The sequence below is a fragment of the Myodes glareolus genome, chromosome 7 (assembly GCF_982192425.1).
Source record: "Myodes glareolus chromosome 7, mMyoGla1.1, whole genome shotgun sequence".
NCBI classification, from domain to species: Eukaryota; Metazoa; Chordata; class Mammalia; order Rodentia; family Cricetidae; genus Myodes; species Myodes glareolus.
Genome location: NC_142032.1, coordinates 52,342,704 through 52,448,127, shown reverse-complemented (window position 1 = coordinate 52,448,127; position 105,424 = coordinate 52,342,704). Strand labels below are relative to the sequence as shown.

The 105,424-nt window shown below is 49.4% G+C and overlaps 4 protein-coding genes and 3 pseudogenes across 9 annotated transcripts; 3 read left to right on the top strand and 4 right to left on the bottom strand.

Moving 5' to 3' along the window:
• Positions 1–13,617: 13,617 nt before the first annotated feature.
• LOC148121414 (cytochrome c, somatic pseudogene) lies at positions 13,618–13,934 on the bottom strand (annotated as a pseudogene).
• Positions 13,935–23,701: 9,767 nt separating this feature from the next.
• Positions 23,702–24,043, bottom strand: LOC125415544 (small ribosomal subunit protein uS10 pseudogene; annotated as a pseudogene).
• A 9,491-nt stretch (positions 24,044–33,534) lies between these two features.
• Positions 33,535–45,037, top strand: LOC125415915 (protein SET-like; annotated as a pseudogene).
• A 54-nt stretch (positions 45,038–45,091) lies between these two features.
• Fads1 (fatty acid desaturase 1) lies at positions 45,092–57,612 on the top strand. The gene is made up of 12 exons (XM_048457826.3): positions 45,092–45,390; positions 47,073–47,183; positions 47,656–47,853; positions 48,445–48,546; positions 48,819–48,947; positions 51,781–51,841; positions 53,531–53,607; positions 54,458–54,555; positions 54,750–54,846; positions 55,070–55,149; positions 55,233–55,358; positions 55,597–57,612. The coding sequence occupies exons 1-12, from the start codon at positions 45,178–45,180 to the stop codon at positions 55,646–55,648; spliced, it is 1,344 nt and encodes a 447-aa protein (XP_048313783.3). The 5' UTR covers positions 45,092–45,177; the 3' UTR covers positions 55,649–57,612.
• A 2,124-nt stretch (positions 57,613–59,736) lies between these two features.
• On the bottom strand, positions 59,737–65,258 carry Fen1 (flap structure-specific endonuclease 1). The gene is made up of 2 exons (XM_048457829.3): positions 65,040–65,258; positions 59,737–61,699 (listed from the first exon to the last, which is right to left on the bottom strand). Exon 2 carries the CDS (start codon positions 61,678–61,680, stop codon positions 60,538–60,540), a length of 1,143 nt encoding a protein of 380 aa, XP_048313786.1. The 5' UTR covers positions 61,681–61,699; positions 65,040–65,258; the 3' UTR covers positions 59,737–60,537.
• A 78-nt stretch (positions 65,259–65,336) lies between these two features.
• Positions 65,337–69,635, top strand: Tmem258 (transmembrane protein 258). 2 transcript variants are annotated; one of them, XM_087908135.1, is made up of 4 exons: positions 65,337–65,493; positions 68,013–68,122; positions 68,943–69,079; positions 69,532–69,635. In XM_087908135.1, the coding sequence occupies exons 1-3, from the start codon at positions 65,491–65,493 to the stop codon at positions 69,067–69,069; spliced, it is 240 nt and encodes a 79-aa protein (XP_087764261.1). In that variant the 5' UTR covers positions 65,337–65,490; the 3' UTR covers positions 69,070–69,079; positions 69,532–69,635. The 2 variants fall into 2 exon arrangements, with proteins under 2 accessions (XP_087764261.1, XP_087764262.1); XM_087908136.1 differs by lacking the exon at positions 65,337–65,493 and adding an exon at positions 65,572–65,596.
• A 566-nt stretch (positions 69,636–70,201) lies between these two features.
• Positions 70,202–102,097, bottom strand: Myrf (myelin regulatory factor). 5 transcript variants are annotated; one of them, XM_087908130.1, is made up of 27 exons: positions 101,943–102,097; positions 89,929–90,016; positions 89,560–89,823; positions 86,424–86,485; positions 85,357–85,636; positions 84,501–84,751; positions 84,296–84,419; positions 82,444–82,639; positions 81,149–81,225; positions 80,861–80,971; positions 80,369–80,459; positions 79,815–80,015; positions 79,581–79,692; positions 79,015–79,124; positions 78,248–78,408; positions 78,095–78,167; positions 77,746–77,834; positions 77,393–77,461; positions 76,960–77,040; positions 76,691–76,776; positions 76,429–76,602; positions 75,958–76,209; positions 74,350–74,437; positions 74,068–74,142; positions 73,636–73,741; positions 72,603–72,677; positions 70,202–72,464 (listed from the first exon to the last, which is right to left on the bottom strand). In XM_087908130.1, exons 1-27 carry the CDS (start codon positions 101,986–101,988, stop codon positions 72,384–72,386), a joined length of 3,423 nt encoding a protein of 1,140 aa, XP_087764256.1. In that variant the 5' UTR covers positions 101,989–102,097; the 3' UTR covers positions 70,202–72,383. The 5 variants fall into 5 exon arrangements, with proteins under 5 accessions (XP_087764256.1, XP_087764259.1, XP_087764257.1 ...); XM_087908133.1 differs by having other exon boundaries at positions 76,691–76,779; positions 101,943–102,096; XM_087908131.1 differs by lacking the exon at positions 76,960–77,040 and having other exon boundaries at positions 76,691–76,779.
• Positions 102,098–105,424: the final 3,327 nt, after the last annotated feature.

Sequence of the window (105,424 nt, the reverse complement as noted above, 5' to 3'; positions counted from 1 at the left end):
TTTAATGGGAGAATCATCCTCTTTATCTCAGGCTCAGTCTTCAATGATTCCCCCTGCAGACAGGCTCTCCCTCTCCTCTAAGACCAATCATTCTTGTGTACCCAGAATCCAGAGCTACATGCCTGCAGGATCATAATTATCATGATCCCTTAGGCTATGACTGAAAGGGATTCCCAGGAAAAAATGACTTCAGCTGGAAGAACAAGGTACTGCCTCTTGATTCATCAAGGAGACCAGCAGAGAGGACCTGAGGGATCAGGGCTTAGTGTTACTCCTCCGCTAAGTGCACTGAGTTTCAGTTCTGTGCTGCTGTGTTCTGAAACCCTGAGAAGCAAAAAGCTTCCAACATCTCTTGGGCTTAAAAGCTCTCTCAGGATCAACAACACTAACCCCTCCTAACCTTCTGTCCACTGGCTCATAAGAAGGCTGGCATGTTGGTAACAACAAGGAAAGGATTACAGGGATCCTCAGGAAATCATAGATTGACCAAGAAGGCAAGCATAGACAAACATAGGCAATCTGAGCATACTGAGGTGGAGCAATTGGGATCCCTGTGCATTGCTGATGGGAATGGGAATGGAGGCTATGAAAAACAAGATGGGGGTTCTCTCAAAGCTTTAAAAGCAGAACTACTGTATGATGCAGCAATTCCACTTCTGGACATGCTCAAAAGAAGCTAAATCAGGATCTCGGGGTGATATATATATATATAGTATAATATATATATATACACATATATATGTATATATGTATATACTTATTCATAATAGTGTACTGGAAATGGCCAGGGATGGAAGCAACCCAATGTTTATCAACCAATGATTGGATGAGTGAAATGAATGAGTTCAAACAATGGAAGCCGTATTACTCAGCCTGAAGAAGAAAGGAATTAGGCTGGTGGTTCATGTCCTCAGCCCTTAGAAGGTCAAAGTAGCGGAATTGTGGCTCTATACTGAAGCCCTGTCACAGACGATTTTTTAAAATGTTTATTATTTTATTTTATGTACATGTATGTGCACGCCCTAGCGTATGTGTATGTACCACATTCCTGAAGAAGCTGCTGGGAGGCAGAACAGGGTATCAGCTCTTCTGGAACTGGAGCCGCAGGTGGTTGTAAGCCACTGTGTGTGTTGACTCAAACTTGGGTCCTCTGGAAGAGCAGTAAGCCTTCTCAACAGATGAGCTATTTCTCCAGCCTCAAGAATTTTTTTTTTTTTTAACTAAAGGGAAGACTGTGCTGGGGAGGTGGTTCAAAGGGTAGGAGTGATTGCTATGCAAATGTGAGAACCTGAGTTCAAATCCTCAGAACCCAGGTAAAAGTTCAAACATGGTTTTACACATGTCTGTAGCCCCAGTGCCGTGGGAGGCAGAGACAGAAGATCTTAGGGCTTCTCTGGCTGCTAGCCTAGTTCCACATCCAGGTAGAGACAATGTCTCAAAGGAATAAGGCAGAGAGTGATAGAGCGGACATCCAATGTCCTTCTCTGGACTCTACGTGTATGCATACACATTCACACACAACACACACACACACACAACACACAATACTGATATGTGGCCATATGCTACATATGGGTGATCTTTGAGGATACCGTGCTAAAATAAGTCAGGCACAAAAAGACAGACGCTACATGTTGCCATTTAATATGTGAGGTGCTTAGTCAAACTCACCTGGACAGAAAGAGAACAGTGGTGGCTAGTGTTTATGTAGGAAACAGGAGCTGTGTGTCTTAGGTATGGATTTTCAGTTTTGCAGGAGTGATGGTCTCACACAGTACCAAAGTATCCCATGCTATTGAACAGTACTCTCTAAAATGGACTAGAGGGTAAAGTGTATCTTCTATGTATTTTACCACAATTTTAAAAAATGTATGGTGCTTGGAAGATGGCTCGCCAGGTAAAGCATTTGTTGGACAAGTGTGAGGACCCAATCTTGGGAGCCCCAGAACCCAAGTGAAAGCCAGGAGGATATGGTGGCCACATGCAATCCCAGTGCCCGAGAAACAGAGATAGGATCCCCAGGGCAAGCTGTCTAGCCAGACAAGTTAGTTGGTGTGTTCTGGGTTCAACTGAGAGACCCTGCCTCAATATGTAAGGTGGAGAGCAATTGAGGAAGACACAGCTGTCAATCTTGGGTCTCCAGATGCATACACACACACATACCTCCACAAATATACACCCCCATACATACTAGCATTCACACTCATATGTGCAAGCACTTACATTCAAATGTGTGCTCTCCACATGCATACACACAAATAGTTTTTTTGAAAAAAAAAAAAAACCTCTGTGTTTTCAGGGTGGGCAAATGCTTTCCGCAAGGTGAACAGCTTTCAGTTCCTTGGGCTGTACAGCCCCTACTGCAACTCCATGACTCAGCTCTGCCAGTGTGGCTCAAAATCAGCCGGAAATGATGACTACACATATTCATCTGGCTAGTTCCAGTAAAACTTTATTAGCAGAAGCAAATGGAGAATGGGCTTGTGATCCAATTTCTGGAGGCTACTGACATGAGTTTCTTGGGTCTGTGAAGTGAGTTCCATGTTAACACATTTTTCTGAGATGTGATAATCTCAGAAGGTCATTTTTCCCAGAGAACAATGACAGTTTTGAAACTTATACTAATATTGTCTTATTTCCTTTTTTTTCTCTTCTTGTCATTGTTTTAAGGCAGAGGCTATGTATTCCAGGAACTCAGTGTGTAGCTAAGGATGGCTTTGAATGACTACCCCTCTTGCACCCAGGTCCAGTACTGGGATTGTAGGTGTTTACCACCACACTCAGGGTCATTAAAACAACAAGTCAGAAAATACTCTGCCTAAGATCTCCTCCTGGAGCTGGGCTTACTATCTGGTCCCTCATTCACAGGTCGAATAAACCCCCAATGCTTGCTTTTCTTTTGCAAAGGGTCTGAAAAGTGAAGAAGACCGGTCTGTGTGGAGGCTGGGTGCAGTTAGGGCATGGCTGGAGAGGTGACTTGGGGCTGCAATGAGAAGCTGACATACCTGGCTAGAATCCCCTACAGTGGTTCTCAGTTCAGAGCCCTTCAACCCCATTCCTAAGGGCTCATGTGGTCTTCTGCAGTTGCCAGTCTCCAGTGGGAATGACAGAGAGGCAATGGAAAGACGTAAAAGTTGGAGAGCTCAGAGCAGGAGGGAAGGCCTCTCTGATATTGCTGCTGTCTGCTGAGAATCCTGGGTACACGCCTCAACTTCTGAATATCTCTCTTTCTCCTCCTCGCACTCAATGGTAAATGCTAGAGCTGGACACTCACCATAAAGAAGGTGTCCTCTGGGCATGGGATCCTCATACTCCCACCACATCTAGGTACATTCCCCAGACCCCACAACCAACATGGGCTTATATCATTAAAACCATCTGCTTCCTGCCTAGGAAGTGGCAAGTGATCCTAAGAGGGGACCCGTACTGACTGGGCAGCCCTATTGTCTAAGGCAACTTCATCAATTATTCCTTGATTCTGGCCATAATCAATCACTGAGGCCCAACACGATATTTTATATTTTCAGAGTCATATTTACTTTTTCCGGTGAATGATTGCAAGGCTTTCTGTGTGGTCTATAAATACAGACAGGGTTGGTCCCGATTCTTTGTACTGATAAGGGCTACAGTGCAAGAGGAAATGGCTTGCACAGCACTCGGGTGTCACTGCGAGCATGGGTCGCTATGACTGTCACTTTCCACTTCCACATGTTTCTTTTGTATGAGGACAAGGAGCTGTTTTGGTGTTACTAGACGGACTGGGTAAGTCAAACAGCCTCTTGAACTGTTGGCAGTCTGGTCCCAGCAACGTGTGTGGTTGTGAAAAGCTCTGCTCCATTTCGAACAGACAGAAGAATGTGTTGTGAATCTCCAGCCTCTTAACCCCTGCCTCAGCACTCCGGTAAACACAAACCTAATCTGATTACTTGGGGATTTCTGTACCCTCTGTACTCGGATTCTGATTTGCTGGCTGTAGTGGTGCCACTAGCGAAGGGCTTGTTTTGCTGTGACAAGGTCTTGTTGATTTGATCCCGGCTTCCTGTTAATCACAGTGCATTCTCAAAAAGACCCAAAGTCCTCCTCTAGGCAGGCACAGCCTCTGGCCTGAATGAGCCTGTCTGCAATCATGAGGGTACAAATTCATTCCTCCAGCTCCTGCACAGAGCTGTGGGGGCAAGGCATAGTCACTAATAATCAAGGAAGTCACTGGCATGCCAGCCTTGAAATGCACTCTGCTGCCTGCTCATGCTTAGAGTTCTCCAGGCCAGTCTCTGGCTACTATCCATTGCAGGAAGAGGCTAGGCCGCCTGACAACTGGTGTGATCTCCCACAAATATTCCCCATTTCCTTGGATAGCCTACATATCCACGGTCAGGCAAATCCCTGCCGGCCCTTCCCAACCCACCCATAGGAACAAACCATCAGACCTGGACATGGTGGCACGTGTCTGTATTCCCTGCACTTGGGAGACTGAGGTAGGAGGGTCAGGCTGGACCATATGACACTCTGTCTCAAAGAACAACAACAAAAACCACCAACAACAGCAAATTAAGAACAAAAAGTAAGTCAGCAATTCCACGCCTACATTTATTCACAAGAGAAATGAGTGCATGTGCCCACCAAAACACACACATGCCCAGAAATGGTCTGGCAGCTTTAGTGGCCCCAGATTGGAAGCGTACCAAAGGTCCGTAAAAGTCGAGAGCACAGGGGCCAGTGAGACGGTTCAAGGGGTAATACCATTGTCACCAAACCTCAGGGATATCCCTAGGACCTACATGGTGGAAGGAGAGAACTGACTTCCACAAGGTGTCTTCTGATTCTTTTTGTTCACTGTGGCATGGGTGTCCCCACCACCACCACATATACACAAACATAAATAAACAAATGCGATCAAATCTTCATTGAAGTGGTGAAGCTGTGGGTAGAGACACGAGGAGCCATTAGCCTGAGATAACCCAAGCATCCTCCAGTCAGCCTCTGCTTACCTCCATACCTGGCTCTTCATCTTTTTACGTGTATGGGCGCTTACTTGCAAGTACGTCTGTGAACCATGTTCATGCCTGGTAGCTACAGAGGCCATAAGGAGTTACATCCCTGGTTGCTGGTGGTTGTGAGCCACATGTGAATGCTGAAAATCAAACCTGGGCCTCTGGAGGAGAAGTCGTTGTTCTTAAGCCCCGAGCCGTTTCTCCAGGGCCCTGGAAGGATTTGAATCAGATCCAGCCTGGAGTTCTGGTGGAATGTACTTGGCAGCTGCTGTTTGTTTTAATCTACTTCCCATGGTCTCACACATCTTCATGACTTTAGATAACAGACTCTCAGCCTTCTATACACTGTCCAGGTATGGTTTTTAGGTTTTTATATGGGTGGACATGCCCCTTCCAAACCTCCGGTGTTAAAACTTAATGATCAATGTGAAAGCATTAAGGGGAGATGAAACTGTGAGTTTCTCCCTTATGAACAGAATTAAAGAGACTTCACACAGGCCCCACAACTGTAAGAGCTACATCTTTGTTCCTTATGCTACCCAGCCTCAAGTATTCTGAGAGAATAGCACAAAATGAACAAAGACACAGATAAATATGTTTTGAAAGTTTGTGATATAATGTGGGGTTTTATTTGTTGTTGTTGTTGTTGTTTTTGAGACAGGGTTTCTCTGTGTAGCCCTGGTTGTCCCAACTCACTTTGTAGACCAGGCTGACCCCAAACTCAGAGACCCACCTGCCTCTGCACACACACCCCCATACTGGGATTAAAGGCGTTTGCTACCACCGCTTGTGCTTTTTTTAAGAAAATAAATCTTTGTTAAGATGACCAATGTCATTAACTTAAGGTAAAATCTTTTTTTCCTTTACAATAGCATTAACATTCTAATTACACAATGCAGTCTGGAAAGATTTTAAAACTTTCAATGTAGACATGGGCTTTGCTTTTAAAAAATCAGAATTAGGGCTGGTATGCAGCTCAGTGGGTAGGGTGCTGACCCAGCAGTCATAAAACCCAGGGTTCAATCCCCAGCACCTCATAAGCCAGGCTTGGTGGCACATGCCTGTAATTCCAACACTCTGGGGGTAGAGGCAAAAGGATCAGAAGTTCAAGGTCACGTTTAACTAGATAGTAGGTTTAAGACTAGCCTGTGACAATAAGGCCTTGTCTCAAAAAAGTTAAACTACAAAAATACCACCAGTAAGAGTTCTGTGCAAAGCTACAGGTGCCACAAGCCTCTTCAGGCACAAAACCCTTGTTTGTGGCATTCTTTAGGACTTCTCTTGGGCCCTTCATACCACATGGATGAGAAAATTGCACCTAAATAAGAGAGTATGTCTATCCCATCAGAGCTGGAGGCAAGCTGGGGCAGACAACCAAGCAGGAGGCTTTCAGGGTAGGCAGGACACAGATCAAACCCCTTGGGCAGCAGAAGGTCTTCAACCCTGCAGAGAAATAGACTTATGCAGTAGATCTCCCCACGGCCCTGATGCACAGGGCCAGCAAGTGTGGGGCACCTTGCTCCCAGCCCTGCCCACAAACCTACAGACCTAGTGGGCCTATTGCTATAGAAAATAATGACAAATGTCTGAGAGGTTAACCACCTCCCTGGGGTTTGGCACAGTTAGAGTTAGGAAACATCTTCCACCTGGAGACATGGCGTTCACATGCAATGATCCCAGCATTCAAGGGGAAGCTAAAAGCAGGAGGATTGCAGTCTCAGAATGAAGTCGGAACTATGAATTGAGACTGTCTTAAACCCTATCAAAACTAAACGACAAAAGTCCCACAGACATCCCTACTCATACACATACATGTGTGTGTGTGTGTGTGTGTGTGTGTGTGTGTGCGTGCGCGCATGTGTGTGTATGGATGTGAATGTGTGCACATGCACAGAGGCCAGAGGAAAATGTCAGGTGCCCTGCTCTATCATCCTCTGCCTTATTGCACTGAGGCAGCATCTCTCCCTGAACCTGAAGGTAGGCTGGTGATCAGCAAGCCCCAGCAATTCATGTAGCACCCGTAGGTCCTGTGTGAACAGTAAAAATTGCCTCTTGCATCCAGTGGCTCGGACTTGGTTCTTGGGCGAGGGTCTCCAAGTGTTTAAGACACCCTCTGGGTGGTCTTTCAAAATTACACAATGAAATACTTACAAATGAAATGCTGATATCTGGGAATGGCGCCAAGATACAACAGAGGAGACAGAGCTGCCATGAGTGAGTGCAGGAGACCTGCAAACTGTTTCCTCTGCTCCATTTGGAGGGTTTTCTAACAGGGAAAATGAAGCCCTTGGCGTTCCACACTTATCTCCTGCAACAACACCCTCCAGCTAAGGCGTCCCACAGTTATCTCTTACACCATCGCCCTCCAGCAAAGGTGCCCCATAGTTATCTCCAAAAGCTGGGTCTGACCACAGCTAACTAATCTCACCTCTAATTCAAGCACTGAGGTCAGGGAAGGTTAAGGGGAAGGAGGAAGGAAGAAAAGCAGCTGAGAAACACCTTCAGAGGTCCCCAGAGAGAAGGCATAGTGGCAAAGCCTTGGCAAGCCCTGGAGCTTCTCTGGGCGGGTGCAGACCTGGCTGTTTCCCTAGGCCCTCTGTAACAGGGCTGAGTCACAGGAAGAGACTATTGAGCTTCTTGAACTCCTGAGAGCAAAGCCACCTGGCCCATGGGTCAGTGAGCCAGAACAGACCTGATGAAACTTGTCCTATCCATGGGTGGTTTCTGGTCTTGGAAGCAGTGGGAATCATTGCTGAAAAGCTGGTAAGTCCAAGAATGTAGTCCTAGGGCCCAGGACAGCTCTAGCTCTGAATAGCATTGAAGTATTCAGATCACCAAGCTTTGCTGGGATTATTAGGGTCTTCAGGGTCAGAGAGGAGGTGCTGTGGCTGTCTTGGCTAGCTCAGGCGTGGAGTGAGTTTTAGACTTCCCCGTCTTCTAGGGGTCCCTGGAATCTTGTTAAAATTCAGGAATGGCCTTCCTGCTATTTCCTGCCAGGTCAACCACAGCCCTCTGATGACTCTTTACATGAAGAACTGAATGAAGATCCCCATTTCACTAGCTGTGTGGTTCAGAAAGGCAAGTGAATCTTTGCATTACAGAGTGAACAGGTCTGAAGAGCAGCAGCATCCCAACTCTGGACCCCTCCCCAAGCTCTAGAACCAATTCTGGAGATCAGAAAGGAGCTAGATACCATGGTGATTAATGGGTACAAGTTGTGAGAAGAAGGAGGAGAAGAAAGAGGAGGAGGAGGAGGAGGAGAAGGAAAAATTTTGTCTGGGATTTCTGATAGTGACTAGGACCTTTCATGCCTGGCTTTGGCTCTGTCTCCTCTAAATGGGTTTCTGGAGAAATGAGCATTGCTTTAGGGATAGATAAAATTTGGGTTCCCCCACCCCTTCTTTCTTCTTAGAGCCATGGGATGAACTTGGTCTATGTTGGAGGTGGTGCGAGACAATTGTCTATATCCTGTCAATTATGTTTTAAATAAACACTGGTTGACCAGTAGCCAGGCAGTAAGTATAGGCGGGACAACCAGACAGGAAGTAGAGGCGGGCCAATGAGAGCAGAACAGTTCTGGGAAGAAGGAAGCCCATTCCTCCCCAGTCCTGTCCAGACTCCGAAGAAGCAAGATGTGACATGCCCCTGCTGAAAAAGGTACTGAGTCATGTGGCTAACATATACTAGAATAATGGGCTATTGTAAGATATAAGAGTTAATAAGAAGCCTGAGCTAATGGACCAATCAGTTTATAACTAATATAAACTTCTATGTGATTCTTTAGGACCTAATGACTGTGGGAACTGGGCAGGACTGGGAAGGAATGGACTTCCTCCTTCCCAGAATTCTCCTTTTCTCATTGGCCCACTTCCTGTCTGGTTGTCCCGCCTATACTTCCTGCCTGGCTACTGGCCAGTCAGAGTTATTTAAAACTCGCTGGCCATCTGGTACTTACACATAAAAGTCTAAGAAGCAGTTACTACAGAGATTCTAACAGGCAATATGCTGGCTAACTCACGAAAGCTATTCTCACTGCTCTTTGGGGAGGCTTTGGTGTCTACTGACTGACACTATGACCTCTGAGTCTCCCCCAGACACATCTCTAGAATGGCCTGAGTGGGTGATTTTCTCTTATTCACTTTCTTTCACATGTCAGTGAGTTATGCATTGTAATTAGTATTAGAGGTAGAGGCTAATGTCCTGAAACAGGCTTAAACATAGATCCCAAAGCTCATCTATTGCTAATAGACTAGTAGAGAGGCAACAGGAACCTGTATATGTTTCTCAGAGATTTCCAGAAGCTCAGGGAAGCCAAACATGGTATCATATCTGACTGTGACCACAGCATTTGGGAGGCAGACGCAGGAGGACCATGAGTTTGAAATCAGGCAATACAACATAGGGAGGACCTGTCGAAGAAGAAGAAGAAGAAGAAGAAGAAGAAGAAGAAGAAGAAGAAGAAGAAGAAGAAGAAGAAGAAGAAGAAGAAGAAGAAGAAGAAGAAGAAGAAGAAGAAGAAGAGAGGGGAGCAAAGGGAAAGAAAGGGAAGGGGAGGTGAGTAGAGGGAAAGGAAGAGGAAGGGGAGTAGAGGGGAAGGAAGGAGAAGGAAAGACTTGAAGGAAAGGGAGGGGGCATGGGAGACCCTAGAGAATAAAGAACTACTCATTTACAGTTCCAAAACCAGAGCCACCACACCTGAGTTTTCATCCTTTTAGACTTTGGGAAATAGGATCTTGCTTTGGTCCCTAGGCTGACATCAAATCCATGATCCTCCTGCCTCATCTTTCTGTGTACTAGGACTACAAGTATGCTGGGCTGAGCTTTGATTAATTTTTTTGTTCACGTATTTACTTTTGAGACAGGGTCTCAGTGTGTGGCTCTGACTGGTCTAGAACTCACTCTGTAGATCAGGCTGGCACAGAACTTAGAGATCTGCCTGAGCCCTGGGATTAAAGGCCTGTGCTACCATATCCACAGAGCTTTAATTCTTAAACAAGATCCCCTCTCCCACCTCTGCTATTTCCAAACTGAATATGAAATGGTTAGAATCCTAATTTGAGATTACAAAAGATCAAGTGATTAGGCTAGTGTCCCCCAGATGAATAACAAGGATATCTTGGTTCCCAACCTATCTGATTAGAGGTTTTTGCCTCAGAGCCCTTGAAACACTCAGGAATTCTGCCACTTGGCTTCTCTAGGGGGCTGGAGAGGATGGAATGTAACTGATCATTGGGTAAGGAGTGTCCTTTTGGAGTGACCCAGAGGCTTAAGAAACACACAGAGGTTACACAACACTGTGGATCCACTCAGAACCTCGGAGTTGGATACTTTTCAACCCTGACCTTTATGTAACATTCATTTTTTTTATCTTGAATTAAAGAAGAGAAAAGCTCAAGGACTTCTCCTTTATCAGGCAGCACCGTGGCTCCTCCCTGCCTTGTTTTGCCAAGTTCCCAAAGCTGAGGCCTTTGCTAAGACAGCTTGGGCTTTGGATATCTAGAACAAGAACCTTCCTGTTAATTTCCCCAATAATCTATCTCTGGAACTCACTTGTTGACAAGTGAGTCATAAACCTCAGGCTCTAATTTGTGGGGTTCCAGAGGTTATAATAGGGCCCAGTTTACACTGCTGTCAGAGGGGCGGGGAATGACTTCAGACAGCTCTCTCTGAAAAGTTTATTTCAAAATAAAATATTCACTTGTGTTCATATGACTAAGTTCCATGGATTTTATTCTGGGAAAATCAGAAAAGCAAAGTCCATTGTTAACACAGACAGAGGACAGGACAGGGGTCTGCTTACTAATCATGGTTCTTGCTCTAAGGAATCATCCCAGGACTTCAAGGAGGGGGGCAGGTGAGGTGCTTTGAGGTAAAGGGATAAGTTTTCTGTGAGGCTCTCACATCTGGGTGCCACCACTCATTCCATCAGGGTATTTTGAGGATACATATGCAAGCTGGAGAGAGGGCTCACTCAGTAAAGTGATTTCCAAACAAGCATGAGGACCTGAGTTTGACCACAGGATCCATCAAAGAGCATGTACATGTATGTAAACTCAGTGCTGGGGCAGTGCAGACAGGAGGAGTTCAAGGCCTTGCTAGCTAGCCAGTCTAGACAAATCTTTGAATCTTCCAGCTCCAGATTCAGTGAGAAACACTGTCTCGAAAAATAAGAGTGTGAGAGATGGCCCAGAAAGGAAATGTGCTGTGCTGCACAAGCCTGACAGCCTCCACAGTGGAAGGAGAGTGCCGACTCCCAAGAGGTGGCTTTTAACCTCACATACATGCTGTGGCAGGTGCATGCCTGTGTACACATGCTAATAATACATAGCATATTTGAATTAAAATGTAAGGTGGGGAGCTGGAGAGATGGCTCAGCAGTTAAGAGCACTGACTGCTTTTCCAGAGGACCTGGTTTTGAAACCCAGGATCCACAAGGCACTTCACCACCAGAAACTCCATATCCGGGAGATTGAATGCCCTCTTCTTGGCCTCTGAAGATACCAGGCATGCATGTGGTACACAGGCACACATTCAGGGAAAACACCCAAACACATAAAATAAATTTTTAAAGCCGAGTGGTGGTGACATACGCCTTTAATCCCAGCACTCATGAGGCAGAGGCAGGAAGCTCTCCATAAGTTCGAGGCCAGCCTGGTTTACAAAGTGAGTTCCAGAACAGCCAGGGCTGTTACACAGAGAAACCCTGTCTTGTAACATGAAGGGGCCTGCTTGTTGGGGTTTATGTCCTGCCCAGTTCCCCACAGCCAGCAAGCCCCAAAGAAAATCACACAGAGATCTCCATATAAAACGGATTGGCCCATTAGCTCAGGCTACTTATTAGCTCTTGTAGCTTATATTAACCCATTATTCTTATGTGTTAGCCACATGGCTCGGTGCCTTTCTCAGCGGGGCAGCTCACATCTTGCTTCTTTGGTGATCTGGGCAGAACTGCGGAGGGAGCTTCCTGCTTCCCAGAATACTCCTGTTCTCATTGCCCTGCCTCTACTTCCTGTCTGGTTGACCCACCTATACTTCCTGCCTGGCCAATCAGCATTTATTTAAAACATGATTGACAGAATACAGACAATTCTCCTGCACCACTGTCTCTAAAACAACAACTGAAAAAAAAAAAGGTAAGGTGGGAGTGATGGAGGGAGACACTTGCTGTTGGCCACTGGCACCTACATGCATAGACACACACCTGCACATGCACAGGAACATAGGCATTCATTGCTTTCACATCGCACACACAAGCAGAAGAAATGTATACAAAGCCGGGAAATGAGGCTGCGTACCCTTCCTTCTCGGAAAGAAACCCTCGCTGCCAAGGTGACACTATAACCCGAAAGAGAGCAATACTAGCATCCTCTTTGATGAAAGGAAACTGAGAAGTGAGTCTCCTTTCAAGAAGGGGGTCAGATGTAATTAAATGCAGGAGACATTGGGCCACTTAGTACTTGTTCAGCAGGCACAAGGTCCTGGGTTTGGTTCCCAGAATTACAGACCGTGATGCAAATTCTCAATCTGATTATGGGGTGCTTCTGCAGGAAGCCACCTTTTTGATGTCAGAGAACTGTGTGAAGAGTTTTTATTTATTTATTTTATATGTGAAAGCATTTTGCTTGCATATGATGTATCTGTGTGCCACATGTGTGCCTGGTGTTCACGGTCAGAGGAGGTCAGTCACCAGAGCCCCTGGAACTAGCATTATGGATGATTGTGAACCACCACATCGGTGCTGGAAGCTGAACCTGAGTCCTGCAAGGACAACCAGTGCTCTTAATCACCAAGCCACCTCTCCAGCTCATAGACGAAGATTCTTTTTTTTTTCTGCTGCAAACATCACCTTTATTTTAATCCTTCCATAATAAATTGGCAAAGAATGCCACCAGCAATCACATATGTATAGAAGTTCCAGTTTTGTTTTGTTTTTGCAAGGGTGTTTAAGGACAATTCTGAATTGCAATTTAGTCTTAGATAATAAAGGATTAAAAAGTAAGGTCTAAGTTACTGGTTTCTAAAAGCATTTTAACTTAATAGATCAACTATAACATGTGCCAAATACTCCTTATTTGATATATTCTACATAGACCACAGTAAGTGCCTTTCAATGGTAAAAGGCAGAATCCTTTGACTTAGGGAATTCTAATTAAAATAACACCATTGAGTCAAGAATAGAGAGTTGCTTCCTGACCTTTAGCCATTGGCTGTAATAGCAGGGAGTACAAACTTTACCACAGACAAGTCTTCTCATTTCTAAGATGGTGACAGAATTTCCCCAGCATTTAAACATATTCATATGTCCAATTATATAAATTTAACTATAAAACTATACAATAGGTTTGAGGTGACACCCCCATCTTTGTGGAAAGCAGAACTTTAATAATTAAGTCCAATCTTATCTTGAGAAAGGGAGAGCAGTGACAGTGTTTATGCAACTGGAATTGTTACTTTTAAAAAAAAGATCATATCCACTTTTCTACAAGTCAGTTTTACTTAAATCAGGACTACCCAACAAAACATTGTTAGCCATTCATGATCTGAATTTGGGGTACGAATTAAATTACAGTACACATTAAAAGATTTGAGTTGGGACATTTGTTTTGTAATAAATAAGAGAGTGGAATTACTCCTTAGTAGCCTTTTTAAGATAAGTATTAGGTCTGCTCTCTCTCCCTGCTTCTTAATTCCAGCGAAGATCATTTTTGTTCCAGGGATGTACTTTTTGGGATTCTCCAAACACTCCATCAGGGCATCCTCTCCCCAGGTGATGCCTTTGTTCTTGTTGGCATCTGTGTACAAGAGTTCAGCCGCCTGACCTGTCTTCCTCCCAAATAGACCGCGGAGATTTGGTCCAGTCTTATGCTTGCCTCCCATTTCCACGGTGTGGCACTGGACACACTTCTGAACAAAACTCTTCTTGCCTTTCTCAATGTCACCCATTTTTAATTCACTCCTGGGTGATCAACACCAGAAACACTGTTACCCAAAGATGGACGTCCCGCTCTCTCCCTAGATGAAGATTCTTGATGAGCTAATGAATCAGTTTGGGCAATAATGCTCCAGGTAAAAGTGAGCTGTCCCTTTTCTGTCCTCCACCTGTTCTCTAACCTTGTTCTGTTAGCTCAAGAATTTTCTTCAATTTCATCTTCCTTGTGTTGACATAAGGAGGTAAGAACTCTCTTGTGAAATTGATAGGCGAAAATAAGTTTTCAACATCTAAAACACACATGTTATGATAGAGATCACAGCTTGCAAAACAAGTTTTAAAAAACCTGTAAAAGCCATAAGGTCATATGATTCCATTTGTGTAAAGGGCATTTTACACACGCACATCTTCACAAGCAAATGTTGTGGTTGATTGAAGAAAACAAAACAACAACAGGAGCTAGCAAGATGGCTCAGCAGGTAAACATGTTTGGTGTGCAAACCTGAGGACCTAGTTCTATCTCTACATCCACGTAAAGGGAGAAGGAAATGATGAATTCCATTAAAGTTGTACTCTGACCTTTACACGTATGGCATCACATATAAATGATAACAAACACACATCATACATCCATACATACAACAATAATAAATAAACTAAAAATTATTTTAACTTTATTTTATGCATGGGTGTTTGGCCTGTGTGTTTATATGTGCATCATATGTATGCAGTGCCCACACAGGCCAGAGAAGGATGTTGACTCTCCCAGAATGGTGGGATACAGATGGTTATAAGCTGAGAATTGAACTCAGATTCTCTGGAAAAGCAGCTAGTGCTCTAAACTGCTGACCCATCTCTCTGGCCCAAATAGAACTGATGTGGGATTCCTCTCTGTATGCTGTGAATACCAGTGGTTAATAAAGACTGTCTTGGCCTGTTAATAGGGCAGAGTAGAACTAGACAGGGAAAACTAAGATGAATGCTAGGAGAAAGGAGGCAGAGTCAGTGAGAAGCTATGCAGCCCTGCCAGAGTTGGACGGAACTTTACCCGGTTAGCCACAGCCTCATGACAGAACTTTACCTGGTAAGCCACAGCCTCGTGGCAATACACAGATTAATGGAGATGGGTTAATTTAAGATATGAGTTAGCCAGAAATACGCTTAAGCTATTGGACAAACAGTATTGCAAATAATATGGTTTCTGTGTGGTTATTTTGGAGCTGAGCAGCCGGGTATTAACTAGCGGTCTCCTACAACATAGAACCATTTTAAATTCTACAAATTCCTTCTCATTCCTGTAAGTTTCCTACCCTCTTTTACTGTATGACTGACTCCACTGAGATGTACAGTCTACTTGTCTGCCACTTAAACCTGAGCTGGCCATATGATTTGCTTTGACCAAAGGTTTATTAGTAACAGTGATTAAAACAGAGACTTGGAGCTGCTTATTCACTAGAGGGCCGCCTTTCTTATTGCTGGCTGTTCTCCTACCTGCACCTGAGACTGGGTGCCTGCTGGGAAGTGTGTGGCAGTCACCCCACCGGAGCCAACCTCCAGACATGTGAGGACCCCTAGCCCAGCTAGTTTACAGACAAGTGGCCAGGCCATTCTAGATCTTCCAGACTTTGCTGAACAAGCCCAGACCAGAACGGCTTAACTGTCCCAACTGATCTTGAGCAAATAAAAAGGCTTGTTGCTATCAGACACTATGTCTTGCAAAAGTCAACAGACAGACACACACACACAGAGAGAATATCTCTGCAAAGATTTTGTTAGTAGTCTATATAGTTTGTCTGAAAGTAGGAATTTTAGGTCAATAGCATGAATTAGAGATTTTCTTTCCCACTGTATTTCTTGGGGGGTGTGTGTTTAAAACAAGAGCTCATGTATCCCAGGCTGGCCTCTAGCTCACTATGAACTCCTGATCTTGCCTTTACCTCCTAAGTGCCAAGACTATAGACAGGAGCTTCCATGCCTAACCTTTCCATACCTCTTAAACCATATGAATGAATCTACTCCAAATAAATAAATAAATAGATAAATAAATAGATAAATAAATATGAAATAATTGAATTAGTGAACATTATCAAAGCTGACTTGTAGAAAAGGGGAGTTTCAGTTCATAAAGCACACTTGTCAGACTTCAGAAAACAACAACTACAGTCTGAGTGTATGGGCTTCTTGTTCAGTTCCCTTTTCTCAGAATGACGAAGACCTTTGTCCCTTAGCACAATGAAAGCTCAGTGTAGTAGTCAGTGTTTGACTCGGCTGTGGTTGATGGAAGTGCTTGAGAGTTCATAAACCTGTAAGATCCGAGGCATTGTTTCATTTACTTCCTGCTGGGGTCTGACTGAAGTTCTTCTTTTACTGTGGTATTCTGCAACGCTTGGGTCTGTGTGGTCATGTCCGTCCATCCATCTGTGCCCTGTGCCCAGTCTTTGTCCTCCCCACCGCAGCGCCTGCCGTATCCTTTGTTAAATCTGAGTGGGCTTAGAAGAAAGGAAAGGCTTCTGAAGGGTTGAGCAATCTAATTGTGGGGGAGGTGGGGGTGGAGGGAACCTCAGCAGCCATCAGTTCCAGGCACCTGGATTTTCTTCTACTTCTTTCTGCTTCTTTTTGAGGTCATTCCTTCTTTCTTTCTGTTGACCAGTTTCTGGGGAATGGATCGTTGAAGAATTGCTGAGCCTTAGAGTTCCCGGATCATTTCTAATCCCTCTGGAATGTGAACTCTGACCCCTAAGAGGGGGCTCTAAGTGGTGTTGTCTTCCTCCAGATGTCCCACCCATGGCCTGGAAGTTGATCGGGTAAACATCCACCCAGGAGTTAGCGTTTTCAGCAGAGGAGGATGCTGCTTCCAGAAGAGTCTATGCTAGACACAACTGGAATTCCAGTGGAGGATGGAAAACGGGCTTTAGAAACAAGGAGGGCCTGGATTGTATCCTGGGGTTGCTGTCACGATTGTGTGATGTCACGTTTCCAAGCCTGATGATTAGTTTTGTCATCCATGCCAACTACCTGGTAGGGTTGTTACAGGGTTTCACCGTGGGCCTAGCCTAGCATCTTCAGCAAGCTCTTGGTGCTGAAGGCTGTTCATCCCAGTTTTTCTGAGTGCCACTGTGGGCTTTTCTGCCACACAAAACTTGTAGATGGAGCAGAGGGCACTTGCCCACCATGCACAAGGCTCTGGGTTCAATCCTCAGCAGTAGAAAGTCACTTGTACAAAAAGTCTCTGCCATTTAAATAAGTGTCCCCAAAACACTGTGTGTTGATAATTTGGATCTCAGTCTATGACACTATTGAGAAATGCTAGAAAAGAGAGAGAGACAGGGAAAAAGAGAGAGAGAGAGAGAGAGAGAGAGAGAGAGAGAGAGAGAAATGCTAGAACCGTTAGAAGGTGGGTCAAGTGGAAGGAAGTTTGGTCACTGGAGGCATGCCTTCAGAAGAGGATTTTGGGGGCTGGCAAGATAGCTCAGAGGGTAAAGACACTTGCTACCAAGCCTGAAGACCTACATTCAATTTCCAGATTCTACATGGTAGAAAACTGACTGTCACAGGTTCTTTGGCCTCCACTCTTGTGTTAGGGCCTGCACTTTACACATGCAAATAGTGTTCTTAAGAAACTTCCCCTCCCTCCTTTTCTTTGCTTACCAGCCTCTCCCATCATGTGCCTCCTCCCACCATGACCTGCCTCACACAGGAGCAAAGACAACAGGGTCAAACAACCAGACCCTGAAATGCCTGAAGCTTTGAGCCTAAGCAAACCTTTCTTTCTCTTTACTTGCTTGCCTCAGGACTTTGTCCCAGGGGTGGAAAGCTGACTGTTGTGGTCTCAGAATAAAGGAATGAAAGAGACTTTAGACATGATTTGCTCATCCCTAAGTCCCATACTATAAATGAGATGTGTTCTGAACAGTTTGAGACCCCCGGTGTGGGGAGACTCTCACTCAAGTCTCGGGATAACATGACCCCCCCAGGAACTCACAAGACACCATCCTTGCTGCAATCACACAAGGTTTATTGACAGGACAAGAACCCGTGCACTGGGGCCAAAACCCATTTCCCACACAGGGGTAGGAGTTCCGAGCCCGAGTAGCTGGGAGAAGGGTAATTAAGGGAAGAAACCATAACCCAATAACCCAAAGGAAGTAGAGAGGGCGTCATTGGAAAATTCTGAAAATACCAGGGATAATCACAAGGGGATAACTCCCTGTTTCTCAAGATTATTCTCAAGATTATAATCTAATTTTGTCTTCAGCTAGTTCCTGAAACAGAGTCACTGAATCAGCTAATCTAGATTTTTGATTCTTCTCTCCCTGTTTAGACTTTTGGCTCTATTTTTTCTGCTAGATTTTTGGCTCTATTTTTTTTCTGCTAGAGAGGTCTGGATTTTTCCTCGTCTTTCACAGCTAACAGACAAATTTGGGAAATAAAAACAAAAGAAAGTGTAAGTCCCAAGTCCCAGTCTCTGGCCTCCATCTTTGGAGTCCTTGTGCCCGCTAAGACTTGACCCCTCCCCGGAGGAGTGTCAAGATGAGCCAAAATCTTGACTACTCCCCCAGTCTACTTAAACTGCTTCCCAGGAAGGTCCTCTCGTGGTCTCTTTCATCTTCCCTCGGTGGTCGCATTCGTGGCTTCCCGGTTTCCCCTGGGGGTCACCCAAAACCTCAGGAATCCCATTAAACCTGGATATTTTTCCTTTGGCTTGATTGGGATTTTTGCATCGGCAGAGAGCTCGTGTTAGGAAAAATTCCTAACAGAAAGCAGACTGGCCAGGTGGTTCATCAGGTGATGGCACTTTCTGTCAAGTCTGATGACCGTGAGTTGGATCCCTAGGTCCCACAACGGTAGAGGAGGAAACAAATTCCCTAAGTCATCTTCCAACCTCAGAATACCTACCCATATGAAAATGTGACTTAAAAAAAGTTTTAAGAAAACATTTTCCATGAAGTTAAGGTATTAAATTTAATTATTTGCCTTTCATTTTAAACTCAAGCCCTCATTCTCTCTCTCTCTCTCTCTCTCTCTCTCTCTCTCTCTCTCTCTCCTCTCTCTCTCTCCCCCCTCTTTCTCTCTCCTCTGTCTCTCTCTTTTTTTCCTGTTTCTGTTATTTTTACTTGGTCCAAGACTTGAGAGGGGCTCCAGGGTGGTTACAGAGCTGCCTAGTTCCTTCTTGAGAGGTTCAGGTGAAGGTCCTGAGGCTGGCTGGTACAGAGCAGAGGTGGGAGCCTCTTGGAAGGAGAGGCCTTCTAGTCATACTTGAGAGTGAGTGGCTCAAATAGATCCTCACCCAGAGACTCCTGGGGCCCAGCCAGCCTGCGGAGGTTGGTCAGGTGGTTGCCCACCTTCTTAATGAGCTTTGCCTCCCCATCCAGGAAGTCAACCCTCAGTTTCACGTGCTAAAACAGTTTTATAATACATTGGTGACAGTAGGTAGCACTGTACTTAGCATGTTTGACAAAATGGAAAGGGGGCCATGCTACATTGATTTCCATTTCTCACTTCTCCATGAGAAGCCTCAGTTCAGCTTAACTCATTTTGTGTGTGGACATGAACATGTGCGTTCATTCATACATGGGAGTACATGCGTGTGGAAGGTCAGAGGGCAGCATTGGTTGTCTTCCTCCATTAATCACTGCCTTGTTTTTTGGGATAGAGTCTCAAGTACCTCTGCCTCCATGCCTGGCTCTTTTTTGTGACGGGGAGAATTTCAAGACGGGGTCTCACTGTGTGGCTCTGGCAGTCCTGGAACTTCCTCTGTAGACGAGGATGGCCTTGAACTCACAGAGATCCACCTACCTCTACCTCCCGAGTGCTGCGAGTAAAGGTGTGTGCCACCATGGCCCCGGCTCCATGCCTGGCTCTTTATGTGGGATATTGGATTTGAACTTAGGTCCTCTTATGTTTTCTGGAAGTGCTCTTACCCACTGAGCCATCTCTCTAGCCCCCCAGCTCACATGTCTACGGCATGTTCTCCCTTTCTCTCGACAGTATCTTTCATAGCACAGGATTGTTCCGGTTTTATTTTCTTGAGACAGTCTCAGTGAACAGCAAAGTTAAACATGGTCCTCCTGCCTCAGGCTCTTGAGTGCTAGAATTATAGACATATACCACCATGGCCATCTTGAAGTTTAAATTTTAATAAGATCCAATTTTATCATTGTTTTGTAACTTAGTATCATCGGTTTTGTATCAGAAAGGTCAGACTGCCTGATAGTGGTGGCACATACCTTTATTTCTAGCACTCAGGAGGCAGAAGCAGGGGAATCTCTGTGAGTTTAAGCCCAACCTGGTCTAGAGAGTAAGTTAAAGGACAGTCAGGACTATACAGAAAAACTTTGTTTCAAAAAACAAAACAAACAAACAAAAGGGTCAACCTGTCCCAATGTTATCTTTCAGGAGTCCTAGAGTTTACTGTTTTATATTTTTGTCTCTAATCCATTTTAATTCAATTTTTATGAAAGACTTAAGACCTTGACTTCATTTTTTTCCCAATATGGAAGTCCAGTTTTTGTATCACTATTTATTGAAAAGATTAGCCTTCCTCTGTCGCTGCATGGGCTCTTCTGTCAATGACCAGATGACTGTGTTCGCGTGTGTCTGTCCCAGGACTCTGGACCTCTTCCACTGACCTATTTGTGTATTTTTTTCCTCCAACACCACAGTCTTGACTCCTGAAGCTTTATTGGAAACTTGAAGTCAAGTTGTTCATTATTTTTTTGTAGAAAAACAGTTGTTTTCAAAAGCAGAAAAATATATGAACCAAATTATAAAAAATATACTTAGCCGACGCACACACACAGAAATAACTGGACTCATGTCTGCTCTTGAGGAACTCTGCGCATCTCCCGGAGACAGCAAAGGAAGCAACTAATGCATAATAGCAGTGTAAGCAAGACAGTGAGTTTGGTGGGGCAGAGGTGGGAGTGTCAAGGAGAAGCAGGGGTTGTGAAGGGGTGAGACAAGCTGGAAGTTTGTATGAAGGCTGAAAAATGAGGATGTTGAAAATGCTTCCACAGCATAAAAGGAGGTAGGAAGATGGAAACAGAGAGGGGAGGGGATAAGAGGAGGGGGGAGGAGAACAGGAGGGATCCAGAAGGTCGAGTTGGGGGAAAGACAGAGAGAGAGAGAGAGCAGAGAAAGAGATACCTTAATAGAGGGAGCCATTATGGGGTTAACGAGAACCCTGGCCCCAGGAAAATCCCCAGAAATCCACAAGGATGACCCCAGCTAAAAATCTAAGCAGTAGTGGAGAGGGTGCCTTAATTGACCTTCTCCTGTAATCAGATTGATGACTACCTTAATTGACATCATAGAACCCACATCCGGAAACTGATGGAAGCAGATGCAGAGATCCACAACTAACTACGGGGCTGGACTCCTGGAGTACAATGGAAGAGAAGGAGGAGCGATAATATGAGCAAAGAGGTCAAGACCATGATTGGAAAACCCACAGGAACAGCTGAACTGAACTAGTGGGAGCTCACTGACTCCAAACTGACAACTGGGAAACCTGCATAGGACCAAACTAGGTCCCCTGAAGGCAGGTAACAATGGTGGGGCTTGGGCAGTCTGTGGGGCCACTGGCAGTAGGACCAGAATCTAACCCTTGTGCATGAACTGACTGTGAAACCCATTCTCTATGGAGAGATACCTCGCTCAGCCTAGTCACAGGAGGGGGAGCCTTTGTCCTGCCTCAACAAGGTGATGGGACAGACTTAGTTGATTTCCTTACCCTCCCTGAGAAGTGGATGGGGACTGGGGTCGGAGGAGGATGGGGGGAGTGGGAAGAGAAGCTGGGATTGGTCTGTAAAATACATACATACATACATACATACATAAATTTTTTTTGAAAGAAAATGCTCCCACAAGAAAGTCTAGGTGTTTGAGAGCACAGAAATCAGAGAGAGACCTTGGCAGCTTTGAGGATCTGACAGATATGCCTGAAGTCTGGAATGCAGAATCAGCCAGGAGGCTGGGGAAGAGGAAAGGAAACTGTCAGTCAGCAAGAGTCAGTGGGGGATGTAGCCCAGTTGGTAGAGCTCTTGCCCAGCTTGCACACAGCCCTCTGTTCAATTCCCAGCATCCCACAAACCAGTTGTATCTCCTAGCACTCATCAGAAGTTCAAGGACATCCTCAGCTACAGATCAGGTTTGAGGCCAGCAGGCGTCATAAAGGGACGAGATATGAGGTCTGGATATATGAGATCCTGTCAAGAGGAAGAAAAGGAAGATGATGGTGAGGAGGAGGAGGGGAGAGTGCTGACACAATAGGAAGCAAGTTCATAGGTTCACAAGGGGTTGAGCTATTCTAAGGAGTCAGGCTTCAGCTTCAGATTGCTGAAAAGCCTAGAGACTGTTAAGCTACAGAACACAGACATTTAGGAGGTATTTATGGAGTATCTGTCGTACATCAAGCACTGTTCTACACACTGAAAGTACAGCTGGTACTAGGAAGAAAAACTTCTGGATCCCATAGTTGTTTTATGTTGTAAATTTTCTTTCCTTTGGCAACACTGGGCATTGAACCCAGGGCTACACAGAGTCAAAGCAAACACTCGACCACTGAGTTACATCCCCAACCCCATGCTTGTATCCTAGTTGGGGAGACAGATTCAAAGACTATGAAGAAAGAAAAATTGGGTGACCGAGAACTGGAAGAGATGAGCTGTGTAGAGAGACAGGTTATGGACAATGTGAGAAAACTGGAAGCCAAGGGCACAGTTCATCTTCCCCAGATGAACATGTAGTTTTGCCCATGGCAAGCACAGCTAAGAAACAGCAGAGCTTGGTATTTATAAAGCTGCCCTTAAATGGAAGCACAGAGCACTGCTGGTCCTCCTTGATGATGTAAGCCTGAGTTTTAAAAAGCAGTGAGTGATGTAGCCAGGATTTGGCTTCCTCCTCAGATCTGGCAGGACCTTTCTTGTACCAGCAGGTCAGAGAGCAGGGTGGATGCCAAGTTAAATGGGCAGCTGGGCTTGGGTCAGGTCACACCCCACAGGTAGGTCCTGTATCACTGGTGGCTGCATCAGTTAGGAACCCAGAGTGAGAGCCCATGCCTCTGATGGGGCAAGTACATTCTTCCCCTGCCAATCTATAACACCAGCAAGAAGGAGCCAACGGCCTCTCTGAAACAAGGGCATTTATTAAGGCTGATAACCAATGATAAGAAGGAGCCAGAAGAAAAGAGTTCTAAGAAGACAGAATGAGCAGAGGGTAGTCCACAGAGCACAGGAAGCACAGAAAGACAGCATGGCTGGGCGTGCAGTGAGCAGGGGGCCTGCTGACATGAGGTGTTGGAGGGAAACAGCGGGCAGGTCACTCAAGAGCTTCAAGGCTCGGTGAGGTGTTTTTAATTATACTCAGAAGTCACTGAGGGGTCAGCAATATGACATGAGTGTGGGTTGTTCACAGATATTGGTCAGGTTCAGGGCTTTCCCTTCTGTTACTGTGCTGTGGGGTTCTCAGAACGAAGTCTGCCAATTATCGCCGAGCTAGTCACACGGTGTTTCTCCTTTGTCATATTAATGTATTGAATAACTACTGACTGATTTTAGATTTTATATTCTTGGGATAAAGTCTACTTCCCCATATCTTTTTATTTTGTGTGTATAAGCGAAGACTGATTTTTCATGTCATGGTCACCCAGACCCAAATAATTGCACAAAAACTATATTAATTACAACATTGTTTGGCCAATGGCACAAGCGTATTCCTAGCTAACTCTCTCTCTCTTTTTTTTTTAAACAACCGATTAAATCAATTTATTAAAATAGTTGACTTAGGCACCTGCAATGGTGACTTCAACCTCCACTCCCAGCTCAATGATGGAAGTAATCTGTTTAACAATCTCAGAATGGATATGCAAGTCAATGAGTCGCTTGTGGATTCTTGGAGCCTTCACCACAAGGTGTTTTTCTTGTAGTGATCCTCAGGGTCTTGGTAGGCATGCGCACCGGCCCCTTCACTTTTAGGTTCTTCTCCTTGGCGCCTCTGATCAGGTCGGCACACACCTTCTCAAGTGACTTCACAACTTCACGTTGCAGCTGGTGAGTGTGATCCGGATCCTGTGGATCTCCACCTTGGGCTCCAAGGGCGTTTTCCCAGTGTCTTTGAAGGCCATGGCTGCAGTACCGGCTTCCTGACTGACTTCTTCCTCGGCGGGGAGCTAATAGCGGTGAGTCAGGACGGGAGCAGGCCAAGCAGAGCTCCGCGGAGTACACCACCAAGCCTCAGAAAGGTCCTAGCTAACTCTTAGGTCTTAAATTAGCCCATTTCTATTAATCTGTGTATCGCCATGAGACTGTGGTTTGCCGGTAAGGTTCTGGCATCTTTCTCTTTCAGCAGCTGCATGGCATTTGCCTAACTCTGCCTTCTTTCTCTCTGTATCTGTTTGGATTTCCCACCTGCTATGTTCTGCCCTGCCATAGGCCAATTTTAACCAATGGCAATAAAACATATTTATAGCTTACAGAAGTGAATCCCACATCATGTGTAGGTGTGTGTTTTATGCCTTTATACACGTGCATGTGAGTGTACATGTGTATGTGCAGGTAGGTGTGTACGTGGAAGCCAAAAGCTGATATTGGGTGTCTTCCTCTATCACTCCACCACTTTATTTAAAAACAACACCAACAGAAGTACATTTATTCATTTGTTTGTTTAGTGTGTGAGTGTGTATGTGGTGGGGGGTATACACATGTATCACGATACGTGTGTGGAAATCCAGGACAATTTGCAGGACTCAGTTTTCTACCCTCATCCTTTGCAGCATGTACTATAATTTGTTTTATTGATGTTGGTTGGATATTCTGAGGAGGGGGCGTGAATTCTCAAAGTGTTAATTTGCATTTTCCTGAAGGCTAAGGATGTTGAACCTTTTTAAAAGTGTTTCTCTTTTTTAAAATATTTGCTTATTTATTTATTATGTATACTATTCTGTCTGCGTGTGTGCCTACAGGCCAGAAGAGGGCACCAGACCTCATCACAGATGGTTGTGAGCCACCATGTGGTTGCGGAAATTGAACTCAGGACCTTTGGAAGACGAGGCCATGCTCTTAACCACTGAGCCATCTCTCCAGCCCCCTTAAAAGTGTTTCTCAACCATCTATGTTTCATCTTTTGAGAAATTTCTGCTTAGTTCGGTACCCCCAGTTTTTTAAAATTGGGTTATTTGTTTTCTTGATGTTCAAGTTTTTTTAGTTCCTTATATATTTTAGATATTAACCATCTATCTAATGTGCAATTGGTAAAGATCTTTCCCCATTTTGTAGCTTGCCACTTTGCCCAAATGATGGTGTCCTTTGCCATACAGAAGCTTTTCATCTTGAGAAGGTCCCATTTATTTATATATTAAAAAAAATTTTCATTTATTTATTTATTTATTTTACATCCTGGCCACAGTTTCCTCTCCCTCCTCTCCTCCTTCTTCCTTTCCCTGCCTCCCCTCTGTCTGCCCTCCAACATCCATTCCTTCTCCATTTCTGTAAATAACAGGTCAGGCTTTCCATGGATGTCAACAAACATGGCACATCAAGTTGAGGCAGGACCAAGCTCCTCCCCCTGCATCAAGACTGGGTGAGGCAATCCCATCTTGGGGAGTAGATTCCCAAAAGCCAGCTCAAGTGCCAGGGACAGGTCCTGATCCCACAGGTAAGAGCCCCAAGCTATACACTGTCACACATACAGAGGCCCTAGGTCAGTTCCATGCAGACTCCCTCACTGTCAGTATCCAAGAGTTCCCCTGAGCCCAGGTCAGCTGTCTCTGTGGGTCCTTCCTCTCCCCACCCCCGCCCCACCCCACCTCCACCCCCACCCCACCCCCGCCGCCATCATGGCTCATACAATTCCTCTTCCCTCTCTTCAACAGGACTCCCAGAGCTCGGCCCAGGGCTTGGCTGTGGAGCTCTGTATCTGCTTCCATCAGTTACTGAATAAAGGCTCTCTGATGACAACTAGGTAGTCACCAATCTAATTACAAGAGATGGCCAGCTCAGGCCCCATCTCCACTACAGCTAAGAGAGATCGCACTTATTAATTGTTGATCTTAGTGCCTGTGCTAATGGTGTTCTGTCCAGGAAGTGGTCTCCTGTGCCAGTGAGTTCCAGGTTACTTCCCACTTTTTCTTCTTTCAGGTTCAGTGTTTCCAGCTGGTTTATTTTTTTAATGAAAATATTAATTATATTTCTCTCTCCTTTCCTCCTTTCTTTTTTCCCTCCCTCCTCTCTTCCTCCTTCTGTCTCCTTGTGTGTCTTTGTCACTTCCTCTTCCCCAGGCCCCATCCATCAAATCCTTTCTTTGAGAATAAGTAAGCTTAGAAGCAGAGGCCTCTCTGTGCATGAGTGTTTTGCCTGCATGTATGTTTGTGTGAGGGTGTTGGAGCCACTGGAACTTGAGTTGCAGACTGGAGCAAGCTGCAATGTGGGTGCTGGGACTTGAACCTGGCTCCTCTGGAAGAGTAGTCAGTCCTTTTAACCCCTGAGCCATGTCTCCATATGCTTTTTTGAAGTCCTTGTCTTGTGCTTCAACTTTATTTCACTTCTCGGGGCCCACTATAACAGGATTACTAGGTTCTGGAGGAGGCATATTGTCTTGGTTGTTCATATATTGTGTTCCTGTGCTGGTATCCAAGCATCTGGAGTTATGGTTGAGGGGTTCTTGGTGTTGATATCCAATCTTGTCTTTATTAGATGGGCGTTCTGTTCTTTGTTGCTGTTGGTCTCTCTGGATCCTAGATAAGTGTGGTGGCTGTGGGGTCCCCTAGGCTCTGTGAATTGATATCTTCTTCCATATTATTTGGAAAACTATGGGCTTGCTTTCTCTCTCTCTTTCTTTCTTTTTTTTTTGACAGAGTCTGATGCATGTGTAGTCGGGAGCAGCCTTGAGGCTGCTCAAACCACACTCGGTTTATGCGGTGCTGGGAACTGAACTCTCGGCTTCTGACTTTCTAGGTAAGCATTCTCTCCCTAGAGCCGCATCTCCAGCCCTGGTCATAACTGCTTTAATTTTTTTCTACCCTAATCTTTCTTTCCTCTCAAATTTGAGATTGCAGGTGCATGAAAGCTAAAACACCTGATGCTGTCCAACGCTTACTCCCTTTTTCCAGCCTCCCCTGCCCCCACTTGCCCGTGAGCGATGCTCTGGAAAATGCCATCTTCCTCTCAGGTTCACTGGCTTTCCTTCTGTAGTTTTCATTCTACTGCTGAATCCCACCCACTGATGTATCCCAGTTGTAGTGTGTCAGTCTACAGTCTACTTAATTTTGGTTTTTGTCTCTTCACTACCCACAGTGAGCTGCTGCAGCTTACCAAGAGGACTCATTTACCGTGTGTGCTAGCTTGTCTGTACTTTCTATGCTCAGCACCGCTGCTTAGAAGTCACTGTCTGCTCTTTCAACACTGGGTTAATTTATGTTGTTTCATGAATTTGGTTATAGGTCATATTTTTCTGATTTTTTTTCTAACACTTAAGTTTACATTTTATGGTAGACATTCTGAATATGAAGGTTTTTGGTTGTCAAGATTTGGTAGTAATTTTTTTTTTTCCAGCAAACAGTTATTTGCTTCTCTGGAGTCTTCTGAGCTTATGTTTAAGCTTCCCTGGGAAGATCTATTTAACCCAACATTCTAGGACTAGGGTAGCCCTACTCCTTTTACAAGGCTTTCCTTTTATGTCTTTTTTTGCTTGTTTGTTTTGTTTTATTTTTGAGACAGGGTTTCTCTGTGTAGCCCTGGCTGCCCTGGAACTCTGTAAAACAGGTGGGTCTCAAACTTACAGATATCTGCTAGCCTTGGCCTCCCAAGTACTGGGATTAAAGACATGAACCACCACTCGGCTCATTTTAGTTTTTATTGTATTTATTCTATGTATTTTATATGTGTTTTTCCTGCATGTATGCACGTGCACTGTGTGCATGCTTAGTGATTAAGAAGGATACAGAATTCCCTGGAACTGGAATTAGAGATGGTTGTGTGTCACCATGTAGATACTGGGTTCTCTGTAAGAGTAACAAGTGCTCTTAACTGCTGAGCCATTTCACAAGCTCCCAATTTACTCAGTTTATTTTATTTTATTATTTTATTTTATGTGTATGAGTATTTTGCCTGCACTTTGTGTGTGCCTAGTGCCCAAGAAGGTGAGAAAAAGCATCAGATCCTGTAGAACTGGAGGACAGACAGCAGTGAGTCATCATGTTCCTTCTGGGAACCAAACACAGGTCCTCTGCAAGAGCAACAGGTGCAACTGGTGGTGGTGGCAGACACTTTTAATCCCAGCACTCGGGAGGCAGAGGCAGGTGGATCTCTGTGAGTTCGAGGCCAACCTGGTCTACAGAGCAAGTGCCAGGACAGGCTCCAAAGCTACAGAGAGACCCTGTCTCGAAAAACCAAAAAAAAAAAAAAAAAGTTTCTAATCTCAATAAAAAAGATTACATTTATTGATTGATTAACTCTGTGTGTGTGTGTGTGTGTGCGTGCGCATACGTGTGTGCACGCACACAAGTGAATATGCATGTGTCACAGTATGCATTCACAGTTCAGAGGACAACTTGCAAGAGTCATTTCTCTCCTTCCGCCATGGGGTCCTTGAGGATGAAACTCAGGTTATCAAGCTTAGTGGCAAGCACCTTTACCCAACTAGACCTCTCACCAGTCCAATGCATGTTTTTTCTAGAGTCTCAGTTGAATGCTAAGTGCACATAGTGAGGTTTCTACATTCCTCCAGCATAGGGAGGCCCAAGCTGCTCTGTCAGACTTACGGAGTTTCACCCCAAACCTGCGTAGTTAGCATTGGTTGAAAACTTAAGAACTCCATGGAGCTGCATCTCTGAACACTCTCCTCTCTCACACATGACCCACAGGTCCCGGATGTCTAAGCCATGTGTCAGTCTTTGCATGCTCTGCTTGGAGTCCCCATCACTGCAGCATCAGCAGGTGCATTCAGGAGGAAACCAGGGAGGCAGTAGGACTCACTTTGCTTGCTTCCTTTCCGAGAGTCACGGGTTCTCACTGTTTACAAACAAATGTAGTTTCATACATTTTGTCTGGTTTGACGGTTGTTTATGGTAGGAGGATGGTCACCATGTAGAACTTCAAGTGCCGTATTTATGAAGCTTGTCCCTGATTTGCAGGACAGTTGGGTTGTTCTGAATGATGGCAAAGCATGTAACTCTGCTCAGTTCTGCTTCTGCCATTTACTGGTTCCGAGCCCCAGGCACGCTGTCAGCTATGATGTATGGTGACATGACAGCAAGTGCCTCTCAGAGTCCCTCTAGCCAGCACATGCTGCATTGTGTATAAAATGCTGAGGATGCCGTCTGAGATATGATAAGCCCTCAAAAATGGGAGATACTATTATTTATATATGCTCTCCTTACTATTACAAATAGCACAATAGTGAACAGTCTAATACAAAATTTGTTTGCAATTTCTGTATGAGTGTGTATTTGAAACCCTGACTTATTGACTATAGGCCTTTTCGTTTGCTTTGTTTTGTGAATTTTACTTATTATTGTGCATGCATGATGTGTGTGAGTGTGCATGCATGATATGTGTGAGTGTGCATGCCATGCAAGCCGTGGATGTCAGAGAACAACTTTGTAAAGTTAATTCTTTCCATTTGTCTTTATATGTTTTTATATTTTCTTGGGTTGAACTCAGTTTATATGCATATGGAACAAGTGCTTTACCCATTGGGAAGTTTTTCCAACCTTTGTTGTTGTTATTCTTTCGTCCATTTATTCCTACCAGACAAGGTCTCCTGTAGCCTAGGCTGGCCTTGAATTCACTATGTAGCCAAGGATGCCCCTGTCTCTACTTAACAAGTGTTGAGTTCACAGGCACACATGACCACATCTGGACTGGTTCCGAGTCTCTTATCCAATCTTTCTTTCAGCCCCAGTACATTTTAAAGGCCCTACCTTATGAAAAATTCATGGTTTTTGTGTTTTATGAGTTATGAATGATATCTGATAAGAAAATGTCTGCATGTTTTATTTACCAAGCTGGCGTCATCACTCAGGAGCTGGGGAGCCCAAAGAAGGGTGATTATGCATGCATGCATGCATTCCAGGAAGAAATGGGGAGCATCCCATCAATGGAGCTATCTCCAGGCCCTAAGTACACAAAACTGGAAGGAGTCAGCTTTGGAAATGCTCCTGGTGCTTTCATCACCAGGTCTGAGAGTGTGGACATGTGCAATGACAAGAACATTTACAGAGTTTTATAAACTGTAGTAATCTGAGTGAGAATGGCCCCGCAGAGGCTCATATATTTGAATGCTAAGTTGCCAGAGAGTAGCACTATTTGAGGAGGATTAGGAGGTGTGGCCTTGCTGGAGCAGGTGAGCCTTGTTGGAGGAAGTGTGTTACTTGGTGTGGGTTTGGAGGTTTTAAAAGACCCAGTTTTCTCCCTCTGCCAGTCTTCGCATCAGGATGTAAAGCTCTCAGCTTATTCCCTAGCGCCATATGTACAACCATGCTCCCTGTTGTGATGATAACAGACTAAGCCTCTGAAACCAAGCAAGCCCCCAATCAAATGCTTTCTTTTGTTAAGAGTTTCCTTGGTCATGGTATCTCTTCACAGCACCAGAACAGTGACTAAGACACAAATTCAAGGAAACGAGCCATGAAGCAGTCTTACACACAGTTTAACTGATGGGAGGGAGGAAGCATTTAGCAGGAAAGGAAGCACTCCATTGCACGAGGAATGCAGCAGTCCGAGCCTCCCCAAGTGTGGATCATCCTCTATTGGCCAGAATCACTTGACCACATACTGAAAAAAAAAAATCTCATTCTCCTCCGTTCTTAAAAACCAAGTTTAGATGTCATAGCACCTGGGAAGAGACTTCTTTTTCCAGGGCTCCGTGTTTAGCCTCTCTAGATGAGGACTTTAGTCTGGGGGCAGTAAATAAGTTCTTGCACAAAAATATTAGCCCACAATCTGCTCTGACTGGTCTGCTATAAAACCAAAAGACTGTAATAGAAGGCCTGTGCCTATAAACCCTGGATGCAGTGACAATTAGCCTTTACTCCCACACTCTGAGGCAGACCTCTTTGAGTTCCAGGAAAACCAGAGCTACACAGTTAGACCCTTTCTTTAAAAATACAAAATGAACAAACAAACAAAAAACTGCAAAAAGCTTTCATGACACCCAAAGCCCTCCAGATTAGTTCCCGGGAGCCACCTGAAGGCCTGAAACCTGTTTGAAAGAGGCAAGGGTACAGGCTAGGAACAAGAGGGTAGTCAAAGAAGCCAAAACAGCAAGACTCTCTGAACTGGGGGGTGGGAGATCTTGTACCAAAAGCATACACTGAACCTGCTTTCTAGGAACTCCTTCAGAGAGGATCTGAAAGTCAGAAGGAGTTGGCGGTGAATCCCAGCCCCAGCTTCCCAGTTTTCCAGGGGTGACTCTAGCTCCTAGACCCTCCATCATCTTATCTCTAAAAGACAGGGTAAGCTAGACCTGGCTCTTGGCATCTATACTCTGCATAGCAATAGCAGGAAGACTGTCAAAATTCTTGTGATCTTTGTCTCCACCAGGCCCCTCTCAATCTCCTGTGCTTCTACAACATAGGACAATGAAAGAATCTGTCCTTGGCTGGGCGGTGGTGTCGCAGGCCTTTAATTCCAGCACTCGGGAGGCAGAGGCAGGCAGATCTCTGTGAGTTCAAGGCCAGCCTGGTCTACAGGGCTAGTTCCAGGACAGGTACCAAAGCTACAGAGAAATCCTGTTTTTTTTTTGTTTTTTTTTTTAAAAAAAAAAAACCTGTCCTTGTCCTTGGTTCTGTCTTTGTGACTTAGGAGAGGTTTTGGGACACTGCTCCTGAGCTGGACACTGTGTGATATGCTATCTGATAACTATCCTATTTGATGTTCATCTGGAGAAACATTTAGCTAACTCCTGCTTCCTGTGCCTGCAAGTTCCCAACCTTGACAGAAAACCAGATTTCCTACAGTGAATCTGAGCTTTCGAGGCTGGAGAGACTTGGCCAAGCACCCAGCTCTCTTCCTCCTGTGCTTGTCGGCTTTGTAGAGCATACAGTGCATTAATGGTCCAGTAGTTACGGTCCAGCAATTACGGTGCAACTCTGTCAAAGCGGCCCAGTGCCTGAGCATCCATGCCAGGTTATCCCAATGGTCTTCAGCAGTTCTATTAGTCAAATCAGACCTGATTCAAATTGGCATTGGGGCTCAATCTTTTACCTGAAGGGCAGACTTACGGAGAGTAGTTAGTAGTCACAAACGTCAACCTGGAATTAAGCATATGCTGGATATCATGAACACTGAGATTTCACTCAGGATCAGCAGAGCCCCGGAGGCAATGGAGTGATCTACCAGGCCCCACTCAGCTTAGAGATGTGTATGCCAAAGGGTGAGGACATAGAGGGCAATGGACTTGATGCTTACAGACCTGTATTTTTCTGGGTAGAAAGCACTGCACAACACATTTGTGTGAGATTCCACACAGAACTCCCAACTAGGATACTTACTCTGAACACATAAATTGTTCTGTGATGGGGGACGTGTTCTGAAACATGTGCCTTTAGGCAATCCCACCATAACCAGCCCAAAGAACCAACATGATACGGTCTACCTCACAACTAGCCTGTGTTGTACGTATGTGTATGTCTGTGGCATAGGCTGCCACTCCCAAGGCCATGATGGACAATACAATAGCAACTAAATCAGTCATAAAATGAAGGACGCACTCAGGGATTCGAATAACCAGCAAAGGGCTGCTTATGACATAACATTGGCCCTTGCTTGACAGTAAAACATTCTTGTAAGGAAAGCAGTAGATTCTAAAACAGTAAAGGCCTAGCAAGATGGTTCAGCGGGTAAGCACACGTGCTACCAAGCCTGACCACATGAATTCAGAGACTCACATGGTGGAAGGAACAAATTGATTCTGATAACATGTCTGCAGGCATATTGTGCACACACAGAGAGAGAGATCAAATTTAATGTAATTATAATAAAAGTGAACACAGTAAAAGCAAAGAAATGCCCAGAAGCATAGATGAAATGAATTACTGAACAATAACCAGTGACTTGTTTATTCATCCCTTCCTCTACCCCTGTGACCTGATTGGTCCTGACACAAACAGTCTTGGTCTAGGTGTTCCTGCACCAACCAACCGACACTCCACAAATGTTGGATAAAACAATAATGCTTGGTAGGTGGAGTTAGGCCAGAAATGATATACTGGTGGTATTTCTGTAAAGCCCAGGTTGGCCTGAAACTTGCAGCAATCCTCCTGCATCAGCTTCTTGAGTGTTGTAATTATAAGCCAGATAGGAATCACTACTCCTAGCTTTGTTAGTTTTATTTTTCATATTTTTTATAAAAATTAATCTAATCTTTCCAAGCATGCACACTTTGGTAAAGTTACCAGTTACAAAAGAAAACAAAAACCAACAACCACACAATCACAGTCTTCTTCAATACAGGCTGTAACTAAAGAAATTCATCAAGGAAACCATTCATCCTGTTAGAAAAATAAAGAAACCCTCATAATTTTCAGTTGCTGAGTTAAAAACAAAATGAGAACTGGTCGCTACACCTCAAGCCTCCAGGAAACCCAGCCAGTGAGCATCCAGTAGCCAGGCTTCCAAGATGGGCATCGGACAGTTCGGTGCTTATGGCAGTGGAAGGGGCGGTGAGCCGAAGGCGCGAGGTCAGCTTCGCCGCAGCCGGTGCCCTGACCTGAGGTCACAGCCAAGTCCAGACCAAGTCAGCTAGGCCCCAGAGGAAACCCGTGAGGATGGGAACACCAGGACTGAGATTGGCCCAGGGTCCCCTTCAGGTCTTCTGTGAAGGGGCCACCCCCTGAACGACGCACCCTGCCGGCTACCAGGGAGATATACCTGGTCTTTTCAAAGATGGTTTCAGAATTGTTCTAGGCAGCTGCTTCCGGGGTGAGAACCTGACGACATGAGACTGAGGTCTGGTGTGGGCTGAACAGTTTCTAAATCCATCTTCAAAAAAGAAAAAGGCAGAGTTCTTTTCTCCCTTCTCTTGGAGACTTACAGACTTTGTATAAAAAAAATAGGGAGAGAGAAAAGAAAAAAAAAGAAATGAAAAACAGATGTCCAACTGGTAGCCTATTTTTCATAGTCTAGAGTAACTTTATAACCATAATTTAAAATATAAATAAGACACTCATTAAAAAAAATTCAAGACGTATTAAAGACTGTATAAATTATCTTCCTTTGCCCCCAAGCAGTCACTCCTATAATTTGCTTCTAGTTTCTTTCAATTGAACAATTCTTGCCAAACATGAAATTTCATCATATTATTTTTAATATCTGTTTAACATTTCTTAAAATAGTAGCTAAGGTATTTCTGGGGTTTTTTTGATGTCATACATACTGAGTCAATGAGGCTTTTTTCCTAATAAACATTTTCCTTAAAAAAGTATCCCTCGGGCTGGAGAGATGGCTCAGAGGTTAAGAGCATTGCCTGCTCTTCCAAAGGTCCTGAGTTCAATTCCCAGCAACCACATGGTGCCTCACAACCATCTGTAATGGGGTCTGGTGCCCTCTTCTGGCCTGCAGGCATACACATAGACAGAATAGTGTATACATAATAAATAAAGAAATATTTTTTTAAAAAAAAGTATCCCTTGAGGAGCTTCAGGGAAGACTCAGTGCAAGTGTGTTCTTGGATCCCCAGCACCTACAGAAAGCCAGCTGTGGTGATAGGTATCTGTAATCCCAGAGCTTCTGTGGTGAGATGGGAGGCAGAGGCAAGAGACGCCTTGGATACCACAGGTCAGTAAACAGTAGGAAATGCTCTTTCACATATGGTGGAAGGTAAAGGCAGACACCCAAGGGTGTCCTCTGATTCACATATACATATTGTGGCGCACATGCACACACACACACACACACACACACACACACACACACAATCTTCATAAGGTTTCTCCAAACACTAAAAATGGATCTGCCATATGAACTGGCTGTGCCACCCTGAGTATTGGCCCCAAGACCTCCAAGTCAACAGAGCATAGAAATACCTGCACATGGGTGCTTACTGCAACACTGTTGGCAGTAGCTAAGGGATGGAGCCAACACCAGTGTCTGTCAAAGGAAGGGATGAAGAAAGCATAACATATGCAATTGAGTTGTTTTCCAGCCAGAAAGGACAATGCAGCTGTGTTCTTTTCAGGAAAAAATGGACTCAATTAGAGATAACTAGAGACAAACATCGTATGTCTTTCCAAGTTTGTGGTTCCTAGATTTTATATATCTCTGTAAAATCATGCATGGCATATATAAAACAGGAAATCAGAAGCAAGGGCTAGAGATAAGATTCTTTCGGTGAAGTGCTTGCCATGTAAGCCTGAGGACTTGAGGCTAATCCTTGGCACCAAGTAAAAAGTCTGGTCATAGTGGCACACCATTCACAATGCCAGTGCTGGGAAGGCGGAGACGGGAGGGTGGTTCTCTGGGGCTTACTGGTCTGCCAGTCTGGCTACATTGGTAAACTCAGTGAGAGGACCCTGTTTCAAAGAAGGCAGAGGAGAGCTCTGCCTGCCCCTCAACAAAAAAAGTCAAAGTGAAACTGTCTAGGGAAACAAAAGGAGCTAATTGGAAGGGGAGGGTATAAAAGGGGAGCATGGGAGGGCTGGGGGGGGATTTTCCCAAGTATAATGTATTCTTTTTTTTCTCAGTATTTTATTTTATTTTATTTTTCAAAGTTTATTAAATTATAAAAGTTTCCATTTCCGCCCCTCCTCCCAACACCCTCCCACTCCCCCCACTCCCTCTCCTCCTCCCTCTCCATCCCTAAGAGCAGTCAGGGTTTCCTGCCCTGTGGGAAGTTCAAGTTCCTCCCCTCTTCCTCCAGGACCAGGAAGGTGAGTATCTAAACAGACTGGATCCCCAAAATCCAGTATATGCAGAGGAAACAAGTCCCAGTGTCATAGTCAATGGCTTTTCAGAAAGGCTCCGGGCCAGCCACATTCAGAGAATCCGGCCACATTCAGAGAATCTGATTGGATCACGTGCTTGTTCAGTCCCAGTCCAACTGGCCTTGGTGAACTCTCATTAGATCAGTCCCCTTGTATCAGTATAATGTATTCTTACATAAAAACTTTGAAATAACTTAAAAGTGTGTGTTCTCTAGGCCATATCCCTAGGCATAGAACGACTGAGGACATTTGTGAGGTTCTAAATAAATCTAACCATTTGTTCAAAAAAGGTTAATCCAGGCTGAGGGTGTAGCTCAGCGGAAGAGCACTTGCCTTGCATGCACAATGCATGAGCGAGGGCCAATCAACCCCTAGCATGGGAAGGCTAATCAAGGACTACGTCTTCTTACAACCAGAAATCTGCACTCCTTTGATTCCCACCCTTTTTCTACCTCTCACGTCCTGACCGTTTAAACTTGCTCCTTGGCTCTCATCGGGCTAACCTGTCCTAGAGAGTGGAAGAATTTTCCTTTGCTATTTTATGTACTAATTTCTGCATCTTTGTAGTCTCCCACCCCCTACTTTCCCAGGAGTGCAATTACTCCATCAAAGGAGCACAGGCCGATTTACAGCACTCTTACACACCGCCAAACTGTTGTACAAGATCTTTTCAAAAAACTGGCTGTTTGGATGGGTAGCTTCAGAGACTGTCATTCTTAAGCAAGGTGCCCATGGTATCTTTAGGAATCTATTCAGGAAGTTGGAATGCATGAACTTCCTCATGGGAGGGTGGGAAGTCCTCTCCTCACTCCTGCTGAGAAAGCCAAGCTTCTCTAGCCTGATCTGTGTATCCCCGTCACAGTGGCAGGGGCTCGGGTTTATACCACTTGTCAAGCTCTTTCCTCCACAGTGGCTTCTGTTCACGGAGTGCCCAAGAGGAACTGAGGATCTGGGAACATTCTGGTGAGCCTGTTCTCCCAGTGCTTTCAGGAGAAAGTATTTCACTGTGGAGAAATCTACTCTGTACCAACACTCCAGAAAGTTCTTGTTAAAGAAATGAATGGGGACCGAGGCTGAGCGTGCTGACCAGTGGGAGAGCTACTTGTCTTCCAGGACCCTAGATCTGAAGAACCCTGCAAAAATATACAAATAAATGATAACAAAGAAAACTGAGTACCTCCATACTGGGTCTCTCAGGACAGCATCAGCTTCTAAACTGACCCACTCCATTACTTTTAGGCTGTGTTCTCACTCCTCTTCCTAAGAGCCAGAGATCAGAGTTTAGCCGCCTTTGCTTTGAAGTCTTCTGGGGGTCCCGCCAGGCTAGAGGACAAAGGCTTGACATTCTGGGCTTTTCGCTTGAGCTGCCTAAATAAAGGTCAGGGATGACGGCATCATTAGTTATATAGGATCTCAATTTATGTAAGAAACAAAACAGATGACCACAAATGAGATTGCGAAAACTATGAGGTATTTTAAACATTATACTAAGTAAATTAGGCCATTACCAACCTGCAAACCATGACCAAATTCAATAAACGATAACCACCAAATTGGCAAAGACTCACAGTATTCTTTTAGGCAGCATGACAGGCCCAACACTTTGGACAATAAGAATTCTGATTCATGGAGGGTCAGTCCTGTGACCATGGCGAATGTTTCATAGCTTAGAACTGAGTGTGCCCTCCCTCCTTCACTAAAAGCCCTGCCCACAAATAACCTGGAGCCTGGGATGACCTCAGCGGCAGGGGTCAGCCTCCCAATCCCAGTCCCTCACCATCAGACCCTACCCCACTGTAAGCTCTTCTGTGTGCCTATTTTTATTATTGTTTCATTACTTGTTGTGTGTGTGTGTGTGTGTGTGTGTGTGCACGTTTTTATTTTGTTTTGTTTTTGAGACAGGGTTTCTCTGTGTAGCCTTGGATGTCCTAGAACTCACTCTGTAGACCAGGCTGGCCTCGAACTCACAGAAATCCACCTGTCTCTGTCTCCCGAGTGATTAAAGGTGTGCTCCACCACCGCCTAGCTTTCTAGTCCCCTCTTAAATAACTGCCTTTGTATACAGTGAGCAGAAAGAGTACTGAATATGTTTGTGAACTGCAATCTGAGAAAGCATATTCTTGTAAAAAAAAAATCACAATCACATCAGCTGAACTTTCAGCCAATCACAGGCTGCAGATTGCTCAGAGCCATGTGCATAGGCAAATGCTGAGATATAACCAATCATATTCTTTCTGTATGCCACGTCCTTTTCTTGTCATAAATACGACATAGCCACGTTGTCACATGAAGTTTGCTGAACCTTCTCTTGGCTTAGGCTACTCTCAGATTTATAAATCTCTTCTTAGCAAAAATAAACTCTTTTAAATTTAATTAGTCTGAAGGTGTTTTCTTTTTATTTTAACACACTGGTATCAAAGTGGGATTTAGTTGTTGGAGAACGCGAATAAAGTAGTCCCACACTAGCTCAGAACTGAGAATAATAAAGGGTTCTTTGTATGGGGGGACTCACAGTCCTCTGCACAAACAGGGAACTGGAACCAAATCCAGCAACTAGGCGAGAGAAGAGAGAGAGAGTGGGGGCATGCAAGCAAGCACCTTTTTGGTACCTAAGGCCACGCCCAACCTGGTGCAGCATCTCAAAGGCCATTGACTCAAGAGGTTCCCCAACATCTCCCCCTTTTGTCTAAATAAGAGAGTTCCAAACCCAAAACAAATTTATATACAATAAGAACAGATATCAAGTATAAAAATTAGAATTACAACCAGCATAAACAATATTAAGCAAGAAACATATGGTAAATGTTTCAATAATTATGGTATCCTAAGGAGTCTAAGTCTTGTATTAAGTCTTGTATTAGAAATGGTTTGGCTACAGATTCAATGCAATGCCCATCAAAATCCCAGCAAAATTCTAGACCTAGAAAGACTGGTACTCAACTTCACATGGAAAAAGCAAAAAAAAAAAAAAAAAAAAAAAAACCAAAACAAAACAAAAAAACACCCAGGACAGCAAAACAATCCTGAACAATAAAAGAACTTTTGGAAGCATAACAATTACTGACTTCAAACTCTACCACAGAGCTACGTACCAAAAACAGCCTGGTATTGGCATAAGAATAGACAGGAGGATCAATGGAACTGAATAGAAGACCCGGATATCAATCCACACATCTTTAAACACTTGATTTTTGACAAAGAAGCAAAAAATATCAAATGGAAAAAAGAAAGCATATTTAACAAGTGGTGCTGGCATAACTGGATATCAACATGTAGAAGAATGAAAATAGACCCATATCTATCACCATGAACAAAATGCAAGTCCAAATGGATCAAAGACCTCAATATAAAGCCAGCCACACTGAACCTTAGAGAAGAGAAAGTGGGAAGTATACTTGAACGCATTGGCACAGGGAATCACTTCCTAAATATTACCCCAGCAGCACAAACACTGAGAGAAACAATTAATAAATGGGACCTCCTGAAACTGAAAAGCTTCTGTAAAGCAAAGGACACAGTCAACAAGACAAAACGACAACCTACAGAATGGGAAAAGATCTTCACTAACCCCACATCAGACAGAGGTCTGATCTCCAAAATATACAAAGAACTCAAGAAATTGGACACCAAAAGATCACATAATCCAATTTAAAAAAATGGAGTACAGACCTAAACAGAGAACTTTCAACAGAGGAATCTAAAATGGCTGAAAAACATTTAAGGAAATGTTCCAACATCCTTAGTCATCAGAGAAATGCAAATCAAAATAACTCTGAGATTCCATCTTATACCTGAAAGAATGGCCAAGATCAAAAACACTGATGACAACTTATGCTGGAGAGGTTGTGGGGAAAAGGAAACACTTCTGCATTGCTGGTGGGAATGCAAGGTGGTAGAATCGCTTTGGATGTCAGTGTGGCAATTTCTCAGAAAATTAGGAAACAACCTTCCTCAAGACCCAGTAATACCACTTTCGAGTATATGTCCAAAGGATGCCCAATCGTGCCACAAGGGCATGTGCTCAACTATGTTCATAGCAGCTTTGTTTGTCATAGCCAGAACCTGGAAACAACCTAAATGCCCCTCGATCAAAGAATGGATAAGAAAAATGTGGTACATTTACACAATGGAGTACTATACAGCTGAAAAAAATAACGACATCTTGAATTTTGCATTCACACGGATGGAGCTAGAAAACCTAAACACAGAAAGACAATTATCACATGTATTCACTCATAAGTGGTTTTTAAACATAAAGCAAAAAAAAAACCCAGCCCACAAATCACAAACCCAGAAAACCTGGACAAAAATGAGGACCCTAGGTTCCTGCGAGTTTCTTCCTGCTGTGTGCATCTGGCCTCTGACCTCTGACCTCTGGCCTCTGGCCTCTGGCCTCTGGCCTCTGACCTCTGGCCTCTGGCCTCTGGCCTCTGGCTTCTGGCTTCTAGCCACTTCTAGCCAGCCCCAAAACGGCAATCTACGCTTCTGCCTCAGTCCAAGAAACCTAAATTGTCTCCTTCCCCGAAACTGGAGGACAAGTCGGCCTCTCCCGGCCTGCCGAAGGGAGAAAAAGAACAGCAAGAAGCAATTGAACATATTGATGAAGTACAAAATGAAATAGACAGACTTAATGAACAAGCCAGTGAGGAAATATTAAAAGTAGAACAAAAATATAACAAACTCCGCCAACCGTTTTTTCAGAAGAGGTCAGAATTGATCGCTAAAATCACAAATTTTTTGGTAACCACATTTGTCAACCATCCACAAGTGTCTGCACTGCTTGGGGAGGAAGACGAAGAGGCTCTGCATTATTTAACCAGAGTTGAAGTAACAGAATTTGAAGAAATTAAATCAGGTTCCAGAATAGATTTTTATTTTGATGAAAACCCCTACTTCGAAATGGTCTTCGAAAATAAAGTTCACTCCAAAGAATTTCATCTGAATGAGAGTGGTGACCCATCCTCAAAGTCCACTGAAATCAAATGGAAATCTAGAAGGGATTTGACAAAACGCTCGAGTCAAACACAGAATAAGGCCAGCAGGAAGAGACAACACGAAGAGCCAGAGAGCTTCCTTACCTGGTTTACTGACCACTCTGATGCAGGTGCAGATGAGGTAGGAGAGGTCATCACAGACGACATCTGGCCAAACCCTTGCAGTACTATTTGGTTCCTGATATGGACGATGAAGGAGCAGAGGCAGAAGATGGTGATGATGAAGAAGAAGGAGGCTTGGAAGATATTGATGAAGAAAGAGATGAAGGTGAAGATGAAGATGATGAAGAGGAGGATGAAGGCGAGGAGGATGAAGGCAAGGAGGACTGGCACAGAAGACTGATGGATTCCGACCCTCTTTTTTCTTTTCTTTTTATTTTTTAAATTTCTCCAGTCCCTGGGAGCAAGTTGCAGTCATTTCCCTCCCCTCTCCCCTCCCCAATCCCTCCTGTGCTTAGTCGCCCTGTTTTTGATGTAAGCGACATCTTCTCAGGCATTTCGTCACAGTAGTGAAAAAGCAACTAATATGGCGATCTAAGTGTTAACTGTTCAAAATATGTGACAAAGGGCCAATGAGATAGCCCAGCAGGCAAAAGCACTTGTTACATGTCTGATGGCCTGAGTTCAGTCCCTGGGACCCACATGGTAGGAGGAGAAAACAGACTCCTACAAGTTGTCTTCTGATGTCTACACATAGTCTGAGGCATGCATATATGTGAGCACAGGCACATACAGGCAAACAAACACCCTAAATAAATAAACACAATTTAAAAATTTTAAGTGTTGCTATAAGACAAAATTCCCACATAAAATTAATAAAATTAATACTTCTGATGCCAGAATGGTTTAATACTATGATCAATAATGGAAAACTGAGGCTGAAGGCTATCTGTATAGACAATTTAACTCTTACTCTTAGGCACAACGAGAGCAAAGACTCCTACAAGGATAGGAATGGTGTTCTGCCCCCTGTAAAGTTCCTCGTTACAGACAGACTAGCAATACACAGAACTGTCAGTGAACAGGTTTGGTGCTGTGTTGACAAGCTGCTGAGAGAAGTATACGCTTCTAGACACAGGGATTGCTAGATTCACCAACCTGCACATTGCTGGTATGAATCACTCCTGCTGCTGTGGTATGACGTTCACAATTAATTGCTTCCTAATATCTCCTGAAAATTAAGGCCACCAAGACTGGATAATTTCAATTAATAAACCAGTGAAGCACTGTGGTTCCTGCCTACAGTTCCAGGGCTTGGGAGGTCGAAGCAGAGTGACTGTTGCAATGTAGAGACGTTTATCATAGTGAGTTCCAGGTCAGCCAAGGCTGCCTACAGAGACCCTCCCCAGAACAAAACAGCAAAATAATATGTAACTAAAATTACTAGAAATAATGAATGTTAAAACTATGTGCAAGTATGCAAACAGGCCAAGGCTGGTCTTTCTCCATTTTTATTTCTCTTATTTAAAAATTTTAAATTACATTTATTTGTGTGTGTGCCTTAGTTAAGGTTTCTATTGTTATGAAGAGACACCATGACCATGGAAACTCTTATAAAGGAAAGCATTTAATTGGGGTGGCTTACAGTTCAGAGGATCAGTCTGTTATCAACACGGTGCAACAAGATGATGTGCAGGCAGACATGGTGCTGGAGAAGTAGCCAAGTGTACTACATCTTGAATTTCAGACAACAGGAAGTAAACTGACTAACTGGGTGTGGCTTGAGCATATATGAGACCTCAAAAGCGGCCTTCACAGTGACACACTTCCTCTAACAAGACCACGGCTACTTCAATAAGGCCACACCTCCTAATAGTGCCACTCCCTTTTGGGTCCATTTTCTTTCAAACCACCATAGTGTGTGTGTGTCTGTCTGTCTGTGCCTGTGTGCGCGTGCACATGCATAAGTGTGTCATGAATTACATGTATGGGTCAGAGGACAAACATGTGAAGGTCAATTCCCTCCTTCCATTATGTAGGTCCCAGAGATCCAATTCAGGTCACCTACTTTTGCAGCAAGCACTTTTACCTCCTGAGCCATGGAGCTAGCCTTATTTTTTATTATTACATTTTAGTTGTGGGGAGGACATGTGGAGGTCAGAAAATAACCGCAAGAGTCAGTCTTCTCCTTCCATCATGTAGCTCCCAGAGTGCTGTTACTGACAGAACCAGCTCACCAACCCTTATTTTTCTTCTTTATTCAAAAGGTGTTGGAGATACTATTTCCCTTATGGAGCAATCCTGGTGACACTGGTGACATCAGCAGCAAATGAGCAAGACTCGCTTTCACCGAGCAAGTTGCAGGATGGCTATGGTATCACAAACACCATGCATCAGGCAAAGCTAACCAAGTCAACTGGATTATCCTACTGATGGCAATCACTTCAGGTCCCACGGGAAAACACAACTCTTTATGGCAGAAAGACATCACCCTGATAAATGAAATTGCTATAAACTACGACATAGGTCATATGACATCAACACCACAGCATATGTTTACCAAGTACAAGCCAGCAACTGATGGCAACCAGACCATGCACAATCCAGAACCAGGGTCTTTTTGAAAACAACATCAGAGAAATGCTGACTTACATCAGAAGGAACTTCCATGCAGCAAAACTTCAGGCCCTGAAATTTGGGGCCCATATCTCTCTATTCCAAAGGATTCCTTGGGGCTGGGAAGATGGCTCACTTGACAAAGCGCATGGATTTTCTTTTAGAAAGGTGAGGGGCTGAGTCTGACCTGAAGAACCCATGTAAACCGGTAGCCATGTTGGCAAAGTGCTTAGAATCTCAGCCCTGGGGAGGCGGAGGTAGGAGGGTCGGGTCGGTTCCTTGGGTATCAATGGCTAAGCATGTCTAGCCAACCCGGTGAGCTTCAAGCCAGTCAGAGATCTTGTCTCAAAGGAGGTAGATGGCATTCCTGAGGTTGTCTTCTGGCCTCCACACATACTTGCATACCTGTGCATGACCATGGGAACATTCTTTCTCTCTCTCTCTCTCTCTCTCTCTCTCTCTCTCTCTCTCTCTCTCTCACTCACACACACACACACACACACACACACACACACACAGAGGAGGTGACACTCTCCAGACTGCACATGGGGTGGGGGTCTCCAGACTCCCAAAGTATCCCCTTTATACCACTGAATTAAGATGATCAAGGACTTGCCTCCTGAAGCAGCAGGCACCCTAGTCACAGACAGCTCTCCCCAAGACAATTTGTCATCAAGAAAGCTTTTTCCTCCCTCCCCCCATTTCTTGCTTTCCTAAGTCCCCTTCCTCCACTTTGTCAGTGTGTGAGTGGAGGTCAGAGGACACCTGTGGGAGCTGTTTTTCTACTTCTACCAGGTGAGTCTCCGGAATGAAACTCAGGTCTTCAGCTTTGGTATCAAGGACCTTTATCATGCTGACCCATCTGGTTCCTAAACAATCCATTCTTTAAGTCAAAAGTGTTGGCCAATAATAGCTGACAAGACTTCTGGTAGCCTTGGCTGCAGAGTGCTCAAACTCATCTAAATCCACATAAGACAAATACTTGGAACTGTAGTCAACCAGACTATTTCTTTATGACAATCCCCTCTTCTGTCCACACATACTACCTATCCATCTTCCTAGAAAGGGGTCTCTGAACGTCTACTGGGTCAGGCTGTTGTTTCGTTGCTCAGAGAGCTGGATTTAACTTGTCAAGTGTTTCCTCGGGGCAGGAGATTGATACAACGTTTGCCTTAGCATGAACAATGTACAGGTTAATCTCCAGCGCTTCATAAAACAGGGTGCCTGTAAACTCCGAACTCAGGAGGATCCGAAGTTCAAGGTCATTCTCAGCTACATAGTGAGTTTGAGGCCAACCTGGGCTGCTTAAGAACCTGTCTCCAAACTATTTTCTTTTTCATACGCTCTCACCACGCTTCTTCTACGCACACTTGGGGCCTCCCCGCCTCAGCTGCAGGAAGCTGTGGCGCACCCACAGAACCGTTATCCTGTCAGTTTCTACAATGCTCAACCAAACCGGAGTCAGAAGTGGAAACGTCTGGTGATCACTTTCAGGCATCCGCGAGAGGGCGCGGATCGGCCGCTAAAAGGCGGAGAAATCCCTCTGGGGGCGTCAGTCCTTGCTGGCCCGAGAGAGGCGGAGCTCGCACCCCCACGCCACTCGGCTCAGCCAATGGGGGCGCGCGCCTCGGCCGGTCGCCGAGGGTACTGAAAAGCCTGCGCGCAGACAGCGGGCTCCGGGCGCGCGCTCTCGGCTGCTCGACGCTCCCCTAACTCGCTAGGCCGGCGTGCGCTGTCCCGCGGCCCCGAGCGCGCGCCTCTCCTGCTTTGGCTGACTTTGCCAGGCCGGCTATGGCTCCTGACCCGGTTCCGACCACGGTCCCGGCCTCGACCGAGCTCCTCCAACCACGCTACTTTACTTGGGAGGAGGTGGCTCAGCACTCCGAGCCGGAGAAGGAGTCGTGGCTCGTGATCGACCGAAAAGTGTACAACATCAGCGAATTCCGCCGCCGCCACCCGGGGGGCCATCGTGTCCTCAACCACTACGCGGGTCAGGATGCCACGGTGAGCGCGGGCATTGGGCGCGTCTGCACCCCAGGGGAGACAATGGCGGGAAGAGAAACCTTCGGACCTGGGATGCAAGCGCCGGAGAGACCCAGGCTGGGAATGGAGGCCCGCGACAGGCACACTCAAACAAAGGACTAGCTGAACGTCCGTGCTTTGGCATCTGGAGTCTCAGGCGTGGGTTGTTTCCTGAGCTGGGCGAGAAGGGAGCGGGCTTGCTGGACACCCGAACCGCGGTGCTGCCTAGGGCGGCCGAAGGAGGGAGTCGGTTCAGGGAGAGGGGGTCACGTCCTGTCTTCAGGGCTGGGAAACGCAGCTTTGTCAGACCTAGGGAGCCGGGGAGGACCCCTCGCAATAGGGGTGACACTGAGAACCCTGTGGTTTGGTACCCCCTATTCGTTGTGAAGTCCGGAGGGTAGAGTCTGGACCTGCGGTCGCCCGAGAAAGCCTGCGGGGATCAGTCACTGTGCGTAACTGGAGAAGTGTTATAGTGTGTGTGTGTGGGGGGGAATCTGCATCTGGTTGGAATCCCAGAACTGTCCTCGGATCCTTAGTGCGAGGACACGTGGCGGTAGGCTAGGTAGGCTTCAACTTTTTCCGGGAAGAGGACACCCCCCCTCCCCCTCGGTGATGAGACACTTAGCAGGACTTAGTGTCCCTTTTCCCTTGGAGCTTACTGCCTAGCGAGTAGGTGTGCACCCCCAGCCTCTGTCTGGTGGCCCTGCTTGTTCTCTCTATAGACCATATTTTTCCTCAGAGCTGAGAGTGGAACTAGGAGTGACTTACTCCTTGGAACTCTAAAGTTAGAGCAGAGTGCTCTGTGGCAGGGATTGCCAACTGTTGGATTCGTACCTTGGGGCCCATCTCTCTTCCAAGTCCTTAACCCAATCTCCCCTACCCATTATTCCTTCTGTGCCAGTCTAACGTGCTTCGGGGTGACCAGGGTTCCTATTAAGTCGCCCTTGAAGTTAGATGCTGAGAGGTGGAGGTCACTCTGATAAAACAAAACCCCACACAGCCTTAGAGACCAGGCTAGATAGAGCCTAGATAGAGTAGTGACCACTAGAGTCCAGGCGGCAGTGCAGTCCTGCCCCGACTCATACGTCTGTTGGAGTCTATGTGCAACTGTCTAGGCTTCCCATTCAGTGTGATTTGGGAGCCGAGGCAAAGACAGGGATTGGTCTCCATGTGTGGTGCCACTGCCCACGGCTCCGCCTCCACTTGCAGCTTCTCTCCCTGAGGCCTAAGGTCCTCCCACCCACCTTGTATAACCCATATTAACTCTGGAGCAGTGAATGTTCAAAGAGAAAGAAATAGAAACAGTTTCCCAGCCCTGGCATAAAGAGTCTTCCTCATTCTTCATCACTGTTTATTATATAATAGAGAAGCTAAGAAAGAAAAGGACTTGTTGAAAGTACTCTAGGACTAAAAGCCTCATAACCCCACCTATTCCTGCAGGCTGCTTCTCTCCTGCACCAAGTGTCTGTGGACATGAAGGCCAGTCTGGGCAGGTCTTTTGTATGGCATCCAGGGGAGGCATCCCATTCTTTGGGAACCCACATGCTGGGTGATCTGGGGCTGGCAGACAGTACGGTAGCCAGAAGGAGGTGGCCTTTGGTGTGAGGCCCTTAGAAGCCTGGAGGGCTGGGAGGTTCCTCATGGACTTCTCCTCATCCTTGCAGGATCCTTTTATGGCGTTCCACATCAACAAGGACCTTGTGAGAAAGCATATGAAGTGTCTTCTGATAGGAGAACTGGCTCCGGAGCAGCCCAGCTTTGAACCAACCAAGAATGTAAGAGGCCCTGTTTGCTGTTTGGAGACTTGGTTGTGGAGGAAGAGGGGGGCAGGTGCCTGCATAGGACCGCAGGTGACAGTTCTTGGGAATCTCAAATAGCCATGGGGTGATAAGCCCCCTGGAGCAGGAACCTATGTTTCTTCCAATGCTGCCATCAGCAACAGCAGACCTATTTACTGAGTACCATGTGCCAGTGTAAACTAATATGATAATCTTCACATATGTATACATGAGAAAATAGAGGCTCAGAGAGTTTAAGCTCCAGAGCCACAGATCACATAATGAGGACCCAAATTTAGTCTGCTTAGCAGCTGGACATGATACCATTCATAGTAGCTGCTTCTGTCAGATCATCCTTCCCCTTCAGGGATTGGCAAAGACTGTGAACGTCCCACAGACACCTCCTAGAGAGGTTCCCTGTGAGGCCTGGGGTGCTGCTAGGAAGAATTACTGCCCCACTCTCCCACAGAAAGCACTAACTGATGAGTTCAGGGAGCTGCGGGCCACCGTGGAGCGAATGGGTCTCCTGAAGGCCAACCACCTCTTCTTCCTGCTCTACCTGCTCCACATCCTGCTCCTGGATGTGGCTGCCTGGCTCATCCTTTGGATCTTCGGGACATCCTTGGTGCCCTTCTCCCTCTGTGCAGTGCTGCTCTGTACAGTTCAGGTGAGTGCCTTTGGCATTCCCGGGGTTCCTAGGGAAAACATCAGGCCAAGAATCCTGCCTGGGATCTGAAGATACACGGGAAAGCTGGCCCAGGGAGAGAACACACATTCTGTTGTGTGTGACATTTATCTGCTCTTTAGTCACGCACATGTTCTGGTTTGCTCACAGTCCCTCCAGTTTCTCTTCCCAGATCCCCTTCTTCCTGTGAAGTTTAGTCTCTGAAATCTCAGGTTCTGGTTCTGCCACACTCTGAGTATGCTAAGAACCAGTGTTTGGCTCCTTTCCCACCACTGGTATCACCCAGCATGCCAATCATGGTCCAGCACCAGGGTTTGGACTAGCAGTCTCTATTCTGAAAGCTAGTCTATCCTAAGTCATGGCACGTCAGAGGGAAGAAGGGACTATGGTCTGCCTCTACTTATATGTGACCCAGTGGACAAGAGGGAATTGGGATCCAGGTTCCATGGCTTATCCCAGTGTGCTCCCTTGAGGTTGTGTGCCAATCCAGTATGGAGAGGCTGAAGGGGCTGCTGAGGTTTGTGAAGGGACCCTAGATGCAGGCTGCTCTGGGCACTAACCTTTCTCTTTCAGGCCCAGGCAGGTTGGCTACAGCATGACTTTGGGCACCTGTCAGTCTTCAGCACTTCTACATGGAACCACCTGCTACATCATTTCGTGATTGGCCACCTGAAGGTCAGTGCGTTAATGGGGCTCCCCCAAACCCCAGTAATTCACGGCTGCCAGAGGGTGGGAGAAGTGCTCATGACCCCAGGTTTTCTTTCTCTTTAAAAATTGTTATATGTGTACGGGTACCCTGCTTGCATGTATGTTTGTAAGTCACACGTGAGGAGAGCATCAGATCCCTGGGACTAGAATCACAGACAGTTGTGAGCTGCCATGTGAGGGCTAAGAATTGAACCAGGGTCCTCTGCTGGGTTCTCACTCACATCTGCGGTTCTCTGAAGGGGGCTCCTGCCAGCTGGTGGAACCACATGCACTTTCAGCACCACGCCAAGCCCAACTGCTTCGGCAAAGACCCAGATATCAAGATGCATCCCCTCTTCTTCGCCTTGGGGAAGGTCCTTTCTGTGGAGGTGAGCTGGGTGTCCGTGCAGAGGGGCACGGAGAGTGGCTTGCTCTGCGGGAGTAGGGAAAGTACTTGCTCAGTGTTGTCAGCGAAGGTAGGACCAGGGGCTGGGCTCTAGGGCTCTTGCTTTCTGTAAGCTGTGGAGGATAAGAGGCTATAAACCGTTTCTGTCCAGGCCAGAATCAGTCAGCAAACAGTTACTACACAAAGGTACCCCATTCTGCAAAGGATTCAGAGGGTGACAGGACATTCTTTGCAAGGCCCTGCTCATCTTTGGACATAACTAGGCACCTCATCAGGGTGCTGCTTGACACCCCTTCTCTAGAAAGCCACCCCCTTGCACTTGGTATTTCTGTCGCTTATATTGGATACCCTGCTGTAGGCAACGTTATGTGAATCCACGAGCCCAAATATAAGGATATCAAAGATTTATTAGGAAACACGAACAATAACAAGGTAGAGAGCCACCACTCCCTCCTACACCTGCGCACACCTCTCTCTCACCACCCCCACCCCCCCCTACACCTGCGCGCATACACACACCTCTCCCCCTGCCCCGCCCAAAGAGAGAGAGAGAGAGAGAGATGAAAATGGAAGAGTGTGGGCTTGGTTTGGTCTCTTGGGACAGCTTAACTAGATAGCAATGTCCTGGTTTAGTGACTTCTGCCTCCCAGCTCTCCTGGAGAACAAGGAGGTACATGGGGACACTTTGCCCTGTAGCCCTCAGACATCTTGAGAGTCTAAGCACAATGGGGCGGATCATAGTGGCACTTGGTCACTGACTGAGGGAGCAGCTGTGGACAAGGTTTCTTTCCACGGTAATTTCCCATTTGCCCCACCAACCAAGAGGGGTGCTTTTCTTCTATGGGATCTCCTTGGTTAATAATACTGCGTGGTTTGCGTACCTGTCTCCAGACTATATCCTAATTCCTGTATCGAATATCTTATATCCTATATCGAGTTCTCCAGCATCTTCTTTATCTTGCAAATCGTCCACTTTCTGTTGCTATAATAAAATACCTGAGGTTGGGGACTTTGTGAAGAAAAGACACCTGTCTAGTTCACTGTTTTGGGAGGCTGAAAGTTCAAGATGGAGCAGCCCCATCAGTTTGACCTTTGGGAAGGGCCTTGTGACAGACGGGAGACTTTGGCTGTGAGAGCAGTTGGGGTGAGATAAGAAGCCAGATTTTCTCGCTGTCTTTAAAACAATTCACTCTCCACTGGACACTCACTAGGGTCCCCTGGGACTCACATGAGTCCCTTGTGGCAGGGGTGGGGTGGGGTGGGGTGATTTCCTTGACTCCCAGCAGGCTGCACCTCCTGGCATCACTGCATTGGTGATCAAGCATGCAGCATAGGGGAGCACATCACACCACTCCTGGCCCATCTCTGCCTCCCTTGCCTCTGTAACGGCATCTGCCGTTCACTTTCCCACCCCTGGACAAAACCACCAAACACCAAGCAGACCATCTACAAGTGAGTTCAAAGCCTGCCTGCCTGGGCTCCAGAGCGGATTACACACACCTTCGACTTTAGCAGGGCTTTCTGAGGACCTGGGTGACCTGGCCTCTTTGGTTCTGGCTGTGCCCTGTGCTTTGGACACTTTTCTTTGGATTTTTGCACCCCTGGTACTTCTCATCGCTCAGGTACCAGGGCCCAAAGGAAACCAGGCCTGCTCTCCTGTCTGTAATCTGTAAATTATCTTGAACTCTGCTGACAAAGTTATCACTAGTTTCATCTCCACGGATTACAAGATATGCGTAGGCGAGAACTTGATACTGTTCCCCTCTGCTGTCGGCATGTCAAACGGTGGCTGGAAGACTGCTGTCCCCACACCTCCAGGGCTTGCTGAATGATGCCATGACTGCTGGAAGATTGCTTCATCTAGCCAGAGCGCCTTGAACAGAGCAGTTTTGATGACTTGTTTGCGGATATGTGAGAGGATAAAGCCAGACTCTGCTCTGGGTTGAGGTCACCAAAACTAATTGGGGCAAGAAGTGCCAGAACCATGGAGTGAAACAGCAGAGTATATGTGAGCCTGTGTGAGGGGCTTTGGGCTGACTGAGTGGCCTAGTGGCTCCCAGCCAGTCTGTTAATCTGTGGCTTAAAAAAATAACCTTCCCAGTGAGCAAAGCTTTGCCAAAACCTTCAGACTGCCAGATTGTTCTGGGTAACCTTTCTACATGTATATGTCATTAAACTTTCAAGAGGGGTTATGAAGTTCAGGTTGAAGTTAAGAGTCCAAGAGAGGGTCAAGAGATAGCTCAGTGGCTAAAAGTACTGGCTGTGTTTCCAGAGGACCTGAGTTTGAGTCCCAGGACCCAATCAGGAGCTCACCACCATCTGTAATTTCAGTTCCAGCTGGTCTTCTGCCCCCTTCTGGCCGCCACTGACATTGCATGCAAGTGATGCACAGGCAGGCAAAATACCCATACACTAAAATAAAAATTTAAAAATAAAAAAAAAAAAGACAAGAGTCCAAAAGATTGTGGTGAAAAGACTCAAGTACCCATACAGGGACAAAAATAGTTTTCCACAGAAACTCTGAAGTCCAAAAAGTACTAGAAGCAGGAGGGGGTTTGAACCTGGAAACCATGCGGCCATGCGAGACTAGATAGCCGCCAGGAACCCTGTAGACTAGCATCCTGTATGCTCCTGTGTGTTTCTTGTCACGGTACATTCATAGGTCACTATCCAGGGCCACTTGCTTTAGGTGCTGGGCCTGCCAGAGCCTTCCCATGGCAGCAGCTAGCTGAAGGTGTCTGAGCAGGGGAGCTGGGGTCTCAGGGTGGGGAGGGAGGCAGATATCTAGCTGCTGACTTGTGTTTGTTTCTTCGCAGCTGGGGAAACAGAAGAAGAAGCACATGCCATACAACCATCAGCACAAGTACTTCTTCCTGAGTGAGTGTCAGCCACAGGGACAGGGGCCCGGGAGGAGCAGGCTCCCCTAGGATGGGCCTCAGAGAAAGTTCAGCCTGCTGATATTCCCCACCTGCGAGGAGATGGCCTTGCCCACTGAGTAAAGTCAATGGGCTAATGCCTGGTTAGTCATTCATGTTGGGGGACAAACTTGAATGTCCTCCAGTCTCACCCTAGCTTCCAGGGAGAAACTGAGTAGTCAGCAGGGGACTCCTGATTTAGGTTTAGGCCTTGTCATAAACCTTGTCACACAAAGGTGGAGCCACTTAGGGTGACTCTCCGGGCACTGGCACCTAGGAAGAAATACTGCAACCAAGCAGACGTTTTGGTCATTGTTTCCCTGCTTTGAAAGCCTGCTGCAAAATGCCCAAAATTGGGTTTAAAACTCCTTTAAGACTTAAAGTTCTAGGAACCAGGGGGTACTTTTATGAGTTTTGTTGTTGTTTTGTTTTGGCTTTGTTTAAGAGGGTCTTGTGTAGCTCGGGCTGGCTTCAGACTTGCTGTACAGGCATAAGCCACCACACCTGCACCGGCTCCAAGTTTTTAAAGCAACAGAGGGAAGAATTTAAGGAATTTATTTGAACTGCTTATTGCCAGCTGTCTCTTCTAGAGAAAGCTGGACGTGTTACAGGGTTGAATAAAGACTTTCATAAAAAATGATTGTAGTTTGGTCAGTGGTGGTGCACACCTTTAATTCCAGCAATTAATTCCAGCAGGCGGATCTCTAAGTTCAAGGACAGCCTGGTCTACAGACCAAGTTCCAGAACAGCTATGGCTATACAGAGAAACCCTCTCTTTAAAATAATAATTATTATTATTATTTTAGGACTGGGGCCTACTGTGCAGACATGAGGACCTGAATTTGGATCTCTAGAACACAGCATAAAATCCAGGGGTGGTGGCACATGCCTGTAATCCCAGCGCTGGCTATGGGCCAATCAGAATAGCTTCATATTTAGTGAGAAACCCTGTCTCAAAAAATAAAGATGGAAGATCAGTGAGATCACTTAGCTGATAAAAGCCTGGAAACTTGAACTTGATACCTGAAATTCACAGTGGAAGGAGGATCAATTATATAGTCACCACCTCTGCCCCAGTGGGTGTGTCCTCTGACCTCAACATGTGTGCCCTGGCACACACACACACACATCAGACACATAGCAGGAAGGGAGGAAAGGAAGTTTAGAATCTGGCATATCAAGCTGAAGAAGCTATGGATGGGGGTTGTCATGCCGTGGGTGGACGAGCATCAGGTATGCCTCAGACTGTGAAGGGTCAGCGGAGTTCCTCCCCTGCCCTTTGACCTGCTTGGTGGAGCAGCAGGAACGCGACAGGACTCCAGGAGCAGGGCTGTAGTCCAGGCACTGTGGGAGTAGAGTAAATGCCATGCTTGAGGCTTAAGCTTCCCGTGCCCTCTTCCACGAGGAAGGGATATTGCTCCTAGTCATCGGCCTCCTTGGCATCCTCTTGCAGAGGTGGCCTTCTCTAGGCTTGTGTTCCTGCCCATCCTCAACGCCCATGGCTTGCAGTTAATTGAGGAGCATTAAGGCAGTGAGGAGGGACGACAGGAAGTGATTCTGTGTGGGGAGTGGGGGGGAGGTCACCTCGCCATGGCAGTCCTCTCTTACCCCAGGTGCTCACACCTCCTCCCTGTCTCCTTTTCCTCCCCAGTTGGCCCCCCAGCCTTGCTGCCATTCTACTTTCAGTGGTATATTTTCTATTTTGTTTTTCAGCGGAAGAAATGGGTGGTGAGTATCCCTGGCCTGCAAACCCCACATGCAGGTTCTCCAGTACCCTGTGCAGGGAAGGGTGTGCTCTGTGGGGCAGAGAGACTGTCTCCAAGCCCAACCAAGAGCAGAGTAGAATCAGGTGGAGGTTCTCCTCTCTAGATGAGATTAAGTGGCTTGGGCTCATGTGTGCCCTGCCTCCCCATGTCAGGCTTCATGAGGCCAGTCTCCTGGGGTTCCCAAGCTGCACAACACTCCAGGAACTGTGTGGAAAGCAAAGGGGGATGGGCCCTGCTCTCAGGGAATGTAGGATGAAGCTGAAAGTAGTAGACCCGGGGGGAAAACATGTAGGCAGAAGAGGCTCTGGGATCCCCAAAGGGGTCTGGCTGGTTCTGCTTTTCCAGCTGGTCGCAGACATAGGACATGGGGAAGACAGGCTCTGAGCAGATAAGCTGGGAACCGAGATGTGAGCTTTGATGCTGAACATGGTGCAGAGGGCCCAGTGTTATGGGAAGAGCATGGGGCTTGGTTCACTGCAGAAAAGGACCTGGAGCTTCCACTCCATCAGCACAGTGAGTGGCAGACAGTGGGGTCCTGGGACATTCATCTGGCAGCATTTAGACAGCGTGGGGAGGTGCCGTACCCAGAGAGACTAGGGGCCCCTGTGAAGGGACAGGCAGGGGACGAGTACCACCAGGAACAGAAGAAGCAGTGCCATTAGATGTTTCAGGACAAGCGTCCAAGAGAAGCTGAGGATCACTGAGTGCCATCACACACACCAGGAGAGGTGGTGACTACAGCAGATAAATGGGGAGGGGGAGAAAGGAGCAGCAACTGCTGGGACAGTGCCACCCTCCTGTTTGCCCTGCAGGACTTGGCTTGGATGCTCAGCTTCTATGTCCGCTTCTTCTTCACTTACATGCCCCTGCTGGGGCTGAAAGGCCTCCTGGGGCTTCTCTTCCTTGTCAGGTAGTGTCTGATGGAATATAGCAGTTGGCAGGGAGAGTGCAGGTGCTGATGGGCCTGGGGGCCATGCTGGGGTCTTGGGAGTGGGGATCCTTCGGGGAACTGCCTTGGGAGAGTCACGGGCTGGTGTTGCTACTGGGGAATAAGAACTCAGTGCTCTGCTTGTACTATTTGTGGCTGTATGTCATATTCAACAGGTTCCTGGAGAGCATGTGGTTTGTGTGGGTGACACAGATGAACCATATCCCCATGCACATCGATCGTGACCAGAATGTGGACTGGGTCTCCACCCAGGTAAGGGACAGTTCCTTGGAGGACCTGGACATGCCGCAACTACTGAAAAGGGTGGGTGGTGAACAGTAATAGCCAAAACTAGTCTCCCCAGGCAGCAGTGCCTTGTTGGCTGGAGCTATCTCCCGCTGAAGGAGGAGTCCGAGATAGGGGATAGTTCCAGACAGCCTCCCTGGGGAAGAGGGCACTGTGACATGGAAACCACCATCCCTCAACTCTCTCCCAGCTGCAGGCAACCTGTAATGTTGACCAGTCAGCCTTCAATGACTGGTTCAGTGGCCACCTCAATTTCCAGATCGAGCACCAGTGAGTGGGGAGACCTGGGAAGCAGAGGGTGGGGGAGGGGCAGAGGAGCAGAAACCACTAACTTTACCCTGTTGTCCCTGAAGCCTCTTCCCCACGATGCCACGACACAACTACCACAAAGTGGCACCTCTGGTGCAATCCCTGTGCACCAAGTACGGCATCAAGTACAAGTCCAAGCCCCTGCTCTCAGCCTTCGCTGACATTGTTTAGTGAGTATGAACCTGGGGAATTGGCAGCAGGGAACAAAGGGTGGTGGGCATGTGGCATGGGGTGGGGTGGGTTCCTGGTCATCTGCAGTGGCATCACCATGGTAGCAGCAGGGTGGTATTGGTCTGTCACCAGGCTAGCTTCCTTGGGGGGGGGCGGGCATGTGAGGGGAAGGGGACATGTCTGCAGGTGGATGACTCAGTCCCCACCTCCCTCCCTGTCTGCCCTTTGTCCCTCCAGCTCACTGAAGGAGTCGGGGCAGCTCTGGTTGGAGGCTTATCTTCACCAATAGCAGCAGGAGAGAAGAGGACAGCTGGAGTCAAAGCAGTCAGAGCTGGAGGGACAATGTCCTTATGAACTGAATGTTCACGGGGTTAGGGGATGTATATTTGTGTTCATACCTGCCTCCTTTGCCTTCTGGGTACCAAACTTGAGGGGAGAACTGCTGAGGTAGGGATATAAAGATGTTGTTGTTTCTTGTTCTTTGGCAGAGGTAAAATGGTGGCCCTACAGAGCCCAGCACGCAGAAGGAACCTCACCCTAGAATCCCCCTCTTATCTCACTAGGCTATGTCTCTGACTCTCTACCCTTTCCATTAGTCTCTTGGCCTTTGAACAAGATTTAGAAAGGGGGGCATTCGGGCATAGCATCCTGAAACCTGGCACAGTTCCCTACCCAGCTTAGCTTGCTGCCGAGGGCTGCATGTGACCATGTCTGCCTCTGATTGCTGGGAGAAGCTATTGGCACGGCAAAGGTCAGGGCTGTGGTTTGGGAGGTATTTGGCCCTGAAGGATCCTGGCATGAGTAATTCTGGTTTCCTGTTCCATCCAGGTTTCAGAGAGAACATGAGATCCTAGCTCTAGACAAAATGGATGGCAGTTACTGGCCTTTAAAAATCTGTTGATTCACTTCTTTTAACCAGTTCCCAAGGAATACACAAGCAAGGAAGGGGCTTCCCTCCTCCTGGACAGATTAGGCTCCCATACCTGTAGTTTCCTTTTATGTCACAACCTGTAATTCTGAGTTCAAGACAACAGCCATCGGCACAAATAGCTGAGATTTCCATCACCAAAGTGTCAGCGCTCTAAGCAGACACATCCCTCCCTGTTCCCTGTGTCATGTTCCAGCATTTCATAGCACGATCCCATCACAACCGGAAAGTTAGTGCCAGTGAGGTCTGTGCATGCCGCTGCTGTTCCAGCAAGGCAGCCCCTCTGCTTGTCCAAGTGTCTTATTCTTCTGGAGGCCAGACAAGAATTTAAGGTAACTTCTGACAAAGCTTGTCAGTCTAACAATGAAACAGGGTTGTGTAATCTGGTTTTGTAAAAGGTAAGAAAGTTTAACTCACTCTCCCAGAGAACATAGGAGTGTGCCCAGGGAAGTCGAACTCCTGCACATCCACATCCGTGCTCCCGTTCCCCAAACCCACAGGCATTCTTTCATTGCCTCTTCAACAGTATTAACCATCTGTCTGGAATTAGAGAACCTCAAGCAAAGTGAAAAGCATGTTTGTGGAGAAATGGCAAATGGTCAAGATGAGGGTGTCTGTGTTAAAGATGTTGGGGTATGGTACGGTGACCAGCAGGGTTCCTTGAAGTTTTCTGTGGGGGCACAGTAGGGTGACAGGCAGGGTTCCTAAGTTTTCTACGACAATGCCCAGGGAGGGGAGGTTGTAGAAGAGCTCAGGGACTGGCCCTGCTGGAAAACCTATCTGAAGCAGGCTGGATAGGAAAATCTTCATTGGCTCCTTCCCTCCAGAATAGGTGCTGTCCCTTCCCATGCCTGCTTCCGGGCACCTGGGGCAAGGGTGTGACACTACCAGCCTGTTGAGCCCACTGGCTTTGAGCCGTCATGCCAGTCTGAGCTCAGTTGTACCAGACCAGGTCTTCAGAGCACCTGAACCACTGTGGCCTTCCTTCCTCAGCCTTCACTGTGGCTTTTGCATAGGCAGGCGCAAGGGACATGGAGTGATAGGACTCAATGTTGCAGTGGTAAAGTGAGGTGCCTCAGTTCCACTGCTGAGATAAGAAAATAGGGTTGAGGGAAAGTCACTTCTGCGTATGTAGATAGTGGCAAAACATTTCACCATAACTTCGTTAACTCCAGTATCCATGTTTATCTTTATTACCTTCATCTTTCTACTTCCTGGCCAAAGGCATTTTCTTCACTTAGGCCTAATGTCAGCATATGTGTATGCCAATGTCATTACTAAATCCTGATGAAACTAAAAAATAAAAATTAATTTGGACCAAAGAATGTTGTTATTCATTTAAAATTCACACTGCTTGTCCGCACGTGTCTGCCAGGTTCTCTGGTGCAGAGCAGAATGGCTCAGCTGGTAAAGCCCTTTCTGTCCAAACGTGAGGACCTGAGTTCAGATTCCCCAGAACCCATGTAAAAGCCAGAAGTGGAGGTCTACAGCCCAGCACAGGGGAAGGCGTATCCTTGGAGTCTGCTGGCTAAAAATAAGATGGAGTGACTAAAGCTGACACTTGATACTGTCCTCTCGCCTTTTTGACATTCAAACATACAGGGACATATATCAATACAGACTCTTCCCTGGTGCTGCTGCTGTAAGTCCCCGCCCACCCGTGTGCTCAGCTCCCTTTGGAACACAGATCACTGCCAGTTTCCTTGTATAACCTGGGCAGAAGAATCATGATTAACCATGCAGGGATGGGCTGACAAAACCAGGTTCCCCTGTGATACCCGTTTGTGGAGATGCTGTGCTGCTGCGGTTCTGCCAGATCTCGTGGATGTCACCATTGGATGTCCTCACCCTCTGGTCCTTCAACTTCCCACTGAAGCCCGTTTCTGATTTTGAAGTGGTAATGCCTGTAGGTCCTGTTTACCTGTCTCTTCACCAGTGCTGCCTCAGACTGCAGAGCAATGCCTCTGGAACGCTCCATTGTGCTTAAACAGCTCCCTGCGTGAAAACATCAGAGCATTCACAAGTCTAAGCACAAAGCAGCACACTCTGAGGAAAGGCTAAGCAGTTCAAATCTAAAAGAAGCAAGCCAGAACTCTAAATGCTTGCAGACCACAGGGTACAAAGCCCCTAAAAGCCATTGTGCTGTGTAGTGAATGCAGTCTTGGCACTTCCTTAGCTCACGGCCACTGCAGGTCTAGAATCAAATGAGTGCAGCTCACTTTACTCTGGCAAAGCCAGTTCCACTCTGTCTTCAGAATACAATTTATAGTGTTTACCTTCACCGAAGACTTCAGCTAGAAAATATTAATTCAAGGCTTACCTGGTCTACTAGAGTTCCAGGCCAGCCAGGGCTACACAGCGAGACCTTGTGTATATGTGTATGTGCTGTAGTGGGGGGGGGGGGGGGGGCACTAGGGCGGACACTGAAACCATTGTGCAATGATACAGAAGGTGAAAAGCCCTGACAACTTGGTTCAATCTTCACAAGATGCAGTGAGGAACATCCTGGAAATCTGTCCTTTGACCTCCACATGTGCCCCCACACACCTGTCCCCACCATATAACAATATTAAAGGACTTGAAAACCAATAGTAACTGTCTTCTACTCAATCTGTCGGGCTAATTTCAACTTAAAGCTGTGTGCTCTTACAGAACTGTTAAGATCAGAACTGAAGGCTAGTTCCCCACTGTTTTACCAGCTGTCACGGCTGACCATGGTTGTCAATCTAAAATAAACTAAAACTCAAGCAGCTGGACTAGGATTTTAGATAGGAAGACCTACCCTAAATCTGGGCCACACCTTCTAGTGGCAGCCCACACAAAAGGACATAGAAGGAAGCTTTGCTTCTTGCCTGCACACCCTCTCTCCCTGAGGCATTCCTCCTCTAGTGCTAAAGCCTGTCTCTTTAGTAGTCTTCATGTAGACTGAGGACCAGCTGAGACATCCCTGTGGGCTGGATTACTGAGTTCTTGGCCTTTTTGTCAGACACCCATTGTTAGACTACCTGGACCATAACCCTCCAATGAACCCCTTTCAATACATATAACTCATTCTATCCGTTCCGTTATTTCTCTAGAGAACACTAAGGCATCCGCACTCTAAAGCTTTCAAACATTCATCCTAACATCCTGAAATGTAATAGGATCAAGGTTTCTGAACGGCAGCTGTTCACGCCTGGATATTATGAGAAAGCTGATCTAAATGACAAGACTGCTCAAAGAGACTCCTTTACTTCAGAGTAGATGGAGCATGTGAAATCCAGTCAAGCTATGCAAACTCCCAAGTACAAAAGGCTGGTGCCACCATAGCTGCTGTGGCCGTATTACATGGGGTATGGCACCACCTTGTGGTCACTCTCAAACAAACCACTTGTTACCAGGGCAATCCAAGTGGGAAAGGAGATCACCAAGCGGATTTTCAAATGTCCTCAAAGGACACCACATTCTGGTCACTTTTATAATTTTATTGATTTTTTTTTCTCTTCACATCTTTTAAAATAGAAATAGCATGTGAACAACAGCTGCTTCTCCTCAAAGCCTCAATTCAATTGATTGCCTCAGAAAGGCCATCAGAACAGTGTCTCTTGGGGCTACAGGTCAGGTATGCTTGCTTGCCTTGCCCTGGGTTCAATGCCCAGCACTGGAGAGAATGGGACTAAACAAAACTACAAACCAAACGCTGAAACACTGCCTTTTTACCCCCTGAAATACTAATGTAGACTCACGAAACCCAAGTTCAAGTTTCTGCCCACAAGACAGCCAGTCAGTCATCAAAACCACTGTCAGTCAGACTCCTCTCTCCTTGCCCCTTCCATCAGCTAAGCCTGGGCTGATGGCTGTCTTTCAGGGTAGTGAGATCGGAAAGAGCAGTCAAGGTCTACGGTCACCTCCCATCCACCAGCTGGCCAGCCAGGATATAATCTCCTCCACACACTCCCACCCCAAACCATCTTTATCTCCTTCTTCCTTTAAAATGTGCTGCTTTGCTTTCAGTTTCACAAAACAATGGCTGCAGTGTCCATTAACCTGCCTGAGAAGGGGTTTGAGTCTGACATTGAGTCTGACGTCATTCCTGAGCTAAAAATGAGGAAAAGCGATGCTATGGCCTTCCTGCCACAAGATCAAGAAAGGGAAGACTCTGGAGGGCAGTTCTGGGAAGAAGTAGACTCCATTCCAAAAGAAGAGTGTTCTAGCTGAGGGCACAAAGCAGACATCCTGGGGTCAGGGAACAGTGGAGGGGGAGAACACATTTATTTTCCCCTTTTAAACTTCCCAGCTCCCCCAGTCTTTGCTTTCTTCTTAGCAGGTCCCTTGGGTTCTGGCTCCTTGCGCTTGGCGGAGGAGAGAGAGCCGGTCACCTTGAAGAAATCATCGAGACGGCCCTGGGTGCTGCCCTGGCGGCTCTTACTCAGCCGCTTGACCCCACTGCGAATTCGCTCCTCAGAAAACTGCTTTTCACCACACATGAATTTGACCAACTCTTCTTCATTCGGCTCGCTCCACTTCAGCTCCACAGACTCTGGGTCCAGCACCTCAGGCTCCAGGAAGAGCTGCTGCGCTTCTTTGTGGAGCCAGTTCTCTGGAATGGGGTACTTGTTGGGGTCCAGGCGCCGCACGATCTCCTCGATGCTCTTATGCTTCTGGATGAGGTCCACAGCCCGCTTGGGCCCGATGCCCCGGATGCTCTCACAGTAGTCACTTCCCAGCAGGATGCACAGATCCACAAACTGCTCCTGGTTCAGACCCAGCTCCTGCAGGACTCGGCTCAGGTGGAACTCCTGGATGGGCAGCTTCTTGGCCTCACTGGCAGTCAGGTGTCGCATTAGTACAGGGCTGCCAAAAGTGAGGCAGTCCATGTCCTCGGTGGCTGCAGCATAGACTTTGCCAGCCTTCACCAGGGCAGCGCAGCTGGCCTCTGCCTCACTGGGCGCATCAAGGTATGGGATGCCCATGAGACTCAGCAGGTGTTTGCACTCATCATTGTGTTGCTTGGTGACCTTCACCAGCCGCTTTGTGAACTTTTCCACCTCCTCCTCTACCCCAGCCTCCTGAGCCTGCTGCAGCTGCTTCTCGGCCTCGGCACGCCTCTCACTGCGTTTGGCCAGCTCACCTGACTTCAGCTGTGGTGGTTTGCCATCAAAGACATATACAGGCTTGATGCCATTCTCCATCATGCGGATGGTACGGTAGAACATGCCCATCAGGTGGCTGGTGGTCTCTCCCTCCTCATTCTGCAGCACATCCCCACCCTGACGAACAGCAATCAGGAACTGGTAAATGCTCATAGAGGCATCAATGGCCACCTTGCGACCAAAGTAGCTCTTGATGTCATTCTCCCGGATGGCACTGGGAGCCACATCAGCAATCAGTTTGGCAAGGCCTTGAATTCCCATGGTAACACAGGAGCAATGGCTAAAACAAAGAAAGACAAGTAAGAGGGGGATCTTGGAGGACAAAAGGAACAAAGACTATACCTGGCAGCATTCACCAAGTTCACGTTTAATCAAATTTAACATGAAACATAACAGGACTTCATTCAAGCCAGCAGAGCAGAAGATGCAAGGGTGAACAAGATGCATCATTCAAGACATCTACAGTGCACCCAATTAACAAGCAAGCCCCCTAAGCAGCAGGGGTGCTTCAGGAACTGAGACCACGGATATTCTTGGATAACTTAAGGGCTCCAAATAACAACAGCACAATCTTCCATGCAAAGAATGACTTCAACTTTCATCAGCGTCAAGGATCATAAAAGACTTGACTCAGCTTGAAGGACCCTGAGGATGATAATGGCAGAAGTGAGCCCTCAAGAGCAGGTAAATACCAGTTATGCAAATATGGCTATGTCTGATTTATTATTTCCCTACAGATGCCTAACTGATGCAACAGCCCTGAAGGATACACTTCTGAATGAGGACCAAGTGGCCACCTCACATGCTGCTAGCCCTCCCTTCAGCATCTCCCTCAGCACCTAAGAGTTTGTTTTTAGCAGAATGCTGGAGAGTCCTCCTCTTTGTACTTTATTCCACCACTAAGTCTGAACCGTGAACCTCATGACTCCTCCAACAGGTCCTGAATTAAGAGCTGGCAAGCTGTAGTCACAGAGCCCAATACTACAATTCTGTAGTTCAAAACTTCCATCAAATTGCTCCTAGAGCAGTGTTTCTAAAACTATCCTCACAATTTTTCCCCTTCCAATTGAAATAGAATTTCCCTTCATCTAATATTTTTCTTTAAATGGACTTTAAATAAAAGAAAAGAGGGGCCGGTTATGAGTGATAACACATGCCTTTGTGGGGGGTGTTGTGTCAGGGTTTCTATATGTAGCCTCAGATGGTCTCAAATGAGCTCTGTAGACCAGGCTGGCCTTGAACTCAGAGATCTGCCTGCCTCTGTCTCCTGAGTGCTGGGATTAAATATGTGTATCACTACGCCTGGCTTTTAAAGATTTTTTTCTTGTTTTGAGACACGGTTTCTCTGTGTAACAGCTCTCTGGCTGTCCTGAAATATGCTCTATAGACCAGATTGGCCTCAAACTCAAATACGACTGTCTCTGCCTCCCAAGGAACTAGTGGCTTATACCTTTAATCCCAGCATTTGGAAAGCAGAGGATATGAGTTCAAGGCCAGCCTAGTCTATATAACAAGTCCCAGGCCTGCCAGGGTTACAGTAAGACCATGTCTCAAAAAACAAAAACTTAAGTTGGGAAAGAGAATCCATCTTAAGCAAAAATATTTGCTATGTGTCGGGTGGTGGTGCATACTTTTAATCCCAGCCCTTGGGAGGCAAAGGCAGGTAGATCTCTGTGAGTTCGAGGCCAGCCTGGACTACAAAGTGAGAGCCAGGACAAATGGGAATACAGCTATAGAGAAACCCTATCTTGGGGGGGGGGGGATCTGCATGTATCAGTAGTCATATTTTAATGTGTTAAATGTATAATTAAAGGATTTTGGATTTTCTAATAGGTAATTTACTAATACCATCATGCTTGCCCAGGGATAGTGCTGCCATACAATAGGAAAATCCTATCAATTCTTCTAATTGTTCCCAACCTTACTTCATGGTGTCTTCCTGAAACCTAAGTGACACTTATACTCTCCCTCCTGGGTGCAAACATCTCAACACACATAGCACCTGTAGAGAGTATGGAAGCCTAATTGAAAACCCTGCCTCTCTCTTTCATTCAGCTGTGTCTTCCTCCTACCAACCTTTCTCGCTTCTTCCTGGCTTGTATTATTGCGGTTCCCCTATGAATACAAGCAGCCTTAGGGCTGAGGAATGTAGCTCACTGGTACAGCAGCTTTGTCTAGCAAGGATGAAAATCCAGACTGAATCCCCAGAAATCAAATAAAAAGCCCAGCTGTGGTTTGGGTGGTGGCAACGCATGCCTTTAATCTCAGCACTTAGGAGTGAGGCGTATCTCTGTGAGTTTGAGGCCAGCCTGTTCTACAAAGCAAGTTCCAGAACAGGCTCCAAAGCTACACAAAGAAACCTGTCTCAAAAAACAAAACAAAGCCCAAAAAGCCCAGCTTCGAATCCGGCCACCACCTATGAAACCACTTGGTGTGTTGAGCTTGTGTAACAACGGGAACTAGGGTCTGGAGAGATGGGTCAGTGGTTAAGAGCACTGGCTGCTCTTCCAGAGGACCCAGATTCAATTCCCAGCACCCACATGGCAGCTTACAATTTCCAGGGGATCTGACACCTTCTCACCAATGCACAAAAAATACAATGAGGACTGACTTAGGAACTCACACATGCTAGTGCTAGCAAGGACATACACTGAGCCATATCTTCAGTTCTGTGAACACAATTAAGTCACTTATTCTGTAGTCTGAGTTGTAAAATAAGAATCATTTCTGCCTTGCAGAACCAGTCAACCGACACACCGGATGGAAGGCACACATCACCAGATGTTCCCCCATTCAATTCTCTGCTTCACGCCTCAGTTACTGCTTTGCTAGAATGAGTCCAAGACAGCATCGTGCCACAGAGGGGAACCTGTTCTGTCCAGATAGCAAAGCCTTAAATGAAATGAACCTTTCAGACTTTCCTTATCCAGAAATGTCCTTAGGGCTTTTCCAACATCTCCCTCAGTCAGAAATAAAAGAGAGCAGAGTCTCAGGGGCTGGAGAGACGGCTTAATGGTTAAGGACACTGACTGCTCTGCCAGAGACAGGTTCAATTCCCAGCACCCATGCCGCAAGTCGCACCTGTCTGCAACTCCAGTTCCAAGGCTTCTGACGCCCTTATACATGCAGGCAAAGCACCAATGAACATAAAATAACAAAAAAGAAACCAGCCTGGTCTACAAACAACAACAAAAAAGCAGGGTTTCTTGATATCATTTCCTTAGAGGTACAAAACCTCCCCGGAGCTCCATACTCGTCACAAGGGCCCTCGGTAAAACAGGCTGTGGTCTCTCTGGTAGACAGAGGTTCTGCTTCGGAGTTCCCCTCCGAACTGCAAGCTAACAAACTCGTCGCCTCACTCGAATCTCATTTCTCCCCCAAACCTAGTAATCCTGGTAGCCGTCTTTCTCTCGCAGTACCCCGCAGACGCAGGCACGAAAGGGGACTATTGAACAAGTCGTTTCTAATGTTTTTGGTACAAGGTCTTAGTCCTCATAGGGAAAGGTTCTTCGTACCGCTGCAGAGAGAGAGGCTCGGGGCAGCGCTACTGGTCCAAGGCCAGGGCCGCCTAATGCGGTCCTCGCCGCTCTCAGAGCCGCTTCCGCGATGCCTCACCCTACCTTGACTGTACGAGGTCTCTGCAGCTAGCGGTGGTCCGGCGACCCCACCGTCCTCAGGACAGTCACGACCCCTTCTTCTGATGTTGAGGTGAAGTCGTTTCGCCTTCCAAAGCCCGCGCTTCGGTCACGTGACCCGCACACCGTGAACAACCTTCTGGGAAATGTAGTCCTGGCTCCGTCACTTCCGAAAGCAGTTTTCATAGTGGGCCTTATTTCCGGAAAAAACGGATTAAAATAGAGACCCTGCACTACCCTGTCCCATAGTCCGACAGCAGGCCACTCGAACCAAGTCCTCATAGTCCCAATTACCGCTACACCCGAAACCGCGGGACTACAAGTCCCACAATGCCACGCACGAGGGACCACATCCTCTTCCTGTTGCTTAACGCGCTTGCTTCTGCCGACGTGTTCTTCCGGTGGTGGACCGGTGGTTTATCGTGTGCGGGGCAAAATGGTGAGATGGTGGGAGCTGCTGACAGGGCTGTGGGCCAGGACTCCTGGGTGCCCGGTCCACAACGCGTTCTTTCGCGGAGTCCTTAGCATTCCGTGACCCGAGGGTGGGTCGCTGCTGTAGCCGTGTTTGAGTTGGGGACGGGGACAGCAAGCCCCTTGCCATGGATTTCTCAGACTGAGGTTTCCATCACAGTGGGCTTATGATATTGTTGATTATAAGGCTGAGGGGCGTGGGGTGCACTTTGAATATCTTCGCGCTTTTATTTCTCTTTCCTCTGATCAGTTATCTCTATCTGGAAAGTTTCCCTTGCCGAACTCATCCCGCAAGGCCCTTGGATGTATGTCATTACTTGGTGAAACACTTGAAACTCTCATAGGCACTTGTCTGTTTTCTGGGAGCTCTCACAGTCTCTGTACACCTCCTGCCACGTTTCATGGACTTCTCTTTTTTCTGCCACGCCTCCTAGTGACCACCATCTGACGTGCATTTAGTTCTGGGATAATGTCTATTCATCTTTGTATTCCTGTTGTCAAACACTGGGCCTGCAATTGGAGGCTCCATAAGTGGCAGCAATTGTCTTTGACTTTTTGAGGGGGGCACGGGGGACATAATTGTTTACTGAATTGAATTCCTGTGTCTCTTAGAACAATGGGTTCGGTTTACTTCTCTGGAGTTGTTATGTTCTGGACTTTAGAAGCATTGGCTGGCAAGTGACAATGGAAGTTAACATTTGTACAGAACTTTACGTTTATATCCCTTTCACAGGCATTATCTCATGAGCTTCTCTGCAGTCTTAGGACAGAAACAAATACCTATTGAGCAGTTACTCTATGCAGGGCAGTAAACTAGATGTGTCAACATTTCTCATAAGTCTTTCTCCAATTACGCATCAGACCTATGAAACAAATACTGTCATAACTACTTAAGTCAAACCCCAGTGATTCAGTAAAGCCAGAATTATCACAGTTATCTTCTGCCAGGAGATCCCTGTGGTTCCCTCCTAATGTGGTGAAAAAAGTGCTCCTGAATTAGAGCTTGAGGTCTGTATACTAGTCTAGGTTTTGGATTCCTGCACAGATTAGTGGTTTAGAGTCTGGACACGAGTCCAAAAGCAATGGAAATTGTGGGCGAGCTTTTTTTTTTCTTTTAAGTTTATGTATGTATTATGTATACAGTGTTCTGTCTGTGTGTATGCCTGCACACCAGAAGAGGGCACCAGATCTCATTACAGGTGGTTGTAAGCAACCGTGTGGTTGCTGGGAATTGAACTCAGGCCCTCTGAAAGAGCAGCCAGTGCTCTTAACCTCTGAACCATCTCTCCAACCCAGCACGCTTTTTCTTTATGTGTTTTTTCTCCAGACAGATCCATGATTGTCTTAGAGATCACTGTCTAGATAGTCCTAAGAGTTTCTATCCCTTTGTATACCTGAGCCCCTAGCTCAATTGCACCGCCACCACCACCTCCTCCTCCTCCTCTTTTTCTTCTTCAAAGTTTCTTATTTTCATTTTATGTTCATCAGCATTTTACCTACATGTCTGTCTGTATGAGGATGTCGGCTCTTGGAGTTGTGGACAGTTGTGAGCTGCCATGGTTTCTGGGAATTGAACCATGATTCTCTGGAAGAGTAGCCAGTGCTCTTAACCACTGAGCCAGCTCTCCAGTCCCTCTTCTTATCTCATCGAAAGAAAAGATATAGCCTCAGTGTTTTTTTGTTATTTTGTTTGTTTGTTTGTTTGTTTTCTCAGTGTTGGGGCTCATACCCAACACTTGATACACGCTATGCAAATGCTCTACCACAAAGTCTGCCACATCCCTCCTTGTGATAAGGCTGGAGTGTGTTAGAGGGTTTGGTATACAAGCCTAAGAACCTGAGTGTGGACCCTAGAATCCACATTAGTTTTAAAGCCAGGTGTGGTAATTCCAGGACTCATATAGCAAGGTGGAAAATGGAAGCAGGAGAACTGCTCAGAAGCCTGAGGGCCAACTGACCTAGAGTGCGTGTCACAGTGACCCCGAAAACAGAAACGAGAGAGGCCTCGCCTCAAACACAGCAGAAGGTGACTCTCAGAAAGTTGTCCTTTAACTTCCACAAATTTGAAAAGAAAGTGAGTAAGGAGAATGATCTGCAAAATGGTTCAGCAGGTAAATAGACCTGCTGTCAAGCCTGGTGACTTGAGATCAGTCCCTGGAATCCACATGGTAGAAGGAGAAAACCAGCTTTTGCACGCTGTCCTCTGACCTCCCCATGCTCTCGATGATACCTGCACCACACACATGCAGAGTAGATAAATGTAATAAAAATTTAAAATGCACACACACATATGTACAGACACAAGCGTGTGCGCGCGCGCACACACACACACACACACATACACAAAATTATCGTAATTTCCATTCCCATAGTGAATCACTTGAAGGAGTCCCAGGCTGAGGTGTGCCTCTAACAGTCTTCCACAATGCATGGCTGTTCCAGGGTCTGCCCAGTTTGAAGCTAAGATTGATCTCCTTTCTTCCCTAGGAGCTCGAGGCCATGAGTAGGTACACCAGCCCGGTCAACCCGGCTGTCTTCCCACACCTGACTGTGGTACTTCTGGCCATCGGCATGTTCTTCACCGCCTGGTTCTTCGTGTATCCTTTTACTGAGCTGCCAGGGAGCCAGAGTTAGTGGCCTAAGAACTGAGAGAGAAACCACATTGGGTAACTGCACCCTGCTACATTTTCCTTTGAGGTGGGGTTGGGACAAGGTGAGTATAGGGAAAGGCAGGCCATGGCCTCACTTTCCAACCTCAAGTTAGCTGTTTGCTCTTGAGACTGAACTAAGTTTTGAAAGGAGGTTTGTTGATGGGGGGGGGGGTTGTTTTGAGACAGGGTCTCACTGTGCAGACATGACTGACCTGAAACTCACAGAGGTTCACTGCCTCTGCCTCTAGAGAGTGCTGAGGTTGCACCTCTGTACCCAGCAAAAAGGTCTTAAACAGGGGTGTGCTCAAGTGTCAGAAAGTCTGGCGTCAGTATTAGCTGTACTGTGAGATGTGATTAGAGATGATTGGCCTAGCTACTGTGGGCTTCTTTACCTCATGTATGGTATGGAGCGGGCCTGTGTTATCTCTTGGTCCCCTCTGCCTGGCAGCACCAAGCCAGACAAGCCTCCAGGAAGCCCTTAGCCTGTGTTCCCCATGTTGAGTGGTCCTAGACAGTGCCTGTGCTGTTGTAGTCCATCTTTGCTTCTCCTTTTTGCTTTTTTTTTTTTGGGAGGGGGGGAGGTTGTTTTTCTTTGTTTGTTTGTTTTTCAAAATAGAGTTTCTTTGTGAAGACCTAACTGTCCTGGAACTAGTTCTGTAGACCAACTGGTCTTAAACTCACAGATACCTATCTGCCTCTGCCTCCCAAGTGCTAAAATTAAAGGTGTGCGCCAGCTCTCTTGGCTTCTCCTTAACAGTCCCCCTAGTTACGAGGTCACCTCCACCAAGTACACACGCGACATTTACAAAGAGCTCCTCATCTCCTTGGTGGCGTCCCTCTTCATGGGCTTTGGAGTCCTCTTCCTCCTGCTCTGGGTTGGCATCTATGTATGAGTCCCCAAGGGTAAGAGCTGTAACAAGATGGTTCATGCCTGAAGAAGCCTCCTACAGCCATATCAGTGGGTCCTCTCTTCCCTGATTCATGGAGACAGAAACACTGGGCTACATCACACTCTTCCCAGTTCTCAGTGTGATCTGGTGTGTCAGTTCTGAGTTCTCCATATTCTCAAGGCCTCACTCAAGCTGGGGGTGCACTTGGTAGGCATGCGGGTGAGGGCTACCTGTGTTTTTACATTTGTGTTCTTTCAAGTTATACCGATGAGTTAGAAAGGATCTGGGAAGTAAGAGATGAGCACCAAACAGGTGACTGAAAGTCAGTTCTGGTGACCCATCTTCAGTGGGTTGTTCCTGGTGACCCTTGCATAGCCCTTGCTCAAGGAACACAGGGCTACGGGGGGGGGGGGGGGGGTGTAGAAGGTCATTGGTCTCATTCTTAATTCTGCTTTCCTCTTCCAGGTACCCACCAGGCAGCTTCACCAAGTCCCTGCTTTTGTAAATTAATTTTTTTACCATTGCTACAAGTGTCCCAACTGCTGTTTACAATAAAGGCAGATGTGTGACCGGCCTGCCTCATGTCCATTCCAAGGCGGGGGAGTGGAGGCACAGGAATGTCCTGGAGTGTCCTTGACTGTTAAAGTCCCACCTTTTCCACTTCTTTCACCAGTACCTATTGCTGAGGTTTGCGTTGTCTTCACGGGGGCGAGGACTCCAGATCAGTGTCGTTGCTGTGAGGCTTACCTGTGAGCAGGAAGGACCCAGACCTGTTTCTGTGGATTTGGACAGACTTCTCCAGGGCCCAGCAGCTGTCAGTTTTGCCCTGGGCCAGTCTTCTCTGAACTCAGCCCCACTTTGGGCTGTGGTCATGTAGGCTCAACCTGTTTTCTTCCCTTAGATGGAGTCTTTCTAGGTGGGAGGGGCAGGTTCATGAAGGTTTGCTGGAGGTGTATGCGGCCAACCCAACCCTCAAATCCAAGAATGAGGGGCATAAAGATATGGAGTGACTTTCTGGCCCTCTGGTGTGGGAACCAGGATATTCTAGGCTCCTCAGAAACTGGATTCTAGCCAGCCTGGTCTCAGATGGTTCCCCTCCCACCAGAAGAATCTCAAGAAGACACCAGGAGGCAAGTTCAGATACAAAGCAGTATTTATACATTTATTTATATATGTATATTTACTTGAGAAGAAAAGGATAGTTTGGGAACAGGAAGCAAGTAGGCCCAGTGGCTTCCCTCTGCCTTCCTCAGAGTCAGAGTGAGTACATGATAAATAGGAGTCAGAGCTCAAGGAGAAGATGGGGAGTTAACAGGAAGGGAGCCGCTCTATGAACACACAGGCCACTAAGGGATACATTGTGGGCAGGGGTCTGTGCTGGGGCCCTATGTACAGCTTAAAGCAAGAGAGAGATTAGCCCAGTGGCTATAGGAACACACCAGGAGTGGGAGGGAAGGGCCTGCCAGGCTGTCAGCCTCCAACCTGTGGCCCTTTCACCTTCCCCTAAGCCCTTTATACTTGGGGCTTAAGGCGGCTTTGGTCCGAAGTTGACCCCCCCTCAAGCAGCTTGGGGCCCAAATTTGGCCCCAACTCACACTGGGGACCCTTCCCCAGGCATGCAAACAGGCAGCTGCCAGTGTGCGTAGGCTGGCTGTGTCCAGATGGACTCCAGGGGGTAGTAGTGGAGGGTCACTTTCCAGTTTAGGACTGAGGGGCCACAGTCCAAGAACACTTGCCCCTCGTGAGGGAGCTCCAGCATGCTACTAAAGCAGTGGGGCTGGGCAGTCTTAAGGCACTGCAGGAAGGACTACCCTGCGGGAGGGCAGAACAGAGTGGTTTAAGGCATGGCCTGATGTGGGGAGCCACGATTCCTATGGCAGAATAAAGGAATGGAGCCAAGTTGGGTAGAAAGTTTGGGGGCAAGGTATCCCTGCTGTTTCCCTATCCTGAGGATAAGTGCTTTGAGAACCATGGCAGGACTTCTCAGACTTCATTTTGCTATAGACAGGCTGCCCATTTAGAGCTGAGAATGGGAGATTGGAAAGGGCAAGGTCTGGTGTCCAAAGGGTCAGGATATCTCAAGGTATGAGCAGTTCCCTTTCCCACTGCTGAGTCCATGACAACTAATGATTGCAGCGCTCCTTCCAGGAGCCCGCATGTGACCTCAGGATGCTGTAGGTGCTGCTAAGAAATGCTGGAGCTGTCACTTGAGTAAAATCTCTTAGCCCAAATCCACCACTCCTCTCCTGGGGGTGGAAGAGGCAGAGATGGGGCCCACCAAGCATAGATCTATGCCTGAAGGGAGGAACTTTGATCTGGGGGACCAGGGTCCTTTCAAGCTGAAGCCCACTCAGCTTTCCAGCTCCTTCCTACTCCATGCTGCCCTGGTTTAAGTGCATTTAGTAATTACATCATTAATAACGTTATCTGCATCCACCTTCCAGTGGAAACTGGCCTATTGCTTGCAGGGATTCCTGCTCCTCTGCTCAGAGAATGATCGTGTCACCAACTCCATCATGAGCTTGGGAAGCTCCCAGGAACACAGATCTTGGGAGCTCACAGGGCACCTTCCCTTCCAGGATACTCCAGGTTCAGGGGTCCAAGGCTTACCTGGCCTATCGGGCCCCACTGGTTCAACCCTGTGAGGATGGCTCCACCAGACACCAGTAGACTTAAGGCACATGGTTAGCTTCTCCAGCCATCCAGGGCTGGCCCCGACTGCCTCGGGAATTCTTAGGAGCTAAGCTCTCCCAGGGAGAACTCTCTTGAACCAACCACATTAAAGCTTAGAAATCCAGGTCTAGTGTAACAGTCAAGCCCCAGAAAGTACTACCGAGCTGTCCCTCCTGGGAACAGCATAGTGAGAGTTCTCCACTCTCCATGAACTCATGGGGTCCAGCTAGGTGTTACAGGTCTGGGTCCAACCCCCATGGTTCTTCTCTCCACCACAGCTCAGAAGGGAAGGCAGGGAGGGTTGGCGTGGACAAGTCAGGGTCATAGCTTCCCCTTGTCTCCAGGGCCCCGCACTGAGCCCTCCAGCAACCGTATCTAGACAGCCATGAATTGGTCCTGTGCTGCCAAGAGGAGGTGGCCAGAAGGAAGGCCCAGGATGCTGGTCACTCTAGCCCCCTCTATACTGTGTGAGGGTAACCAGCTTGCCCAGCAGCTCCAGTGTGAAGATTTCCAGTCTCCTCAGTCAAGGGGAGGCAGTAAAGGGCAGAGAGCTGGCCTGCAGCAGGCTCCAGTGTAACACCTTTGCATCCAGTGTTGAGGGCCCGGGACCCAGTCCCAGCTGTGGCACTGCCCCAGGAGGCAGCTCAGTCACACCGGCGGTAGAAGTGGAAGTAATAGTCTGTGGCTGGCTGGATGGCGGCCTCTGAGCTGCAGTTGGCCTGACCCTATGTAGAAGGGAAGTGGTGGGTGAAGTGGTTGCCCCAAGCCCTACCATGCTTTGCAAAGCCCTTATTCTTCTCCCAAGCCCCATACTGCATAGACACACCCTCTGCCTCTATGGGCAAGTGGGTCTGTGTGCTCACCAGCGGTGCCACACGGAAGTGGTATGTGAATTCACGGAAGGACAGGATGGTTACTGGCCACCGATGAGAGGTGCCCTAGAGAGAGAAGGGAGAGAAAGGGCAGGGCAGCCTTGTCCTAACCAGCTTTCCTCCCACCATGACCATCACAGCCCAGGGGGAGCCCATTCCTCCTACAGAACAGGGGCAGCCACCTTCCCTAGCCCTGGCCTCCCTTTGTCTTGTAGCTCCTTGTGCTCTACACTGTGCGAGTCTCTCATTAACCCTGCTCACAACTGCAGCTCACAGACAGGAAACAGTCCCTTGCCTCCTTCAAGATGCACATATGGCAGAGCTAGGTTCAGCCCCAGGCTGTGATTATCTCACAGTATGGCAGGGGAGGGACGGGCAGCAGCCATGAACAGATTACCTGTCTTACCTGAGGCTTTGACTTGGCTTCTGTTGTGTGAGTTTAGGCCAGAGCCCCATTGCTAAAAGTGACTCACTGATTGTCCCTCTACCCTTAAGTGTCCCTCTCTGTAAGGCCAGGGATCTCTTCCCTTGGGATCCCTCCTCAGCTCATGGTATTTAATGCATGTCTTCTCTCTCTCCCTGGAGAACGGGTTCATAGAAGCACAGGGGAGGAGATAAGAGGGGCCTTAACAAATACTTGTTGAATAAACACAAGTGAGCAAAACTCGCCATGAGCTGGGCTGCAGCAGGACCTCAAGGCAGCCTTCCACCTTGAGCCCAGAGCTCGTCTAACATCAGTCAGTCATTGCCCTGCCCTGAACATGGGGCTGCGGACTGCATACTTGCCTCCCCAGGAGTGGGGTGGGGAGCTCAGCTCTGCCTGCAGTGGGCACTATATATGCTCATCCCAGATCAGTCCCTAGAAACACTCTCCTCCCCTGGCCACTGTCCTAGGAGATGGAGATGCCCAACAGAGAACAGAGGAATGAAGACTGATACACATGCCCCTCCCGCAGACACAGGATCCCAGCTGCAGTTGTTCCCGGAGACACACCCTTGCCCTCTGCTTCCCACCTTCCCCTACCTGGGTGTCCTGGTGGGGGTGGAGTCTCTGCAAAAACCCCCCCTCCTCACAGGGCTCCTCCTTTGATGTCAGACTGCACAATACCACGGACACAGGAACGGAGGAACTAGGGAATAAGTGGGTTAATGGAATGGGGTTCCCATCTGAGTAGCCCAGGCCCACCCAAGACAAGCCGTATCTTCACAGAGCCTGAGAACCACACAGAATAGTCCACGGCTTGGGACGGAGGAAACCTCTCCCACCCTCCCATGTAGTCCCAGAGAGGCAGGGTCTTATAGCCACTTAACCGCAGCAGCAGTGTCCCTCTGCAGCCCTTCCACAAGCAGCCGGGCACACACACACCCGCCCCCGCCATGAGAAATGTAGTGAACACTCAGCTTTGACTTTTCTAAGGCTCTAGAGGCTTCCTCCCTCCCCAACACCAGCACTCACTTCATCTGTAGGGTCAGGCTGAGGTGCAGCGGGGTGCTGCTGCTGACAGGGATATGGTAGGTGAAGTTTCCAAGCCTAAAGGGACAAAGATGGTACCTCAGCAAGGCCACTTTGCCGGTCTCCCTCTCCTTCTGTACTGATGCCCTCAAAACCTAGAAAGGGGCTGCCCGAACTTATGAGAAAAGTTCCTCCCTGAAGGGCCAAGATCTGAGCATCCAAACTGATTGGACTCATGGCACCCGAGGGGCCCCCTTTTGGGTGACAGGAGGGAGCCCAGTTTACCTGCAGGCATCCTCTGGCACACAGTACTGGGAAGTGATAGGCATGGAATTCTCCAGCAGCTGGATGGAGGTCAGGGATGGCACTGGGTCTGTAAGAAGAGAGGCCGTTGGGCCACGGTGAGGAGAGGACAAGGGAGAACACAAATGGCAGCACACTGGGACTTTCACTCACACCTCAGTGTGAGCCGGACTTCTTTCCAGACCCTTACAGCAGGCTCATACCACACCCTTTTCCCAGCAGCCCTAGAACCAGCTAGTTCCCTGAGGCTTGCCAAGGGATCACAGAACCAAGATACCCAGAAGCCAGCAGCGGTCTTTCTCCTGGACCAGCTATGTACAGGAACCCATTCTCAGGCCTCTACTCCACACTCTTCTCAGCCCTGGGCTTGGCAGTTGTCACCCTGGCAGCCAGAAACCAGCCATGGAAGGGCAGAAGAACGGTCCACACAACGGGGACTGGCTAGCATGTGGCCCTCAATGAGAAAACCCATGAATGTGTAGTGGGGAGCTGAGGCTGTGCATTCACTTGACTATCTCAGGTTTGCTGTTGCTTTGTCCTTTACCCCAGATGTGGGAAACTATGGTCACTGGCCTCTGAACGCTTGCTTGACCTTTCAATTCTTTAAGGTATAAACCCAAGGTCTCCAGCAGCACCCACAATACCATGATGTCACCTGATACAGACAAAATGGCTTTCCTCTTAGGCAAACCCCAGATGTCTTTCAAAGATGTCTCAATGTCACCTCCTCTAGGGAAGCCTTCCTTGGTCATCCCAGACTAAGTTCCCTCCCTACTCCTAGGGACCCATCACTCTGAGGTACACTCAGGCAGAGTCATGTGTGTCAAGCACACACGAAGCTGAGGTGAGCTTCCCGCCCTTGGGGTTGCCCACCACTTTGAACATCTGTCTCTGCACAGACCACAGTGTCTAGGTTTCTGTTTGCTAAGCCACAACGTCCGAGTGAGGAAGCCCATATCTCAGCATAAAGACACCGGTTAAGGCTAGCAGGAACCCAGAGAACACACACAAGTCAGCCCGAAAGAACACTGGGGTGCAAAAAGGAGTTCTCTCTTGGTTAAAACCAAAGATTTGAGGTTGAGGTCCTAGTACCTCACCCTCTTCACCCTGGCATAGAGACAAAGTAAACATAATCTGGAATTTGGCACAGTGGAGACAGATTTCAGCTGTACTACTGATGGGCGATATATGTCCCTTCACCTAAGTCTCCTGTTCCTCCTCTGAACCATAGCAACAGCGCCTTCCTCCTTTTGTCTGAGGCAAGGTCTCTTATTAGCTGGAACTTCATCAAATAGGCTAGGCTAGCTGTCCAGTGAGGTCCAGGGATCTGACTGTCTCTGCCTTCATCTTGCTATCAATGGGATTACAGGTATATGCCATCACACATGCACACTCTAGGGATCAAACTCTGGTCTTTATGCTGTCAAAGCAAGGGCTTTGCCTACTAAGTTATCTCCCCATCCAAGTTGTAAGGATTAAATGACATGATCTACATGAGCTTCTGGCCCCATCACTAATGTCTGCTGACAATTCTGTGCCCAGGCAGCCTTGTAGCTGGGCCGGCTATGAAGTGCTGAAAGCAGCAAGTACCTAGCTGGTCCTGGGTCTGAGCGAGCTGGGCAGGGCTTGGGCTGGGTTGAGGGGCCCCTCTGCGGGTGCGACTGTGGAGACCGAGGCTGGGACTGTTCTTGGTCTTGCTCTGCCCCCCAGGAAAGGGGACCACAGGACTGGCTAGAGGTTCCAGGCTCTTGGGGTGCTTGGAATAGCTGATGCCATTAGCTGAAATACCCCAGGATTTGGCTCTGATGTTGGTGGCTGGCAGCGGGGCCATCTGGCTGGGGCCTATAGACAGAAGCAAAGATAAGTCGAGAAAAGGGGAACCAGCTTCCTCCTGTCCTGAGCTTCTGGGAACCCTCTTGTGTTTTCTGGTTCCCATGGGGGTGACCCCCCCAACTTTCAATCCAGGAATCCCTCCCACCTTCCCTCTGGGGGCCTTTCTCTGGATGCAAATAATACCAAACAGCCCTGCCAACCCTGGTCCTGCCCCTAAAACATCCATACCTGAGTGGTTGGGCCTGGGGCTGGGCCTGGGGCTTGGAGCAGGGGTAGCAGTGGGGTCAACACTAGGGTCTGTAACAGGACTGGAGGTGGGAGCGGAGCAGCAGACGATGGGGCAGGGCTGGCTGGAGCACAGGTCCAAGGTACGGAGAGCTGGACCTGAGGCTGAACTGGTAACTGAGGAGACCAGAGCTGTGTGAGCAGGAGGAAGACACTGAAGCCCCACACACAGCCACCTGCCCCACTCCATCCCTCAGACACACACCCAGCAGCAAAGAGGGCTGTGCGTCCGGCATTCCAGCAGTCACAGAGGACTGTCGGAGCTGTGTGGTCCCGACGCTCTGGCTGGACCTGCTAAGGAAGAGTGGGTTGAGATCAGAGGCCCTGGGAGAGCCTTGAGGCAGGGTTGAGGGGCTGGGAGTCCCAGAGAAGCAGGGATGGGCAGGAGGTGGTGGAGAGGGAATATATGAAGCAGAAGCAGGAAGAAGGGCAGCAGGAGCCAGAGGAGGGAGGGGTGCTCGGTCAGACACATACCATGGGCACATGGCCTCACTCCCCCCAGGATGCTGGGGCCGGAGCAGGGCCAGGAGACAGGAAGTGGACACGGCAAGAGAGCTAAGAAACAACAGAGAGACCAGGAGGGAGATGGACACAGGAGAGAGAAAAGACACAGTCAGAGGTAGCCCCAGGTGCTGGGGCATGACAGTGACAGACAGAGCCCAGGGTCCTGCTCTGGCCTTCCCGCCCAGCACTCCCTCTTCCTACAAGTGTCTTCCAGGTGGCCTTCCTGAAGGAATACTGACTAGGTCAGAGGGGGACTGTAGAAAGCACCCACTATACAGGAGACCTCCCCTCCCACCCCAGCAGGCTCTGGCAGGCTATAAGCCTAAGGTTGAACCCCATTAGAGGGAGATGCCTCTGACCCAGGTCACTCTCCATTAGCAGATCCCGATCCCTAAGGACATACCCATCAGCATCCACCAGGTCCTCTTCGGTGCGCAGGCTCAGCACATACAGAGTGGACATAGACACCACGCTGGGAGCCACAGAAAAGGGTCACTGTCTGAACACAAGCCACCACCCAACACTGTCTCTCTATGGCACACTCTGTGGTCTTCCCAGGTGATGTCTGCAAACAGGCCTTCCTAGACCCTGGAGGAGGAGACAGGCTAGGCAGCCCACCTTCCCTGACCTCAGTTGCTTCACTCCCAGTCCATGGTCCTCCTCAACTCCAGGGCCTGGACCCAGGCACATCCGACCCACTGGGTAGGTAGCTCTGCTCTCTAAGCCAGCCTCCCCAGTCCCTAAGGGACAAGTCACCTGAAGGCCATGACCACCACCAGAGCAATGATAGTTCCCTGCAGGAAGCGCTGGCTGATGCAGGCCTGGTCTGGGACCACTGGTGACGGCTGGGGACCAAGAGGAAAGAACACAGCAGAAGATGGTGAACTTAGGAACTTACTTCCCTGCCCAGGCTCCCCAACCCCATTCTTCATGGCCAGAGGGAGAGGAAGCAGAAAAGGGCTGGAAGGGCTACAAGGCCAAGAGCAGAGAGGTGAGGGGTTAGAACTGGAGTCGATGAGGCTGGAGTGGTGTAAGCTGGAAGGGAGAGGCCATGGAGATGGGAAAGTCCTGGCCCTTTGAGTCTCCCAACCCTGCACAGCCTCACCTTACTGGCCACCTTAGGGGGCCTCTTCTTGTGGGGGACACTGCCTGCCCGGCTAAACTGGCTCCCTGCATGGCTGCAGTAAGAGGGCAATGGTCAAGATGTTTTCCAGAAGAGGTCTCTCCTGCCTGCCCCAGCCCCACCCAGTACCCCCACCTGAAAGCGCCAGAGCTGCCGGTTGACTTGAGGCTGTCAAGGCGCCGCAGTTTGGCCAGCTTGTGGCTCCAGCGCTCCAGCTCATCAATGCGAGTCTCCAGGTTGTCTGTCAGCTTGCATAACTCCTTCACAGCCCCCACATTCTCCATGAAGATTCGCTCCTGCCCCGGGGCAACAACAGCATTCAGGGCACCATCAGCCCAAGAAGTCCGCAAGCTGCGGGCTGGATGGGGGCAGGAACAGAATCCCACAGCCCACAGAGGCCCTAGAAATATCCCTGCCTGGAGGAGGCCTCTGCCCCATCCAAGCCCTGGTTCACGCACCATGTCCGCTGCCCCTGTCTAGGCTAGGCTAAACAACCTTGCCTCTCTTAAATCAGAGCTCCAACCCTTGCACCTACTCCCTCAGGTAGGTAAAATGATTCATGTGTCTTTCTCTAAGAACATGTACACAAGGTTCATGTCACTAAGTGCAAGTGTTACCTTCATAATAAACCACACCTCTGAGCCTCGGGACGGGAGGTGGCACATTGTCTTATCCTCTTTTTAATTGATGGGGGTCGAGGGATGAAACCTCAGTGGGATTCATCTTGCCCTGTGTCAGCCTCCCGTGGTTAACTTGCCCCTCCATCTTGAACACTGGCCCCTTCCCGAGTGGTGGGCAGAGACTCCGGAGCTACCAGGAGGAAAGCTCTTCCTCCCTCCCTCTGCCAGTCAGTGCCCGCTACGGGCCAGCCCCTCTGTCCCAGCGCTCCCTCCATAACTCACCTTGTTCACCACCAGGAAGTTCTCTATGGTTTTCCCATTGGCAAAGACTACATCTCCCGTGTCCTTCACAGCCTCAGGCAAGATCTCCTTCACTTCCTGTGCGATGACACCTGGGGACAAGCCAAGGGTGTGTGGCTGGGGGTCCCGCCCGTAGCTGCTCATAGCTTTCTGGAGAAGTATCTGAGATTGAGTTTCCGAGGAGCCCTGCAGCAGGAGCTCCGTCAGTCAACTGTTCACAGCCTAGAAGTTCCCAGGCTCAAGATGTGGGATTTGTGGATTAGGTAGGATCCTAGTGGCATTTTAGGGGAAGGAGGTGGGGTTCTCAGAGGATGCGAAATCTCTGAATGCTGTGTGACAAAGATCTCAGGCCAAGGTGGTGACTCCTAGGATGATGAGTCCAAGGGCAGGGATCCAAAGACCCGGGAGGCATGATACTCCAGTAGCAGAGGGGTCAAGATTTCAGAGTGCGGAACACAACACCAAAGGTCAATGCAGGGGTTCCTGGGAACAGGTTCCGAGAGACAGGACAGACTGACCAGAGCTTGGGGACACAGGTACGTCTCTACCTGTCTCTGGTGCAGTGGCCTCGATGCCCGCACTGGCAGCGAACTCGGGCTTGTATCTGTAGTGCACAAGCCTCATACGAGAGATCCTCTTCAGCTGCTCAGTGGTGTCCACCTGCCAGGGGACAGAGCCGGCCTCAGGTCAGCCTTCCCATCCCTACCCTGGCATCCTGGTCCTCCCCACTGGCCCTACTCATCACCCACAGCACCGCCCCTCACCTATGAACTTGCCCCTACCTCCTGCACATGCTCCTTGGCCCGCAAGTCGGAAGGGTGCATAAGAGATCCCATGACCTTGACATTGCCATGCACGACCAGCGCCTCATCGGGCCGGTCCGTGTTGATGCCGACGCGGCCATGGTGGAAGACAGTGTCTGGCAGCTGTGCCCGTTGCCACAGAACGTCACTGTCACTCTCAAACTGGCCTGGATTAGAGGCCTATGGCAAGTTGGGTCTGGATCAGTCTTGGAGTTAGGGGAACTTCAGGGCCCTGAGAAAAGGAGAACCCCCAGGAACACCCTTCCTAGTCAAGTCTCCTTGCCCCCCCACCCTGTGTCCAATCAATTACCCAGTTCATTGTGACAACATTAAGTCACTTGTGGGACCCAAGAGACTACTAGGTGTGATCCACCTTCACGCTTTACAGTGAAGAAGGCCCTGAGGCCTAGGTAGGGAGACAAAGCCCAAGATCACACAGCCAGTGCCCAACAAGAGCTGCACATCAGCCCAACCCCATCCCATAGTATTTTCCTGATGCTATTTCTTCCAGAACTGGGGGAGATGACTCTCACCCGCACAATGATGCGCTCTGAGATCTGGGCTGCCAGTGTGTAGTTCTGGTTCTGCGCATGTGCCTGGAGGGCCACCACCAGCATGAAATACCTGGGATACACGGGGGGCTCAGTAACACTCAGCAGTGCCCCTAACCATCCTCCCTGGGCCAGATGCCTGGATACGCAGCCCCACTCTATCATCCCCCCTCCCCCCCCCACCCTGCACCCCGGGAGGTAGCCGTATTACAGTATCCCACAGTGGAGAAACATGAGCCTCCACTAGGGGGCAAAATTCCTCTCTGGGCCCACGAGGAGCGCAAGAACTGTTTCTGAACTCAAGAGCTAGTCTTCTGAGCCTGAGTCCTAAATCTGCCAAATATTTTGAACCTCGAGTTCCTCCTCTGGGAAACAGGCCATTGTGGACCTGCGCCTGGCATGCTCCATGGAGGCCCCTTTCTGACCCTGCTCCTCGGAAGGGAGAGGCTCCCGTGTCCAGGTTGACTTGCTCACCTCTGGTCAGGGTTGGGCTTGCCCTTCTTTCTCATGTTGTTGGCAGTGGTCTCACTGAAATGGAGCCGCCCCACGGTCACCTTTGTGACCTGTTCAGGGGGAAGATTGACCCTGCAGAGGATGGGCAGAGAGCTCAGGGGACAGAAAAACAGGCTGCGAGGAGCCGTGCTGCAGCGCAGCCGCACAACCAAACGCGCAACCACAGGCAATGCGCCCGCCTGTCTCTCTAGCGAGTTCTATCTAAGATGGGCCCTTCCAGGCTCCACCCCCACAGGGCTGGATACTCACGTGACAGGGTTGAAGGGCCTCTTGCTTCTGTCTGACTGAGACTGCTCAATGTTGATAGACTGGTTCAGGGCCTCCAGCTGGAGAGCAACGGGACCAGGGCACCTCAGGACAAGGTTTGCCCCCTGGTCTTTTCCCCCGTCATCCACTCACTCTGGTCTGTGGCAGAATCCTGCCTTTGCCGCACTTTCTCATAAACTCGGGGGCCTCCACATCCACACCCCACACTCCCAAGCCATTTCAATGACGCACATAGCTTTCGCGTCGGCTCACAGCTCATTACTTCCCCTACTTCTGGATGGTGATGTATGGTCACCTCCCTGATGGCAACCCATCATCGTGTGCCATCTGACTCCCGAACATCTCCATGCATGCCCACGTGTTTTCCAGTTAGCTTTATGACACACACCTGCACACTTTTCTCCCCTGCAGCCAGCCCCCCACACACACACAGAGCATACCCCAGCCACTCTCACATACCCACAGCCTCTCATCTCTTCAGAAACGGTGGCTGAGCTGTGCCAACCAGTCAGGCCCACCTTGTGACAGAATCAGACACACCTTGTCCTGTCCCCAGGGAGCTCATGGCTCCAAAGGCTACGCTATGGAATCCCTCAGTCACAAAGGGCCTCGGGGCAGGTTTCCCTGAGGGGCATCAGAATGGAATCTGCCAAGGGCAATGGGATAGAGAGCTGGGATGGGATTCTAGGAGGGCAAATGTGGGACTCAGCACACACAGGGGTGGATTTCTAAAGCCCTGTGGGCGCAGCTTAGAAGACAGTGGAGTCTTGGGAAGGGAGGGGTGTACGGCAATCACTTGTGTCAGGGGGATAGAGGACAGAGTAGATGCTGATTGGGTATTCAGATACAGGATAGGGGTGACTCAGGTCAAGGGGGAGGCAATGGGGAGGAGGCAAGGGCTACTCCAGAACCGTGTATGACAGGCTGAGGGGAAGAGGGTCCCTAGGATATATAGCTTGCGGAGTCAGGATTCTGAGGTGGAGCATGGGGCAGGGACAAGTGACATTTGGTTTGGTTCTGAGAGCCGAGGCATCAGATAGAGGGCCAGAAGATGGGTCTTGGCTTGGAGATAAAGACTTGGGGTGTGGAGTGGGGAAGGAAGCAAGGCATAAGGGAGATGGTGAAGTCCGTGCAGCCCACATCTAGGTGGCTGGCACTAGAAGAGGTGCAGGGGTAGGGCAGCTGTGGGATATGACTGTGGGGTATTTCCTCGTCGCTTGCATCTTGGAGCTTCCTGGCCCTCCTGTTCTCCCTTCCTAGGCGAACCCCAAACCTGCCTTGACTCCATGCAGCTTCAGATAGAAGCAGTCCAGCGGCTTGAGGCCTTCCGGCGTCTTAACATACTTAGGTTCGCCCAGCATGCCGATGTACACAGTCACCTGGAAGTGGTTCTTCTTCTGGCACACAAAGGCATCATCACCCACCGAAAAGTTAAAGCCCTTGTCAGCGTCCACACGATAGGTGAGCATAGGCCTAGAGGTGAGAGGGGGGAAGGGACGGAGACTCATCAGGAGTTCCCCAAGCTAAATGTGAAGTATTGCTTCCTCCTACAGGTCCGTATTCCAACGCCATTACATAGTCTATATCCTCCAAGATCCTTCAAACCACCAAGAGGCCAGAACCATTCTAGCCTGGAGACTAAGCCCCCAAGAGAAGCCACACAGGCTTTTGTGTTACACACCTGGGGCCACCCACTGTCCCATGCTGGGATGAAGGAAGCAAGCCAAGGCCCACCGGAAGTGAGGGGACTCTAGAGGAAGGCCTTGGCCACCCTTCAGCACACTTAACCATTTCCCACATGTTGCCTGAAGCCCCCTCCCTTGTGGGAGATGGGATGAGAGGGGCTGCATCTGCAGTGTCTCACTGTGCCTGACAGCTGGTTGCCACGGAAACGGTGGAACCAGGAGCCAGCTCTGCCTTGAGCCCACCCTGCCCCACCCTGGCCCACCTCCTCGCTCAAGGCCCCCAGTGCCCTCATTCTGACTCCCACAACTGCCCCAGAAAGAGGGCGTACTTCAGGTTCCTGAACTCCCCTCAGAAACAACTGAAGGTTGCCATCTGTCGCCGGGACAGTGTCTGGAGTCTTTAGGGCACCTCCAGGGGCAGTAAAGAGAGCACTTGTTGACTTAGGACTTGACTCACCCTTCCCGGAGTTACCACGCAGTAGAGGTACCCTGCTGGACACCAACAGGAAGCTGGACAAGGAGAATGCCTCCCCACTTATGAGCGAGTTCCAAGGGCAGGCCTGGTCTCATCTTTTCTTCCCTTACAGGGCTCACCCATCTGTCTGGCCTAAGCGAATACCTTAGAAAGTACCTGGGCCACACTGGGGACCTCTGCAGCTAGCTCTCTGGCTTTGGAGCCTAGACATGGAGATAGCAAAGTGCCCAAGGGGTATGGAGGTGTGAACAGAGGGATATCTCTCCAGGCCATAGGGACCAGATTCCATGAACGCCACCTAGCTCACTTCAGCAGCCATCACAACTGGGCATCCCACACTACCCAGCCCTGGGAGGTACAGGACAGAAACTGCCCAGCTCAGGGCACCCACTCCAGGAAGCCTGTCTCAGCCACTATTCTGAAGAGAGGGCCCCAGTCATCTAGCTCCTGTTTGGCTAAGTCCGAAGTACACGAGGGGGTGTCACCCTCTGACGTACCCATTGGCCTTTTAGGGGAGGCAGGAGGGTGGTCCCCACTGGGCTCTTGGCCTGGTAAGCTAGATCCACATGGTGTTGAAGAAGGAACAGGACTGCCCTGGGCAGCCGCACCCCCAGTTCCCCTTACCCCTCCTTCCTCCACAGGCTGCTGTAAGGACCCAATTTATGCTAAGCATAAGGCTATCTTCCTGGAATGTAGGAAGAGGAGGGGCCAGATGATGTGTACCCACCCACTTCTTCCTGACTTGGCTCCCAAGGCCCCTCCCTGGTAGATACCACTCCCTTGGGAGAGACCTGGGCTGACCAGAGCCCAGAAGTCTGAGTCCTGGGTCTAACTCTTCCCTGAGCTTGTTGGCTCTTCTGTCACATGTGATTCTTTTAAACCCAGAGCACTCCCAGGTCCTGGCTTAGGACCTCAGTGGGGTCCTAAGCTGTCCCAAGACAAGGTGGCTAGGTGGCACAGGTCACTCACAGCTCCTTGTAGTTGGCGTCATACAGGGTCGCCCACTTGTTCTGCTGATGCGGCTGCCACTTGATGGATTGGTAGTTGGGGTCCAGGTAGGAGCCACTGAGGCTATCACTGTCCTGCAGGAGGCCTGGAGGGAGGGATACCAGGTTAGACCTAAGCCCAGGGCTCCCACTCCCCAACATCAATGGCCTGCCTGTCAGTCACCTACCTGGGGAGGGTGCACCTGGTGGGTGCCAAGGTGGAGTCTGGACTCGGGCAATGCTGAGGGGCAAGGAGCTGGTGCCAGGTGAGAGGGGGCCCTGGGGAGGCCATGGAGGGGATGGAGCTCTGGCGGGGTGTGGGGGCAGGGCTGTCACAGTCCCAGGTTCCTGCTTGATCATTCCATTCAGCATCTGGCCATTGAGGGTGTTGGGGGGTGATTCAGAGTGCTTCCTCTTCTTGGAGGGGTGTGGAGGGAGCCTGGGGGGCAGAGGTGAGTGGCATGGGGGTTGGCTGTCTCTCCCTGAGCCTTCTCCTGTGCAGTGCCCACCCCTCTGCTCTGGACACCATTTCAGCAGGCAATACCCAGCCAGGAAGACACTTCCGACAGGAAGCCCTCAGGTGCCTTCCCAGTACTCGCCTGCCACTCAGTGTTCCTGTTCTCTGCCTTTGCTACAGTCTTACCCCTACCCCTGTGGAATCCAGGAGGGCAGGGGTCTGAGCCTCCACAGCGCGCCTCTGCGTCACACAGAGCATCCTACATACATGGCCACTCTCAGAAACCTGAGGATTTCAGTAAGTGGACAGAAAGGCACTGGGGTCTGGATTAAGGATTCAGTTTCAGTTTCAAGTCTTGGCTCTGCCTTTTCCTAGTCCATGGCCTCGGGGAAACTATGTTCTTTTCTTAGAGCCTCAGTTTACCCATCTGTGAATGGTGTAGCTGTCACCAATCAGCTATGGCTGTCAGCCCTTCAAGCATCGGTCCTATAGGGCGTCTGTTTCCCCAGGGCCACCCTGTCTCGCCTACTCTTGATGCCCTGACTCCCACCCACCTTCCTGCCGTGGAGGCTCTACCCAAGCCTTACTCAGCTCCGTGCTGCTGCAGCAGCTGGTGTAGCACCTGAGTCTGCTGGGGGTGGTGGAGTTCGGGGGGCACCAGCCCCGGCCCCATGGCAGCATAGGGGGGTACAGGGGGCTCAGCCTTCATGTAGAGGTCCCGCTGAATGACAGGGTAGTGAGGTGGGGGTGGCGGGGGTGGTGGTGGGCCTGACAAGTGGGCTGGAGGTGGGGGCGGGTGCTCCAGTCGGGAAGGAACTCCCACGTGGCACAGCGTCTCCGGGGTTATGGTGCGCAGAAGATGGGGGTCTGGGGAAGAGATGGGGGACAGGAGTCAGAAACCCACCTCACCCATTCTCCCTAGGCACGGTCTCTTGCTTCCGTGCCCTCCTGAGCCATGCTAGAGGCTGGGTGGGAAGACTGGAAAGCCAGCTATGAGAGCTTGAGCAGGGAAGTCAGACTGTGGGTAGCTCCCCATCCTCACCATCTCTCTCCCCTAGGCTGTCCAGGCCAAGCCCCTCAGGAGATCCCCAGACTCTAACTTCTCTGAAGCCTGAAGAGTCTCCCGGCGACCCCAGCCCAGTCCCCCACCCGGCCTCCTCCCTCCAGCAGCCCCACTCCCAGTTCCAGGGGCCAGTCCCCCAGCCTGAGGGGGCTGCAGCTCCCTTTGTTCCTCAGGAAGCATTCCAGGGATGTTTTGGTAGGATAAACAGAACTCTTGACCCCTCTTCAGTCTGCCCACGATCATTCTACTCTTGACCACATGGGGCCACTGTGCCCCTCAGCACCCTGGAAAGGTGGGCCCAGCAGCAGCTTTCCTCAGCTGTCCACTTACCGCCAAAGGGCGCGTCCATGATGGCGCAGGGGGCCAGACGGTGGCATCGCCAGCAGGGACACTTGCTCTGAGGCAGGACCAGGCTTCCCACCCGCCCATGGGGGAACAATAGCCAGCGCCAGGAGTATTTGACCAGCGATAATCTGATCCGTTGGGCAGCCACTGGCCCCCTCCCTCCCTCCTCCCTCTCTCCCTGATAAGGCTGCACCAACCATTTGCCCAAACCCAGAGGGGGAGGTTGGTGCTGCCCGCTGGACTCACCATTCACCTGCTGAGGGGAGTAGGCCTCAGAGCCTGAGTCTGGGGGCGAGTCTGGCAGAGTGCTGCAGGGGGGGGGCCGGAGGAGGGAGACTGTTGGGCCAGCAGCTGAACCCCCAAACCCAACCCTTAAGCCAGGCAGCTCCTCTGTGGGCAGGGTTGCAAAGGCCTCCCTCCCCATCTTCGCCAGAGACTGAGGCCATGGAGAGCTCCTCACAGATGCCTCGGGGTATCTCTGTCTATCCTAGAGCTCTGGAAGGATCCAGGGCTATGTTGTGGGTGAAGGGCTTCTGTATTCTGCCCTGGATCTCCAGACCTAATAATGGTTATTTGTGGGTCAGTGGCCAGGTCTCTTGACAGTGGCACAGGGATTGAAGGACTCCCCGCTCCTCGGAGTGAGGGTCCAGGTCTCCGCTTCCCTTAGGCACCCACTGAAGACTCCAGCTTCCTGGAAATCCTAGGACCTGGGGGCTGGATCTGAGGTGGTTCAGTGGGTTACCCAGGAGTTGCCTTGCCAGAGGCAGGTGTGAACTGGGGCGTGAACTGGGCAGGGAGCCAGCTTTTCTGGGCCTAGGCTTTTTTTTCCCCCTGCAAGTTTTATTTTATCAGTGGTTCAGGCAAAAGAACAAACTCAAACCCAGAGGTCAACATGTCCTGTACAAACCATGTACTCGCCCAGAGAGAGAGACTGCGGCTGCCCAGGGATCTGACATTTTTTTAGTCAACTCTCATTCCTACATATGGACAGACTCCCCTCCACCATGCCCAGGGACCATCAGAAAGGCTTCAGAGTCTTTGCGAACACATTCCTGCTCTGGCTGTAGAGTTTTACCACCTCCCTGGACAAGCCATGCCCACTTCTTCCCCGCCCCCCCCCAACTTGTGGAGGCCTCATTATATCTCTGAAATCAGTTCAAGAATAAAGATCCTGAATCTGATGCAGACATGTACCCCAATACTGAGGAGGCTCAAGACGGAGGATCACAAAGTCAAGACCTGCCAGGGCTACAGAATGACTTTAAGGTCAACTTGGATAACTTAGAGAGACCCTGTCTCAAAAAGTGAAAAAAAAAGGGGTCCAGGATGTAGCTCACTGGCTGAGCACTTGCCTAGCATGCTTGAAGAGCTCCTGAGTTCAAAACCAAAAACCTCAAATAAAAAATGTGAACCCCAAAACAAGATTTCCTATGGGAAACAAGAAAAGCAGACAGGGCAGGGCCCCACACCCCTCACTATGACCTCAGTCTGTGTGCTGATCCAGCTCTGTCCCACTCTAAGTCCATCAGCCACCTGCTCCCCCCCCCGCCCGTACCTCCTGACAGTGGTCTTCACCCTGTCCCTCCTGTCCCCCCGTACCTCCTGACAGTGGTCTTCACCCTGTCCCTCCTGACAGTGGTCTTCACCCTGTCCCTCCTGACAGTGATCTTTGGCTCTTCCACTATCTTTCACACCCTCTCTCCCATCCATTGAACGTTCCAGCTCCCATGACTTGAATTCTTTCTTGTTTTGTTTTGTTTTGTCTTTGAGACAGGGTTTCTCTGTAGCTTTGGAGCCTGTCCTAGAACTAGCTCTTGTAGATTAGGCTGGCCTCGAACTCACAGAGATCCGCTTGCCTCTGCCTCCCGAGTGCTGGGATTAAAGGTGTGCGCCACCACCGCCCCGCCTGACCTGACCTGCATTCTTTTGCGTTCTCACTTGTTATTTCCTCTTTCGTGGTGTATTATTTTATTTTTATAGTGCTGGAGAGGGAAGCCAGGGTCTTGCACATACTAGAAAGTACCCCAACACTGAGCAACACTTCAGTTCCTTGCTCACCACCCATTATGGGGCACGCGTCTGTCTTGTTTAGTGCTTACAACAAAGCCTACGCTAGGATGCCCACGTGATTCTGAAGAAAATCTTCAGGGGCCACCTACAGCTGGTTCAGGGGAAGGCCAAGAAGTTCACTTGTGCCTGCTGAAGCTTAGCTCTTTCCCTCCACCCGCAGGCAGCTTAGGCTTAGAGACACCCTCAAGCAACCAAGGTTTGTCCCTGGCACTGTGTGCCTGGTCGCCACGACAGTCACCCTAAGCCAGGTCCTCAGGAGTCCCTGTTGACAGTGTGTCAAATGTATCTACCCAGTGTTTCCACTCTGCTTTCCTCCTCTTAGTTTCCACTATGAAGGTGGGGCTCAAGTTAAAGGTGCTGAAACCTAACCGCTGGCAGAGGTCATGGGTCACCAAACCCAGAAGCTGACAAATGGGAGAACAGGGCTGGTGCCAGGCTACTGGGCACTGCATCATCTATGCCTCCTGTAGCCTTCTACTTAAAGACAAGACCTCTGCCCTGCTTCACTGAGGTCTCGTGGAGAGCCTGGTGGACATTTCCCTTTAAGCATGCTCAGGAGCAGTGGTTCTCAACCTTTGTATCAAATGACCCTTTCACAGGGGTCACATATCAGATATTTACATTACAATTCATAACAGTAACAAAATCACAGTTATGAAGTAGCAGTGAAAAGAATTATACAGTTGAGGGTCACCACAACATGAGGAACTGTATTAAAGGGTCACAACATTAGGAGGGTTGAGAACCACAGGGTCTGGAGGCTGGCTGGACTGTGGTTGCAGGTGGTCAAGCCAGGCACAAGGTCAGTCCTGAGTCAGGACATCAGTACAGTAGGTTGGAGAGAGACGGGGAGGCTGGCAGAGTGAAGTCCCCCTCAGGATGTAACTGTGCTTGGCTCCACAAGGTAAGAGGCCATACCTGAGGCACTGGCAACTCTCGGGACACAGAAAATGTCAGCTAAACGCTCCATGGGTTGATGGGGCCTGGCACTGTGCTTGGGTGCCCTGTGGCGGAGCGTATGTGTGCTTGGGTTCCTGGATGTTGATTGGGGTCCCGGGTCTTCCTGCTTCTGTTACAACTTTGCTTTGAGATTTTTCTGGCACTACCCTCTCCTCACTGTTCTCAGAACCCTCGCGCCTGTTCATGGCCTCAGAAAAAAACACTGAAGCCTCCTATCACCCCTTTTGGAGCCTACCCATAGGGAGTTTGTCATTTAACCCTACCCACAGTGAGTCCACAGGCCTACATCTGCTGGACAGTGGCCAACTGTGCCCCTGTACTCTGTCCCCACCCACTCCCTGGCCCCACTCACCCTGGGGCATAGGGAGCCTTGGGCTCTGCCTTGATGGGAGGCCCAGAGCCCCCCAGGAAGGGCTTGGGGGCGGTGCCCATGCCGTTGTTGTTGTTGCAGTTGAGTGGGGTGCCGTAGGTCGGGGGTGGGAGGGGGCCATGGCGCCCAGGAGATGGTCCACTCCCAGGGGGGCTCAGATGGTGGAGCCCGCTGGAGCCGGGAATGGCTGGTGGCCCGTGGGGGAAGGAGGCTGTGCTGGCTGGTGCAGAGATGTCAGGGAAGCAGCTGTGGGGAAGGGAGGAGGCTCAGCCCCCAGGTCCCCAGGCCTGAGGGGAAGTTCCATCCCCTCCTGCAGGGAACGGCCCAGAAGTCTCAGCTAAGGTGACTCACAGGTCCGAGGCGTCCTCCTTGCCGATGTACTCCTCCAGGATGCTGGTGTCTATGTTGGAGGGCTCCAGGGCACCGCTGATGTCATGGCCTGCAAAGCAGGGGCAGCTGGATTGGAGATAGCTCCCCGAAGACCCCAGGCCTAGGTCCCACCAGCCCCCCCACCCCAGGTTAGGATCTCTGAAACGTGTGACCTATCTCCCCTCTGCGCATGGTCCTTCACTGTACACCCAGCGCCCCTCTAAAAATAATGCCTGCCCACACCCCTCAAGGATACCCCATTTCCCAGGAGATCAGCAGCCTAATGTATGGGGTTGGGGACAGAGAAACCACTCTTGTCCTTCCACATCCTTTTTCTGGCTGTGTGACAGGATCATCTCCATCCCTCTCATCTGTGCCTCTATTTTACAGAGTGCTCTGAGGAATAAGCAAGGCCCTACCACGCCAGTGGCTCAGACCCAGAATGACTGTCCTGCCCTGTCCTTCCAGGAGACCCAGCCTTGAGCACTGGAGGCATGAGGTCTGGCAGGGCAAAACATACTTCCTGGGGCCCAGGAATTCAAGGAACCACTGAACCCCAGGCTCCAGCTTCAGGGAAAGCTGAAAACCAAGATCGGCAGTGCCAGCGTGGCCCATCTCTGGTGGCGAGGCCCACTGCCTTTGTGCCTCTGAGTAGGGAGCTCAGACCCGACTCCCCAGAGGAGACAAAGGATGAGAGGGGCAGTCTGTCCTGGCCTCACCCAGGGAGGGATAGTGGCCAGAGCTCTGCTTCACTACCCTCCACCTGCTTGCCTGCCTGCTATCCTCCCCTGGCCTCAGGCCCATGAAAGGGAAAGGACAAAGAAATGTAGTCCAGGGCTCCTGGGCATGGCAAGGAAAGAGAGGGGGTGGTGATGGCCTTTCCTCTCCCAGGGTCACCTTGTGGGGCGAGGAGGGGGGCAGCCAAGGGGAGGAGTGATAAGGGGGCTGACGTGAGAGATGCGTCAACCCCGATAATAGAGGACACCCCACCCACACTGAAGACTTGACTGGCCGGCTCCACTGAGGCAGGAGCGACCCTCTGGAGCAATGGTTCTCAACCTGTGGGTCGCAACCCCTGAGGGTGTCGAATTGCTTTCACAGAGGCCACATATCAGATATCCTGCAGATCAGATATTTACTTACGATCCATAACAGTAACAAAACTACAGTTATGAAGTGGCAATGGAATAATTTTATGGGTGGGGCCACCACAACACGAGAAACCGCATTAAAGGGTCTCAGCGTTAGGAAGGTTAGTTAAGAACCACTGATCGAGAGCCTCAAGTCCTGGATTGGCACCTTGAGTCCTTCCTCAGGAGAGCCTTGGGAACAGGGCTCAGGCTGGTCAGGACAAACCGCATCTAATTCAGCCTGCTATGTGCCCTCAAGGCGGCCATACCCTCTTTGGGCCTTGGTATCCTTCCTGGGAAGATGGGGAGTGAATATCGCTGTTTCTTGGAGCGATTGTGCCAGCTGTAAAGCTGTAGATATACAGATCCTGAAGTGCACTGCACACAGTGGGAGCCCTGCAAAAGGGGGGGGGCTGTCTTCACCTCCAGAATCCCAGCGCCCTGGGGTCTCTGAGCCCCCAGCCCAGGCCCCTCCCTGTCCCCTGCTGGCATTTGAAGAATGCGGAGCCCCGCTTAGGTGATTAATGAATTAATGAGCATGAGCGGCTAAGCCTTCCTAGGAGTCACACGCTGCCTGTGACAGACAAGGGCCTCTTACTGACCCCCACCCAGGCTCACCCCAGCCCGGGAACAGAGGGCACCCACCCACCACGCATGGCTAGTGCCGGCCATGACCTGCAGGGCTGTACATAGCCTGTCTGTCTGCCTAAGTTCCAACTTCACCTCCCTCATTTCTGGCAGCCATAGCTGCCAATAGTTGAGTGCCTACTGTATGCCCCCATTGCCGAGTTTATGTGAGGCGTTCTGCCAACTTCACAGGCAACGTGTCGCTAAATCCTACCAACCCCTCATAACAAGGAGGAAAGCGGCATTGCTGGTGATGGCAGCTCATGATGGAGTGCCTACCAGTCCTGAATCCACATTATGTGATGACAATAATGGAGGCTCGTGCTCTCTGGTCAGGCACTATTTAAGTATTTAAAACATTGCGGTTTACCCCGCGGTCACTTCCACGAATCTGGTGTTACTACCTCTGTCTCCATTGTTCATAAAGATCCCTCCTCACCCCCAAAGTCACACAGCAAGATGAGTCCATCTGACCCCAGGAAGAAAGGTATAGCTGATGTTTCTACATCTTCTCCCAGTCTGGTCCCTGCCCCACAGCATTGCAGAAGGGTTTCTGAAGCAGGCAGGAGAACTTAAGGCCCCACCCCCACTCTGCCCCAGCTGCTGAAGCTGCAGGTTTTTGAGACTGAACTTGGCACCTTGGGTGAGTGATGGGCTGATTCGGTCATGGGCTGCTGTTTATAACCATTCTAGCCCCTCTTCTTGGGCCCCTCCTCCCCTGGCCAGGAGCACTCCTAATCGCCCCTAATCCTCCTGTCCACCTCCCCCGGGGGATGGGGGCCTCAGGCCCAGGCATCCTGGGAGACCCTAACAAGAACCAGATGTGGCTAGGGGAGGAGGGACCCTCTCGTGCCAGGGTCCGGGAGGACCGAGGTGGGAGGAGGAGGCTGATGGCAGAGTGAGGTGGGTCTCGGGTTCTGGAGGGGGAGAAGCTGAGGCTTCTTGAGGCATGCGGGACCCCCCTACACCTCCTGCTCCCTACAGGCCTGTCTTCTTCCAACACTGCCCAGATACCGTGCAAGGGTCCCAACCTAGTCCACAGATCTCTATTGTTAAGGAGGCCTGTGGGAGCCTGGGGCTCTTGAGGCTGGAACAGGGCCCCCTAGGGGCCCAGGAGAGGACACAGTCCTCAGGGTACACTCTAGGAGTACTGTCCTAGTGCCAAGAGAACCATGAAACACTGGATCCAGGTGGGGAATGCCTGCAGGGCTGGAGACTCAAAACAGCATGCTGCCCCTCCTCACCCGCTCTGCAGTTCTCAAGACCACCTGAAGTGAGCACTGCCCTGCCACAGGCCATCCAGAAAGTGGTACCCCAATGTCACCAGTCAGTATCTGTGCTTTCCCTCCTCAAATCCTCCAACAAATGTGCCCAGCAAATTATAAACCCAGAGCCCCTCGGCGGTCCAAAGCCTGGTACTGTCTGCCTTCTGCTCGTACCTCAGCTTCCTCCTCTGTGCCATTCTCTGAAGCCCAGTTCCTGCTTCCTTCCTGTCAGGGACAAACACACCATCCACAGGGCCTTTGCATATGCTGTTGCCGCTACCAGAGGAAGTCAATTCCCATTCTTTTGCAGGTTTTTATTACCCAAAATCCCAACCCACGTGGCCTCCATGACTCTTTCTTTTGCCCCTCTTCTCCTTTCATGTCAGGTTGTCAACCTGCTCACCCAGCTGCCTCACACCTCCCTGGAAAAGGTGAGTGAGTGCCCACAATCTGACTTCCACATTCCAAGGAATATCTCTCCCATGAGACCACTGTCATTTGTTGTACAGAGGAAGAGACCGAGAGTGGATATCTTTCCTTTAGTTCCAGGGCAGGAATGGGCTATGGCTCCTGTGTGTCTGCAACGTAAGAATCCCAGTTTACAGCAGGCAAGATTAATAGCCACAGAACGAATGGGTGAACAAGATGGTGGACCAGAGACTAGAGGTGGCCTGGCTGGGCCTGGAGACCTTGGGCAGGCCCCATAAGACCTAGAGGCGAGGGTTAGACAGGGCCTCTCCGTGTCCCACATTATCCCGCAGAGCTGTACCCCAGGAGCTCCACACTAATTAGGCCCTTTATTACCTGCTTGAAACAAGAGCCAGACCCAGATGCTACTCTTACCCAGGCAGGCCAGGGTCCCGGCTGTGGGAAAACAGCCTGTCCCCTTTCTCCTCCTCCTTTTAAGATGACTCATCTGGGCACAAGGGATGAGAACACCCAAGCCAGGTGCAGGAGGCGAGCAGGCAGGGACCCAGGTGGTCCCTCCACCCTGGACCCTCCCTGTCCCCCTTCTCATGCCCCCCCCACCAGCTGTGGCTGCTGGCTGAGTCTTGGCCATTGTCCTGGGGGGTGGGGAGGGTGGGGACGCAGCACAGTGGGAGTCTTGTGCCCTGCCTACCCCCTCCCCTGCCCCGTCAATGGAGCACTTGTCAATTCATGCCTCAAACATGGCGGAAATCCCGTCAGCCACGTGGCCACGGGCAGGGTGGGCTGATCTGAACTCAGGGTAGCCAGGACATCAGGCCTCGAATCCCTGAGTGTCAACCTCAGGTGTCGGAATCTAAGGGTATGCTGATTCCAGCAGTGACTTGGGTCAGATGCTTCCTTCCTTGGCATCCTTGTGGTCCTCTGAGAGGCCTCGCTACCAACATGGGCCTCAGCTTAATTGCAGAGTGACTTCCTGACCTCTCTGAGCCTCGGCACCCTTCTCCACAAGTGTGTATGCGTGGTCAGGCACCCCAGGAAGCTATCCCTCAGTCAGCAGAGCCGCTCTTTTCCTCACTTTCAAATGTCCCTACTCTGCTCCTGCCCTCCTGCCTCTGCCCATGTAGTTCAGCTTTCCTGTACCTTTGGGTTTCTGAGGGCCCATGTCTGTCCCCGAATCCTTACAGGTATGTGACCAGTACTACACTACTTCTCCAGCATACCCCTTCTGTGTCTTCCCCCCAGCCTGTCCAGGCAGTCCCTCTGCAGGCACCCAGCCACAGAGGACCCCCAGGGCCATGGCCTGTCTCCCAGTGTGGACTGAGCTACAAACTCCAATCAGCCCACACGGAGGCAAGGCCCAGTGAGTTGTCAACAATCGTTGGACCTGGACTTTCTGTCTCCGTTAATACCCAGAACTGCTTGCTGGCCCTGTTCAAGCTCCCAGTTGAGACGAGAACTCTTCTCGATCAAATGCCTACAGCTTGGATACCTGGTTGTGCACGCAGCTCATTGTACTGATGCACCCGATTTTCACTCCGTTTGGACCCAGTGGTCACACCGAACAGCAGTGATGTTCTAGTCCCAGCAAATCCTTAAACCTAAGTCCCAGCTGCCTGTGCTCCCCCCACCTCCTCACCAGAGACCCAGGAGAGGCACCTTAGCCTGCTTGCAGTGACGTTTGATCCTCAGCGCCAAGTAACTGGCTGTGGTGGAACATGCCTGTAAGTCTAACACTCAGAAGTAGAGGCAAGAGAATCATAAGTTCAAGGTCATGCCCAGATACATACTAAGTTCCAGACCAGCCTGAGCTACATGAGACCATATATCAAGGCGGGGGGGGGGGGTTGGCTGAATTAATTTGTCAATTGACTTTGAACCTTAGAATGTCAAATGCATATGGCAGGGGGTATATGTCTCTTTTATCTCTAAAGCCTAGCACTGTGCTTGTCACAGAGTGGGGCTTGAAGAAACCTCCCTGAACAAAGGAAGGGACCCCACGTAGAACACGCAGGTGTGTGCTGCAGATCTCCTGGAGTGCACCCCTAGGGGCCATGCTGCTGTGTTAACACAAATCAACAGGAGGACTTGATGGGGAGCCAAGCTCTCCATGCTGCAGGATCCTCCCACGGTATGTGTGGCAGGTCCACCCTGGTTCCTGTGAAAAAGAGTCAAAGGCAGCGGGTGGGGCTCTCTTTGCCCCTAGAGTTGGAGCCTCTAACTCTAGAGGCTCCAACTGCCAAAGCGAAGTGCAAGTTTCTGGGAACAGTATGGGTTTCCTAAGAACTGGCTACAGATTGGCTGGCTCCAGGAGCATCTTGGTGCTGAGTTCAGATTATGTTATCCTGAGCATAAGGTGATGGCTGTATGGGGACCAGGGGAAGATGTAGCTGTAGCCCAAGGGTAGCTGAGATTCTGGATTCCCTGAAAGAGCAGAGCCTCTGAAGGCAGGTTGGGAGGGTGGGGGTGGAGACTCTTCTCTTTCTAGTATGAAATTGGGAAGGAACACAGGCAACTGTGGCTTAGACTTAAGGATCTGGTGGGACGGTTTGTGCTCTGCGCATGCCAGGTAAGCGTTCCACCAGCCAAGCTGCATCCCCAGTGCATTCATTGTAGTTGCTAGGGTGCAAGGCAGTAGTGACCAAGTCTGTGAGGTCCAAGCTTGTTGGTCCAAGCTTACATCTCAGCATCCTTCCAATGCATGTCTCAAGTGCAACATGCACACAAATAAGACTGGTCTACAGCAGGCCCCACTGCCACGCCTCCCAAGACACGGTTTCATATTCCTGGGTCACGGTCCCCCAGCACAAGCTTCTGTTTTCTTTCCTCCTAGTTCCCACGGTCCAAAGTCAGACCCTTCCACCAGCTGCAGTGGGAGTCAGGTAGGGCTGAGCAAATCCGTGCCACTGGCCCAAGTCCCCCAGAAAGGTAACACCTTGCCTCTAAACCACCCTCACTCAGTGGGTGGTTTAGAGGCCACAAACCCTGCCTAGAGGTAAAGGGAAGGCAGGATACCAGGGACAAGGGCAGGTCCAGCATCCTATAAACCAGTAGGGACTCTGGAGCCAACTGCGTCCCACCCAGGCGCTTTATTCTGCTTCCCCTCCCCCATCCAGCAGTTTTCTCACTCCGCCTCTGACCTCAGCACCCTTTGGGTCTCCCTGCTCACACTCTGAAGCCTTGACCATGTGAGTGAGGGCTGTATGGTCCAGGAAGGCTGGATGTACATCATTTATCACGGCAACCTCAATATGCAATGAGATCCCTTTCCCATATACTTTAGGAGAGCTCCAACTGTGGTCCAGAATCCCATTCCTGTTTTTGTGGCTACCCTGCATGAGCAGGGAACATCACCTTCAGCTCGTCACTCTTGGGAAACAAAGATGTTTGGCCTTACAAACCATCTCCCCCGTGTCAAGGACGGCAGGAGGAACGGCTGCAGAGTACTCTAGCCCAGATGCCCCACAGGCAAAAATCAAGTTCCTTTCTATCCCACAGAACAGGCTCCACATCTCTGAGGTTAAGGAGGAGACAGACTTCACTGGTATGGCAGGACCAAGACCTGACACCAGACCAAGCAAAGGCAGGTCAATCACAGCACAGTTGCCGGCACACAGAATACACTCAATAGATGATAACTGCCCTCATCTTGGAGTAAGGTTCTCAGAGAGGGTGATGGTCTCTCCCAAAGCATATAGCACCATCTGTAAAACCTGAGCCCAAGTCTGAGGCATCAATTACTACACTAGTGGATCAACAATCCGGAGAGTGGGCACATGGCATCTATCACAGACCACGCAAAGGAGCTGTGTGAGCCCATGGGAAGTTGGTTAAGTAGAGCTGGTATAAAGCCCAGCCACTGTCCCTAGGCCCTTCCCATGCACAATCTTATGCAACCCCACAGAAGCTCTGGGAGGCGACCACTAACTGCTGCCTTTTGACAGCTGAGACAATAGAGCCCAGCCAGCTGTAGTGACAAACTCAAGAGGAGGACCATGAGGACTACAGGGCTAGCTGCAGTCCCCACTGCCCACTAGTGAGCACACAAAGTCCTTGCATCAACCATCCCAGCCATCCACACCCAGTAGTAACGGCTGAAGACCTGGAGTTGGGAGAGGAGCCATCCCAACTGAGAGAAACTGAGGCACAGAGGAGTGCCTGAGGCCTGGGCTGTGAGGAGGAGGAAGGGAAGGAAGGCAGGCTGCCTACTTAGGGCGGGGCCACCCCAGTTAATAATCCAGTTAATGATTTCTGCTTTGTCCTTATCAGGGAGGGCAAAGTCCAAGGGCAAGAGCCAATCAGCAGCCTAGCTTGGTGGTTACCCAGTAGCCTCTGCTGCCAGGGCCCCCCAGAGCGGTAACCCTTTGGGAGTTGCCTAAGCAGGTCTCTCAGAGAGATGCCACTCTACCCAGAGTGGTCTGTCCCCAAATGGCCTTCTTGGCTCTGCCTAAGACCTCAAGAAGGGCCTGCCCAGCACTCCCACACTGAGGAAAGGTTCAGGACCAAGGGGTTGACAACCAACTCTCTGGACCCCCTGATACAACCTCAGCCACTCCCAGAGAACGGCTTTCCATGACACATCCCCACCCAAGGCTCCTGTTACATATAGATGGACCGATCGATCATGGCGTCCACTGGCAGGGAGCATTTCCTGCCCGCCCTGTGTTGTGTGGATCTGTGATAGGTGTGGGGAGAGAGGGATGAGTCAGACCCCCATCTGTTCTCTCTTCCCTCCTACCTGGCTCAGGGCCTGAAGGGTGGGCCCAGACATCAGTTCACTACAAACTGGGGCTGGGAAATAAGTCCCCCCGGGGGTGGGGGGGCGCTGTGAGTGGGTTCCAGGTGGGCCCAGGAGACCTTGTGTCTCCTCCCCAGGAAGGAGAATCTGAGGGATTAAGGAAATCTTGCATCTGGTGTCTCCCTAGCCACCTGCTCCTGGGTGCATCACCAGTGACAGAGAGGTGACACAGGCCATACAGCTACCCCCATCTCACAGCCCAGCTAGCAGATGTTGAGTTGTGGCCTCCCTCCTGAGTTGCCAGGTAGCCTCCACCGGAGACTCCTGCCCTCTGGAGGGGATGCAAGGATGTTGGCCCCAACTGGTTGCCCTTCCCACGAGGCCTTGATGACAGAGAAAGCTGGGGACTAAAGTTAGCCTAGACTACCCAGCTAACCTTGTGTCACAGAGCCTCAATTTTGACCCCTGGGAAATGGGTTAATTCTGGGCCTCCCTCCTCCCACCAAGCACTCTGTAGTCCACCTTCTTCAGCCCATCAGACACCATGAGTTTGGGTTTGTTGGGTGTCTAAAAATGATCCCATTAGAAGCTTCTACTCTGGCTCGACTAATTTATCCTAGCGGGAAAGCAAGCCAGAGGGGACAGTATCCGTTCAGGCTCACCCTCTGGTTCAGGAAAGGTGAGACTCAGGTCTCCTCCTCCAGCCCTGGGGGCTCCAAAGGCCAGTACCAGCCTCCAAACTCTCAGTGATCTGTTCAAAACCTGCTAGAGACCCAATTCCCTTCATTACCTAACCCCTCACCATGCTTTAGGGAACATCAGCTACAACAGGAGCCCCTGGAGTCACCACTAGCACTGCCCCTACCCAGAATCTCCCGTTCATACCGAAGGTTCATCAGCACTGAGGGTACCATGGACACCTCTGCCACTGACTCCTATGTTCCAGATGAGGATGAGGAAAAAGATCCCAGAGAGGTGACAGGCTCTGCCTGGGGTCACGCGGCTCTCGGTGACCCAGTATGAATTAGCCCTCTGAGGTCTTTGTCAAGTCCTCTGAACATGGTCCTCCTCCATCCCTGGACTCTAAGAGGTCAGGGCCCCCACCAATCAGATGAAGAGTAACACACCATCCCTATACCCAGTTACCTGCTGGAAGCCAATGCATCCTGCCCGGAGGGTCCACTCTCTACAAGCCTTGCGCCCTCCGCTCTGAACTGCTGGTACCTATCTCTAGGGGATTAACTGGGCAGTCACGGGGACCCAGCTGTACCAGCCTCGAGGGGGACGCTCTATCCCAGCCTCCCACCAAAGGCCCAAAGCGCCTTAGCCCCTAGTCTTATTCCCGGCCCACAGCAGGGCAGGACACGCTGCCTTACGTGCTGAGCTAGTGGGGGTCATAGTCGGAGAAGGGACTCTTCAAGATTGCCCCTTCAAGCGAGAGATGTTCTGTCTCTCAGCCCAGAACCCAAACCATAGAAATCTCTGCCCACTATGCAGAGGAAATGACTGAGGCCATGTGGGAATCTGGATGAGGTCTCAAGGGTCCCCATTGGAGTGTGAGAGCGTACACTATCACCAAGAATGACGTGTCAGCACCCATAAAATGAGGCTTTACACGTCCTGGATGGGCTTCACTCACACTTGAGCACACCGAAGCTCTGTGCTTGCTCCCCCAGGCCCTTTCGCCTCATAATGAGAACCTCCATCTCACCACCCAGTGGGTCCCCTGCCAAGGCCTTCCCCTCTCAGATAGCCCTAGAGGACTTGAACCAGGTGCCCACCCACCTATTTCCAGGCTCTGGGAGACTTCTGAAGCCTGGCCCTCCTGAGCAGGCCCCACACCCCGCCTGCTCCCCACAGACATTCTTGAGTCTCCTCTTATCTCTCTGGAGGGAGCAGCACAGCCTCCCTGCCAGGCGGCCGCATGGCTAAGCTGTGGCGTCAGCCTCCCACCCCCCTCCCCAGGCCAGGAGGGAAAGTTTGGCTCAGAAGTGTAGAGCCCAGGCCAATTAGGCCCGCCCCTGTGCCCAGAGCCAGGTGGGGGTAGGGTGGGGAAGGAAGTTTGGGAATACCTTCAGGAACCAAGGGGTCCCCGTTCATAGGTCATGAGAGCACCGAACAGGCACAAGACACCCCTGGTCAGTACCTGGACCCCATAAGGACTGCTGACTCCTCTCTCCTGGGGTTCCTGAGCACTCCCAATCCCTGCCCAGCATAGCGAAGAGAGCTCCTGGGATTGAGGGGTGCTGCCTGGCACCCTCAAATGGCCCAGCTGCCTCAATTATTGATGGCTGAATCTACAAACCTAGCATTTTGGGACCTCTTAGGATTCGTTCTGCCTGGGTGTTCAGAATCCTGGAGTGAAGGTGGCTGAGACGTGGGGCTGTCCTCTCCTGGGCTGCTCAGCAAGTAGGAGTGGACAAACGTTTGTTCTGTGGTTCTCCAAGTCACAGAAAGAAACAGAGACAGGGAAAGGTCTCTAGCCCTGGGGAAATCTCTCGAGAACTAGGCACTGAGCTTTAAACTTGGGTCTTGATTTCTATCCCGCAACTCAGTTCCAGCCTGGTACGTCCAGGACAACAGGTTCTGCTCCAGGAAGGTTGTTCCCGTACTTTGGGAGCAAGCTGTTAGCTTAGGGGCTAGCAAAAGTGTACGGCAGGAACTAGACTCCCATCATAGCGGGCATAGATACAGACAGGGCTCAAGAGCCTGGTCTCATCCTCCAGCGAGGGTCTGAGAAACTCAGCAGGCTGGGAGACGTCAGCCTGCACCTCCCCTCCCCCTCCCACACCAGTCCCTTTCCTCCTGAACCCAGCTCTCAGGGGGGAGGGGCAGTCCTGGAAGAGGGTCAGGAGCTGCCCAGAAAAAGCCCAGGCGGTATTTAGACTAGGAACAGACTCTAAAATCAATGCAGGGGTGAGGGGAAAAAAATTTAGAGGGGCGTGCATAGATCCCCCTGGAGAAGGGTCTTTTCAGGTCAAGGTGAGGGGGACCAGGTCACTCCTGGTGCAGGGGAAACATTACTCCTGTGTCAGGTGTGAGGGACCCAGCCCTGAGGAGCCTCATGGGGCTGATGGGGTGAGTGCCATTTACAGCACTGTGAAGGTCTCCACGAGCAGAGGTAGCTGGTGGCAGAGATGCCAGCTTCAAGGGAGTTCCATACTAGGTAAGCACACTAAAGAGAGGGCCCTGCCCCAGGCAGGGAAGCAGTGGCTGCCTAAAGGAGAAATTCAGTCTCAGGGGAGGAAGCAGCATTGCCCAAGACAGGTGACAGTCCCAAAGGGCATCCCGATCTCCAAGGGTGTCTCAACCTTCAGGAAGCACAGTCAGGAGGTCCCAGCTTCCAGGGAGTAGGCGAGGCTCTGGGGTCCCAGTCTTAAGGGCTACGGGAAGTTCACAATAGATGGAGTTGGAGCCTGGCATGGATGGAGTAGCAGGGAAGTGGATACAGGATCTCCAGTCTGGAGAAGTGTGCTGAGGATTGGAGTGTCACCATTTAGTGGGACTACAGGACTTAAAGTCTCCAAGGAGGGTTTAGCACGGAAGGTAACCCACCCCTAAAGAAGCTGAGTATTGAAGGCAGACGGGAAGCCCAAGTCCAGCGAGCATGGGCAGATACCTCCTGGAGACTACCAATCTCGAAGCTATTTACCTCTCTGTTGCCAATTTGGAGTAGAGTCCCTACCCAAAGGAGGCCTTCTGGGGGTGCTTGCATGGTGGGAACCCCATGGGAGTCCTGTCCTCTGGGAGATCGGCTGGCATATCCCACTGTAGGAGGCTGGTCGCCCAGCCATCCTCACGGTCTCTCACCTTCGAAGAAGCGCTGCAGCGCTTCGGTCTCGTCCACCACCTCCATGGCCCACCTGCCCGGCGTGTGCGCTCCAGCCGCAGCCCCGCTACAGCGTGGCCCGGGGGCGCGGCATCGCCGGCGCGGCCCGCGCGACAGTCCCGGCTGGGCTCCCGCTACAGTCCCACCAGGCTCGCTTCACGCTCGCTACCCGCAGTCCTAGCCCGGACTCCGCCTGCCCCGCGCCCCGCCCGCCGCCCGCCGCGCCCTCTGGCGGTAAACCTGAGCCACAGTATCGGGTAGCAGAACGCCCCGCCGCTTGTAGGGGGCGCTCGACGAGTAATCCTCGCATTGAAGTTGCGGCGTGGGCCGCTTTTCACGCTCTCCTAGAATGGGTAAGATTCCAGGTTACGAATCCAAAGTTTTTCAGAATCAGATCTCAGAGATGGTTCCTATTCTTTTTGCTACCCACCTTATCCCAGTGAAAGCAACATGCATGCACCAAAGGAATGTTTGTAATGTTCGAGGTCAACACAGAGCATTCTACAGGTGTGTTGCCTCAGTTAATTGGGGCACGTTTTTACCACAGAGAACCCACACACACACACACAGACGAGGTCTCACTATGTAGTTCTGGCTGTTATGGCGCTCACTACGATTCACCTTCTTCTACCTCCCTGAGTGTTGGGACTAAAGGCCTTCATCACTACACCCAGCTGGAAGGAATTATAATTTTCATAAGGGCCCCATCTAAAGAAATGTGTCTATATAGAACTTTCTAGATTGATGGAAATACTCTAGGTGTTGTCATGAGTCACATGGCAGCTAAATATCTGAAATGTGGTCCTGGTCATGAAGAACCTGACTTTTCAGCTGGATTTTCTTTTAGTTTGAGCTTACTTAGTCATGTGGGATCACTGTGGTAGTGGCCAGGGGACCACTGCCCTCGTGAAGAGACTTGAAAGCTTAGCCTGAAATCAGGGAGGGTGAGGCCACTCCTCCTTCTGTTTTCACTCTCACCCCCTTCTTGCTCCTCTCCACAGAATCTCTCCTGCACTATTGTCCCCCCAAACCATTGTTCATAAAGTAGAAATCAGATCACACCACACCTTTGATAAACAAACGAACAAACAAAAAAACAGTGGTTCTCCCGGTTGAGGGGAGGCAGGAGGATCGCAGGTGCAAAGTCAGTGGGGGCTACAAAGTGAGGCCTTGTCTCAACACACCACACACACACACACACACACACACACACACACACACACACACACACACACACCAATAACAGCCCAGAAGGGTGGGAGAACTTGCTATCTAATCAAGATACTAACCTAATCAGCTTAGAACTCTTGACTCTTCCTGGCAGTGGCTGCTGGACTAAGGTGGGAAACTAGCCCAGGTCTGCAGGTAGTGACCCCCATGAGCTCTTCTAATTCCCTCCTGCCTCCCTCTTTCTCAGTGGCCAGCATGGGGGAAGGGCAGCCAGAGCCTGAGCTCCAGATGTGGCCCAGTCAGCAGGCTTGTGGGGGCCCTCCGAGGAGGGTGTGGGGGAGGGGGTGCCCAGGCTGGCGGGTGCTTCACAATGAGGTTTTGTCCCTCTGGGGGCGGTTCTCAGAGCTGCCTCTCTTAGGTATATAGAGTAGGATTTTGCTGGAGGCCCAGCTGTGGGCACTAACCACAGCTCCCTCTTCCCAGCCAAGGCCCCCACCAAGGGGGGGAGGGGGCCACACTGAGCAGCCCATTCTTTTCCAACTCATGTACCCAGAGGTTTGTCTCCTCTGCAGACTCCCCTAAGACAATTGTTATTCTGCACTCCGGCCCCTCCTCCAACCAGGGTCAGGCCTGCTTGTAGACAGAGTGAACACCCCGTCATGCCTTGCAACTTTGAAAGATGAATTTATTTCCTGAGTTGCCCGGGACAACTAGAGAAATAACACCCTTTGAAACGCCCACTACCCAAAGATCATTCCTATGTACTCTATCCATAAATTCTATGTCTAAATGTCTACTGTCTCAGGGTGGGCTGGTGACTTCAGTATTGGTCTTGTCAGGTCGTTAAGGGCTGAGGATGGGGTGACCCACTGTGACATTATCAAGACAATGAATGCTCTCAAATCCAGGGTAGACTTGAGGTTAGACCAGGCAGGAAGAAGCCCCCTTTTAATGTCATGGGAGAGGGCCCTGCCACCTCCCTATTCCATTAGGGCCACGGAGCAAAAGTGCAGCCACACCCCAGGGCCTCCCATGTTTGGGCTGGAGTGAAGGAGGAGGCTTAGACACCGTGATGAAGTTGAAGTCCAAGCGCAGGAGGGCCTACTTCAAAGCAGGGTGATGCTGGGGCTAGTAAAAGAGCCTAGGGGGACTTTTGTACCAGACTTTGTCATCTGTCGAGATGGCTGCCATCTGCTGTGTGGCCCTGAGCAAGCCACAGTACCTCTCTAGCCAGTTGCTCTGCTTCTGTCCCATTAGGCTCAGTATCATTTGCAGAATACTCAGAGGGGAAACCATTATGAGAGGAGGGTCCTAGGCTAGGACAAGCCTCTGGATTTGGTCCTATGTCTGTCTGTACCTCTTGTGTGACCCAGAGCAACCTGTTTCTGCTGCTGTTCAGAAGTCGTCAGGGGAAGACAGCTTTCAAGGCCAAAAGCCCTAGCTCCTCATCAAGTGGGATCATACTGGACTTGGGAGGCAGTCTGAGTGGGAAGGAGGTGGAGTCGAGGCTTGGCTGGGCCAAGGGTGGCAACACCAAGCTCTGCAGGCCACATTGAGACCAGCTGGAGAAGCAGCGCCCCCTGCTGTGTGGAAGTTTCACGGCTTGAGGCTGGCAGGATGCTCAGCATTGCCTGTTTACCCTGGGCTCTCCTGCCATTCCCCAGCCTCAGTGCTCTGGACCCAGGCTAGGCTGTGTCCCTGAGGCACACTCCCCCAGAGAAGTCCTTATAGTGGCTTCAGCACTTCAATGCTACCTCTCTGGGATTCCCATTCCTGCTGCAGCTCATAGCACGGGGTAGAAGGCAGAGGGGTGGGCAGACCTGGTGGAACCAGCCTGGTATTCCAATTGCTGGTTCTACATCGGGGGCAGTTTACCTACTCTTGAGTCTCAGTTCTCTCTGGAAGGAAAAAGGGACAACATGCTTCAAGGGTACTAACCCTTTCCCCAGTATAGCTTGCTTAGGCAGGACTCAACAAGTGACTGCTCTCAAGCCCTCAGGATTCAAGGGGACTTCTGCCTGCTTGCTGTAACTCAGCGTTGTCCTGGGCCTGGGCACTGACATGGCAGGAAGCCAGGGAAAAATACAGGGCTCTTCCTAATGCAGCAAACCGTATATGTGTTTTATTTTTAAGTTTCTATTATGTCTGTGCATTTATTTTGGGGGAGGTGTGCGTGTCACACAGAGCATGCCTGTGGAGGTCAGAGGACAGCTTGGTGGTAGGCACTTCTTACATACATGATTCCTGGGAAGCAAACTCAGGTGGTCCAGCTTCGTGACAAGTGCCTTGACCT

Bases quoted from the DNA above. Each gene is read 5' to 3' on its own strand.
- Tmem258 (XM_087908135.1), top strand. The intron at 68,123-68,942 runs GTATCCTTTTAC...CAGTCCCCCTAG, and splicing joins TTCACCGCCTGGTTCTTCGT to TTACGAGGTCACCTCCACCA.
- Myrf (XM_087908133.1), bottom strand. From the start codon at position 101,988: ATGGAGGTGGTGGACGAGACCGAAGCGCTGCAGCGCTTCTTCGAAG. The intron at 79,693-79,814 runs GTAGGGGCAAGT...GTCCCCTGGCAG, and splicing joins CCAAGGAGCATGTGCAGGAG to GTGGACACCACTGAGCAGCT. The intron at 74,143-74,349 runs GTAAACTGGGCT...TTGTCCCTTTAG, and splicing joins GTGCCAGAGGATGCCTGCAG to GCTTGGAAACTTCACCTACC.
- Fen1 (XM_048457829.3), bottom strand. From the start codon at position 61,680: ATGGGAATTCAAGGCCTTGCCAAACTGATTGCTGATGTGGCTCCCAGT.
- Fads1 (XM_048457826.3), top strand. From the start codon at position 45,178: ATGGCTCCTGACCCGGTTCCGACCACGGTCCCGGCCTCGACCGAGCTC. The intron at 53,608-54,457 runs GTGAGTATCCCT...TTTGCCCTGCAG, and splicing joins TTCAGCGGAAGAAATGGGTG to GACTTGGCTTGGATGCTCAG. The intron at 55,359-55,596 runs GTGAGTATGAAC...TTGTCCCTCCAG, and splicing joins GCCTTCGCTGACATTGTTTA to CTCACTGAAGGAGTCGGGGC.